Source organism: Thermobia domestica, chromosome 4 (genome assembly GCF_964235325.1).
Source record: "Thermobia domestica chromosome 4, izTheDome1.hap1.1, whole genome shotgun sequence".
Classification (NCBI taxonomy): Eukaryota; Metazoa; Arthropoda; class Insecta; order Zygentoma; family Lepismatidae; genus Thermobia; species Thermobia domestica.
Window position 1 is genome coordinate 2621510 of NC_137457.1, and position 144179 is coordinate 2765688.

Consider the following 144179-nt stretch of genomic DNA (forward strand, 5'->3'; position numbering starts at 1 on the left):
CCATTCAAGAGGCCGTAACGAGGGAGCTGAAGAACATTTCAGTTTCTGCGTTCCAGGGAACCTTCAATGATTCAGACCATTCAAGAGGCCGTAACGAGGGAGCTGAAGAACATTTCAGTTTCTGCGTTCCAGGGAACCTTCAATGATTCAGACCATTCAAGAGGCCGTAACGAGGGAGCTGAAGAACATTTCAGTTTCTGCGTTCCAGGGAACCTTCAATGATTGGCAGAGTCGTTGGAAACATTGTGTTGATACAGAAGGTTCATATTTTGAAAACTGTTAAGTCTATGTGTCAAAATTTTGAATAAAGTTTTACAACCTACTACTTTCCAAACCCTGTAGTTTTTTTCTTATTCAATGACAAAGATTAGGGTACTTTACTTGTACTAATCGCTAATTAATGGTTTTATTTAACTAACGAATTTCACAATGATTCATGTTACTGGATATCATACTGTTACAATTTCACTTTTACCAATTTGAGATAATAGAATAAAATAAAAACTTTTGTTTCGTTACGTTACGTTAATTTATTAATTGGTGCAATATATTTCGTGCATCAGCCGTTGGGGCCTCTTCTTATTTTTGCAAGTAAATCCATTTTTCTACATTTTAGTTATTATTATTATTATTATTATTACTATTATTATATATCCTGCCTTTTGACAGGTCCTGGGACTATTGAGGTTTTTATTTTCTTTGTCTTATTTCTTTTTTCTTAATTTTCAGTTTTCACCTGGAAGTGTTTCCTCCATCTTTCTCGATTTTGAGGTTCCTCTTTTAACTTCCAGTATTTTCTTATATTTTTCAAATCATCGATTACTTCTGTTCTTCCTATTTCTCGCTTTCCTTCCATCTTTCCTTCTATGGCGGTATGATAAAGACAATTTTTTCGCAAGATGTGTCAAATCCAGTTGGCTTTTTTACGAAGGATGGTAGCGAGAAGCGTCCTCTTCTATCCTATCCGTTTTAAATCGTCATCGTTTGTTACTCTTTCTGTCCATTTTATCTTCTCCATCTTCCTCCAACACCTCATTTCGAAGCTCTCTAAATATTTCTTCTTTAACTTCCGGAATGTCCAAGTCTCTGAAACATAAAGTCCAATGCTTCAAATACAGCACTTGGCCAGTTTCTTCTTTAGTCCAATATTACGGCTGCTAGTTAAGAGTGAACTTTTCTTGTTGAATGCTTCTTTGGCTATGACAATTCTCGACCTGATCTCTTTGGTGCAGTACTCGTCTTTCATCAAAATGCTACCCAGATATTTGAAATGGTTAACCTCTTCAACTACTCTTTGTTCCATCTGACCTGTAATTACGCATTTCCACGGGATATTCTCATGAATTTCGACTTTTCGATGTTGAATTTCTATTCTATATAGTTTCCCAGTGTCAGCTATTTTGTCAATCATCTTTATGTAGTCTTTTTTCAGTTCTACCTATAATAACCATATCATCTGCATACCTGATCTTGTTAATGATCTGCCCTCCAATCTTGAAATTCTAATTCCCATTAATGCTTCCTTCATTAAACATTCATTGTAAATGTTGAATAATAGGGGCGACATACTACATCCTTGTCTGACTTCTCTTCCAATCTCCACACTATTGATTTCTCTTTCATTCAAGCGCAAGTTGACTCGTTGTCCTATGCACAGGTTGCGAATGAGCCGTCGGTTTCTCCAGTTAACTCCAATTTCTTAAGTATTTGTAAAAGTTCCGTCCAATTGACCCTATCGAAAGCTTTTTGCCAGTCTATGAAGCACAAACACAACTCTACCTTTACGTCTAGAACTCGTTCTGAGATAATTCTCATCAACCGAATAGCACCTCTGGTGCCTTTTCCTTTCCGGAATTCAAATTGGTTTTCGTCCAATATCTCTTCTATCTTGTTTTCCAACCGTCTCTTCAATATGCGCGCAATTATCTTTCCAGTGTGGGAAATAAGGTTAATGGTTCTGTGATCGTTGCACTTCTTTGCTTCCTTTTTCTTGGGTAATGCTATCATTGTAATATCAAGAAAATCCTTTGGCCATTCTCCACTCATTTAGATCTTGTTAATTACTGGAATGTATGTTGCGTGTTGATTTTGAGGGAAGGATGTTTGTGGATAAAAGTTACAATTTCTGGAAGTTAAATTTTTGTGATGAAAGGTTTTAGGATTGTGGTCACGTCCTTTACTTTTTGATTATTATAATATTGCTTGTTACGATAATATTTACCATTATCTTTTGAGTTTCTAAAATGCTTACTTCTGTTTTGCTTGTGTTTGTTGTTATAATCTTTATTTCCCGATTGCTGTGTTTCGTTAACCTTAGCAATTTGCAACGTTAATTTTTCTACTTGTTGTAATTGTTCAATCTTAATTGTGTCACTAGTATCTGAAATATGCTGACTAGTGTTTTGTTGATTCTTGTTTTATTTTTGATGACCTATGCTTTTCTTGCTGACACGTGCTTTTTTCATGTGTGCCATTAATCGAATCAGAATCTGAAGATTCAGCGCTTTGTTTATTTCTTAACTTTGGGATTACAGATTTCCATGATTGCAAGTTGCGGTATTCTCGCTGCCCTCGTCGTTTTACATTTGCTTTAGTTTTTCTTTTTTTAATTTTTACCAAAGCTGAAAGTAGTTCATCAACAGTTTTAAATGTCCGAGTTCCTACCCGTTCTAAAAAAATATGGTTGTAAAGCGGAAACAATAAGAGCAATACCTTCCCTTCTGCTAAAGTGTCATCAGAACGTTTGATTAACAGCAACATATCGTAAACGAAATTAGTCACCGATTCATCTGGACGTTAAACACGTTCCCTTAACTGGTCTTCTATATCTAAGTAAAGAGTGGATTTTCCAAACTCTTTAATGGTACAAGCCCTTAGCTGATCATATGATAAGTGAGAAATGTCTCTACGCTCAAAAAATATCTTGAACCATTTCCGAAAGTCTCCTTTAAAAGCTGAAGGTAATATTTGCTTCTTTTCCTTATTGTCCCACGAATTGATATTGGAAATATCATCATACTCATCAAGATAGTTTCTGAACTTGATAATAATAAAAATAGTTATTATTATTATCACCCCGAATCACCCTGTATTAATGCTTCTAGCAAACATGAGTTAGTGCAAACGAGGTATAGCGTTACAGCTTTGAAATAAGTTTCGCAGATTCTATGCTTGAATGCGATGAAATAGTATCTAAATGTATGTAAACATTTTTAATAACAACCAAAAATTTATCGTTTTGTTACTGGAGGCTCCGGAGCCCTAGGCGATTGCCGACCTGACCAGACCGCCCCTGAGTTTAATGAGGGAATAAGTATATACATCATTGAAATGACATGCTATTTCACCTAGCCACAGTGAGCGTTGCAGATGTAAGATGACCCAGGAATGCAGGAATACAACTTCTGCGATAAGAAATAATTCATAAGGTACTAAGAGTGCATTTCCTGATAAAAGTACTACAAATTCATGAATTCCTGTATGATATCCGAAAACAAGACTGCACCGGAAAGCTTGTATTTTACTTTATTTTATTTGATATTATATAGATAATAGGATCAAGACGTCACAATATTATTCCTTTACGAGAAGTGCTTAGGGTGTTAGTTGGAAACCATTTCCGTAGGCTAAGAAGAAGAAAATGAGGGATAATACGCAGATAGATAAGAAAATGAGGGATAATATAAAGATAGATAAGAAAATAAGAGCACCCTAAAAAATGGTATAGTTGGCATAACCATTAAATGGTTAATAATACCAGAATAGTATTGCTTATATAGGGACAGCTATGCTTATGGCCAGTAATAGCATACAGGTATGGCTATTAAATCCGGGTTATTGTTACCATACATATGTGCAATAGTATCATATTTCTGTATTGTAAATTTAACTATAATCGGAGTTAATAGTCAATATTACCATGCAGATTACAATACAGCTACATCCCAACTATACCTTTATAGCTCTGCCTACAATACCATATTCGTTCGAATACTATACCGTATAGGTATTGCAAAGATACTAGATGGTTGGACAACAGGTGGACAACCATACCGTATAGTCATTGTAACCATTATATATTGTTGTATTTGCAAGACTAAATTACAGTACCTACAATACCCTATGGCTATTTTAACAATACTGTCTTATTGAGACAACCATATAGCAGGGTAGGTGCACCAAATTTTATACTTGATGTAACCATACTATATTGCTGTAGTTGCAATATGATATGACTATATCTACAATACGGTATGGCTATGTGAACAAGAACGTCTTGTTGAAGCAGCCATGTAAGATGGTAGATGGAACAACCTGCATAGGTACTATAACCATATTATATTGCTATGGTAGCCATGCCGTATTGTAATATTGAAGATAAAGTATGTTTGCTGTTACCATGCTAGATTGTTGACAGAACAATCTAGCATAGTGTGTGGAACAATTTCGGAATTGTTATAGAAACAACACGCATAAACACACCACCTTGATTCTGCTTCATATTAAACTTCACAGAAGATAAGACAAAGGTATTATTAGAAACAGTTCCAGTAACCATTTCAATACTTCTTTAAATGAATAATGGAAATGTTTCTAATAATACTTTTGTCTTATCTTCTGTGAAGTTTGATATGAAGCAGAATCAAGGTGGTGTGTTTATAGCTATCGTAACCATGCAGTGTTGTTTCTATAACAATGGAACTGAGGTGGTATGCAATGTAGATCAGAAATTACACAGCATTTATAACAACTACTTTTATTTTCCTTTAATCAAGTATACATTACAGAAAAATTAGAAATGCAGCACAGTAATACCAAAAAAGGAACTTTACAATAATGCAGTTATGAAAGTATATAAATCTTTTAATCAATGCAATGAAAATATACCACATACTTTTGATTTACATTTCTTTCTTAATATTTTTACACGTATTTTATAAAATGTGGATGTTACTAAATAACAGTTATTCCAAGTAACTGAACACGGAAGACACATATTGATGATGTGTCCAAATTAGAATTATTTTTCATCTTACAGTTTCAGTGTACATCTGACACCATCTTCAGAGAGAGGAAATAAGATGGCAAATAACGGGTAAGGAAATTGAGAAGAACTCGAAGTATTCAATTTTGTAATCCATTCTTTTCCCATCCTATTTTTCTCTATCTGAAGATGCTGTCAGGTGTACAACCAGACTGTAAGATATAATTCTAATTTGGATACTAAGAATTGCCCCAATTACATAAACTAGAAGTTTTGAAGAATCAAGATTCACTTAATACAATACACATATATACACGGTGATTCAGAACTCGAATTCGCAGGAAAATGAACTTTGAATACCCTGGTCCTCGTAAAGTCCTTAAAACTACAAAGAAAAACGTTCTTCGCAGGACAATCCGCCTCCACCATATCCGTTACGTTTCAACACAAAACTATGAAATATTCAAATTTGAAAGTTTTACTCCCTTGAGCGGAATATGGTACATCAACTCTGTCAATCATAGTAGAGGAGTTAGTGTTCTAAAGTTCATTTCCTTACGACTTCGGTATGCATACAAGCAAGAAATATATTGATTCTAGTAAGGAGCATGTAAATGAATATCAAATGAAATTAAATGCTGATTCATTTCACATTCTAAATTCAAACTTGAAAATTAAGTGGCAAGTATTTGTGCTTAAACTGATTCACACAGAACAGGAATCAGAAGAAAACAAATATATATATGTATTATTCCATTAGACGCAGACTTACTGTTTTACTGATAATGAATATATTATAATACGATTTATGGCTGATTCGTTTTATTATTAATGAATTTAACACTAATGTTTTATTGTTGTAAGATCATATTGCACTTATTTTTAATTTATTTTCCACATTCCTAATACTGATACAATAAATCATTTTTCAACCAAAACTGCTAAGTTTTATCTTAGACAGAAAACCAAGAAAAAAAAAAATGAGTACAACTTAACAAATATACACAATTCTTTTGAAACTTGGTAACCGTTTGCATTAAAAATGTAAATAATATGAAAAAAATACAAAACATGTTACAAGACTGCTTTTTTTAAATGGAAAATTTTGTAACTACCATGTAGTTCTTTAGGGTCAATACCTACATCATAATAAATGTGTTTCTTCCTACGTTTGATAAATAATACGGAAACATGCATAAAATAAAGCTTAGAAGATTGAACTGAATTAGTGTTTCGCTATGTTAACTGAATTTTCCTTATCATTTTATTATTACTTATTTTTCAAAAAGCTTTTTGGAGTTGGTAGTGCGTATTTCTAATGTCATTTAATCTCTCAATTTTTTTTTCTTTCTTTCTAAAGTGTACCGTATATAACGGAGTACTGAAAAGTTTTCAGAATAGTTTTGCAGCTCGTGAAGTTTAAGCTAGAATGATTAAACACCACCAAGCAATTCCTCGTACATCCTTTGAGAGTCAGTGCCCTAAGCGGCTTTGTCCTAGGAAGTCGCATTTAGTTTTTAAGCGTATCTTCCCCCAGTTATGCGCTGAGTAACAGCGAAATTGAAGGTGACGAAATTTATGAAACTAGGTAAAGCTAGAAAATCTGCTTCAGAAACACATGAAATGTTGAAGTCAACATTTGGAAAAGATGCTTTAGGCCATGGTCAAACGTAAGAGCATGTTAAAAGTGACAGAACATCGGTTGAAAATAATGTCCGTTCAGGATACCCGTCAATCGGCATAGGATTTTGTACCACGAAGAGAACATGGGAGGATTACTGTAAAGGCTGTGTAGAGACTTGCTGTAAAGACTGTGAAAAAAATTATACTACTAACTTTCCATCGGATTTACCCAACTCTGCACCGTGTAACATTTTCTTCTTCTTCAGAATGGAAATCAACTTCAAGGGCCGAGGATTTAACAGTATACAACACTCAAGCGAAACTGCCATCACGAAACACACGAGTGGAAATATATGCAAAAATTAAACGTGATCTTCTAGCACAAAGTCGCTTAAGCATTGACCACCAAGTGATGCACGAGGAGCCATCTGCCGGAATTTTACTGTACAGACACTGCGGAAACTGAGTACCCCATCATACACATGACATTATTTAACATGATAAACGCAAACAAAAATTTACATTAAATGCCCACACAGACTGGATTACAAACGACACAATTTCACGACGAATATTTTCGTTAGAAGTAATTATTATTATTTTACATTTTCTGAAATTATTTTCTTGGTACAATATGCATTATTTGCATCTAACAATAATACGAAAGTATTTGCTAAGCAGTAATAAGACTTGTAAGAAAAGGCATAAGGACAAATAAAATACTTAAATACAAGGGACAATAATTAGAACCATCGTTAGCGTAACGTTTCGTAACACATAATATAAACGTTACAATACGAAAGAATATCTACTGATTCATGTTCTATCATAGGTTCGCTACATGTTTCCGTACCTATCTCTTTTTAAGAGTTAATGGCATTTGATTTTCGCGACGTCACGCCTGTGGTTTTCATTCCTTAATAGTATGCAATTTCTTCTAGAACCTTTTTTTATTTTTATAAGTTTAAAATAAAATGAGGAGACAAAATGTATAACAAAGAAATTGGGGCAGCTCCTGCAAGTATCTACATTTTAAGGAGTAAAAATTTTGTTAGTGCACCAAGGATCAGAACAGGAATCGTCAGGCTGACGTCCTAGATTCAATCTTACGTCCAATAGCATATTTTCAACTCTAAAATTAGAACAAAGTATAGTTTGAACTCAGTAAAGGTTATAGTAAATGGTTTATGTAATTCAGTGAGATTTTGAATGAAGAAATATTATGACCACTAGCAATGTATTTGCAATCAATAAAAGCTATTCTTTTCGACGTACGACACATCATACTACCATATAATATTAATCAAAATTTAATGGCATCATATGTTTTTTCTTAAGACGGACACCTTCCCAAGATACGGTTCTTGACTTTGACACATTTATATTAGAATTGCAGAAACCCATTAAAAACTGCTTTCATAAATATATTTTTAGTAGTTTAAACTTAGTGTCACATGACATCCTTCCCAATTAAAAAAAATACTTAGAAATAAAAATGGCAGACAACGATTTACCTTCCTTTCACGCAATATTGTTTAACTTTTGTTTTAAACCCATTTCGGTAACACTAAATCCTTTTCATTAGCAAATCCAAGTTACATTCTTATAAAGGAACCGAACCCATACAAACTTTTGCGACTGGGTACACGGATTCCTTTTCCAAAGCGGTTTTATATATATCGGGTGTAAGGAAAAGGTAGTACAGGCAGACAGACTTGATTCTACAGCTAAAACGATACGAAAATGTCTTTATAAAGTTGTCCTTTAAGGCCCCCTTTTGGAAGGGAGAGACCGGTAAACTTTGGTCGATATGGCAATATCGCACGGGTTGTCCGTAACAACACTTGACAGCAGCGACTTTGGAATGGTGTTTATCGTGGAGTAGAGGAAAGTGCCGTACTTCAAACGAAGGTACCTAACTTCAAAGCTCTTTGTCATTTTTCTTTTTCTTCTTCTTTTTTTAAATAAAAGTATGGAATATGGGATGCAGCAAAAGGTCTGAAATGTGGCGGGAAAATGTGAAGAGATGAAAACGTACATTTAAAATGTCAAATTGAATAAATGTCGTACAAAAAGAAGCTTTCTGTGCCCAGATCATGACAAAACATGCCGTTTCAAATCTAGCCATTTTGTTGTTAAAATAAAAAAACTGATTTAAAAAACCTTAGATAACGAAGAAGTTTAAACTAAACAAAACTATCACGTGTTTCTACAGAGTACCGCAAGGTGTTACCTCATAGTCCAAATTTTACCCGTCTGTCACTTCAAAAGGGAACCTCGGAGGACAAAATATCGTAAGACATTTTCGTTTCATTTCAGCTGTAGAGTCAGATTCTGTCCAAGCTGTGCGATCTTTTCCTTACACTCGATATGTAACCTTTTTCTATTCCGAACAAAAAATCTGTATAAAATTTACATAGAACCAACCATGTTTTTTAAAAGTTTAGTTCCTACTTCGGTGGCCATAGGACCATGCAGGCAAAACATCTAGTAGTACAGGAATGTATGCTTCATTGCAAATGCTTTGCTAGTGGATATAATATTGTTTGACTGAAAATCACATGGATTAAGAAACATTTTCTTATGCTCGAGCCCTATTACGATTATGTTAGAAAACACTGCCCCACATGCAACACAAAATCATACCGAAACAGAAACATATATGTTGTCATTATCGATTATCTTATAATACGTAGGAGGCCCTGCAAAATTCAAATTTACTGGTATGCAGATCCACTCTTGCGTGAAAGACAAATGATATGCACAGTAGTGACTGTCATAGCCAACTGTTTTCATTTTCTTACATAGAAGGAAAATGTGCGACTCTTCGTCTAACAAAATTTTTTTTATATTATAAAAGTTTAAACCATCTTCATGAATTTCGAACGCTACCATGCAACACTTGAACACAAATCCGTTGTATATGCACCAAGCTACTGACCGACAAAGTTTCAACAACGAAGGAGGTAAACACATTGAAAACAATGGAAAATTCTGATCTTGTGAAAGGTATATCTTTGCTCCAGGCCCAATTTCTTGTTGAATATGAAAACCGTTTTTCTGAAAGAACTTATAACATATCTGCAATTGGTGTTTCAAACCTATAGTTTCTAGAACATTCTTTCGACAATAAGCAATACGGGCAGCAATCTTGGACGGTTGGTGTTTGGATTCATACCTCATACACCATGTGAAAACAAGTGGTCCTATATGTCGCATTAAACGTGGATAGTGAACCATATGATGATGCTTAGGTTTTAATGTATCCTGAAAAAAAGATTTGTATATCTCATGATGTTCTTCAATTAAGGTACAAAGTAATTCAGAAGTGTTTACGTGAATAACTTTTGATGTTAATATGACTGTTATTTCTCTTAGCAGAATATAAAATTTCCAAACGATATTTTCCTCGGGGATTAAGTCACCCATTATCAAACCAAAGTACCTTATGAGAAATAACATTTCAGCAGCAGACAAGTTTAATTTATTCTTTTCAAGATTTTCAGAAGATAAAGGTGCCGGCTTATTTACGTCATCTGACATGCTTGCAAAGGCCGAAATCCTACTGTTTAAAATATCCATTGTGAAAAGACGTGTTTCGTTGATGTAGTACTTCAAAATATGCATCATATCATAGTTCCCCACCCCTTCCAAAAGATCATGCATCACGTCCACACTGTAATTTTTGGTAACATGAAAACTCGGCAACATGTTCCAAGTGCTATTCTCTTTTACTCCTGTCTGTGAAGCATCTCCGAGAATTACATGTAGTTCATAATTCTCAACGTCCCGCAAATTCCGGACGTTTTCTCTTGACTGCGCCTGTAAATCTGTTTTTGATGTAAGGCAAAACCTGCAAGGGTACTTAGCAGAAAATGACTCTGTAAAGCCAAGAACGGAATTCAATCCAAGATTGTCACCTGTAATAACACACAACTTAAAATAAATCTGTACTTCTAAACCATTATACATTACACATATACCTTCACATTCTAGGAAACGCAACTCTTCAATAAGAATTGAAAAGGTTGCTTTATTACCGAAAGTTTTTCTATCATTTGAATGAAAGAGTAAGGCGAGAAATATGTTCTCTAGTTTCGCGAAAAACTCCGGTGGAATACATGCAATTGTATAATAAACTACCCCTATCTTTTTTGTACCAGCATGCCCACTTAAAGGATTGTTAATTTCATAATCGTCAAAGTAAAGAAATAAAGGTAATATCAAACGATCATCAGAAAATGTTACCTCGTTTCTCCAATGCAGTCCTTGCACACTACTGAAAAGTACTTCAGTCTCTTGTTCTGCACTGTTCTTGAAGTGGAGTAACGTTGACAGAACATTCGGTAACTCCAAAAATCGTTTAAGCATTTTTCGCATAGGCACAAACTTTCCAAGCACTTGTAATGTTTCCACCGAAACCTCGCCTTTCTTTCTCTTTGAAGATAATTTCTGTCCAATAACATAATCAATTGGTTTTATCAAACTGCCCATTGTCTCTAACATGCCAAATCGCCTATATTCGGTTTCCAAGCTATAAAATGGACTGGACATTATACTAAACATGTTCATTACTTCAGTTACTGTATTATCATCAACATGATTTCCTCGAAGCGTTTGTAAAATTTTCTCTCTTAGCAGTTGCATCACACTACCGCCCATAAACCCGTGTACCCAGTCGCAAAGGTTTTGTATATGAGTTCTGGTTAAGTTACATTGACTATACAGTTTAGTAATAAAAAGAAGGGCTTCCTCCTTTACAGCCTCACGGTAATCTTCAAGAGAAAGGCTTTCCACAGAAGTTTCAATTGGTATATCACCATTATCAGTCAACTGTCTCTCAACATTGATGTGACACACCTCATTTTGGTATCCTCGAAAAGGCTGGTTCCCATCACCACCCGTACTTGTTCTTTCGTGTTTCAGCAAGTGTTTGCGGAATGAATTGGCGTTATCAAATTCGCGTCCACACAATGATTCCCCACAACGAAAGGGGCTCATGGCACCTAATTTGTGACAAAATTTTAAATGAAGTAACAGAGACTGACTCGTTCTTAAGTCACTATGACAAACAAAACACTTAGGCATCTTCTTACAAACTAAAAAGAACGTATATACATGAAAAAACTATTTTACAAACTAAATGATTAACGGAAAACAACCTTTCCCGCCATTACACCTTTGATATTTCAGAGATAAGCGTGTTCACTGAAGGAAAATTCTTGTCGCAGTCATTTTCAATTTTGTACATATGTTTCTGCACAAATGTCCACACCTGTTCCGATTCCTTCGGATATTCTGCATCCAGTACTTGAAACGACTTGAATGTGCTATCGATTGCTTTCAGTGGAGTTTCAACTCTGTAGAGATTATCCTCAATACTCACGTAGAAGGCTTGAGGTTCATCTATTTTTGAAGCGACAATGACGGGCATGGGCTGCACACTACATCCAAAGCGCTGCATCTTTAGATGATGCCTTTCTAACTCTGTTTGAAGATCGGACGCTTCCTGTAAGTCATGTACACAGAATTATTATCACGTTACACACCTATTAACACGTTATCAAATTCCAAAAACTACAAATACACGTATAATTAAAATGAGCTTGTATTTTAAATACGAGGTGCACCAATAATATATATAGCAATCCAATTAAACTGGTACCAACTGTTTTCAGGCATTCTTCTATACTAGAAATGTAATGTAATGAGGTCATAATTGACGCGAGTCACTTCTACGCGATATGAAATGTCTTGAAAACTAATATAGGTTAATATGACAGTATTTCGAATGTATTATTATACCCCTTGAGTTGTACATTTTTAATACCGTTCATTGTGTTTGTATTATCCGATGCAATTAAGAAAAGTTCTGGAAAAATTAAGTAAAGTTCCTTAGAGGAATCTACCTTTTAGTATAAGGTTTGAGAATAATCACAAAGAAAACAATCTGAATTATTGCACTTATAAACTTGACAGTAGTTACGTGAATAGATAACTGCGACATCAATAAAATTGTCCTAAGCTTACACTTAATGGTTTACATTTACAGTAATAAATATTTCAATTAAATGTGGCAAACTTGGAATCACATCCAGACATAAAGTAAGCACGGATATTTTAAAGATAAAATAAATTTAGATCCTGTACGTCAATGACCGCAATTCTTGACGTTACAAATCTCCAGGAAGAAGAAAGAAAAACCTTTGCGGAAATTTGAAAAGCAAGGATGCTACAATATCAATGAATTAGTTTTTAAAATAATGATCGCGAAAAGGTTGGTGCCGTTCCCCTACGTGCTGTTTAGTATTTTTATAAGATTGATATTACACACATATCATTACCTCGAGTATAAACACTTCTTACTTATTTATGCCATAAAATGAAGAAAGGAGTGCTATCATAGTTCCAATATTTGAAGGGTTGAATGAAGAACATTTTTAAAGACACTGGGAAAAAGCTGTTTTGAGCCAAGTAAACATTTTATCCATGACCATAAACATATTTAACCTCTACTTATGTTTCAGAAAGTTTACATAGCATTCACCGAAAGTTTTACAGCATTTTTACGTTTACTATTGTTATTGGAATATAGGGTTTCATCACGGGAACTTCATAAGGCATAAACCTACAGTGGAACCGAAAATACGAATAACATCCTAAAATCCCCTCCCCCTTCCTCCCGGGAAATCGAACGCAGTCGCCCAACAAAGGAGATAAGTGTACTAGCAACGAAGGAGTAACTTTTAGGTCGGCCTTAAGTTCGTCACGTTTGAGGGATGTCGTCCCTCGGAGAGCACACAATCCGAGAGAGGGGAAGCAAGAAAGGAATGGATGGGGAAGGAAGCGGTCTGGGACCTGTGTGTTAGGTACCATCCCGGCATTTTTAGCATCATTCACTGTGTTTATATTAAAAAAAAAACTCACTCAACCCAGGAAAAAACACTCAGGATGATTGGCCTGAAAAAGCTGTTACACTTCTTTGATCGAGTGATCCCACCGGGAATCGAACCCAGAACCGCTCGCACCAAAGGCGAGGGCGTTAGCGACTAATAAATATTGTGTTTTCCTATTTTATGCATATTCCTTTCTATCTACACAACTTAGGTTCACGATATCTTCGTAAGATACAAATCGCGTCACATACACCGATACATGCTTTACTAATTGCATGAAGAAGAGTCATGTATATTGCAAAATATGGTTGATAGCTCACTCCACCAAGGGCGTGCTGTCCCGAGGGAGCCTTTTCTTAAACTTTTTTGTTTCCATGTACCACCAATATGATCCTCTTGATATGGTATGGTAATCATATCAATTGAGTGCACATCAAAGATGGAGCGGGTCAGTGGCTATGGATCACGTGGGGATAATTTTGAGTATACTTTAGTGGATCTTGGGTTACATTTACATGTTCCACTGTTACGTATGACTACCCTAACCCAACAATAACAACTGACTCATTGTAGTCCTCAATATAACACATTCCACTTTGATCCACTCTCGACATATTCGGTCAGTAGGTCGAAGTAGATCAGTAGATCATGGTGACACGTGGTGAGTCAGAGTGGATCGTGGTTTGATGAAAATGGTGTTTGCTTACACAATATTTTTGTTTGAGCATAGCAGTTTTTCCAGAAAAGCTGATTTTTTTTGTTTGTTTGTTTGTTCGATAAGGTTTCGTGCAATGTTCTCCATTCTCCAATCACTAATTAAATGTTAATGACATATTTCGTGGTAATCAAGTGTAGATATTAATACATTATATTACATAATGGTACATACTCTGACATGAAAAAGGAATCCTTGCTGTGCCTCGTATTTGGAAGGTTTCCATAATCCACCTCCGTCTTTCCTTTTGATACACGTGGTCACAGATGGGAAATATCTTCCAAGAAGTATTAATATTACGACTGTTCTGGCATCTGGAAAAGAATGAAATATCAAGAACATTTGTAGGTAATTAATTTACGCTTATACAGCGAGGTCCGGAAGTGGGCGTACCTCTTAATTGGTGTTTTCTGACGGTTTTTGGTTTTACCTACATTTGTTTGGTAACACTGCTTGGCATTGTCTGGCAACATTGCTATCCATTTGTTTTCTGCTTGGTAACAGTTATCAGATCAGTTCCTGGCCGCTGGATTGGAAGAGGTTGTGCATCCAGCTCTTTGCCAGGCCTCCAAGAAGTCCCGATCTGACGATATCAGACAATGCTCCCTGGGCTTTCATGAAGCAACACGTAAGAAACACTCGATATCACACAACGCAGGAATTACGAGCAGCTGTGGAACACGCCTTCATCCTCGTTGACTCCGGAGTATCTCCGCAAAACATCTGCCAGAACTTTGTGCAGAATTCAGTTGTGTTATGACATGGATGGTGATCATACCTTTGTTTACGACTCTTACGACTTTAAGGTAGCTGTGTACAGACATTCTACCATAACTAACACTATACTGTTGAAACTAAAGGGGGGTACGCCCACTTTTGGACCACTTTATACTAATTTATTTGAATGTAAGTGCTAACTTTCTGACTGCATTCATTCTCATACCTGCAGAGGTTTGCTCTGTGATACGCAATGAATACTGTATATTACTTTAAGTCAATAATCAAAGAAAAAAGGAAATTACGTTTTGTAAGCAATGGACAGCAGTCTGAAAAAAAAACACACACAAAAAGTATCATCTTTTGTAACTACACCCAGATTCGGCAAAGGGATAATGCGATGTTTCTTATATGCAAATATTGGGTCCAAATAATGGTGAAAACTAATCTTAATACGATACTTATCTATCGCCTATAAGTACGTGTATAAAAGCTGTACATGAAGTATATTATTTCAAGAACCAAAGGTTAAAGTCAACGTATGTATTTCTCTTTGGGAAGTTGCAACAGATACGGATAAAAAGAGAGAAATTGAATAGCTTAATGAATCAAAATAGACAATTAACAACAAGTTAAAGACTATACGCTGCGGAAAAGTTCTTTCGTCACAAATTCTAAACATTAGTTTCATTCATTGCTACAAAAGGGATTTCATATCTGCTTATTAACCCTACTGAATCTATCTTCTTCATATACTGTTATTCAAGTAATTACTGATTTCAGGGATGTAAACTGGTCACTGAACTCAGTATTTCAGACTCTTTGGGAGATTAAACGAAAAATGTTCAATTACTACACAGCAGTTGAAATATTTCTCGTGATCTGAGCTCAATAATGAAACAAAAGAATAACAGAGCTTTTTTAAGTGCTCGATATGTTGTCGATTTACAATTATCATTTATTTTTCTTCTAGATTTTGATTTATTCTGCTCGGACTTACGACTAAAAGGAGACAAGGGAAAATTGCCGGAGCACCTGTAATTGATCTTTTCTTTGCTTACGGGAGTAGGCTGAACAGTGTTGCGTTTTAATAATTATAGTGAACAATACTTAATGAAATAATAAACAATGTGTACACCATTTCTCCACAGTCAAAACTTACTTCCATGCACTTCGATAAATTTTATTATAATTAGCAATTTTTAAAAAAGGGGGCAGGAAGGACTCGTAAACCTTATTCGCCTTCTGTGCAGATGGTATGGTAAAAATCAATACTGGATAATGAAAGTGTAAGTGTAAAGGCTAATATGGAACAGAGAAACAAAAGAGAACTTCTTCAGAAGGGAATTGGGAGGGGAGGGGATGAGAGTACAATGCTGTGACACTTAAAATGCGTCTTGATTTGTATACTTCAACAAACTTTTCTTATTAGATTACGCAATTTCTAGTTTCTTACTCCGATTATTCAAAGTATTCAAATGTTCTCGGAGGGAGTGACCGCCCCTCCCTTTAATCCGTCCGTGGTGTCATTCGTTTGGCTTTTCGCTACTAATTCAAAATGCTTTCCGAAACAAGTTGTCTTCTTGTGACAGCAGGGGGTGGAAGAAACAAACAAACCGTGAAAGGAAGAAAGAAGTGGTTTTGGGCTCTTCCAGTCCAGACCATTCTAACCACTGAGAAGTGAGAATCACAACGTGATTTTTCTGGTAAGAGCGTCCTTTTTAAAGCAGCTAACAAGCAAACAGATGGTCAGCCCTCTTCCCTCTGCAGCATACTTTTTATTCTCTGTTGCCAAACTTACTGAAGAATATATTGCAATTAATCTAACGCATGTAACGTAAATTGGAGACCGTGGTTGGATTTATATGGGTCTTGTCTATTTGTATTAAAAATTTCAAGTCATTACCTACAATACTTTGTTAGAAATTACCATATTAAAATTTACATGTTTTCAAATGGGAAGTTAGAAACATAAGCGAAGAGGTAGAAGATCTCCTTAATAAGAAAAATAATTACCTTCCCTGATGTTCTCCTGCAGCAAAAGTTCTACTAATGTGGCTCCGTCATTTGTTGTTTGTTTGGTCGTGGTAAGTATATGCTGAATCTTCTTTAAGTCTGCATTCCACGTTGAAAAAAATGTTATATCTTTCCCAGGATATAACTGGCCAAAATCAATGTCGATCTGAAAAGTAAAAGAAATTGTTGTCACATATACCTAACGCTGTTTGATGATATAATGTTCTATGCTTTCTTCTCTTTATACAAAAGTTTGGTAGTATAGTTTTCTTTGAAGTTCATTAAATAATCTTTGTTTCAACAGAGCGTTTTTAATCAAGTTATGAACATCAATGGCATTCACCCCACTATAGTATCCATTTTCAGAAAATACTATGTCTGATTGAAAAAGAAATCCCAAAGTAGGCATGTAAAAAACAATTACTTAGAGTGGAACTGATAAAATACACGCAAATATAAAACAAACTTCCAAGCGCTTTCGCATTTATGGAGTCGTCATACAGGGACGCAAAGACGAAAGTGGAATAAGAAATAGAGAAAGACACAAGGACCGCACCTATACCAACAATGATTTCTCCACAAGGTTCTCTACTTTCACGTATGAGTACTTGACAGCAGTCACGTGATCACATGACCACCATAGCACCTAGCAGAAATATGGCAAAATGAAATGAAATCTTTGAGTTTTACGTCTCACGGTTACGCCGGTTAGGCTAAAGGAGACGGTGATGATGAGAGATGAATGAAATGGTGGAATGAAGAAAGTGGGAGAACCCGAGAAAACCCACGAGCACGGTGTTTCTACACCACAAAGTCCACACGGCGGGAGCAGGGTTTGAACCCGGGACCCCAAGCACCGGAGGTGAACGCTCTACCACTGAGCCACCGCGCCCCCCCCCCCAGAAATATGGCGTAACTCGTCTTACTCTGTATCTTTCTTCTTCCACTTTCGTCTTTCTCTTCCTGCCTAACAAAGCCATAAAAGGTGAAAGCTCTTACAAGCTTTTTTTTCTTTCTTAAATCTTTGCGCGCATGTACTGCACGTGTATTTTATCTAATTTCTGGTAACTGTTTTATACATTGGTTGGTTTTTAATTACACAAAAACGCGTCTTTAACGTAAGCTTACATAATTCTGAACCTTCTGCCGCTGATGCTGGTATATTTGTAAATTAAAATAAACTATTAAATGTTTTCATAGGAACATTATCAACAAGAGTGAGGATGTGGGGCTGATCGGGGAGCGGGCTGGGTAGCGTAGAGGTTAACTTATTGGCATTGTACGTCGAAGACAAAAGATCTATTTTCGGCCCACTCGCACTTTTTCACTCTGATTTTTCATTATTTCTGAATCTATACAGGTTTTGGTGTACTGAAAATCCGGTTGATTTTCTCAGAATTACTAAACGTTCTACCTGCTACAAGATGCACCATCTCGTCCATCAGCTTACTCACAGGAAAAAATTAGAACCGAAAAACTCCGAAACATAGTGCAAGACAGGGTACAACTTCATACACCGAAAAACATTTATAAACTCTCTCGCCTCATGCTAGGTGCTTTTTTTGCAAAGAAAAACTGCCGTGTTCGCAATTTATATATAGCATCAACATAAGACCCTTATGTTCATGATTTTTTTTTAACTCATTAAATTTTGTTACTCGTTTTTTTTTTTTTTTCATTTTCCTTTAAGTACAGTTCGTTCTGTGATACGGAATTACACTTCTATAAAATAATATAAAGGTATTTTCTTTCTTCGGTTACATTCATAAAATAATAATAGAAAGATGTAAACTTCTTAGCAATATCACTACACTTACAAGTGTGTATCCAAGAGGCTGTTTTAAAGCAGGAAATTCCTTGAAGTAGGAGCTGATATCCTTCTTTGACTGAATGTAATTTGCTCTCCGATTTAATGTCGTTTGTTTCCACAGATCACACACTTTCTCCCATGGCTCTATATTATTTCTCAACCACGTGAGAGCTTCCTCGGCAAATTCATCAGTGGACTCTGAAAATAAAGGACACCATCTACATAATTCAGTGTGAAAGAAACGTACATACTCAGTATACGTAAATACATATGTATTAATTTCTAGGACAGAAGTACAAGAAATAATATTTCAATAAACATGTGAAACAGACAGTATTATACTTCTGAACACAATTGTCATATGAGGTGTTCGGAACATGTATTTACAAAACGTCCCGTTAATATATGAAAGCAGTGATAGAGTTTTACACACAGATGAACAGCAGATATACTGATTGCACAAATTCACGGAAATTTGTTGATTTATAATGAAGGTAGTGCCCTTGAACTGTGAATCTGTTGATTGACCATAATACGTGAATATGTGTAACCATGTAAAAAATCGGCACGCATCTCTTTTAGGAAGTTTTGTACCCTTGTCTGAATATAAGATAGCATAAAACACTATGCATCGTGATTTACTGATAAAATTATAATACAGAATTTATGAACATGAAAGCAAATAAATGAAAAAGAACTATGAACGTACCATCTAAATCGACTTCGGTAGAAGTTGTAGCTGCACACCGGTTTCTCAAAGGCAAAACACCACTTTGCCGCAAATACCTTCTTGTGTTGCAATATCTGTCCCAAAGTTTCCCTCTTGCCAAAACCTTCTTCCCTTGAGCAACTTTATAGGGGACGTAGTAAGTATGCTATTTGAAAAACAAATCACTGTTATAATATACAGTCCTGATATCCTATTGCACAACACAAAATTACAATTAAACTATATTATTTCCACAGAGAAACAAAATACATGGAAACCTGTTTAAAACGAAACTTATATAAACCGGAAATTTGCCGAAGATGAATAGTTTTTAGTCCCGGCAACTCTGTCTGATTTGCCATATGGTAAAGATTTTTCTCTTAACTGATTGCCAGCTCGAAACGTAGGGGCACTGTAGTCTGTCTGTCTCTGCGTTGGCGTTACTACTGAACTTCTGTTTTCAATAGTTAAGATCTTTCGGCCGTGAACAAGAATGGAGATAATGTTTCTGTTATTTAAGTTACCTGTTTCCTGTTTTTGTTGATACACACATAAGCACTTTTCTACTGTCAAAACTTTCTTTATAAATTAAAGACTTACTGCTTGCTACTCCGTCATTACACATGCATTTCCAAGAATTCGGTCATTTTTGAAAAAAAATGGTAGAAATTTAGACCAGTTGTTGAAAATTTCCATTGTTTCTGCTGCAGAAAATGTGGTTTCAGTGTGGCGTGTTTGTGTGCCCAGTGTTGTGTACAAATACGGCAAAAACAAATGTTATTGTTACTTTGGAGGACACAATACGATTATTGAAGAGAGAATAAGAGACAATGTTTGTAAAATATAAAGTTCATTTCAAATGTTGCAAACGCAAATTTCCAACACTGAAACCCAGAAAATGAAAACAATCCTTAAAAGGCGGTGAAAATGTAAAGAGGAATGTGAGAGGAAATACATAATAAAATAATACATACTTGTAGTTTCTACTTTAAGCGTCTGTCTTATTCAAATAAGTTCACTTTGTAAATTGAGTTTATGTTGTAAATACATTTTTGTGTTAATTAATCTTTCACCTCAACCATTTTAACCTAGGTATAGTACTACGAGATTATTTTTACCAGCAGTTATTGTTACAGAACTTAACTTTTCGAATTTGCACACAACGGAAAATTATTTTGTTCCTTGACGTTCCGTCTTATACAAGTTTCACTGTATATATATGCTGTAAATTAGACATATTGGAATTTCTTTTTTTTTTTCTGGATTCCTTTAGTACTTCAATAAAATGAGCATTGAAAAATGTATTCTGATAAGTTATGGAAAACGTTCACTTGTAAGTTAAATTGTAAATTTCTCCTTGTTCTGAAGACAATGATAAAATAAATATTAATACAATTAAGTCTAATTTTCAATGGGTGTTCAGAAACTATACCGGCGAAATCGGAAGATGATAGTTAATATAATTCTAAGCAAAAAAGCTTCTACACATATCCGATTCTCAGCGGCCTGACACCTACAGGTTGGTAACAATTCTGTACATTTTTCCAAAACAAAAATGTATTACTCATCCTGTATTTTTTCTAAAGGTCATCTATGATGCATTTGAATGGTGACAGAATGGCCTTTCCAAGGGTATATGGCACGTGACGATAGTTGCGTTGGAAGGAGCCTCATGAAGCTAATTTTCAGAACAAAATATCTTTCTTCCAAGAGCTTCAAGAAACACGGTTGCCAACACTGTCGCCAAATAGGAACGACAAAAAATTACGCATCAACTTCAATTTTTATGCTGAATAATGTCGCAAATTTATATTATATATATATATATATATATATAGGATGGTGCATTTAAAATTTGCCACCCCTATATCTTCGAAACGACTGCGAATATGAGAAAACGCTAAAACACGTCCATCATTATTTTAAGGGGCTTGAATTTTCAGCTATAAAAGATCCCCCTAAACACCCCATATAGCGGTATCTGGAGTCAACTTGAAAATTTTAAATAGCAAAGGGGGTCGAGTGATATATCGTTGGAAAGGTCTCGACAAGAGAAATATTCTACCTAGAGTTTCAAGTCCCTATGTTGACTCCATCTAAAATGGCTCGGGTTCACATTCTTTCCAACGATATATCACTCGACCCTCTTTGCTATTTAAAAATTTGAAGCTGACCCCATGTACCCCCATATGGGGGTACCTGGAGTGGACCGTTTATAGCTCAAGATTCAAGCTCCTTAAAATAGTGATGGACATGTTTTTGTGTTTTCTCATATTTACAGTCGTTTCGAAGATACACTGGGTGCCAACGGACTTTATGGACACAAAATGGGAACCCCCGCCATTTAGGATAGGGTCAACATTGGGACTTGAAACTTTTGGCAAAATATTTCTCTTGTCTAGACCTTTCCAACGATGTATCACTCGACCCCCTTTGCCATTTAAAATTTTCAAGTTGACCCACGTACCTCAATAGGGGGGTACCTGGGGTGGACTTTTTATAGCTCAAAATTCAAGCCCCTTAAAATAATGATAGACGTGTTTTTGCCTTTTCTCATATTCGCAGTCGTTTCAAAGATATAGAGGGTGGCAAATTTTAAATGCACCACCCTGTATATATATATATATATATATATATATATATATATATATATATATACTACAGTATCAGAAAGAAAAATAAAATTGTCCTTATACAATCGAACTACTTTTATTAAAATGAAGAAAGTTTTTTTCTTCCTCCACAACTTCCCTTCCAACTCCACTATCGTCATATATACATCAGTGGAAAGGTACTTCCATTGCCGTTCAAATACGCCATGCGTCATCTCTTTAAAGTACATACAGGATGAGTAATAAAATTTTGTCCTGAACAAATTTGTATAAAATATTTACCAACCTGTAACTATCAGACCGTTGAAAATTGAACATATTCTTATGGGATCATTTTTGCTTAGAAGTACATCAGCTATTATCTCCAAAAGTTGTCAGTATGGTTTCCGAACAATCTTCAAAGAATCATAAAATACTCCACGACTTTTAAATTTTTTCCAGTGAACGCAAAGAAAAACGAAAAATTAGCAATATACAAGAATTCCCTCACCTAACTGAATTTTACACAAACCTTGTTTTCAGACGGAAACAATCGTACAATCGCCTCACTTATTGAAATGAATGACTGTCTACTGATCCTGTAAGACAGAAAATGAAATTTCACAAAGCAATTCCCATAGAAGCTTGAATAAATATTAAGAGACGACGCTCCATTGGGGAGGAAAAAAAAAACACTTGTTTATAAATTTTAAACTGACACACAATCATAGTATTCGTCTTGCGAATAAAATCAGAAAAACACACTGCTGAACAAGACTGTACTTTTAATATAAAAATATATTTACACGTGACGTTTCGATCTTCTAGCCAAGATCCTCATCAGAGTGTACGTCTGATGAGGATCTTGGCTAGAAGATCGAAACGTCACGTGTAAATATGTTTTTATATTAAAAGTACAGTCTTGTTCAGCAGTGTGTTTTTCTGTTTCTTATAAATTTTGTAACACTGGCACTAAAGAAAGAAGTGAATGTTTAGTTTCATTAAGTCAGGCAAATAAATGAACTGTAATATTTAATACAACTCAACGTGTTCCAAGTTACTGTAAACAGTTATTAATCAATCCAAAGGGTGCTATGCAGTCATCAGAACACTTTCAAATTCCAACTGATCCATATTGTTGTGTACCACAATGAGCAACTAACGAATTAATGTGTTTGAACTTTTGCTTTGATAATTTCAATGCATTTTGAGACCAAATTAATCCTAAAAACACAACTACAAACATACTTGTAATATAGATCATAAGTGAAAAATACTGTCACGGTGATAAACGCAATCAATACCGTCGAATATGTGCCATGTGAAAACGAGATTCTACTCGGAATTCTTAGTGAAGACGATAAATGTATAGGACAGCAATTACTTAATATTTAAGACTATTGCATTTACATTATCTTTAACATACGATACCACAAAATTTAACGAAACGATCTGTACCTTTTATCTGCGCCAATATATCGAACGATGACATCTGTTAATAAACTGCGAGCTCTGCTATTAAGATGTCCCAAATTCTTGTGCGTAGATAATACTTCTTTTCCTTGCAGTGAACTATTCAGAATCTTCTGCAAGTCCTAGAACAAGGTACTTGTGATCATAGAATTTGAAATAAAACAAAACTTAAACAACAAAAGCAAAACTATAAAATAATTTGATATCACTTATGTTAAGATCACATAAACGTGAATACGTATAACCAGACGTATTTTATTTCAAAAATTTACAAAAAGAAACTCTTGTTTTCTACGAAAAACAAAAACGAGCATGAGCATGTATGTGTAAAAGTACACATATGTCCCAAATTTCGTCGAAATGGGTGCAGTATTTTTTTTTTTTTTTTTTTTTTTGATATCTGGTGATTACCTGAAAAAGAATTTCATTTTCAACGCATCACAACTTTGACAATTTTTCACATGGAAATTTTATTTTGATGTCACTTGCAATCTTTTCTACCAGAAAACAAATGTTTTAAATTTCATTCATATCTGTTTCGTAGTTGTTGTAAACGAACAACGCCGAAATGCCATTTTTTGTATTCTAGAAGCGTAAGCACTAGTCGATCTACTTTTTAAAGCCTTGCTTGCAGGGCGACCGTCCTGCCTGATAACGTAGAGTTGGTTTTTAGTTTAGCGTCCCTTTCAGCAGCGAGGCTATATGAGACGTGGACCTACTGATTAACGTGGATTCTGTATATTTTTCTCTGAAGGCTATATGTATGCCAAGTTTCAACTTTCCACGTCAACTGCCAGTTCCATTATTTTGTCAGTTAATGGCACGATGAAAAGTTTGAAACTTCCGGCTTTTATCCTAACTTAACGTACGCTCTAATGCAACGTGTGAACCAGATAATTGCTAAGGAGAAGTTCTAGAACACAGGTTCCCCATATAAATTAGCAAGGTTGGTTCCTTTCTGTACCAAAATTTAAATTTTATTTCACAGAATATTGCTAGCGAGCGTCAGCAAGTGAAAGCGGGTTAGAAGACCGCAGGATACGTTGTTTTCTGTTTTTATTACAGCTAAATGGGAAGTGGGACATGTGTTCTAGAACCTTGTAATTTCTATGACGTTTATATTTTCTTCTCGCTTATTACAAAGCTAAGGCATTACTGCCGCATCGCCGGACCAGTATTAGAATCGAAAAAAAGTACCAAAATGTACTGTATACGGATATATTTCGTTGGACTACATTAACTTACATTAGATTACCTCACATTAGGATAAGGGCATAAAAAACTACAGTGCAAAAAACACAAACCAACTTGTGCTAGGTGGCCACTAAGTGCACGAATGCTATCTAACCGAGCCAAGGTAGGGCGGAGCTAGCGGACCAGCGCGGTAGTGCCCCCGAAGGGAGCAGGCGCGTCAGCGACGATGTGTACACGCGTAAGCGAGGGTACTGAAAACATCTGGTTTCCGCAATCATATACATTTCAATAGCACTTGCCATACTCCTCTTCGCGCCACTACATCATAACAACTATATCTCTCCGCGAAATGGTCCATCCGCCTCCACATACAGTGTCGCTTACAACATCAAAAATAACCAATTTCTTCATTTTTACTATTCCCCTTACATGACTTTCACTCATTCTTGCTCATAAACAAACAAACAAACAAACAAAAAAAAAAAAAAAAAAATTAACTGACCCGGCAAATTTTCTAAAACTGTTCCGGTGATACACCAGTTAACCCCAAAGCTAAATAAGCTCCATTTCGTGGGAACAATCACATACAAAATTATTATGAATACTTGACTAATTTCAGTAAACTGTGAGATCAACTAAGCTTATATATTAGTTTCATTAGATCATGGTCCCTTGTACGAAGGTACTGAATGTTTAAACTTAGGTCAAGCTTCAGTACTGCTGAATGGGCTGACTGGTAAATAATTTGTGAACTACTGGTACATCATTTGAGGAATTAGTTGACCTCTGACCGAGTCTGATCGGGTTAGATCACTTCTTGAGGTCAAAACCGAGCACTCAATCCAATCAGCGCCCCACCTTTACTTAGTTTTAAATAGGGACTTTGTTTACTCCACTTTAATTTAACCTAAATATATTTAAAAAAATGAACTGGTTCAAACAAAATATCGGATTTAAAAAGAAAATGGTTTCTGCAAAACCTGTTATTTATGTGCTTTGAAGTTTGACATCACCATCATGAATTAAATTAAAAGTGCAAAGGTGGTGTCACTTAGTGTAACACAAAGAGAAAGGCCTTCTGTAATAATTTGAAAGCGACAGAAGCACACTTAAAAAGCATTAAATCGTAACCTATCGTGTTTTCTTTTTGCTACACATACCTAAACTAGCCTATATAACCATACTTTCGCTCGCTGTCGCTTGTTCAGCATTAATTAGTAAAAATTAAGGGTGAATTATTATTAAAATTCTTGATCCCATCTGTACTGTTTGTAGAAAGTAATAAGGGCACAAAGTATAACAATTAAGGGGTTAAATTCCAAAGTTGGACGTCCGTTTTCAGCAAAATTTTGAAACTTGCACGGAAGATACGTATAATTTGATCGTTTGTGTGCTTGATAATATATAAAGATAATACAACAACACTCTCTCTATTTGTTATATATAATTGGTTATAAACATGGGACTACTAAGCGAGCGAAGAGAACTACCTCGCGCAAGGTAACCGAATAGTTGCATTGTGGGAAAGTAACGAGCATTCATAATATCAATATTGCGGGTAATATACCGAATCGCTGTACGGGATGTGAACTGACAGTGTTGAATTTCGTGAAGCTCCCGTCGAAGGGTACTTCTATTATAGATCCTAACGTAACCTAACCTAACCTACACTTTCTCCCAACTCGCGAAATTGAAAAATTATACATTTTAATAGCTTTTACGCAATTTTGGTAGAAAAGTATCGGACGTCCAACTTCGGAATAAATGCCCAATTAAGTAAAACTCAACGTAGAAATATCAACATAGGACCACTATGATCCTCAAGCATCGAATCGTTCTGCAAAAGCTTAAGCCTCTTCCAAATAGTACGAACTCTCATATTAATAATAACCTTTCTCTTAACTTTTCACACAAACATCTTACAAGAAGTCTTAAATCATTATTATACCTTATATAATTTCATCTGTACATTTTCGGGCTTAAGTTTAGATTTGCCCCTCCAGTTTCCAACCTACGAAAATGCAGTTAAAACATTAAAAATTGTTAGGTTAGGTTAGATTAGGTTACCTGGTAAGACTTTAGTTAGACTAGAACCGTGACTGAAACAGGTTCTAATATCGTAATTCCGAGTAAAAACGGGCTAGAAACTCTAAACTTACCCTCAATTGCGTGAACACATCGTGTCTCTATTTTGAAGTATTTTGATTTGGTGATAATAAAAATAATATTTTGGAAGCGTCATAAATGCTTAATAATACACTATTTCGTACAAGGGACTTTCGTTGCTTGTGCGCAATACAATTCAAATAAACATTTACAAATACATATCTTCAATTTACATATTGAAACTTACTGACTATCCACTTACCTTGAAATTTCATTATTAGGGTTTCTAAACCCCACTCTTTTAAGATATTTTCGTAATTCATATTAACTATAGAATCCATTATGGCGGCTACATGACAACTCGTAAAAGGCGGGATTTCGCATAGTTGCCATAACAAGAGTTTTATATTGTAATAGCCATTCTAACCATAATGCTATCGCTATTTTAGCAATACTAAATAATCTGGTTATATAAACAATATGCATGATATTATTAACCATACTAATATTAGCAATATTTTTTTCTTACCACAGCCATACTAAAAAAATAGGTGTTGTATAAATAACAAATCAGTATTTATACATCAACTATACTATAGTCAATATTAATTTACCAATTAGCAATACTCATCAACAATGCTTTTATTGTCAATTCAGCTATACCATTTTTTAGAGTGTAACTTTGGGGGGCCCATTCAGTTGTGTGTTTGGTTGCAGACAAATGTCTAAGAAAGCATGATTTTAAGACAAATTGAGTTCAAACTATACAAATGTTGTGTATTCATAAAAATACATATAACAAAAATACATATTCATAAAAATATATGGGGCCCCCATGAACATTCGGGGGCCTGAGTCCCCTCGCCCCACCAGGATCGGCGCTCTTGGGTATACATAAATTAGTGTGTAGGAAGGGCAAGTCTAGAAGGCGTTACAGCGGTGTAAACACAACATTCAACTATGAGTCGAGCGCAATAAAGTGCAGTCCTGGATTTAAACAATTTTCCTTTAATATCTCAAAGCTACAGAAAATGGACTTAAAAGGCTCTTTCTGGAATCTCAGATTCTAATGTATTGTAGTCTCATTCCTATAATATTTTTCATATATTAAAATTTCTTCCTTCTTGATTGGACTTAGAACCAGTTTCCTAACCAGAGACTGCTCGATGGAGAAAATTGGTAATTGTTTCAATCTTTCTTGATCTATAGGTTTCACCAATTAGTATTTATTATTATTATTATTATTATTATTATTATTATTATTATTATTATTATTATTATTATTATTATTATTATTATTATTATTATTATTATTATTATTATTATAACTTCTAAACTTCCAAAGCGAGAAGGAATCTTGGAATTCTTCATTGGGTGTCCAAAGATTTTAAGTCTGTTAAAACATGCCTTATTCTTTATTATTCCACTGTTAGAAGTCATCTTGAATATTGTTCAATCATATGGAATAGAAATATAGATAATATATCTACTACTTTGGAGACAATTCAAAATCTTTTTCTTGCTTGGTTACGCTGGAAGTTTAAGTGTTATGAAGGTATGTTGTTGGATGAAGTTAGGATGTCCTTAGGTATGTTAAGGTTGTCTGAAAGAAGGATTATTATGGATCTTAAAATCAAGGATGTTATAAATAGAGTATCTGCTCATATGTATCTTCATCCTATTAAATCGACAAAGCCAAAAAACAACCGAGCATAGGCACGTCTGATTGGTTATTCTCGTTTCCGCCATCGTCTGATTGGCTGCTTTCGTTTCCGCCATCATTGTTGGCTCAAAACATTGCGATCCTATTGAGCGGAGTGGGCAGAGTAGGGGTGGAGAAACTGTGACGTATGGCTTCAAGATTTTGTTGTAAGGGCAGATCCTCTATTTTATAATATCCTTGCTTAAAATGCTACATTCAATTCTTCACGGTAATTTGAATTTGTTATCAATAACTCTGTATACAACCAGTTATCATATAAGAAATCCGAAAATATTTAAACCCATTCAGTTTCTGAATGATGATCCTTTGTATAAAATTTTATCAGTAGCCAATGATTTTGCCAGTGTTACTGACATTTTTTATCATAATTTTAGCAATATACAAAGACAGTTATATAATCATTTCATTACCAGCTGAGAGTATTATTTTCTTTTATATAACTGCATGTTTATTTTATGCATGATTTTTTTTCCTTTTCTGTGCATGTATCATTTGTATTTATAATGTATTATGTTAATTTTTGTTATTTGCATGTTATTAGTATGGAAATTGTAAGTGGGCAGTTCTGTCTGTAATTTGCAGTATGCAATAAAAATTATTATTATTATATATATGAGATGAAGGTAGTGCCAAAACGGGCTGAAGAAGCAGTGACTAATAATTAAAAATGTAAGCGGTAATGTTTGAATACAGATGGATTCACGGGTAATGAACATCGTGACCCGGCTCGTGACATCGGGTCATGAACATTTTGCAACTCTGTTGCTGAAGCATATTTATTTTTCCCTTTAGAATGAATATGTTGTACAATTAACTAGTTCTAGCCACTGAAACATGGTACTGCATGTACAATATTTTCAATGTTTTTTCTGATCGGAAGAATATGAGACTATACTGTCCTATAGGACTAAAAATTAAAAAAAAAAAAAAAAAAAATTGAATTATCAATACATTTCAGTTTCTTCTTGGGTATTTCTTATCAACATGCTTCCGTTTGTTGTTTAACTTTTTTTTTTTTTTTTAAGAGAAAGATGGGTCGTAAGATGGGATGAAAGATAATTTCAGTTTCTGTAGGTTGTTACTTTAGCCATATTGTTCCGCTACGCTGACTCCTTGATCCCTTGAAAACTAGACTGTTCGTCGACTACCTTAAGAGGCCTCACCCGGCGAAATTAAAGTACCGCTAATTTTATAGTAATTATGTGATATCTTCAAATAAATAAAAGATAATTGAAATGTGGAACAACAGCGCCCTAGACAATATTATTTTGCGTGAAGTACCGTTATCACAAGTCACCTAGTGGCTTTCAGTTTTCAGCCGTTTAGAAACGCAAAAAATAAATGCCGATTTTCAAAATGGCTCGAAATTGAAAGCAGATAAGTGAGTCGTGATAACGGTATCTCATGTAAAATGATATTGTCTAGGGCGCTCTTGTTCCACATTTCGAGTATCTTTTATCTATTTGAAGATATCACATAATTACTGTAAAATTAGCGGTATTTTAATTTCGCCGGGATGAGGCCTCTTAATAAAATGTATCTTCCAACAATCGAACTATATCACTTCAACGCTTAGTGAGTTAAGGATCAGTCTGGGCTAAGCTTGTAATAATTCTAACCTCTTAGTTTTACCCTCAACTTAACAGATCCTAATCATCTTCTAATCCGCTAAGTCTGGAAGTAGTGGAAGGTTTATAAAGGACACATCTAGATACGCTGGACAGATGCTGTGTTTGAAAATCAGCCAGGTAAAGTAGGGGGAGTTGAAGGAGATCTCTGTGCTTTTATTTCAGACTGTATAACTGTTTGTGAGAATGTTACAGTATGTTATATAAATAGAAAAGAAAAGCCTTAGTCAGTGTGGTTTAGTTCAGTCAGCCACAGGTCTCTTGCAAAGAAAGTTCGTGGAATTAATCAAGTTCACTGATTAAAATAACAAACAACAAAAGAAAAATAATTAGAGCAGGTTGAATCATTATAATCTTATCGTATTTTATTAATAATCGATCAATAATTGATGACTAACCATTGTCCACAAATAATATGCACACAAAGATTATAAAAAAAAAAAAAAATAATAATCACCTTCTTCATAACAGTCTGGTGATATGGAATATTGATAATAACTAATAGTCAGTAGATTTATGATGTGAATGAAATAATCACATATATTTACATTCCCGACTCTCCTACATAAAATATATTTTTAAAAAACTTTTTTTTTAACTCTTTCTTATCAATATACTTCACTTTCTTTTTAACTCTTTCTTACCGAAATACTTCAATTTCTTTTTAACTTTTCCTTACCAACATACTTCAGTTTCTTTTTAACTCTTTCTTACCAAATATAATTCAGTTTCTTTTTAACTCTTTCTTACATTTTGAATACCTACCAGACTGGAGAGGTTCTCGCCTGAGGTGCAGCAGTCCTGGGTTCGATTCTTGGTGGAGACGCTCGGTCGAAAATGTGTAAAAAGCTTTTGCAGGCCAGCCACCCTGAATGAGGTTTTCCTGTGTTTTCCTCATTCACACCAGGCAAATGCTGGAGTGGTACCTAACTTATAGGTCCCAGGGCACTTCCTTCCTTCCTCAATCCTTTCTTCCTTCCATTTCATTGGATAGTGTGCTCACCGAGGGACGTTATCCCTCATACTTGAAGCGCTAAATGGTCATATATGCCGAAAGCCCAGAAATCTTAATCCTAAATCCGAGACTGGAGAGGGACACGAACATAGAAACATCGATAAATTAAAAATTTCCACTTTCAATAAGACATGAACCGATGATGGGATTTGTCTCACCATCATTCAATACCATAATGCTTCAAGGCTCTTGACCACAAAATAGCTTGTCTTACTTGACCACAAATGGGCACTCAGACCATTTCTGAACGAATGCTAAAGACTTTGATATTGCAATGGACCATCAAAAGTGCCGTAAGTACGTATATCATAGTTTATTTATTTATTTATTTATTTTATTTGTAAACAACAACACAGCAGACATAAGCCCAATTGCAGTGTTAGTGTAGTACAAAATAAACTTACAATAATTTTCTTAAACATATTGTAGTTCATATTACAGATGTCAATTTATTTGTGTTCTATACATATTTTGTTATAAGAAGAACATATTTCCCAGATTGGTGACATCAATAGTGCATTGGTTGTTGCTTGTTTATAATAGAACAGGCCAGAATTGTTAACACGAGTTTTAAGTCTCGGGACACGAAAATGTAGTGCCAATAGCAGATCCATACAGTAGAACTTGTTTTGTATTATTTTATGAAGAAAAATCAGATCTACCATATTTCGCCTGTATTTAAGTGTAGAGATACAGAAGTTGTCTATTAGTCTTCGATAGTTTTCATAAGATCGACAGATTCCATTTCTCTTGTATGGTAAGTACTTAATGAATTTAAAGTGGACTTTTCCCAGTTGCTATCGGTATTGCTGTTGCGACGAATTCCAGATCACAGCAGCATATTCCAGTTTTGATCAAACATAGTAATAATACATTTTTATTTGTATGGTAATATTATTAAATTCTTTTCCAGTTCTAATCAGGGGCGGATCCAGGACGGACTTCTCGGGGGGGGGGGGCGGTGGATTGTATTACTGGTACTTAAAGCTACTTTTAAGAGCGTCAAACTCGGGGATGGGTTTTATTGATACATAAAATAAAAAAGTTTCCTCTTCTGGGGAAGCGATCGCTAGGGGTGCGCACGAGACAAGATTTGAGGTTGTCTCGTCTCGAAAATTGCTGTAAAAGTGATGTCTCGACTCGAAAAACATATATTTTTCTATTGGAAGAGCTGTGTCTCGGCTCGAATTTTCTCAGGAAAATTCTGTCTCGACTCGACTCGTGCGCATCCGTAGCGATCGCTCCGATCGTCCCCCCCCCCCCTTGTTGATCCGCCCCTAGTTCTAATTATGAACTCTAACATCTTGAGAGACTCGTTAACTATGTTCACGACATGGTTATTAAATGTTAGTTTTGTATCAAACGTAACTAAAAGATCTTTGACTGAGTTTAATCTATTTAATAAGATCTGGTTCATTGAATAATTAAACCACTGCTGGGTGAAAGTCTCTACTATTATCTATCTTCGTCAAGTCTCTTCTATGTTACTCCACAGCGTTTCATGATTTCGTCACATCATCTTGTGTAAAAACATTTTCTATATTTCTTGCTGTCTCCTAGTATCTAGTCCGGGACTGTTTACATTTATCAATCATCATTTCTTCTTTTAATATATCTACTCCACTCCCGTTATAATGCCTTTATTTTTGATAATATTCGTATTTTTAGGACAATTGAATACATATTTACTAAGTAACTCTATCGCCTATGGAACCAGGAGATACAATGCCGTATTCATGAAAGCTCTCCACTGACTTCTATCCTTAGCTAACTGCATCCAGTTTCTACTTTGTATTCCTATTTCTGCGAGATCCATCTTAATATTGTTCTCCCATCCGCGCCTAGGTCTTCCTAATGGTCGTTTTTCGATTGAACTTTCAGTTAAAACTTAGAAAGCGTTCCTACTTTCTTCCATTCTGGCTACATGACCTGGCCACCTGAGCCTCCTAGACTGCATGACCCTAACAATGATTGGTAAACGGTAAAAAATTATGTAGTTCTTGTTATGAGGTTTCCGCCATTCCCAACTCGCTTTCCTCTTGGTTCCGAATGTTTGTCTGAGGATTTTATTCTCAAATACTTTCAGTCTGCGTTCTTCCCTACGAGTAAGCGATCATTTTTCGCAACCATACAGCACAATAGGCATGATTATCGTTTCATATATTTTAAGCTTGAAGATGCTCGTCAGAATTCGCGACGATAGAATATTTTAAACTAAATAGTAACACGAATAAATATTAGAAAACACATTTTCGCTATTTCTTACTGTTCTTGTTTTGATCCTGTTAACAGACAGATGGACGGACATTTATTTATTTATTTATTTATTTCATTTTCCACCGTAAGAATTTAGCGTTCATGGCTTCGTCAAGAGATACAGTTACTATTACAATTAATAATAATAATAATTACAAGAGAAACGCTATAATTAATAATACAATTATTTAAAAAATAATATATAATAATACAATATATATAATAAAAATATATTGCCGTTATGTAGTTTGGAAGTCAGAAATATTCTCTCCTCTTTACAGAGCACAACATTGTTTATTTTCAGTTATTTTTATTTCCCTGTTTATTGCGCAAGTATTTAATTGTTCTCTGCGACCTCTCACTGATAGCAAATAAATACAAATACAGCGAGATAAGGTCAGCTGTTTACAAGTTCTCGATAACTAACAGCCGTTAGAATCAATCTCATCATTCTTATTAATGCGTAATGAACAGTTTCTCTGAAATTAAATAGTATGACACGTAAAATTTAAACAATCTAATTACTTATACACTACGCATAATTTTCGCGGAGACATTTGTAATTCCATGAATAAGACTTCTGATATTATATTCGTGTTTTATGTTATTAGAATTAACTTTTCAGAGACGTCTGTTAGCATTTATAATAAGAGTTACACTAATTTAGAGAAAATGCATCCAAGGGCTATTCAAAAAGTAATGCCCCCAAGCCCACTACTTGGCCAATAGTATTACAAACATTCTGGAATGTTTATCATTAAATACAATGATGTTTGAGCTATGGAATGTCACTCGTTCCACCTTCCTATCTCTTCTCATTACAGCGTAATGGAGCGAGCCATGACATCCAATGGTGACGTCCGGTCGAAACAGCGGACTATCATTGAATTTCTGATTACAGAAAGTTGTGCAACCAGAAACATTTATCGCCCGCGAGGTGTCGTGGATACACCATTACGACCCGGAAACGAAGCATCACTCGATGGAGTACCTCCACACGCCCTCTTATCCGCCAAAAAAACAAAGTTGTCCCATCTGCTGGCAAAGTGTTGTTGACTTTCTGCTTATCTTGCCTATAGTCTCGGAGCCAAGCATCCGTTGGAAATTTTTAATGTTTGCTCATAAAATTAATATCAAAATAACATTTTCATGACATTGACAAAAACTTAGTACATGTGACCACGAGTTTGTTTTAATGGACGGATGCTTGTACGTTGAATAACTGTTTCTTAATATAACTTTTAGCCTCCTTAGGTATACGGCATATCGAGGATAACATTATACTACAACAATAAATCTATATTATAAAATTGAAAGTGACTATTTTTTGAATACTAATCTCTTGAACCACCTGACCGATCTCGATCAAATTTTCAACATAAATGAAGTTTGGACCTGGGAGTGTTTTCATCATTTCACGCTGACGGTAAAACTTAGGGGAGGGGAGAAGGGGGAGTTATAAAATAATAAATAAAACTTAATAACTCTTGAACCAAACGAACAATCTCGATTATTTTTTTTTAAATATAGATGAGGTTCAAGCCTGGAATGTTATCTGTCATTTCACTTTGACGGAGCAACGTAGGGGAGGAGGACGGGGGGAGATATACAAAAATCATTATATATAAAAATAAAAGTGACTAAGTTTGTGACTTAATAACTCTTGAACCACCCAGCCAATCTTAATCAAATTTTTAACATATATGAAGTTCGGTCCTGGAAAGTTTTTTTTTTAAGAGTTTGTTTCATTTTGATGGTAGAACGTAGGGGAGGAGGAGGAGGGAGGTATATGTAAAAAACTAAAAATGTGACTGTCATTGTGACTTCATCGCTCTTGAACCAGCCGATCGATCTCAATCAAATTTTAACATAGATGAGGTTCGGACTTGTGGTGGTTTTTATCAAATCACTTTGACAGTAGAACTTAGGGGAGGGGAAGGGGATGGAAAATTTATAAAAAATAAATAAAATTTAATAACTCTTGAACCACCCAACTGAACTTGATCTCATTTTCAAGATAGATGAGGATAGGATCTGAGATGGTTTCTGTCATATCACTTTCACTGTGCAGTTTAGAAGAGGGAGAGGGGAAAGATATTTAAACATGATCGAAAATGACCGATATTAAAATGGAATCTATAGCTTTGGAGGTCGCTGCGCTAAACAGTGACACTTCCGAAGCTGTTTAAATTCAAATTCAGCCCCGTAGCTTGGCGGAGGGAAAGGAAGAGATATAAAAATGATCGAAAATACGAATATTAGTGTCGAATCCATAGTTTTCGAGGTCGCTGAGTTGAATACTGACCTTTCGATACCGTTTACGACCAAATTCAACCTCGTAATTTGGGGGAGAGGGAGATTCATAATAATGATCAAACATGATCAAATATTAGTGTCGAATCCATAGTTTTCGAAGTCGTTAAGGTGAACAGTGTTACTTTATATCCCGTTTAAATGCAAATTCAGCACCGCAACATGGGGGAGGAAGGAGATATATAAAAATTATCCAAAGGACTATTATCAATGTTGAAATCATGGTTTTCGAGGTCATTGGGATGAACAATGGCACTTCCGATGCCGTGCCTTGCAACATGTGGGAGGATATATATATATATATATATATATATATATATATATATATATATATATATATATATATATATATATATATATATATATATATTAAGTTTATTGCAAATGACCGATATTAGTGCCGAATCCATGACGAACAGTGAAACTTCTGATGCCATTTAAATCCAAATTTCGCCCCGCAACTCTGGGAGAAAGAGGGGAGAGAAATATGAAAATAATCGAAAATGATCGATTCAGAGAGCACTTTGCTAATACTAAAAAGTGACTGAGTAAGGAAATATATTATTATTATTTTTTTAAGTTTAACCCAATGAAGTGGGTAATTGATGCTAGTAATCCACATTCACAAGTGAGACTTCAAATAACTTGGAGTTCGATACCGTTATTTTCTATTTCTAATACAGGTCGAAAGTATTCATATAAATTGAGTTTATACAAGACATAGACAGTTGAGTCATTTTCAGTTTTCACTCAAATTATTCTAAAATATTAAGAGGTTTGATTATAATAATTATTATTTTAATTTTCTCTCTCTTTTTTGGTCAATATTTTTAAAGATATCATCACCTTCATCATAGCTATTCTGCCATTATTGCAACTGAGAAGGTTCGACGTTCGGTGATCCTCAGCTAGTCTCTTCGTCTTGACGTAGCAATTTTCTATTTTAATACATTCCTTCAACTACAGTCTCCTTCGCTCCCTCCCTCTCTTTCCTTTCACAATAAAATCTAGCACGTCCCTCATAATACAGTTCCTTCTTAGCCATATCCTAACCAGTTCCTCTTCCTCCTCTTAACAATATTTAAATTCTTCTTTTTTCCCCTACTGCTAATATTTCTAACACCTTCTCATTCGTTTTACGTTCAACACAACTAATTCTCTTCTTTTTTTCCCCCATGCCCACATTTCAAAAGCCTGCATTTTTTTAAAACCGCTTTTGCGTAATGCCCATGTTTATGAGCCATAGAGTACATATTGGAATCAGTAAAACAAAATCTCAATATTTAATTCGAAATTTGTTTAATACAAGGATTAGCTAATCGTGGTTGAAAAGAAAAATCTGACACCTTTAGAGTGTAAAAATAATTTTGCAATTCATAGTATTTCAATAATCTGTGCCATCTTGATTTTATCTCATGCGTCTCAGGGGTAGCCTCCCCAGTTTGGGAACCAGTGGAATTTTGGGTCTGTTAAAAAATATAAACAGATATCGAAACGTTGTGATTTAGGCATATCTTTATAAGTAGTGAAGAGTGGGCACCCATTAAAAAAAATAAAGGACATCACCTATGTTGTACATTATCATCATACACGAAGTTAAACTATGTTACATTTAGAAACATACATTGTATTTCCGTTACTATTGGCGCATTGTAGAGTTTTTTATCCCTTATATCCAGAGTAAAATTTACCTATGAAAGGCTTGAGATTTCTTAAATGCAAGACTTGCAAGACTCTTGCATGCAAGACCAAGACCAAGAGTGGGTGTGCAAGACCAAGACCAAGACCAAGGATTCGAGTGCAAGACCAGACCAAGACTGGATGTGCAAGACCAAGACCAAGACCAAGACCACTTCGGTCTTGGTCTTGGTCTTGCATTTGCTCATCACTAATTTGTACAATATACTGCTATCCGGATAACGGATATTTCTCAGTGTCGTTTCAGTATAGTATGTAACGAATCTTTGGTACCAATTTCAATCCAATCGCTTGCTGATGATTCGTATAATAAAGCCTGTATGCATGTTTGTATTTGAAATAGCAGTGACAGTGGAAACAATTCACATGAAGTTCCACTCCCGAAAGTAACTTTTTTTTTTCATAAGGACTTTGATAACACTTAAGAGATATTTTGAAACAGTAAATAGACGAAGTCACTGGAAAGTTGATCCCCAGATGCAGGGGTGCCCAGAACTAGATATTCAGGGCACATGTTTCGCCCATGGAGGAGGACATAACTTCTCATTGAAAATGATACAAACAAAATGGAGAATGGAAGATTCGAAGGAGAGAAAGAGACATGTATATTTGGGGAAATAGGATGGTAAATATGGTGTGAGAATAGAAAATGAGGGGAAGAGGGGTAAATTTTGGGATATAATGGTAAATTTTGGAAAAGAAATTTAAATTTGGGTGAGAATGGTACATTTTGGGATAGAATGGAAGTTTGAGAAAAGAATGGTAAATTTGAGATGAGAAAGATAAATTTTAGGGGAGAATGGTAAATTATTAGAAGAATGTTGAATTTGGGACAGGAATTGTAAATTTGGAGTGAATATGGTAAATTTTAGAAGAAAATTGTAAATTTATTTGAAGAACGGTGAATTTTTGTGAGAATGGTAAATTTGGGGTGAAAGTGGTAAATTTTGGAACAGAATGATAAATTTATTGAAAGAATGGCAAATCTGGAGGGCTAATATCAAATTTTGGGGAAGAATGGTAAATTCATTAGAAGAATCGTAAATTTGGGGTAATATGAAAAATTTCGGTGAGAATGGTAAATTTATTTGAAGAACGGTGAATTTGGGGCAGAATGATAAGTTTGGAGTGAGAATGGTATATTTTGGGGGAGAATGGTAAACTTATTGAAAGAATGGTAAATTTGTGGCAGAATGGTAAATTTGGGGAACAGAATGGTAAATATGGATGAGCTGGTTAACGGTAAATTTGGAGGGCTTGCGCCCAAGTCCTTGGGGCACTCCTATACTTACACGTTTATTTCAAGTAACATCAGTTAATATACTTAATAAATAGTTAAATTGGGGAAGTTTTCACGTGGAGCAAATCTCCTTTCGCAACACCACTTATACCGGTAATCAGTTAGATAATAAAGAACTTCTTATTGATTGTGTTTTAAAAAGCTTCTGATAGGAAATAAAATGATTGATTTCTTATCATAAAAGTGTCTTTATAGGTATAAGTGTTTAACTGATAAGAAGAAGATACTTTATATACATATATCAGGTAGGAGGGACTTAAACTAAATTTATTGTAATTACTCTATGTTGTCTTTGAGTTGCGATGATCAAAAGAACAGTTATAATATTGTTTTGTTTCTTCACTTAAAACAATGAATGCCAAGTTATAACCAACTGAGGAGCCTGGCTCCCCTAAACTTTTCATGGCCCCTCTAGGCCTCAATACAAAATAACTCTATGGCCTATGGAACCCGGAGGTTCAATGCCGCGTTCACAAAAGTTTTCCACTGACTTATATCCTTAGCTAATTGGATCCAGTTTCTACTTGGTATTCCTATCTCTGCGAGATCCATCTTAATATTGTCCCCCCATCTGCGCCTAGGTCTTCCTAATGGTCGTTTTCCTATGGGTCTACCAGTCAAGACTTTGAAAGCGTTTCTACTTTGTTCCATTCTAGCTGCATGACCCGCCCACCTAAGCCTCCTAGACTTGACAACCCGAACAATGTTGGGTAAACCGTATAAATTGTGTAGTTCCTCGTTATGCAGTTTCCGCCATTCCCCATTCCCGTTCCTCTTGGGTCTGAATATTCGTCTCAGGATCTTGTTCTCAAATACTTTCAGTCTATGTTCTTCCCTCAGAGTAAGCGACCATGTTTCGCAACCATACAGAACAACAAGCATGATTATCGTTTTATATATTTTAAGCTTCAAATTCTTCGACAGAATTCGCGACGACAAGAGATCTTGAACCGAATAGTATACAAAATGCTATTTTAATACAAAAATCACAATTTACATATTTGTAAGAGAATTTTTAATGACTTGGCCTCCCTTATCTTATTCATGTGCCCCCAAACTTCTGTGTCTGGTTGTAGGCCTCCTCAAGTGGGGAATAATATACTCTTCGGTGTCCGGACATTTCCAGTGACCCCAATCAATTCAGGATGACAAAAGAAATCAATTGACACCGATGTTGACCACTTCAAGCAACTCACTTCCGGTTTAAACACAATTTATGTTTCGGTGTCCTAACTTTTGTACTAACTTGATGTAGTCAACATGAAAATTAGATGGTTCAAAATGACTCAAACGTATTTATTAATATTAGTTATGGTCGCTTCTAGAAAGTCACTTCTTGTTTAAAATTGCATTTTACTTTCTGAGGTACGAGACTTTCTAATGATCCTACTGAAATAAGATTCCCTGAAAATGCATAAAGTGTGGTCCTTCAAATGCTGGTTGACAACGTTAGTGGTTTGGGTCATAGCTCCGCGTTTGTGTATATAGGGTCACTAGAAATACCCAGGCCCCGGAAAGTAAATTGTGGCTCTAAACCGGAAGTGGCATTCCGGAAATGATCAGAATTGCTGTCAAACGATAACTTTCATTATTTTGAATTCGTTGATGTTCAATACTGTCTATGGGCTTTCTTACAGAAAATTTTGTCCGGAGGGAAAAGGGAGGAGGAATTAGGAATTAAGTGTCTAGGCCTTCGGTATCTATGGCCATCCATGTTAGTCCGTCACGTATGAAGGATGACGCCCGTCGGCGATCGCAATATCCGGGGAAAGGGAAGGAAGAAAGGATTGGGGAAGGAAGGAAGCGGCCTGGGACCTATGTGTTAGGTAGTATCCCGACATTTGCCTGGTGTGAATATAGAAAACCCAAGAAAACCTCACTGAGGATGGCTGGACTTTTTACACTTTTTCGATCGATTGTCCCCACCGGGAGGAGAGAAATAAAATCAAAATTTGAGAAGATGAACTGGGACACTATTGTGTATGTTAGTACAGTAGAGCGTCGATTATCCGAACGTCGGTCAACCGAACGACCGCTTAACCGAACTGTGTACTCGCTCGCACCTGTTACTCTCCCACCCTACCGTCCATCATCCCCCTCACTCCCAAACCAAGTTTCCCACAGTAGTCGCCGCACTGAGCCACCGCTGGCGGAACATTGCTTCTAATGGGGCCTTCATAAGGCGCTGCTGACCGGCCAAGCCGCCAGTCGCTGTGTTTCAACAATCAGCACACTTCTGTCGGTTTGGCACTGGCTGTAGAAGTAGCGGCAGTATCAAAGCTGTTCACAGCAACAGCTGCGCCAGCTTAGAGTTGAGGCGTGCCGCTCCGCGCATGGCAAATAAACATGTACAGTTCGATTATCCGAGCAAACCAGTTTTCCGAACACCCATGTCCCCCAATTACTTCGGATAATCGACGCTCTACTGTAATAAGAATTTACTTTCTTAGCTACGGAGGGAGGAAGTTGACGAAATCCGGGGAGTAATGCCACTTCAAATGTATGCCTGGAATATTGAATTAAATTTGAAATGAAATGAAATCTTTCAGTTTAACATCCCACGATTACCATTTACGCTCTCCGGTGTTTGGGATCCCTGGTTCGATACCAGCTCGCGCCGTGTGGACTTTGTGGTGCACAAACACCGTGCTCGTGGGTTTTCTCCCGTTTCCTCCCACTTTCTTCATTTTACCATTTCATTCATTTCTTATCATCACCGTCTCCTTTAGCCTAACCGGCATAACCGTGGGACGTTAAACTAAATATTTCATTTCATTTCATTTTTACCCTTTAGGCTAAGGGAGACGATGATTAAGGTAAGTGAATGATAATGGAAGAATTGGTGGAATGAGAAAGTGGAAGGAAACGGGAGTACCGTGAAAAGTTCCACGGATAAGATGTTGTCCACCACAAACTTATTTGACCAAGTATCGAAACAGGGACCCTAAGACGTACCAGAGGTAGGCGCTTCCCCCAGGATTGGATGTTGAGTTTAACATCCCGTGGAATTGGAACCACATGATCAATCGAACCCGGGTCTCCTAGGCCAAAGACCTACACTATTCACATAGCCAAGAGTAAGGTCGTATGCCTTTAAAAAATTAATTGTTTATATCAGATATGTGCTAATTGGAACGGTTGGTGGGTCAATCACAGAGAACTTCCTGCCGTCAACGACCATACAAGATAATGTATAACGTTTTAAATAGTTAAATAGCTATGTTAAATAGAGAAACTTGTTGATCGTACATTATCACAGGAATGCAAAAACTATTATAATGGTTAAAAATTATTTACCATTAAGAAAAACAAAAAAAAATGTTAATTTACCATTATACTGGGAAATTTGACCCTTCATGTTGTGAAGTAGTTTCTTAGTGTTCAGTGGTACAGCATCACCTGTCTAGGAAAAAAAATCCATTCAGTTTAAGAGATTACGGAAGAAATACACTTTCAATTATGAGTTAGACGGGTCAGATGAAAGGGTTCAATTCATCCCGTGGGTACGCAGAATTCCATCAAAGAGAGACGTTCAAGCACTCAATCCCATATTCTTGTAAAATAAACGTGATTTTTGTATTTGTAGGGAAGAAGAGGCATTCCCGACCATTTCCGAAATTTTATTTATTAAGGATCTCAAGCTCTCAAGAACCTTTTCTGTATTTACTTGGATATCTTCAATGGAGTCAAATCGTTTCCTTTTTAGGAAAGATTTCAGTTTTGGAAACGGTAGAAGTCAGTAGGGAATATATTAGGAGAATAGGGGCGTTAAGGAAACACAGATACTTGGAATTTGACCCAAAATTCCATGATCGAGAATGCACGATAACTCGCTGCGTTTTCGCGGTGGAGGATTTAATTGATTTCTTGACGAGCACAAGTCTTTCCTTTCTCACGCTTTAGCGCAAACGTTGAAGGACGCTTTTATAGTTTCCTGGTTGATTGTCTGGCCCCTAGGGACAAATGCATGGTGGACTATGTCCGTAGAATTTAAACCAAACCAAGGATGTTATAAGATAGAGGATCTGCCCATCCAACAAAATCGTGAAGCCAAACGTCACAGCTTGACCACACCTACTCTGCCCACTCCGCGCCACTCGTAGGATCGCAATGTTTCGAGCCAACAATCATGGTAGAAACGAGAGTAGCCGCCAATCAGACGTGCCGGCTCAGACGATGCTGAGTTGTTTTTTGGCCTGCATTGAGTTCATATGAAGAAGATACGCATGGGCAGATCCTCTATTTTATAACATCCTTGAACCAAACCATTTTTACTAACTACTCCGCTTTCGATACAACTAATGCAAATATTTCTTATGGTCGACTTTTTCCAGCTTTACTCCAAGTGACGTCATCGATATGTAAACCAGGCGAGGAGATCAGCAGTGACGTCACCGTAACCACTGAAGACTGTGATCTGGGCGACAACTCCTTAATTCCACTTATTTTCATCTTTATATCGCAATTCGTTCTGGGGATTGGAACCGCCCTTTATTACTGCCTCGGGCAAACCTATATAGATGACAACACGAAGAAAACCAATACGCCAATGTTATTAGGTAAGTTGTTGTAACCCGTAATAGCTTTGTTTAATTTATATTTCCACCTTGAACCTGCGGTTCATCTATAAATTGCCTATACGCTAGCGACATCTGTTGGTAGAAGGTAAGAAGCAGCACAACTAACCAAGTGCGCCCATGTTGTGGTTTTCAAGGGGGGGGGGCAAATAGAAGCGACATTTCGAATGTAGTCTCAAATTTTGCGGTAACTATTCTAAATTATCTATTGGGTATTCGATCTTCCGAAGCACAATTTCCTCTAAAGGGGGGAGGGCAAGCGCCCCACTTAACCCCCCCCAGATGGGCGCCCTTACAAGTAACAATTATTAGCCTGACTGTGAGCTATTAGCAATTAGCGTGACTGATAGACTAAGTGCCTGGCTATCAATGCGTTCGCAACGCGTTTTTATGACTCATGCGTTAGAGGTCTGCACGGGCTCGGGCCTACAAAGCATATAGGTGCCTTCCATTTCAATTCAGGCAGAGCATGTACCATCACCATCTCAGATATTGTTGAAACTTTTTTTTATAGCAACTAGACATGTTTTTAAGAGACCCATATTTTTTTGTTTTGTCGAAAAAAATTTTCCCGCCAAGTAATGGGCCATCAAAGACGGGGAGTACAATTTATGAATTGTAGAAGACATGGAAAATGGTCAACTTCGGAGCCTCACCATTCGGCTATGGAGACAGGTAGAGTTATAATTCTTGTTGTGGTATGTACATAGGGATATAAATAAACTATATTTTATTATAGTTTGGTTTGCGCATGCGTATCTTTTTGTACATAAATAAACAAATGAACGTCAATTTATCTGAAAAGTCGAAGTTTGCGAATTTTTTTCGAGCACTTCCGGTTCGAATTTTAAAATTCTGTTTTCACGGTTGGTAAGACCTAGTTACCCGCTCTCCGAAAAAAAATTTTGTATCGCTTCTGTGGTCAACTGTTTTGTCGCAAAAAATTCGAGAAATTGTAAAATTTTCAAAAATCGCCATTTTTAAGCGCCATTTTCTCGAAAACACCACTTTTTAAAATTCTGAAATTTTGTCAGATGGTTCAACTTTACCTGAATAATAAACACACCAAATATCATTCTCGACCAATGCTTCATGGATTAACTGCAGCCTTTTAAAGTTAGCGAAGTTTCGCTAATTTTGATGTCACAGTTAGCAACACTGGGAACAATAAAAGTGCAATGATTTGATGATGTTTGTGGTTCATATTCATTAAATGAAGAATAAAAGGTTTTCTTGGCTAGTTTTTTATTATTTTGAACAAAGAGGCTCTCTGAAATAGTAAAATGAGCCCTCCCCTACTCCTCCGTTTTCTTAAACTGAAGTAATCTGAGGTGGAAATTACGATTACGAAACACACAAATTTTAAGTTTGCTTGAAATGGCCATCCAATGAATTCTGATCATCTATAAAAGGCCTAAAGTATTACCTCAGTATGATTTGGAATGCTCCAGACAAAGTCTCAAATAAGTGTGATGTCATTACAGTGATCGAAAAATGACAAAAAGTTAAAAAAAAAAAAAAATCGAAACGTTTTCTTACGCGTTCCAAAGAAATTTACTGAATTTTTAAACAGAACAATCCCAGCATAAAAATGGGTTACTCGGAATTTTATAGTATTCGACTAAAGTGTGTCAGTCCGCAACCTGAGAGGGAAGTGTGTGTGTGTGTGTGTGTTGTGCAAATTTTCAGTTAGCTGCTACTGCGTTGCTACAAATCAAAGGTGCAACCTGTATTGAAGCTGTCATGAGTGACCTATTTCCTTTAGTAGTATGATCCGTAGAAAATGACAGCTGTCTTCTTCAAGAATGTGGTGAATGTCCTGGAGTGGAAGAAATAAGTGTGGTGTCTTTAATTATTGATCCTGATGAAAATGAAAGTGGTTACGTATGCCATATGGGAGGATAATGATCTCGTTTAAAAAAAAAAAAAAAAACTGTGCCACTTTCTGTTTTCGTATCGTACATTGCCGGTTTAACTGTAAGAATTGTAATTCATGACTACATCAAGAAAATCCAAAGAGAATCAATTGCTACCGAAAACCACCATATAAAATTTCAAGATACAAATTCTATTTTACTTCATGTGGACTTCGTTGAAAACTGGACTGTTATTCTGCAAAGTGAAGTTCAGAGGTATCACCGAAATATGAAACAATTGACAGTTTTGTTGTAATAAACGACGATAAAACACACGATTCGGCTCATGTACTCATAGTCATAGACAAGATTCTAAACACTCGAAGAAAAGCGAAAATATATTTTATAGAAAAAGGTTTGAATACGTGAAAATTAGCATCTACAATTTCCCAAAGCGTGTCAGTGATTTCTGATGGTGCTGCATCCCACTTTAAAAATCGCTTTCAGATGTTCGAGATGCAGACAGGTCCGATAAAGCAGTGTTTTTGCAGTGAAATCGGCCATTCAAGGGTCTCTGCGACGGTAGTGGGGAAGGGAAGGGGACAAAGAATGTGGCAACGCACCATAGCCTTAGGCTAAAACAGATACACAGTATTAAAACCACAGAAGAAAAAAATGAAATGAAATCTTTAAGTTTTACGTTCCACGGTTATGCCGGTTAGGCTAAAGGAGACGGTGATTATGAGAAATGAATGAAATGGTGGAATGCAGAACGGCACGAGCTGGGATTGAACCAGGGACCCCAAGCACCGGAAGTGAACGCTCTACCACTGAGCCACCGCGTCCCCACTAAAACCGCAGGAGAATTTGTGAGTATAGTGCAAGTACAAACTCCGGGTATTACTCTCGTTTTGTTACCTGGAACTGAATTCGACGACTTCCGGAAGAAAAAAGGGAAAGTATGCGACCGGTGACTGGTATTCAACGAAGTTATCTTTGGCTTTCGGAAAATTGCGAAGTTTTTATGGCAGTAACGGGTCACTATGAACTAACTTCGTACTTCCCCCAAAATCGAACTTCTGCAATTCAAAGTGTAGATTTAAGAAATCTGCAAAAAGGAACTTTTGTTATATACATATACGTATGATAACCAGTGGTGCGTAGCAGAAATATTGTGAATAAATCATGAATTACGTGAAGTTAGGGTGCTGTTTATGCTTCCACATGAACCTTCAGCAGGGTACAGGTTTCCAGAAGAGCATAAGAGAAGTGAAAATAAGTGTTTTGTGACTATCGACAATGTGCTACGCAGGGGCGGATCCAGGACGGACTTCTGGGGGGGGGGGATTGTAATACTGCTACTTAGAGCTACTTTTAAGAGCTCCAAACTCTGGGATGGGTTTTATTTATATATAAATAAGAAAGTTTCTTCTTCTAGGGGGGGGGGGCGGCAATCGTCCCCCTAGATCCACTCCTGGATGAGTTATGAGTGAACCAACATCTATTGGAGCATCTGCACGGTTACATACTATTAGCAAAGAAGACAACAACCAAGCAAATGATTGGTCCATGTAAAAAAAAAAAAAAAAAAAAAAATCAGTGAAATTTTGTTTCCGAAGACCATTTTAAGTAAGTGAACTTGAAATTTGTGTGTTTCGTAATCGTAATTTCCACCTCAGATTACTTCAGTTTAAGAAAACGGAGGAGTAGAGGGAGGCTCATTTTACTATTTCAGAGAGCCTTTTTAATCAAAATAATAAAAAAAAACAGCCAAGAAAACCATTTATTCTTCATTTAATGAATGTGAACCACAAACATCATCAAATCATTGCACTTTTATTGTTCCCAGTGTTGCTAACTGTGACATCAAAATTAGCGAAACTTCGCTAACTTTAAAAGGCTGCAGTTAATCCATGAAGCATTGGTCGAGAATGATATTTGGTGTGTTTATTATTCAGGTAAAGTTGAACCATCTGACAAAATTTCAGAATTTTAAAAAATGGTGTTTTCGAGAAAATGGCGCCCAAAAATGGCGATTTTTGAAATTTTTACAATTTCTCGAATTTTTTGCGACAAAACGGTTGACCACAGAAGCGATACAAATTTTTTTTTTTTCGGAAAGCGGGTAACTAGGTCTTACCAACCGGGAAAACAGAATTTTAAAATTCGAACCGGAAGTGCTCGAAAAAAATTCGCAAACTTCGACTTTTCAGATAAATTGACGTTCATTTGTTTATTTATGTACAAAAAGATACGCATGCGCAAACCAAACTATAATAAAATATAGTTTATTTATATCCCTATGTACATACCACAACAAGAATTATAACTCTACCTGTCTCCATAGCCGAATGGTGAGGCTCCGAAATTGACCATTTTCCATGTCTTCTACAATTCATAAATTGTACTCCCCGTCTTTGATGGCCCATTACTTGGCGGGAAAATTTTTTTCGACAAAACAAAAAAATATGGGTCTCTTAAAAATATGTGTAGTTGCTATAAAAAAAAGTTTCAACAATATCTGAGATGGTGATGGTACAATTTTATATTTTTTTGCCTGAGTTGAAATGGAAGGCACCTATATCACTTCGAGCCCGGGCCGGATCGTAAATTTTTAAATATACAACCATATTTCTCAGACCTTTTCGGGCCTAACTTTGTGAATATACTGTACAATGATATTTATTGGAGCGTTCTTTCTGGAGAACTTTTAAAGCACAACTGCAAAATTAAACTTCTAACTGTTGTAAATAAAAACACAATTTAGCGTTAATTATCAAGTTTCTGTAATTAGGGCTTATTTGATTACCACAAGAGCTCGGGCTCGACTCGGGCCTAGGTACTAAAACATATTTCGGACTCAGGTCGGTCCTCACATTATAAAGTCACTGGTCAGGTCGGGCTCGGGCTAAAACTTCAGGCCCGTGCAGACTATCATGTGTACGCATGGAATACGCTGCCCATGTATGACTAATCACAATCCACTGCTTACGTCGAAAGCAATAAAAGCGCGCATAATACGTAGGCTCAAGCGTATTTGGTGCGTTTCGGAACAATAGACCACTTTCTGTTTCGGAATCATTAAAAGATGTCTAAAGGGAAGAAAAAGGAAAGACGTGTTGCCAGGCAAGGAGATTTTAGCAAGAAACACCTGCTTGGAAGATTCTTTGTGTAGAATATTGGAACTCTGCTATTATAAAATATATGCGTGTATAACAAAAGAAAATTCACAAAGATTTAAGGAAATTCGGAAAAATTAGCTAACCACAGAAAAATCTATGTAACACAATAGGGTTATTTCTTGTAATTTGCATGAATGAGAGTAAGGTCGTGGCAGTAAGGCCTGGAAACCCTGACTGGCTCACAGTATGATTTATAACTCTGGCGACAGTAAAATTATAGGGTAACCACCAAGGTCGCATTTGCAGCGGGGAGCAACAGATCGGAAATGTATCCTCGTTTAGCCACTGGCGTCAGAAGCTTTTATAATCTAGGGGGGTCGGATGAATCAAAATCAAAATCCTCTTTCCGTGGTTATATATACAAAGTAGTATAGTTTCTTAAAATATATTTGAATAAAATCTGGGGGGGGGGCGTGAAAATATCGAAACAAAATATGAAAATAGGAAGACATACAGGTGAAAACCGAAACTGTCTTTGACGTGAACAATGGGTTTACTTACTCTTGTTCTGTTAAGACGATCAGCCGAGTCTTTCGGATTGAGTCTTTCCTCATCTGGAGATAGGGTTAGAACGAGCATAATGGCAATCAATTATCAGGCATTAGCATCCTTAAGTCTGTAAGTGTTTCCTCTGTTTTAAACTGTTATGTTAAAAGAACTTAAAACAAGAAGTTCCGAGAATGCGGAGTGATCTGTTTTCTTTATGTAATTTCATCTCTATGAATTCATGTTTGCATTGCTTATTGAATTCTAAAATAACCTTAATCTAAATTCCGTAAATTGTTGATTATATTTATGTCTGCTCTATAAAAGATGCGTCTAATTCATTTTATTATCTACTGGCCGAAAATACCCATTCTTCGCATGGGGACTATATTTGGGAGTCAACGCCTGTGGGAGTATCACCATTCATCTCAGCGACCGCAAAACTATGGATTTGACACTAATATCGATCATTTTGAATTATTTTGTCTCGGTACACCCCCCTCCCGATGATCTGTGGCCTGCAGCCAAATGGGGTGAATTTAGAAGTTAATGCGATCGCAGTTTCACCATTGATCTCAGTGACCGCAAAACTATGTATTTGACGCTAATATCAGTAATTGTATACTTTTCATGTCTCAGTAAACACTCTGAAAGCCCCGAGCTTCAAATTTAAAAAAAAAAAAAAAAAACGTTTCGTCTTGGTCTGCGGCCTGGACTAGGTACTTCCCAAGTAACATTTTTGTTGTCAAACGGTGTGCCAACCGTTGTGTATTTGTAGGTATCGTTGGCAAAGCCACTATTGAAGAGCCAACGGCAAATTCGACAATCCATCAACCATCAATGCCAACAAGCGAAAACAAAACAGTGGTTCAACGTAGTTGCATCGTTGTTTCGGCAACACATCGAAAGACGATGTTCTATTTTGTTGGCGTTCCGTAGAATAACGATCGTTGGCCAACTGTTGTTTTTCACATTGATGTTTTGTTGGCATTCCATTGGCCCAACCACACCATAGTTGGTAGGTAGATTGTAGGATAACGATCGTTGGCCAACTGTGATTTTATTGTCGGCATTATGTTGCAATTTCGTTGGCTCAACTCCTCCACGGTTGGCACATTGTTGTCCATTGATTGGTTGGCCAACTGTACACAATCTTTTGTTGGCCCAACGTTGCAAATAATTGTTGGCATAACGCTTTGCAGTATCGCCAAAATTACCGTTGGCCAACCAACTATGTCGGTTGGCCCAACCATTTGCCAACCCAAAATGCTACTTGGGTCGTGACCCAAATTTGGTAATTCTCGGTCCACTTGTCTAGTCCCCAGGCCGCACACAGACCGACAGACAGGCAGACACACACAGACGCACAAACAAACAGACTTTATTTTATTTATATTAGATAGATTAAATGGTACCGATAGTGATAGTTCGTATTTAATTCTTTGATATCCTAATTAAATACTCTTCAAAACGTTCTTTCCTTATCTTCCTTTATCTAAATATATTTACCAACGTATTATATTTATTTTTCTATGTAAATTTTACTTTATCAAAACAATAAATGTATTATTTTGCTTAGCGAATAGTTTAAATCAAATTTAAGTAGTGTGGTGTAACAAAACTTCTTTATATCAGTGGCGGATCCAGGGGGCGATCGTCCCTCCCCCCCAGAAGGGGAAACTTTCTTATTTTATATATATAAATAAAATCCATCCTAGAATTTGAAACTCTTAAAAGTAGCTCTAAGTAGCAGTATGACACAGTAGCTCTAAGTAGCAGTAGTCACCCCCCCAGAAGTCGGTCCTGGATCCGCCCCTGTTTTATATATTTATCCTGCCTTTCCATGTGTCAATCTGTCTGGGAGCCAAAACAATCTCAAGATCTATTTGATTGGTCATCATCAATTTTGGGCAAAATGTAAAGGGTCAAAAGATAACGGTCGAGTACGTTGATAAAGATCGTATATAAACCGGAAAACATTAATCGCTATAAAATAACAATGATCGCAGAAAATGAGAACCGGTTTCCTATAATTGATTAAATCGTAGAAAATAAGAACCGGTTTCCTACAACTAAATCATAGAAAATGAAAACCGGTTTCCCACAATTAAATCATAGAAAATGAGAACCGGGTTCCTACAATTGATTAAATCATAGAAAACGAGAACCGGTTTCCTACACGGCGGGAGCTCATGTGGTTCGGATTCCACGTTAATCAGTAGGTCCACGTCTCATATAGCCTCGCTGCTGAACGGGACGTTAAACTCAAAATCAACTCAACCGGTTTCCTACAATTAAATCATAGAAAATGAGAACCGGTTTCCTACAATTAAATCATAGAAAATGAGAACCGGTTTCCCACAATTAAATCATAGAAAACGAAAACCGGGTTCCTACAATTGATTAAATCATAGAAAACGAGAACCGGTTTCCTACACGGCGGGAGCTCATGTGGTTCGGATTCCACGTTAATCAGTAGGTCCACGTCTCATATAGCCTCGCTGCTGAACGGGACGTTAAACTCAAAATCAACTCAACCGGTTTCCTACAATTAAATCATAGAAAATGAGAACCGGTTTCCTACAATTAAATCATAGAAAATGAGAACCGGTTTCCCACAATTAAATCATAGAAAATGAAAACCGGGTTCCTACAATTGATTAAATCATAGAAAACGAGAACCGGTTTTCTACACGGCGGGAGCTCATGTGGTTCGGATTCCACTTTAATCAGTAGGTCCACGTCTCATATAGCCTCGCTGCTGAACGGGACGTTAAACTCAAAATCAACTCAACCGGTTTCCTACAATTAAATCATAGAAAATGAGAACCGGTTTCCTACAATTGATTAAGCGTCCCAAAAAAAAATACCAATCATCTCTCTTTCCTCAACTCTGTACTAAAACTGAAAGTAATAGAAATTAATACCACATCCGGTTTCAATATTAATTTACATAGACCAAAAACGATAAGAGACTTTGAGAAACTTTTTTTCTACTTGGAATCGATTTTATGTTCTAAGAATAGATATCATCTTCTTTCTTGGCTCTCTATTGAAACCGGAAGTAGTTGAAATAAACCACATCCGGTTTCAATATCAATCTACATAGACCAAAAACGATAAGAGACTTTGAGAAACTTTTTTTCTACTTGGAATCGATTTTATGTTCTAAGAATAGATATCATCTTCTTTCTTGGCTCTCTATTGAAACCGGAAGTAGTTGAAATAAACCACTTCCGGTTTTAATGTTAATCGCAATAGAGTAAAAACTATAATAGATAACCGGAAGCGCTTTTCTGCAATGAATGAAGTATGTCAATAATATATTCTATCTCCTCTCTAATCTACTAAATCCATGCATTACTGCTTCCAGTTTTAATATTAACTGAAACTTTTTACGCTAGAAGAACCAAACTCATTCACGTAATGTATACTGTTTTTCTTCTTTTTGCATTTCTCTTCATTTTTACTTTAGTTCTTGTTTTTATTTATTTATTTATTTATTTATTTATTTATATGCTTTTATTATGCTCTATTTTATTTATTCCTATTCATTTTAATTTTTATTGAAATATTATATTGATTTTAGGTTCGACATTGGCACTTCGAATGTTAGGACCAGCGCTTGGATTTCAGTTCGCTTACGTCTGCTTGAAATTGTACATCGATCCCTCCTTAACTCCTTTGATAAAAGATACCGACCCTCGCTGGCTGGGTGCATGGTGGTTAGGTAAGAGAATTAGAAGAAATCGTACTTAAATTTTTAAAAAAGTTAAGTCTATTTTATAGGATCAAGTTATTTCACAAGGATTAAGTAATTTGTTTTTCTCAGGATTATATTGTTAGACTTCCGTACCTATGCTATGCATAAGTATCGGGGGTCTTATGAGCGACTATGTTTGTCCGTCCGTCTGTCAGTTGAAAGATATCAGAGCAGAAACTGTTAGGGGTGATTCACACATTGGATGCAGTGCCCATGTGATTCTCCAGCCATGCTCCGTCTGTGCCGCGAACGCGACGTCTCAGATGTACCATGCTGTCCCACTCCTACTTTCTACACCATTTCCCAAAGTTGGATTGCAACGACGAAGATGTTCGTGTGCTCCGAAGAAACCCGAAAGATTGCGGCTGACCAACCACGACAGAGCTAGTTTCTGTTCAAAGCGGCGTGTCGGGGCACGAAATGGTAATGGCACACTACGATGTGTGGCAATTAAATAACGAGACTGCCCACCTCCTGTCGCGGAGATTGTGGGGGGGGGGGGGAAGGTAGCTAATGATGTGTTGATCTTGAACCTTCATGAGCAGCCACTGTTCGTTTCATGATTGTCAAAACTTTTCTTTTCTTGCAGGCTTGCATGAAGAGGACAGTATTCTGTAGTAGTGCCGGAATCATGGTGAACAGTAAAGTTGAGCAGTGCATTAACATCAAATTCCTGGTGAAATTAAACAAAACACCGACGGAATGTTGTGCAATGTTAAAAGAGATGTAGGTGTAATAATGCTATGTCACGTGCGCGAGCTTTCGAATGGCACAAACGATTTTCAGAAGGTAGGGAGAAGGTTAAGATGATGAACGACCCAGCCGCCCTTTGAGTTCAAGATCTGACGAAAATGTTCAAAAAATTAATGAACTTGTGCGGAAAGACAGACGTCTGAGCATTCCGATGATCGCAGACATGACCTCCATTAACAAAGAGACAGTAAGACAAATTTTGCATGACAATTTAAACATGGCAAAAGTTTGTGCAAGAACTGTCCCGAAAAACCTCTCTCAGGAACAAAAAGACATTCGAAAGACCAGGTTGCTGTGACGTCATGGAATGACTCAAAGCAGAACCAGACTTGCTAACACCAGACTTGACATCACATGTGATGAAACATGGATTTTCCAGTATGACCCCTAGACTAAGCGTCTATCCATGCACTGGAAGACTCTCATATCGCCAAGAATGAAAAAATCGCGAACAAACAAGTCGAAAGTGAAGGCAATGCTCATCGTTTTTTTTTTCGATATCAGGGGTATCATCATGATTGAATGCGTGCCTCAGGGTCAAACGGTGAATCAGACCTACTACAAAGAAGTCCTAATCAAGCTGAGGGAAAGAATAAGGAAGAAGAGACTGGATTTGTGGAAGAACGATGCATGGATCCTCCACCAAGACAATGCGCCAGCCCATAATGCTCTTTCAGTGAAGCAGTTTTTAGCAGCCAAGCGCATTCCTGTGCTTGACCATCCTCCGTATTCCCCCGACCTGGCTCTCTGTGACTTTTATCTATTCCCAAAAGTGAAAAGTGCATTGAAGGGAACACATTTTCAGTCTGTGGAAGAGGTGAAACGAAAAACGGCAGAGTTGTTGAGCAGGGTGACATCTGATGACCTACAGCATTGCTTTGAACAATGGAAGGCACGTATGCAGCGGTGTATACATAGAGGAGGGGAGTATATTGAAGGGGATAACAGTCAATTGTAACTTTCTTTGCAATACATCAAATTTACGACACCCCAGTCTCGTTATTTAATTGCCACACCTCGTATACCGGTATGTGAATTAACTGTAATAGATAGCAAGAAACTACTTTATAATATGATTCAGTATCTCAGGAATATATCCCATCTCTGTCTTTATTCCAACCGGATGTGGTAGAAATGTACCGTTTGTGGTTTCAGTGTTAGTCATAATTAGTATTACTCTATTCCTCTGTGGAATATCCCCAGGGCCGGCGCTAGCAGTTTTGCCGCCCTGGACGGTACTTTCACATGCCGCCCTTTAATCCGCAAATCTTATTTTAACAGAAGACGTTCAAGTGTCACGAAAAAGTAAAATGCCCCATTTAAAAACATGTATAAAATGGAAAAGTAAACTCAAAAAAGAACTATCTCTCTCGAAAGCTTATGTAATATTTAAACGACTCCATACATGACACAATAGTCAATATGCCCAATTTCATTGTATATCAGTTAATTACTAGACTGAGCGAAGATACGGTCTAGTATTATACTATAATATTTTACAGCTCTCAACAAAGATAGTATTTTACTTTTAGTTTGCTTACTAAGAATTTAAATAATTTCATTTTGGACATCTTTTCCCAAGTAATAGTATTTATTTTGTCGTCCCATAGGTCTTCTAAAGTGTTCGGCCATGATACTGTCAAACAAAGAGTTCTACCAGTTTCAGAAAATTACCATTATTACTTGTGTAAAGTTTATCTGATGTTCCGCGTAACATTAGACGTTGTTCAACTAAAAATTGTATTATGGCAACTAATTGCTCTATTTCGTTATTGCAAAGTTGTGCTTCGTATTTAACATTTTCTGGTGTTCTGCGTCAATTGTGAGACCACTCTTCAGTCTTATCGAACGCTCCTTCCATCTTCTTTGTAGCTCAAGGTGAATAGGAGATCTATCATGACTAAACGTACTGTACAGTCAGACAATGACTATAGTGTATGTATTACGTAGTTGCTAATCTATCCAGCAAAAAGAAAGTACGAAGTTGTCTATTGAAAACAGGAAAAATCCCGTAATGAATGCGCAATTGCGCAAATGATTCTAGCAGACATTTTTCAACAAAAAAATATGCTGTACGATTTCCTATATTCGGAATGAACAGTTTGTAAATTGGTTAAAAGCTCGCTGCTGAAATCTAAATGTCTCTAGATGCTGTATCTAGAACGGCCTATCTCAAGTGAGAGTATACCCTTTGCATACTTGGAATGGAGCGTTAGAAAATTGCTAAATAGAAATACAGGCCTGTATATATAAAAGACACCTTGATAATCATATCCACTGTAACTGAAAATCTTATCTACGCCGCTGCAAGGGAAATATCTGATATTGAACGAAATATCTGTAGCTAGTAGTTTGATAATCGAAAATGAGGGGAAATGCTCTGAATTTCCTGAGTGAGTATTTTCCTGAATGTGAGTGAAGTAAGATCAATTACATTCTCAGGTTAACACAATTTTATTTTTCCATGTGGGCTTATTATGAAGCATTATATTTTGATAATATTCTTTTTTTTTCTTCATATTTTGCCGCCCATTAAACTCGCCGCCCATGGCTGTGGCACGGCTCGACCCCCTCTCGCGCCGTCCCTGAATATCCCTAAGAGGACCAGGCTCTGTGGTTATCTTCTGTTGCGTCATTTACATTTAGAACAATGATATCGCATAACCACCGACCCTAAAGAGTTACAAAAGGATGTCTATCATTAACAAATTCAACGCGATTAATTGCTGTTGTTACTCGTTTGTGAACCTTAAACTCTGTTCCTAGTTGACTTTTTTTTTTATTAATTTCTGCAGTAACTTCGGTTCTCTCCTCTCCTTCAAACTTATCATATCGTACTCTTTAATATGATAATTTGAATAACGTTTCTTGATTTTAAACTTTTTCGAGCAACTCCTTAATGTTTTTCGACACATTAAACATTTAATATTACTCCTGCCTTCTACGAAAAAATACAAATTCTCCCAAGAGGAATGAACTTGCGATTAGTAATTAAAAAAAAAAAAGGCCGCTTCACTTAATCTACTCGATATGGTGTTACAAATCACTGACGTTGCTTTGTTGTTTCGCTCATAACAACTTCTGACTGCTTCCATGATCAAATCGATTCATCGGCTTTCAGAGCACGGGTAGAATTCTGGAGTATGCTCAATAGAAATATTAAAATAAAAATTAATTTAATATAACTAATTATGTACTTTTATTTTGTAGGTTGGATTATTCTCGGTGCGACAATGTTAACACTTGCTATGTTGGTAGCCATGTTTCCTCATTCACTGCCGAAGAAAAATAAAAATCAAGAGCAGATTCAACCATTCGTACAGAAGAAAATTGAAGTGAAAAATACATCTGATATTAAAGGTAAGGGTGCTTTAAAAGAAAATAATAATCTTTTAATTTTAATGAGAAAGATAGTATATAAATAAATGCAGAAGGCCAGCAGTGGTTATTAGCCTGCTAAAGCAGCGGTTGCAATAACAAAATAATGTGCACAGATGCGGGTGCACCCTCTAGTTCCGAATGTTAGTTCAATATTGAGAAAACACGGATACAAAAATATATTCCATATTTTTCATTTTTATTAATTTAAGTTTACTATTTACTGCTTACTTTCAAACATAATGAACAATTACTGGCCAAAGAATACAAAAGTCAACATCAATTTTATCAAACACTAGTCAAACGGAAAATGACGTTCATTGTAAGACATACGTACAATTACGTATGTTCCATTTCATGTACGGAATTAGAAAGAAAAGTACTACCACATATGGTGGACGTAGATCCAGAAATATGAAACCTAGCGTAACTTGACCTAACCCAAGCCTTAACATCATGGACCTACTCGGCGGCACAAAGTCCAAATATTCTTCAATCATACTTACAATAAAATAAAAGAACAAGGCATAGTGCTTAATTTTTTTAATAGGGGTATTAAAGTCAGACACGGAACACTTTAAACAATATTTCACCTGCCGTTGTGAAAATAACTCGAATTTAATATAAGCGCCACCATAATGTTTATATTTAGCTATTTATTTATTTATTTTTACAAAAAGTGCTTACGTTTCGTCAACCATTCATTTCCCTTTTTCTTGCCACTATTCCGTTACTTATGGACAAGGGCGTCATTTAGGGGGGCAGAAGGGTGCAATTGCCCCCTCCCCAACAGTTTGAGAAACACCTATACTTTAATCAATTGTATACTAATATACTAGTACAAAACATAAAAGTCTTATGTCGGTGGTGCTCTTTTCCCCCACCCCAAGCGAAGTCTGAAATGACGCCCCTGCTTATGGATCGCTCTGGATCAGTGGTAGAGCGCTTACCTCTGGTACGTGGGTTCCCTAGTTCGATTCTGGTTCGTCCAAATGAGCTTGTGGTGGACACACACCGTGTGCGTGGATTTTCTCGCAGTTCCGTCCCTCGATTGTTTCCTCCCACTTTCTTCATTCCACCAATTTCTTCACTACCATTCATCATCACCGTCTCTCTTAGCCTTGGACCACAATCGAGGGACGTTAAACAATTTTTTTCCTACTCCGTCCTTGCGCACAAGTAGAAAAAGAAATTAAACCTGATTCAGGCGTTGCTAAGTGCAGAAATTCGTAACTATTAAGGTAAACCAATCTAATATTGGTGTCACCTCCACAGTTTTTTTTTTTTTTTTTTTTTTTTTTTTTTTTTTTTTTTTTTTTTAAGAGTGACCGTCATATGACAAGTTCGATTGAAATTGCTCAATGCGTTCCAGAAATGGAATACACACACACACACACACACACACACTAAATAAAAATCTCATTTAACCTAGAACAGCTTCTAGACGAAGCTCTTCAACCCCTAATTGATTACTGCCGTTAGGACAGGATATTGAAAACGGTCAGGTTAGTCGAGGATAGTGACTCCAATTTTCGTTCTAACTATTCAAAGGTCTCTTTCCTCTTTTCTTACGAAATAGCTTGTTCCCTATACCACTGACAGGTCATAACGTTAGAAACGGCCAGGTAAATTTTTGGATTGCAGCTGATTATGATCTAAAGACCGTTTCTTCATTTATCTTTTCGTACTTGGAACACATTGCATTACAAACATTATGAGTACTATGGCAAATAGACAAAAACTAATTCGAAAATAAATTTTCCTTAATGAAAACAATATTCAAAAATTTCAAGTTCAAATAAGTAAATAAAATAATCACACTGGTAAAGATATTTGCATATAACACTAAAATTTATTGAACTATATTTTTCTTCAATATCTTCAGGTTTTCTTTCAAGTTGAAAAGAAAAACAATAAAATTTAACAAACTTCTTTGTATGGCTCCAAAACTTTTGTTACATTTTTCGTTGCCTTCTGGTCTAAACTGAATCTAACACTTGCCATATATTCGTCCAGTTCCGTGTCCAGTTCTTGTTTTGTGGGAATCCTTTCATGATCTGAAGCTGTATTTTTGAGTCGTTTCGTGGACCTTTTTAATCTTCTGTTAGTGCACCTTTTAAGGAATGGTTGCTTCCAGATGTTATTCTTTTTAAAATTCACACACTTTGTTTCCAGTTTGATCCTCGATTCAAGTTGTTTTGCTGGTAAAACAGTTCTACACAGGTTTTCATTTTTGTAATCAGAACTCTGAGTTGGTTGTGTCCGTTTTCTGTTGTTGTAGAATTTCACAGCACGAGGCTTCGTATCATTTGGATAGAATTCCACAGACATGTCATAAATTACTGCTACTTTTCGTTTCTTATGATCAGCACCAGAACATCTTAGATCAAACTTTTTTCTAGTTTGAAATTTCGAATTTTGTTCGCAGTGAAACAGTACCTTATTTTGAGATTCGAATTTGTTACTGTAAGATTTATTTTTATCATTTTGTTCAAAAACACAAGTACGTGTAATCAGGTCGTTTCTTACATCTACAAAGTTAGAAGGGTCGGCTCTTAGACTAGCAATTTGTAGATGTTCTAGCCTCCTTTGTGCGCCCATTTTGAATTTAAAAGCAATTAAAGGTCCAAATCTAATGCGCATATGTTTAGTGAGGCGATCAATTTTTAATTGCATAGCTAGCGATAAAGAGGACGTTTGTCGTTGAAAACGCTCGCCTATAGTCATTATACTTTCTGTTGATTGCTTGACTGCCATTTTTAAAGGAAAGCTTTTGTACGTTGAAAAATATACGTGAACACCGTTCCAACTTACACCGCCCTCTGAAACTTCAGTGTCACTATGGAAATCACTTATTGTAAATTAACAATTGGTAACAATCAATCACGTGTCAGATCATTGTTTTGTCCCACACACACATAAGCACAAAAACCATAGCTTTGAATCTAGTGTTAAATTTACATTGTTAGTATGTACAGTCATGTTCAAAAAAATATTTGCTACCAACCTTGTTTTAGAAGAGCATATTCTGGTAGTTATACGTTGAAAATTCTAATGCTTTGACTTTTAAAAAGATCTCGATTAAAAAAGAAAATCCGTACTTGTTTGAAAATGAAATGAAATGAAATTTTTGAGGTTTACGTTCCCGGTTATGCAGGCTAGGCTAAAGGAGACGGTGAAGATGAGAAATGAATGAAATGGTGGAATGAAGAAAGTGGAAAGAAACGGGAGAACCCCGAGGAAACCCACGCACACGGTGTTTGTCCACCACAAAGTTCACTTGGCGGGAGCAGAGTTTGAACCCGGGACTCCAGGCATCAGAGGTGAACGCTCTACCACTGAGCCACCGCGGCCCCCTGTGCTTCTTGATTTAATTCCGAGTGAGTGAAACTACAGGGGTTTGCAAGGATAGATGGATGGCCAGTTCTATTTTTAACAAGGCTGTACATTATTAATAATGAAATATGTGTGTTACGACATCTGAAAGTTAGTTTGAAATTCACTAAACAAGTCTAACTCTATGACGTAAGGAAGACGAAGGTTCATCGCCCCCACAAACAAAACTTTCTTCTTCCCAAGTAAATTCACTCTCTACTCTTATTATCCATTTCCTTAGTCTCCCATCTCATTTTGGTCTACCCAAAAGTCTCTTATTTCTTGGTTTCTCAAACTCAAACAGAACTCTGTGAACTGCACGTATCAGACTTCAAGCATCAAATTATAGTACACATAATTTATCAATAAAATAATTAGATTTTTATTTCCTCAAATTGATCCATCTCCGCTGGTCTAATGGCTATAACATGCTCTTTTGGTGTACGTGGTAACGGGTTCGACTCCTGGCGGAGGAACATTAAACTATGAAGTGTTACAGTGGTTGGGATTAATTCTGAAATTGTAGGTCTAAGTCTCTGTAGGCTCAGTGCTGAAAGTCACACACTATGCTTCAACAAACAAACAAACTCAAACCCTTTTATCACATTATCTTAACACATGCACCCCGTAAATTAATTTTTGAATTCTAATAAGCTTTTTGGTTATTGCTGCCTATCGCTTATATACAGGGTTTGTATTGTATACAGGGTGGTCTATTTATAATGATAGTAATAAATGTCTCAAAAATTGTAAAAGGCAGAGAAGCGAAATTTTTGCACCTAGCAATTATAGGGAGAGGGACAACGTCCTTGGTATTTTGTATCATCATCGGATGAACACTGGTATTTATTTATTTATTTATTTCGGAAAAACAACAGGCACATGCCTAATTACAGTTTTCCCTTATTGTATGGTAATACACTTTAAAATACGCATATAATAACATAATAGCATGACCTCAATTCGATCGTAATACACTCTAAAATACATATATAATAAAATAATAATATGAAAGCAAAATATACGTCAAAATACAGATAGCACGATATACAGGATACAGCAAATGTATTTAGAATGAAAATTTTGTTTATAACTAAAAATATCTATATCTGGGTGTTCTTGTGACATCTTATTATACAATATACATATTTTTCTGACAGGATACATTTAATGCATTAGTCCTTTGCGCTGAGAGATGGAATATGTCATTATGGGGTCTCGTTGCTCTATGTGAGACGCGAATTTTGATTTCTGATAACAAATATTCTGAATCTATTGCACCATGAATTATTTTATGTAAGAAAGATAATATGAAATGACTTCTTCTGCTTTCAAGAGATTGTAATGAATATTTGTTTCGAAGACCTTCGTAGTTCTCAAATTTTGGGTATCAACCCAATATAAAGTTATTTTTTCTAATAGCACTATGTCAGATTATTATATATTTCAAATCAACATGTCAAACGAAAACTTAAAATACCACATGTATTATTCAGTGTTGCAAACTAAGGATGTTATAGTATCATACACATTTAAAGTTTGGAAGCTTTTATCACACATAAATCACAACTAAAATGGACAGGATAATGCACATTGAAAGTACCGGTACCTTAGCTTTGGATACCATGGTCATGGTACGCCTTGTTTCGAATGAATAGGAACGAAGTTTCACGGATTGAAAACTTTGAATTTTTTTGAAAGGCTTTATTTCGAAAACATGCTTAGGTAAGTATCATATCTAGTTGCTTGTATGGTGTGAAATGTACGTACAGATTATTTTGCCGTTTACAGCACTTCGATATCTCAAAGTGTTCTGGAGATATGATAAATATTGCTGAAGTTTGTAACATTGCTTAAATCATGTAATTGCTAGAACTTGTAATTACGGCTACTAAAAACTATTGCTGTAATGCTAAAAAGGATAAGGAAAACAGCCATAATTTTCAATAATTTCCACAAATACAAATATCTAGAACGTTGTCCCCCCTCCCTATAATTTTTTGGTGCAAAATTTCGCTTCTATGCCTTTTACGATTTCTGATATAGTTATTTACTACTATCATTATAAATGGATCACACTATATAAGCCTTACACACACATATGTATAACTTTGCAAAGAACAACCAACAATCAGAATTAGAAACGAAATCAATTCCTCTCTAATTATGAACAATATTTGGCAATTAGTAACGTACTTGACAATAAATATGGAATAAAAATTTCTATTAAAATAAGAAATTAAAAAACAATATGAAAAATATATTTTTCTACTATTAGATTCTAATTATATTGTATTTGTCTTTTTCACTTCCCTTCACAACACCTCTTGAGACTCTCTTAGGGGTCCTGACCACCAGAAAACTCTTCTCTAGTTCAGCAAAAGTCACACCGTTCTGTTTCAGACCACTGTTTGAATTATGTTTCATTGTTCTGAACATGCCTTTTGGCTTGCTCTATAGCTTCCGCCAATTTTGGAGCCTTATGTAGAACGAATGGGTCAGTGTCAAATATAGGAGGGGAGAAGATAGAACATGTGGCTAGTTTTCGATACCTGGGTAGTATTATTAGTAATGATATGAAATGTGAACGTGAAATAAAAACAAGGATAGGAATGGCGAAAGAAGCCTTTAGGAGGAAGAAAATACTATTTTGTGGGACCTTGAATAAAGAGTTGAGAAAAAGACTCAAATGCTTCGTCTGGAGTATTGTACTGTTTGGATGAGAAACATGGACATTACACAAAAATGACTAAAAACGATTGGAAACTTTCGAAATGTAGGTGTGGAGAAGAATGGAGAGAATTAGTTGGGTTGAGCAGAAAACGAGTGAGATGATGTTAGAAATGGAGGGAAAAAGAACAATTCTAGATATCGTTAAGAAAAGGATGAGAAACTGGTTGGGACATTGGCTAAGAAAGAACTGTATCAAGAGGACATGCTAGAGATATGGTGGCAGGAAAGATATGGAGGGGGCGAAGGAGAGTACAATTAACGGACGATACCAAAACAGAGAAATCGTACGTGAAGACAAAGAGGTTAGCGGAAGTCCGTGGAGCATGGAAGCTTCTCAGTTGTGGCAAGTTACCTACCAATATTGGCAGAATTCTTATGATGATGATGGTGATGATGTAGATTTTGCAAAAGCAAAATCAGTGATGATGAATATGACATGAAAAAAAAATGTTTGAAAAGAAGAAAGCAATGATGATGATTATGGGATAAAAATAAGTGTTAAAACGACGAAACTTACTATGATTAATATGATGATAAAAATAAATGTTACGAGGAAAATAAAGTCAAAGATAATACATTTGGAATGAAAATAAATGTCAGGAAGTTGGAAATAAAGATGCTGAACATAGGATGAAAATAAATTTTAGAAAGGTAAAATCAATGGTCATGAATATATGGTGAAAAAAAAATTGAAAGGAAGGAGGTGTGGGGTTAAAAAATATTAAAAAGACGAGAGTAATCGTGAACAAATAGATGAAAATAAGTCTTTAAAAATGTAATGTTGAAGATTATTCTTGTCCTTTAATTTATGACAAGAAGGAGTCACTTTCATTTGTTTGTGCAAGTGTTATTGCGTGCTGAAGATTATTCCAGTCTTTTCGTTTGGTTTCATCTATTGCGAAAAAAGGAATTAACATTCAGCTCTGGCATCTGTTTGCATCAATCGCAAGGTTAGATATAATGCAGCGTATAGCCATCTAATATTTTTATAGTGTAGCATATACAAAGGGTATTCAAAAAGTTTTGCACAGTGGTCTCTATTTTTTTTTTTTTTTTATTTCTTGCAAGAGAAGAATGAAATTTTCTGTGAACATACTTCGAATATTTAGCTGTACACTGAACCTACTCAATGTGGCCTCCATCAGCTGTGACGCATCTGGTCCAACGTTCTTTCCATGATGTAAATGCACTTTGGTAAAATTCTGGGGATTGACTTTTACACCATCGCTTGACACAGGAAATAAGGTCTTCCTCACTATCAAATGTTTTACCGCGCAGGTGGGCCTCCAGACGACCAAAGAGGAAAAAAAATCAGACGGAGCCAAGTCCGGACCGTAGGGAGGACGAGGAACAATTTTCCAACCCATTTTCGTGATTTTCTCCTGCGTCACAAGGGCTGTATGGGGTTTGCCATTGTGATGGTGTAGTCTGATGAGCTTACCCTGAAGCTGTGGTATGTGGGTCTTGATGGCACGTCGCAGCTTGTCCAATGGCAAACAGTAACGGTCCTTGTTAATTGTGGAGCTTGTCCTTGGATGATTTGATTAATGGTCTCCTTATTCACATCACTCACTACCGTCGATGGTCTACCGCATCGTGGATTGTCCAGTAGAGAAAAATCACCTTCTTTAAACCTCTGCAACCACCGCTGGATACTGCTGCGATCCAATGTGTCCTCCCCATAAACAGGGAGCAACTTCCTGTGAATCGATGTGTCAGTCAATGCCATTCTTGAAAAGGAACTCCATCACCGAGTGTTGTCGCAACCTGACATCTACTTCACGGTCCATTATGGCTCACCTGTAAATAAAAGAAAATACTTTTATATACCAACTTATAGCTAAATGTTCCAAGTATGTTCACAAAAAATTTCATTCTCCTCCTGCAACAAATAAAAAAAAAAAAAAATAGAGACGACTGTGCAAAACTTTTTGAACACCCTTTGTACTAACCTTAAATTTATGAAAGGACGAGCGTATATATGTGTAGGTATAAAGTTTATTTCTGAAAAGGAATTAGCGTATATCTACTACCAGCAATTCCAGTATTACACCACTGAAAGAAACATCTTTTCTGGACCAATTAGGATTGAAACATTCGAAATGTTAGCTATTAACCGAAAGTGAATGGTAGAGGCATTTGGTCAACTGATCTAGCAACTGGATGACGTAATCACATACAAATTTCTTTACTTTCGAGCAGAGTTGCCAACCTCAGAGAAGAAAATTATCCATTTTCCTCTTGAAAATTATCGTATAATAAAAAAAAATATCGTATATTCCGTGTGCAGGTGATAATTGTAAAATAAAAGTATAATACTACTACTAATAATAATAATATGTAATAAACTTATCTAGTAATCTTGGGTTTCGAACTCCAAATCGGAGTTACTGTTCTTTTTAAAATTATTATTAACACTATTCAGAACAACAACAATATTTCCACTCTCTAAATTGAATTTAAAGAAGATACAGGGTTGTCATTTATTAATTCTTAGATCGTTATTGATTTATTTTAGTGGGAATGAGTATTAAAAACCTCAGGGCGTGTGTTTTATAATTATTTAACGCACATCTACAATTTATTTGAATATTCAAAAACTGAAAAAAAAGTGTGCATTCTAAAATTATTGCATATTCACTTATTATCGCAAATTCATTACCGTATATAGCACTAAGGCTTAAACTATCGTATATCACGATTAATTATCGTATTATTGGCAAGCCTGCTTTCGAAAGTCTACAAGATGAAAGAAAATATTATAATCGTAAAAACATGAAATCAAATTAAATCTTAAAGTTTTTCGTCCCACGTTTATCCCCGTTAGATTAAAGAAGACGGTGATGACAAGAAATATATGAAATGGTGGAATGATGAAAGTGGGAGGAAACGGGAGAACCTCGAGGAAACCCACGCACATGGTGGTTGTCCACCACAAAGCTTACTTGGCGCGAAGTGGGATGAAACCTGGGATCCCTGCACCAGAGGTGAACGCTCTACCACTGAGCCATGGCTACCCGAAAAGAATAAAAAATGTACTTGAAATTTTAATAGGCAATTTTATGATATCTTTGTGGAACAATAAAGAAGACTGTATATGCAGATATCTAATTACCTCAGTATTCAATGAGTTGGAATTGACAGCCAATTTTAAGTTTTTTCGAAGATGTTAAATGTATTTTGCTCCTCACATCCGAACCAAGATCGGTTTACTGGTGATAAAGATCGAAAATTGTAAGTTTATATGGTGGAGATTTACTTAGGCCATATCTTAGAGAATACCAGTAACTTGTAGGTTAGTGGCCTATTCCCCCAATATATTTGATGACATCAACAATTCTACATTCTCTGACCACATCTAAATACTTAAGAATTCAATGCGCATGTTGGGACATGTTTTTCGATTTATTGAACTACGCCCTGTTTCTTCCTTAGCAACTTTTTATAAAACTCTAATAGCGCCCAAAATCGAACACTGCTCTCCCATATGGGCCATGGCCTCACCAACACATCTCTTTAGACTTGATTCTATTGTTAATTTCTTTATTGCAGTAGTACTCTTTCGTATTCCCTCACTTCGAATATTACCTAAGGATGGACTCTTGCGATACCTTAATATCCAGATTCCGGAGTACGCAGAAATAACTCTGACCTGAAATTTCTTCACTGAAATAGTTAATGGAAACTTGAGATCGGAAACATTACTTCAGGAACTATCCTTATGTGTTCCTTCCCACATAACCCTGAACACCCATCTATTTCATCTTGTCCACCCTAGATTGGCAATTATATAGAGGTCTCTTTTTTACAGAATACCGAACTGTTATAATCATTTAACAACTGGTGGACATTTTTTCGAGCTACCCTGTGTTTGAAAGAGCAATTAAACAAGTTTTGGCGAAATAATATTGTTTTTGCTCTATTTGTTGACATTGCTTTTGTTCTTGTTGTTTTTCCTTTTTTTTCTGTTTGTTAACATTTCCCTGTGTAAAATGGCAAAGTTATGCTATATCTGGGAATTTGTTCAATAAATAAAATAAAAAATATCTCCTCTCCATGTATTGATCACTCTGGTATGTAAAATAGTTTTTTAAAGTTATTTTTAAAGTTTATATTTAAGCTTGATGGTGCTTTTGTGTGTTTTGATATTGGTATACAGCTATAACTTTTACTATTAAAAATAACTACTTTTAAACTAAGCTATTTTTTATTTACAGGTACAGATACATGCACATAAACTTTAAATGTACTTTATTAATTATTATTTTTATGTTACTAAATAATATTTTTTACAGTATTTATGACAAGCTCGGTCGTATATTTCAACTTTATTTTTGCTTACACAAATTTATAAATTATGCGAAAGCCGGCCATTTTTATGCCCCATTACAGATTATTAACAGTACTCTCACACTCTTAACAAACTATTTGCTATACCACATTCTCCACAAATTATTAACTATTACACTCTTCCACATTCTTCACATATTATTATTACACATACGTATATTATTGAACGTTTAGACCAACCCATAGACGAATTTATAGATTTAAATAATACGAAATATTTCGAGTCTTTGTTTCATCTTTCTCTATTACGGTTTTCTTATTGTTTACAACGATTGTGCAGGCAGTTACAATTTTTTCAGAAAATAACGCTTGTAGTTTGACGCCTAATCGCTTGGAAATTAATATGACTACGAATACAGGTGTGATAGTGACCAATGAAAACGTCTCTAAAAATTTTGTTCATAACCCAGAAATAACTTCTCATCGATAACTCTAGAATAAAGCATTATAATTTCTCTTAGAAAATTCGCAAAAGGGGAAGAAAAAAAAAATAAGTGTAAGTTTTATGTCGGATGTTTTGCCTTGTAGGTTAAAACAGACGGATGATTAATGAAAAGATGAAAATGAAATGAAATGAAATTTTTGAGTTTTACGTCCCACGGTTATGCCGGTTAGGCTAAAGGAGACGGTGAAGATAAGAAACGAATGAAATGGTGGCATAAAGAAAGTGGGAGGAAACGGGAGAACCCCGAGGAAATCCACGCACACGGTGTTTGTCCACCACAAAGTTTACTTGGCGGGAGCAGGGTTTGAACCCGAGACCCTATGCACCAGAGGCGAACGCTCTGCCACTGAGCCACCGCAGCCCCTAATGAAAGTATGTTGAAAGGAATAGATGGTATAATAATGTGGAAGGAAACGGGAGAACACCGAGGAAATTAACAGACGTGATGTTGTCCACCACAAATTCATCACATGACCTGGAATCGAACCTGAAAACTCTTGCGCTTCAAGTGAGCACTCTACCCCTGTGCCACCGTGCTCCTCCCTTCCCGTGAAAAAATAGTTTACTCACGAAGTGAGTTGTGTTCCCAGGACTTAGTCAAAAAATTTCTCAACAGTTTTGAAAAGTACAAAAATACCTCCAAGTCCTTCAATTTCATGTGTAGAATTTTACATATATGAGGAAGAATCAGAAATTAACGATACAAGGCTGATATTTCTGGAGTTTCATCTGGTATAGAGGAATGGGGAAGTGTGCGGTAATTGTAATACATGGAGTTGGCAACTGTGCAGAGTTTACCCGCGGCGTTAGTTGTAGATAAACACAAATGGTGACTCGTTAAGGAAACTGGTTTGGCGAAAAAATCCTCTCAGTTATTCGATTCCTGTGGGCGAAACACGTAACCGCGGCTGAAATTCACCGGTAGCAGGTAGAGATCTATCGAGAAACTGTAATATCTCGTCAGCATGTCGCAGAATGGTGTCGAAAGTTTGCGGTTGGTAGAGAAAACGTCATCGACGACGAATAGAGTGACCGACCCACCACGGCATTAACACATTTGAACACGTGGAGGAGCTGATTCAGGACAAGGAGGATCACGTTACGGCATCTGATGGCAGAGTTAAGAATGTTGTTCGGAAGCGTTCGTCACAGTGTGCACGGAATTCTGCAATACCGGAAAGTTTGAACTTCGTAAGATAGTGGCTGAATACGCAAGGACAGGACTTCTACAAGGATGGAACCTTCAAATTTATCCCACGATGCGATAAGTGTGTCCCAGCCGATATAGAGCCTATGACGAAAAATAACATAATGTATGTACTATCTGTTGGCTTTATTGGTTGTATGAAGTAATATATATACGTTTCACTGCAGGCTTGGTAACCTTAGTTTCCGATCACTTCTCGTAGTTCTGCAAACATAACCTACTTGAGATATGAGATTATAAAACAATGTTTATTTTTCTTCCAGATTTTGGACAGGCCGTATCACGCTTACTCAGAAATAAAATATTAATGTGTAACGTTACTGGTTCAGTATTCTACGTGCTTGGAGCTTCAGGCTATATGACATTTATTCCAAAATACATGGAAATTCAATTCAGTAAGGCTCCTGCCGATGCTAGTTTCGTAATTGGTAAGTTTGAAACTTTGTGTAAATATGAAGTGAGTACATTTAAGTTTTGCAGGAAGTTAGATTTAGTTCATCTTCATTTGGTTGTTATTTCTTTACTTTAGCTGTTAGTGAGGGTGCGAGTTGCCGAGAGGGAACGGCAATTTTCCCCCCAACCATATTTTGATCCTACCTAAAGAAACTAACTGAAGCATCCCTATTAGTAATGCTTCTTTTCTCCCTCCTCATCAAACATGTTTAGTGATAAAAGATCTGAGTATATTGTCAAATTTTATTGGGTTTTGTCTTTTCATGTACTGTGAAACCTCTCTAAAGCGGACAGCCGCGGGGAATCAAAACTTGTCCGCTATAGAGAGGTGTCTGCCTTAAAAAGGTTTCAATATTTTGTTACGTGAATTAGTAAATAAGGTAATATTTCAATTAGAAAATATATTTTTGCATGAATCATGTATTTACGAATAATACCAAAAATTTACGCTACCTGCATTATCCTCCGCCTTCCAATACTCTATGTTTCAGGCACAAAATGGAAATAAGATGTTATAGTTCTCTGCACTTTACACTTATCACTACTTACTACGTTTTCAGTATGTTGCTTAGATTGTGGGTTAATTGCAGTTCAGTATTGTCTTTCTTGAGACAATATGCGTACCCGCGGGCAAAAATACCAAACTTGCCTTCTGCTTGGTTAAGATTCCAGAGGGACAGTAGCATAACGTGGCATTTAAAACGGCGGGCAACTGTCAATCACTTTTGTGTCTAAAACACCTTGAGTGGGAGTGGGGTACAAGCAAAGAACATAAGGGTGTTGTTAAACAGAGACGCTTTGTCTGGGTTGCTGAGCAGACAGTTGAGAAGGCAAAATGTCACAATGATTCCTTGGTGACACACGTATGAATTACTAAAATGTATTTTTACTATACTTTTCAACTTGTTTCTAGAGAAAGTGTCCGTAATACGGAGGTAAATAATACCTATAAAGATAGAAAAGACTGTCCGTGTCTGTACTAGAGTGTCCGCTTTAGAGTGGTATGCCAATGTATTTTTTTCCTATTGCAATGTTTGGGGATTATAAAATATGTCCGTTACGGGAGGTGTCTGCTTTATAGAGGTGTCCGTTAGTAGAGTTTTCACTGTAATTGTAATTTGTTAGTTGTATTCCGAAATGAAATATGTAAACTCTTCACTCTTGGCTTCTAATTTTGTACTCACAGCTACCACAATATACATATTCTTTTCCCCTGTTTTCATTGACGCCCAGTTTAACTATTTTATTGTCACTTGCAATCGTATCCTTATGCTCTCCAATTAGTTGTCGGAGGTAAATGTGGAATGACGATGTTATACTAACTACGTATAGCAAAGTCATATAGAGATTTGCAAACGTTTATGCATTATATAATCCGCAGCAAAAAAACCTGCAACATGAGCATGTAAGTTTATTGTGAAACTACGCCTAATAGCCCAGAGAATCAATATAACGTCTAAGTGGCACGAATCACGCCAGGAAAAATCTCGGCGTCCTGCCATGCACACTCATTTTGGAGCAAAAGACTTCGTCGTTTCACAATAAACTTATATACTCATGTTGCAGGTTTTTTATTGCGGACTGTACATACTGTTATCTGCATCATATTTGTACATATGTGTGTGTGAATTGGACGGGAAGAAGAGAGGGACTGTTTTCTCTTCATTCTTCTCATTTAGCTTTTCATTCTGCTATACTTCTACCGACCTGGCCGTCCCATTACTTGTGTAAAGATATATGAATTTGTTATGTATTTACATACATTATGAGCGATCTTATTTCGAACCTTGGGATATTTTATTTTAAATTGAATTTAATGAAAAACATCGTCGTTTAATCTCTGTTCTAGTCGCTTTTCTATTCTTTTTTTCTAAGTTTATGTACTTTACAAATAAGGAAGTTTTCTTGCTCCCTGTCTTATTCTTACATGGGTAATTTCTTAAAAAATAAAACAGCAGATTGTATCCCTGTCCGCATTTCTGTCATCACCTCACCTATGGTTAATCTATGTAATCTGCACTTTTTGACGAGACAGAAGAAACTTTCAATGAAGTAGGATATTAACCCGGAAGGAACGTTGAACAAAACGATTGGAAATGTTTTGGAAGGGGTAGTTGAAGTTGGATCTCAAACCAGGCAAGATGTAGCAGCGCGAGCAACGATTTTAAGTTTCCCTAAAGTTATACTTTGCTCTATCTTTAGGAGCATTTGTCACCATCAACGTTGTATAGTTGTTGACAACAATGTGTTATCTTTTATAAAGTAACTTCAATTTTGGTTAAGTCAACCACCGCTAAAACACTGACTTCTTTGGTTGAATCGCGCTATCTCTTAATTTTTAACTGTTTCCCCGCTGAGGAGATCAGAGGAGATTTATGTGTGGACGAGCGCCGATCCACGAAGAAACCACGAGGAAAAGAACACCAAAGTCTGCAAATGAGTACTAGTAGATTAACCAATCCTATTTGTTATTTCCTTTCACACCTATTTCAACCCTTTCAACAACACAATCTGTCTCTTTTTGTGTATGGTCAATTTTATTTAAATACAACCCAGGTCAAATCCCATGCTTTATGCTCTACCAAATACAGAATTCACAAAATCCTGGTCGCAACTTGTCAGTTCTGACATCCTCAATGTACGATTCATTTACACGTTATTTGAAGTTTTGAACTGACAAGGGTCAGCTGCACACTTTTATATTCCTGTACTGAACTCTACGTACACTGGTAACACTGTAACGTGAGAAAATGACACTTCGTTACAACATAGCATCCAGCTGAACACTTCTCACTTTCTTTCCCCCTCTCCTCACTTTTTCATGTACATAAGCTTATTTAATAACTTACTATTTGGTCTAGGAATTAATTCGTGCGGGTGGACAAGAGATGGCGCAACGAACGGAGCGTCCCACAGTTCCGTGTATCCACACATGTGTTGCAAACCCCTGTAATCGCGTATCGTTCGTAGTATAGGGCAGTGGATTAAAGCGTCAACAACACCAGTTTGTAGTTAAGTGAACATGGCGCAATTTGTGCCTGATAAAGTGTTTTTGCGGGGTGTCCTGCTGCATTACTTTAACATGCAGAAAAGTGCGACTGAAAGTCATCGTATTTTGGTGGAAGTGTATGGTGACCATGCTCTAGCTGAGCGAACGTGTCAGAAGTGGTTTGCACGGTTTAGAAGTGGTGATTTCGGCTTGGCAGACCAAGAGCGAGCTGGACAGCCAAAAAAATTTCAAGACGAAGAATTGACAGCATTGCTCGAGCAGGATTCGTGTCAAACGCAGGAACAACTTGCAGCAGCATTAGGCGTTGATCAAACAACAGTCTCCAAACGCTTGAAAGCCATGGGAATGATTCAAAAGATGTCACATTGGGTTCCACATGAATTGAAAGACAGAGACGTTGAAAGACGAAAAACCATTTGCGAATTGCTGCTTCAACGACAGAGCAGAAAGGGGTTTCTGCATCGAATTATTACGGGTGATGAGAAGTGGATCCATTACGAGAACCCTAAACGAAAAAAGGCCTGGGTGAAACCAGGTGAACCAGGTCCATCACAACCAAAACGAGATATTCACATGCAGAGGTTCTGCTGTGCATATGGTGGGATATGAAAGGTGTGGTGTACTATGAGCTGCTGCAACCGGGTGAAACTATGAATGGAGAACGTTATCGACGACAATTAATGCGTTTGAAGCAAGCTCTGGCCAGAACACGACCAGAATGGGAGAACAGACATGATAAACTTATTGTTCAACATGATAACGCTCGCCCACATGTCGCAAAACCGGTCAAAACCTATTTAGAAAATGTCGGATGGAAAGTTTTACCCCACCCGCCGTATTCACCAGACGTTGCTCCTTCGGACTACTACTTGTTCGATTGCATGAACAACGATTTGATTGGACAGCGGTTTATTTCTTCAGAAGATATCAAAACATGGGTCTCTGACTGGATCGCTTCCAAGGATGAGGACTTCTTTCGCCACGGAATCCGTACATTGCCTGACAGATGGGCGAAAGTGGTGGCTAGCGATGGACAATATTTTTCTTAAGGTATTTATGTATTTTGTGTTTGTACTACAGCTTCAATGTGTGCGTACCAACCGCACGAATTAATTCCTAGACCAAATATAAACAATTAAACTCAATCCAAAATACTGTATTAATAAATTCAAGGCAAAAGTTAGGAATACTCTATTAAATAAGTCTATTGTGTCTATGAGATTCTTCATGAAGAACACAAACAATAGTTCCAAAACAGCTATTACAATTGTTATATTGTGCTTCTTAATCTTATTTATGTAAATAGTAAGTTTATAACTACATTGTAATCAATTAACTAGCTTTAAACAAAATATATGATAATTAAGTAGATTTTGTGACATATTCTACATCAAGGTAAAATTTCCACACGTATTTGGCACTGAACATAATAAATACAACACAAAACACGTCCTAGAAGAAAGTATATTATAAGTGCTTTCGCTAAATAGTTCATCAGATCAACAGAGAGAAAGAGAGAGAGAGAGAGTGAGAGAGTAGAAGAAAACTAAGTGAACAAAGGAATAACTAAAGAACGTTAGAGTACATCTGTGAAATGTTCAAGTGGCCGTGGCCGTCAAATTTTAAAAATACCTTTTTAGTTTTCTATTTTATGATTTCGATTTCTGGTTTTCTTTCCCTACTTATTTATTATTATTATTATTATTATTATTTTTTTTTTTTTTTTTGATTGATTGGTTGAATTAAAGTGAAGTCTCCCTTTTAAGACCAAGGCTATATAATACCTGGACCTACAGCTTAAAGTGGGATCTGAAGTCACAGGAGCTCCCGCCAAGAAACATTTTTTAAAAATACATAATTCTGCACGCTTAAATTTCTTCTTAATACTCTTACCCTGGCCCATTAGTTTTATCTTTCACCACTTTACTCTCCGTACTTTCAATTTGACAACATCATCATGTGATTCAAACATGACTTCGTATCTCCCTTTCGGTTCTTTATTATTGCTTTTCTTTCTTCTTACTTTTTTTCTACTTGCTTATCTGATGAAGGATGTAGCTAAAGACTTAACAATTTTATATATAGTTCGATTCCATAGAGCCACCTTTCATGTTTCCGAACATTTAGATACACAGGAACACTGGAAAGAAATAATTAAGAGTCAATTTTGAAAGAACCCTAAAATCTATAGAAGAATATAAAATTAATTGTAAATATGTTAATAATTCACAAGATGGCCATCCTGTTTTGAAGATGAGGTTGAAAACATGACTACACATCATAAATCACTTTATTACTTAGTAAGGGCATTTCCTGTAGAATACGTTAGTTTTCAAGGGATCCAATATCAGACATTTTGCATATTGGCAAATCCATTGAGATGAAGACTGACCTTGTCTGACATCTACATATGGCTTATTATACATGAAGTGTCATAAAGTAATAAAATGACGTACGGTGTGCAAAATGCTAGCCATTTCACCAACATCGTCTTCAAAACAGCAAGGTCATATTGCGAGTGATTAAAATGTATACAATTAGTTTGCATACTTTATACACCTGCTTCAAAAATTTACCTACTTTGAGGTTCATCTTCTTCTTTTAGTTTCAATTTCAAAATGACCCATATTTTTGGGACACCCTTTACAACAGACTTCCATTTTTTGGTGAATTTCGATTTCACTTTACTACTAAAAATAAGTAAATAAAAATAAAATTTGTTCCTTTTTGATAAATTTAACTAGTAGTAACACCAATTTCATCTACAAACCTGCTCTAGCTTAGAATTACCATAGCGGTCCATTCTTCAAACCACAAATATCACAATTGCCAAGTCCCAAAACAATTGCTAGCTATATCGAGGATTTAGCATACTTTTAAGATTATTCCTGGTGACATGGTGGCTCAGATAGTGATGGTAAATTCCAGGGAAAATATTTTTCGGGAATATTCCCTGGGAAGATTCCCCAAAATGGGAATTTTCCGGGAATTTATGTACAATCGCAAAGAAAATTCCATTCTATTACTATGTTTTATTTATCTTTAGTATTATTGAATGTATCATGTTATGTTGTTATTTGTATCTTGTATCTTATTTGTGTCTATTTTTTTTCTTTCTTTTCTTTGTAATGATGACAAGGGTTAGGTGACAGAGCAGCCTCCGGCTGAACCTCGCCCGCTGAAATAAAGAGAAATTAAATTAAATTCAATTCAATATTATGATTTTAAAGTTAAATTCGTTTTCATATCACAGTATATTTTTACTGTTGTCCCCAGAGTGGTCTTTAAAATGTATATTCTGAACGGTATTATATTATTTTATTAATATTTTATTATATTCAGAAAGTACGCATAAATGTATATTTACTTACACTATGTTCTATGGAAGTAATCATGTGTGAAAAAATGGTATAGTAAGTTCACATACTTTTAAATTGCTAAGCAGTTGAAATTTATATGTAAGTGGATTTTCTAAATTTGACTCTACTACTGATATTATAAACATATTAAATTTTTAAATGTTATAAACAAATTAAGTTGGGTAACTGCCAGAAGACACATATCCCACCATTTTATCAACATGTGCGCATAAATATTTATGTTCACAATATTTGAAAGATACTGAATTATCTTTATAATTTTGCACGTAACATTGCCACACAGGACCTCTATTCCTACCCATTTCTCGAAATTTCATGCGTTAACTCACATGTAAGTGAAGTCCGAGTACCTCTTCAGAAATTCGGGTCAAAGAGAGGAGACAGACCGACGCCTATTACTAACGGTAGTTCGGGATTTATTTATAGTAATCATCTCTATTTCTACGTAATTTCTACATTACTTTACAAACTGGTTCCTTTTCATCATTTATAAATTAGCACTTTGCTTCCTTTTAGTGAAAATGGAAATGGAACTCTAAAAAAATCACGTTATTAGTTATATAAAGTGCAGTCAACGAATCTTAATTTTTTTAACCTCCAAATTATTTAAAATCTGGAAGTAAATGATGATAAATTAAAATAAAGTAATTAGTCATATGATTCTTATAATTTGGAAGATAAAGTAAAGAAATGGAAATGAATTCCTTCCCGGGACTTTATATGCCAGGGAAAAAACCCGGTAATATTCCCATTTTTTATTTTCCTTCCCACCGGGAATTTTCCCACTGCCCATCATTAGGCTCAGACTAGTCCACTTATCTCTGGCACGAGAAATTCCTGGTTAAATGTCAACTTACGTAAGTTTTTGGTGTGTTTTCTCAGGATTCCCTATTTCCTCCCATATTTCCATTCCACTAAGCTCTTTCAGAATCATTTATTTTCAACAGCGATATGTGTCGTCCTTTAGCCTGCAGGACATAAAAATCGGACGTTAACTTTAAAAAGTTCGAAAAGTTAAGATTATTTGTCTCTCATTCGCTTCATTAATAAACTCTGTGCCTTCCGAAAGAAAAATAGAATGCATATGGGTTTCAGAACATATATAGAAATATATTTAGAATAAACAGTAAGATCTGACAACAGACTCATTTCTGTATAAGTTACTAGGTTAATATTTGTATCATGTAATAATATACATACAAATATAAGCTGAGAAAATTTTGAATTAAATAAAGATATAGACATTTATAATATGTGTAGAAGAGATTACTTTCACATTAATTAACATATAAACAAAATGTAACATAGAAGGTGTGTTCGGAAAGTAATGTCACGAAGGCTACAAGTATGAAGACAAAAACACTTATTTACATAATTATAACAACAATAATACCTGTATATTAAAATTCTTCTAAATAGTGTCCTCCTTCGTCGATAAATCTTTGCCAGCGGCATGTCCAATCTGCGAGGACATCCTGGAAGACTTGTTCAGGAAGTACTTTTAAAGTTATTTCCCAAGCTGCTCTCACGTCGTCAATTGTTTTGTAACGATGTCCTTTCAGGAGGAATTTTACATAGGAAAACAAAAAGAAGTCTGCGGAGCCAAGTCGGGACAGTAAATGGCCGGGCAGCGTTGCCACGTTAGGTTTGGCCAGATAGCTGCATTGCGACTTGCACAAAAGACGAAATAGTGGTTTACGTAATAGCCCGACCTTCACCTCTGAGAACTCGGAGAAAACTGAGCAAGCACTCGCTCGATAGTTGACTTACACCACAGTGGATAGAGCACGCTACAACGTACAGTCTCTTCACAATAAAATGTATGACATTACTTCCCGCACAGACCTTGTACATGGGTAAAACTTATTCAACATGTTACCCACTGTAACAAGAAAAGAGAAAAATTTTTAATTCAAAAAAATTACAGAAAAGGCATCTCCTATAAAACTCTTTGTATACTCTTCATGAGTTTTATAATTTTGATTGTAAGAACATGCAATTATGTTTTCCAATTAACAAATCCAGTATCATGTATACGATCTACGAATCAATAAATTGAATTAAACTTATATACTTAGAAGAAATTAGTGATATTTTGAGATGTTTAAAAATCAAAAATCTCAAAAAAAATCAATGTTGTGAGAATGTTCGATAAAATGTAAATATCATATTTGAGAAATATATTTAAATTCACCAACATGTGAAAAAGTGGAATATTCTTGTCCAATTATTGTTGTGTGTAGTATTCAATTTATTTACTTTTTTAAAGGTACGTCCAGCGTGGTTGCAATGGCCCTTGGATTTCTAATATCTGGAATCGTAATCTCAAAATTCAGACCAAGTGCTCGGAAAGTGATGATGTGGAATGTATTTGTGGGATTTGTATACATTGCTGGCGAAATCATGTTTTTCACAATTGCTTGCTCTAACAATATGCATGGAATGTTGCCTAGTGGACAGTGAGTATATTCATCCATTTATTTAATTATGAGCAAAATGCCTGTGTTTTCATATGGAAAGACATAAGATTTATGGAAAATATCTAATTCTCTCTCTCTCTCTCTCTCTATATATATATATATATATATATATATATATATATATATATATATATATATATATATATATATATATATATATATATATATATATATATATATATATATATATGATTGATAGATAGATAGAGATAGATAGATATCTTAGAGCAAGTTCTATTTCACTGAAGTTACGTAAGTATTCATCCACGTTCTTCCACTTAGAGATCACATTCGTAAAAGTCAATCTAGGGCACATGGAGAATATTTATACAAAATTTTAAGGCTCTACTTTTTATAGGTATCCGATTCTAGATCTGAAGAATATATAAAAGTCCTTGAAAATTCATTTTATCCTTTAGGAATATTTGTAGTTATTATTACTGTAAAAATGATTTTATATCTTGTTTTATAAATTAAAACAAAAACACTGTATTTGTTCTCAGCACTCTAAACATTTTAAGTATTGACTAGTTCTGCACCATTTTGCATAAACGTATATGTAATATGATACACAGTATGATTAATAATTCAAACCAATAGAAATAACAGACATAAAGATAAAGATGCGCTTCGTCTCACATCCGTGTAATTTCCAGGAAATTTTATTTTCATTCATTAGCTAAGAACTGTTTTGTAAAAATACCTCTGTTATTTAAATTATAAGTATTAAATTCGTGAACCACCTGAATTTTATAACAATGGGAATGTAAATAATGAAACAATTCTTCCCAAAGGACGGTGTAACAAACCTAATGAAACAGTATGTCGCCGTCGCAAGTGTATATTGTTTACCTGACCATTCATTCATGCCTACTAAATGATATTATTGTGGGAAGAAAAGAATATCGTTACAATCTTACCAAAGTAATATATACGAGGATAAGTGAAAAATTATCCTCAATGTTGACATAACTCTTCTTGCATTGTCCATGCTGATCTCTGTCATCGTTTGTTTTATTGTTATGCTGTTGTAGTTATGCTATGAAAGTCTGATCCTAATTCCCCCGCTTGTGTTCCTTTTGTTGCAGATAGATCATGGCCGCTCCATTAGAAGTTTACACCAAAGTGGAACAAGGAGCAGTGATCCGATTTTTGTAGTCGGAAGGTGTATCAGGAGCCGCAATTCATCAAAGACATTCGGCACAATACGGGAACAGTGTCTTGCCACAACGGAGTATTTACTAATTGATTGAGAAATGGTAGCACAAGTGTTATGCACGAATAAGGAGCCGGGCGACCATCTACGGGAACAAATGACGACAACATTGAGCGTGAACAATAGACAGACGAGTGACTATTGATAAAGTGGCTCATCGTCTGGAAATTAGTCATGGTTCTGCTAACACTGCTCGTTGTTTCTCTTTGGTGTAAACTTCTAATAGAGCGGCCATGATCTATCTGCAACAAAAGGAAGACAAATGGAGGAATTAGGATCAAACTTTTATAGCATGACCACAACAGCATAACAATAAAACAAACTCCGACAGAGGTCAATACGAACAATGTAATAAGAGTTATGTCAATTTTGCGGATAAATTTTGACTTACCCCCGTATATATATATATATACCTGAAGTACGGAAATAAAAATTTCCCATTACTGCGCACCACTCTAGATTTTCAAGATCTTGATTCTCGCCTGCTTTATATTAAGAATATGGATTTACCTCCCAAAAAAGATAAAAATTATATAAAAAAAACTTTCAACATAGTAATTATTAAGTTCAATTATGAAATCTGCTTTAACACAGCATTTCCTTTTTTAATTGTAGCTAATTGTAAACCTTCTGTTAAACATCCTGTTTGTAACGTCCTCGTAGTTAATAGTGGTTTAGCTCTTTTAGAAAAGAAGCTTAACTTCCATTTGTACCATAGTATTAGTTAATCGTTTAATGTTTTTTTTTTTTAAAAAAAAAAAGTCCCTGAATAAAGGAGAAGGTAATTATGTTCCAAAAGTAATATCCATTTCCGCGAGACTATCCGAAAGAGAAATCGCAGGCAACCTCTTATATAATAAATAAATAACGAATATTCTAGATAGAAAGAAGTGTATATATATCGGGTGTCCTAAAAATGGCGCCCACCAACCACAGAGTGTTACTCTACAAGTCAAAATAAAGCAAAACATATATATATTTGTATACCTTACGAGACCTCGTCTGGAGACACAAATTGCACTATGTGGCAACGTCGCAAATAAAGAATCATAGACTAGATCTAGTAACCTATCAAATAATTATATCGATTCTTTCCAGAAGTCGATATTGATTGACGCAAGCATCACTTCTTAGTGTAGCAATCGATTCAACTGCTTGTTGCATTCGTAGAGCAATGCTAATAACTCCAAGTTAATCTGCGACGTTGCCACATTGTGAAATTTTGATTTCCTATAGCGGCTGAAGGAGGCCCCGGAGGGCAAAAGATCATATAGCATTTTCGCTTTATTTTGGCCTCTAGAATAGTGATCTGTGGTCCGTGGGCGCCATTTTTAGAACATCCGATATATATTAAAAAGAAATACAGCCTTGTATCTAAAATGAACTACAAGTGCAAAATATCTTCTAAACCTCTTTACAGTTTTTTACAGCTGGTGTGTTTTTGTGAATTTGGAATGTCTTTTGTTACAAATTTTTGTTGTTTGAATATATTTGAAGTTGTCGCGAATATTTCCAGAAGAAAATGTTGCATCAATTTAAAAAAAAAAAATAAAGTACATAATACATTGTATTTCACATAAGTTATAAAGGTATTTCTTAATTGTAGATTAAATCTTAACTCAACATGCAACACCAACTGTAATTGTGAAGGAACCAAATATGAACCAGTTTGTTCAAAAAATTTCACAGCATTTTACTCTCCATGTCATGCTGGATGTATGAATGTTACAGAAAATGATGGAATCAAGGTGAGTTTTTACTAATATTTCCATAAACAAAATACACAAATGTTCCTATGCATGTGTAGAGAATTTACATATTAGCACTAAAATCTGGTCAAGATTGCCTGACATAAGCAGGATGCGTCCAATGTTGAAGTTGCATTCAATCACCTTCCAATGACACACAACGTATAACCAGTAGTAATATTACTATGAAGAAGAGGCTAAGCATACCTTGCTAAAATTCGTTCACTTAATTTGCTTCATTTAAATCACTTTACGCTTATTAGCAATCAGCAGGTATCGCTTTCGCAGCTTCGGTGGTATCACTGTGGAGAAATGTATTACCTATGGTTTGCTTTATAACCACATTGTAAAGTTGTTATTCACATAGGGAAGCTACACCATTAAAATTATAGCACAGTTATAGTGACGTAGGTAACAAAATACAATATTGTAATATTCGATAGAATAACGATACACGAGTTTTTCCCCTTATTTTTTTTTTTAAATATAAAAAATGTTTATACAGTTTGTACGCAAGATTACAATTAAGTAAAACTCTAAAAGTTCTTCCCTCTATAATTGGACCTCCTGGCCGGTGTAGCTCGAAGGTTTGAGGGTTGCTGGTTAAGAACGAACCTACCCGCTGGAGCTGGGTCCAAAGGAACCTCTTTTCCGTTGCTGCTCAGAGGTAGGGTTAATATCTTGTAAAAGCTTTTCGGATCTGCTCCTGACTTCCAACCAATGGATGATTTCAAAAGAGCTGAACTCAACTGGTTAAAACATTAAAGGACATTTCCAAAAAGGGATTACAGAACTTTTTCCAGATCGCTCTCAGGTCTCGACGATAAGATGAGCATAAAGCACCGAGAGGTTCGGATGTTTCGTTTCGAAATCCTTATGGACACCCAGACAATCGCTTAGACCGAGACACACAAAAATACTATTCACACATGAAATGAAAAACACGTTAAATAATATAATAATATATTTATTTATTAGATGCACTATATATATAAAAATAATTATGTAGAAGAAAATAATCACAACACATAACACTGATATGGATGTGGACGATTAACTATTTCAATAAACATGAAATTACACTTTACTTCGGTAAGCACAAAATCACACGTTACATTTCAAAATATGATAGCCCTTTAAAATTGTATCACATATATATACGAATGAAATATTATATTTTGGAGATCATAACAAGCTCTTTTCTCACACCACTAACTGATGCACATTGGGGTTAACACTATGTTGGTAACACTGAAAGTAATCCCACGGCGTAAGTTCCTGGCTGCTGTGAGGAGAATCTGTAAAGAGTTGACAGTAGTATTCAGAAGAACAAACACAGGCAGTCGAAATGTATAATTCAGGAAGTGGAGAGGACCCGTTAACTAATTATGAGCACATGGTTAAAAGATCGGGGAATTGACTAAATGGGCTCGTCGCTAAGAAGGTCCTTATGCGACTACAAACTAGCTTATGCCCCTCTTTTTTAACTGCATCACAAAATAAAGTAGGGTGTTGGTTCTGTCAACACATGGAGAGAACTCCTGGAGTCGAGGTATACGAGCTGAGCTGACCAACTAGTCAATGTTGGTAGTTCATTTTAAAGTGTAATCAAGTTAAACCACTGCTTATGGATATGTAAACTAGATGCTGAAAGAATTTGCGTTGATTCGTAGTTCACTGGCCACAATGTAGAAGAAGACGACAATGGTTCGAACGTGAGAACTTCAAGAGAAGAATGAGTTTCACAATATTGCTTGGCGACGGTCCGGCTACATCGCACCTGTGATCTAGCATTTCCATAAGTAATTGAAAAAAGCACTTAATTCAGTTCCAAATAACTATAGAACGTAGTCTTTTCATATTAATGAGTAAGGAAAAAACATTGATAGGTCCAAGTAACAGAAATACGATTTTCATACTTATAGCTCAGAAAATGAACAGCGTCTCTGTTGCTCACTAAAATCTTGTTACTGTGAAACAACATTTCGCATATATGTATTGGTGAACGATGAAAGATTCTATTGGTTTAATTCGTGGGAGAGAAATCGAGTTAGCAGTTCCCATCAAAGAAAAGAAATGATATTCGTTGCAAAAGTAAAGTATAAATCGAAGAATGGTTTCGGTCCTTTCAAAATATACAGAGCGTCCCAAAATTTACTTATAAACCTGGTAACGGTTATAATCTCCTGACCGTTGCAGATCGGAGATAATTAAGAATATCTCTTGCCCGTTGCAGCTCTTAGAGGCAGGGTTTGTAACTCTCACTTGTTGCAGCTTGGAGAGATAGGTAGGATATAACCAGTTAATAACTGATGTCTTCTGCCTCGACACGTCCGTTTATATAGCCAATCTGTGGAGGCGAAGCCTGTGAAGGGGTTGAAGGGGTTCTCTTCATATCTCTTCCTGTTCCATTGGTGTGACGGCATCCGTCATCGGCTTGCTAATGCTTGCACCGAAGCATGTGGTTTAATTTACTAATACGGGCTGCTTCCAATATAGGAACGGTTACAAAAGTCTCTCTCGCCCGTTGCAGCTTCGAGAGATAGGTAAGATATGACCAGATGATAACTGATGCCTCCTACTTTCACGTGTTCGTTTATATTGCCAGTCTTTGGAGGCGGAGCCTGTGAAGGGGTTGAAGGGGTTATCTTCATATCTCTTCGTGTTCCACTGGTGTGACGGCATCCGTCGATGGCTCGCTGATGCTTGCACCGAAGCATGTGGTTTTATTTACTAATACGGGCTGCTTCCAATATGAGAAGATATTGCAATATTTTGTCAAATTTCCTCTTCGAGACTTTTGTCCAGATACTTCTCTTTACAGGGCACACGCAAAACGTTTTGTTTTCCTTGATTGAAATATCGCTTCTGTTTAAGTAAGAAACGCCTAAGTCCTTCCCAGTAGTGGCTCTTGGAAGAAAATTTATCACTTAAACCTACGGAAATAAAGCTTACGTAATATTGTAATTGTTGTGTACAAGAATTATCCCATTGGATAAGTTTTCTTCCCTTAGTTTAAGGTCATAAAAGTTTAATATTTTTACCAGTGTGATTTCCCTCAAGAGATGACAATGGTTCTTCCTCATTCTTTGGCAGTTTTTAGTAAGTCTTTGGTAAACTTTTGAAGGTTTCAACTTTTGTAAATTTCTACTTCAAAACAAAACTAGCTTATCTTTACACTACATTGGCAGACTCCTTACCATCTTAAAGTAAAAACAAGAAACAAACGTGCTGGATAGTAGTAAACTGAAATATCAGTGAATTTAGAGTCAAATTCTGTGACCAGCGACATATTAGAAGTCAACGTCCCAACCTGATAACTGGTTTAGACTAGGTTACCATGTCCATTCCTGGAAAACCTTCAAAAGTACTTACTCACGAAAGGTCTTGCAAGTCAAATTCTAGATAATGAGATAGATATTCAGTCATGAACACTTCTTTCTTTAATTAATCTTGAACGTTAACTATAATGATAACTAATGTACTTGAATATCTTTCACAAAATTTTAGTTTTTTAAGCTTTATGAATTAAGTTTTTCAAGGTACTTCCTAATGTCATTTGAACCTAAAACAGAGTTGCCAATAGAATATGTGAACATATTAACTAACTCTATGGCCTATAGAACCCGGAGATTCAATGTCATATTTATATAAGTTTTCCCTTGTCTTCTGTCCTTAGCTAATTAGATCCAACTTCTAATTTGTATTCCTATTCTGTGAGAACCATCATAATATTGTCCTTCCATCTGCGCCTAGGTCTTCCTAATGGTCATTTTCCGATTGGAGTTCGAGTTAAAATATTTAAAGTATTTCTGATGTATGTTAAGGAGATGTAACAGTTTTTTTTTAACGCATCGATTGAGAAATTCAAACTAAAGAAATAGGTTAAGCAGAGTTGGCAGCATTATTTTCCACTTCTTGAATTGCTTGCATTCTTTGTGCTCAGCACTGTGTTTAAAATAAGTTCAATAACTCTGTATGTAAGACATACTGGATAAATTATTATGTAATACCAAATTCGTGGTTATTTTTCTGTAATATTTGTACATCACATCAGAATTTAAATAATGTCTTCAAAGTGAAAAATCACTAGAGACTCCAAAGCTAGACGGTGTTCCTGGGAGGAGAGAGGAGAGAAATCTTGAGGTACTGCAAATTTGACTTCCTCTTATAGAACTCTGAAGTTGCCACTGGTTCTAGGCTATATATTTGCCAAGTATGATTGAAATATAGTTTGTAGCTATGAAGATCAAAAAGTTTTTCGAGCCAAACACGAAAAATTTTGCAGCTAATATGATTTGCAGAGAGAAAGTATTTCTTTATGTAAACAGTATTATCTGATATTTCTAGTAAAAACACAATTTAATTTCGGGCACTTAAATATCAACACCTGGTCATGTATTACTCGAAGATTTAACGAGTTTAAAAGGTTAAATTTGCTGATTTTAGCTAAGCTCACGAAGCCCTTTATTGTCTTTTTTTCGGTTTTTCGTTACTAAATGGAAACAGATCTATCTTCGTCTTTTTAAAAATATTATTTTTTGAATTTTAGGTTTACGAAAATTGCAGTTGTGTAGTGCCTAACACGACATCACAGTTTGTGGGTAACTCATGGACTCTCTGGGGATCTCCAAGCAACGTAGCTGTAGAAGAAGAGTGGCCCGCGCATGAGTTTGGTTCTGTAGTAAGTGGTTCATGTGCAGAAGGTTGTGTGACTCCTTTTCGATTGTTTATTATTGTTTCGACGGTAATGAATGTTCTCAGCAGTACAGGAAAGTTAGGAAATGTGTTAATAAATTACAGGTAAGTAAAATAATCTGAATTCGCCTGTCCACAATATTTCAGAATTAAATTTATTCATTTCGTCGCATGAGAACCAGAGAAACGTAACTCCATTTTCGTAGGTTTACAGGCGAGAGGACAAAAATATTATTTTCTGAGAAAGATGTGTTTTTAATACGATGGTAATTGAGATACATTACAACAGATGATCGACAAGGAGAACAGATGGCGTTACGTTCCATTTACAACAAATGAGGCTTTCAAAATTAGGTCCAAACATGAAGAAAGCGAAAACCGCATTTTTGGAGTTATGTTTCTCTAGTTCTCATGCGACGATTTATTTTACTTTGTTTATTTGCCTGCTTTGAATACAATTTTAGATTATTCCTAAATAAGTATATATAATTGTCAAATACAAAACAACAAATATACATGATTTTAACCAATTTTTTTAAAGTACAACAATTCCTTGATAAATCATAAAATATAACAATACCTTAACAATTATACACATATATACATTCATAACGTACTTAAAAACAGAGAGAGAATTGCGTATTGTCTACATAAAATTCATATACAGAGTAATAACATTTCTTTACTAAAAATTTTCAACACGACTTGAAGATAAAATATCGTTAATTTTGATTTATACGTTTTCTGGAAAAGCGAGAAATTCTGTGTAATAATATATATATATATATATATATATATATATATATATATATACAGTGTTGGGTAAGTTACTTGTAAGCATGTAACGCGTTACAAGTTACTTTACTTTCTCCTAAAATGTAACACGTTAGTAACGCGTTACTTACAACAAAAAAGTAACTGTTACTTTACTTCGAAAGTAACGCGTTACTAACGCGTTACTTTTAGGTCCGAAAGTTTAAAAATGTGAAAAAAATTATGACTTCAATTTTCCGTACTACTATTACTACCGCTATTATTATTATTATTATTATTATTATTATTATTATTATTATTATTATTATTATTATTATTATTATTATTATTATTATTATTATTATTATTATTATTATTAATATTATTATTATTATTGCACGTTCTGAATCGCTTTATGTAAATGCAAGGACAAATTTTTACTTGATATATGAACATTTTCATATAATGTAACATTGATAAAATGCCATACTGCGTTACTCGTAGGGATGGACACGAGCGAGTTTTCTTTCAAAAACTTAATTCGACTAGAAACAGACATCTTTGAGCTCAAACCGAGAACTCGGCTCGAAAAATTTCCTCCAAGTCGACTCGAATTGGGGTCGAGTTTCGAGTCGAGTCGAGCCAAATCCGGTGTGTAGTTTCGAGTACATTCTTCAAGTATATTACATAGAAGGTATAATTATTATCAATGACACTACTACTACAACTATTATTATTATTAAATATTATTATTATTATTATTATTATTATTATTATTATTATTATTATTATTATTATTATTATTATTATTATTATTATTATTAATAATAATAATAATAATAATAATAATAATAATAATAATAATAAATAGCTAATAATAATTATAACAACACTTTATACAAACATGAAAGATAGACGGTTTGTATTTGAATACTAAAAAACTAGTTGATTGCCAACGTCGGTAGTCGTGAAGTCTAGGAGTCAAGGACATTGTTCACTAGCTTCTGAATTTGGGTTGAGGATCTAGGTTGAGTATTCGGGCAGGAGCCAAATACTGTTAAAAGTTATAGGGCACTGGCCCAATATCTTCAAAACTGCACGGCCCGGGTTTAGAATTGTCAACGACTCGAGCAGTTCGGCTCACAGCTCATTCACTATCGAACCGAACTGAGAAGTGAACCGAGCCAACAGCTCACCCAACCAACTCGGCTAGAGCCCTCGGCTCAATTGAGCCGAACCGAGCAGATGGCTCACCCCTACCAAGCCAGCTCGAGCCGATGGTTCACCCCAAGTGAGTCGGCTCGAGTCATCTTCTCAGTTGAGCCGAGCCGAGCTGAGCTTGTTATAAAAAATCTCTTGTGGTCTCGCTATCGAGACGAGACGAGATGCGAGCAGTGTCCTCTCTCGTGACCCCACAACACTAAAACTATTCCATATTACTGTTTAGCTTATATTTCTCATGGCTTTCGTTTTCCAGTGTAATCAAGCCATGATTTCAAGACGAGTTAAAACGAACGAGCCATTTATCAAACTCGACTAGACTCGAAACTCGACGCGAAAAACTGAATAGGCTCGGAACTCGACTCGAGGATATTACCTTTGACTTGACTCGAAACTCGACTTGAATTCGAGTCGAGTCAAGTTTTAGCTAAACTAATTAAATAATAATAACAAGTACAGAATATAGAGAAACATTACACTACAACTAATAAAATGAGAACACATGAACTGGGAGTGAATCAAAACTTGCCAGTAACTCTAAAACCGATACATGCAATTTAAAGCTAGTTTCAAACTCTATAATCAACGGGACTCTAGGATAAGCAAACTGATCTGAAAGAACTCCAATATTACATATCATCAGCAAACTATTTTCTAGTAATAAAGTAGGCCTGCTCATCAGAACACAGTTTATTCATATTAACCCCTTACTGTAAATCGTTAATTATGGCACCCTAGTTGTTGGTAAATACTTTCCGCCGGGGCACTTCAGACACTTTACTTTTAAATTCTGTCCACCATCATCCTCAGCTCTTAAGAAAAAAGTATTCTTTCAAATGTTCGAACGGTAAAATATTTTCGTTCTCCGTCTTTATAAAAACAACACCAATCAAAGTAAAATAGACTACCGGTATCATTGCACTCCTAGTTCACTCACTGAATGTATTGATTTGGATAGGTGCTGATTGCCACGGGTGCTGACTGCCACAGCCAATTATTGGTGCTGATTGCCACGACTGTCGCTGATTGCAAATATGAAGGTGCTGACTGCCACGAGCCTGGGAGAAACTGTATTTGGAAAGAGAGGAATTAATCCATCATACTAAATTTATGATTATTAATTAATTTAGTAGGGATTAATTAGGGATTAATTTAGTAATCATCGCAACAAATCTATGTGGCATCCTATAATCACTAAGGGGAACGACATACATTTGGATGTTTATAAAGGAATTGTCTTTTCTGTTATATGTACAATTTGCACATTCCATTGTTTATATTAATTGTTTTATTGTATTATTTAATGGATATGATGGTCTGAAGACAGCTGACAGGGGAAGTTTGGGAGAAAGACTCGCCTGCAGAGAAATAAGCATGCTATTTGAAGGACCAATTCATGCTGATTACAACAGGTAATAAAACCCCTGTACGTTGAGAACTGTTCGAGATATTCAGCTTGGAAGTTTATATGAGAAAATGAGTGGATGCACGTTTCAATGCATTAAGTATTCTCTCCCTTGGCGAAGCCTGATGGTTTGAACTTGCTATTGCTTGATCACTGGGGTCCATTTACAGACAAATTGTCCATTACAAGTAGCATTACGGATGGCAAAGACCTAATGGTTGAGAAGATACCAAAAGAATTGCACACGATTTGTGCAACCATTTGATGTGTTTTGATTCCGATCAATCAAAGATTATGGCAGGAAATGAAACTTCTTCATCTGGACGTTATAATGTACCAACGAAACAATCAACTAAAGTTCGTGTCCATACGAGTCACTTCCGATCACCGCGATACATTGTATTGTTTCAGTTTGCGTTCTACAAGGCAGGTTACGAACAAATTATAGACCTATAACTTTTGAATCACTTGTCGAATTTGCTTTTTGCTTTGGTTCTGCGAACTGTTCCCTTAACGGATGCAACGTAATTGCACATATAAAATGTTCATGGTGCAAGGGAGTCTTTTGCCTGCGTCATTTCTTCATAAAACAGAAAAACTCGTTACTAATTATGTTGTACTTAACGCGTATAAATGCGTATATCCTCATTTTCTCATATAAACTTCCAAGTTGAATATCTCGAACCGTTCACAACCGTACAGGAATTTTATTAGCTTGTTGTAATCAGCATGAATTGGGGCTTCAAATGGCATGAATTGGGGCAATTGGGGCTTCTTAGTTTCTCTGTAGGCGAGTGCTTTCTCCTGAACTTCCCTTGTGAGGGACGGCCAGCAGTGCTTTTTTGATGGAACTTTCAAGAGCTGCTCGAAACAATTTGCGCAGCTGTATACAGTTCATGCTGACAAAGGGAGTTCAAGTGAGAATACATAAATCGTACCAATTTTGTACGCACCGCTCCCTGACAAAACTGAAAGTACACTCATGTCCAAAATTATTGTCGCATATCTATAACTGTCTTCTTGTAAGAATATAATTTGATAATTTTGCAGAGTACTTTTAATACTGATATTATGTGTATAATCAGGAAATGTATATTTGTGGTAAATTTCATAGGAAAAGAATTATAAATACGAAAATCATAATGAGTAAAATAAAATGTAACTAAATGGACAAGAAAATTTTATTTTCGGTTTTTTGTTCTTATTTACTGCTCTTTTGACATGAAATTTACCACATACTTGTCTTTGCCGATTATGTACTAACATTTTAAGAAATACCGGGTGAATTCGTTATCTAATTATATTCTTATAACAACATATTTATAGTTATGTGACAATAATTTTGGACAAGAGTGTACATACAGAGACTGTTTACCTTTGTTAAGTGTTGGACTGAACAACACGATCCTAAGATTCATCTAGTTTCTTTCATGCTTCTTGGCGTCCGGTAATGTTACGTCTAGCAACTTTCTCTCAGGCTCGTGGCAGTCAGCACGCCATCGTGGCAGTCAGCACCTTGATATTGGCAATCAGCGCCAGTCGTGGCAATCAGCACTAATAATTGGCTGTGGCAGTCAGCACCCGTGGCAGTCAGCACCCCACCATTGATTTGGAGCTGTCAAAATCTACGACAAAATCTTTCAGGTGCTTGCAATCAGTACACGTGATTTCCCTAAGGCTGTCCTCATCTTCCAAAAACAGCAAGTGGCACTACGAACTTATCTGTTTCTCTGTGTGTCTGTGACTGTCGATCACTGACATACGTAGTTCATGCTCGATTGTTTCATTCTGAGAAATTCACTTACAGGAAAGAAACATTTGTTTCCGAAAAAAATACATATATTGTAGTTACTCATCTGAAATGTAACGCGAAAAAAGTAACGCAAACTAGGTACGTTACTTAAAAATTTGTAACGCGTTACCGTAACAGTTACTTTGGAAAAAATGTAACGCGCTACTAGGAAACGTTACTTAAAAAGTAACGCGTTACTTGCGTTACGTTACTTCCCAAGACTGTATATATATTATTAACATGTCAAATATTGTAGTTATAGACAGTAATATTTTCAATAAATATGTGTTCCTTATATAGAGTAAGCAGAATAATTTTATAGCTATATTCATGGTGTTAGGTATATACAGGGTGTTACAAAAGTTAGTTACAATATTTTGGGAATAAATTCCTTACATCAAAATAAAAAGAAAAAAACTTCATATGGACCTCTGCTCAAAAGTGGATAGTTTCGGGGTTATAGGGTGCCGAAAACATGAAAGAATTAACTTTAAAGATCCATAGTTCTACTACTATAGGATCAATTGTAGTCGGATCAAGACATGTGAACTATCTACTACCCATCTTTCAAAACTTCCAGTACTTGCACAATCATTTTAGAGGCTGTTTGGGAGTATTTGATCACTCTCCACCTACCTCTAAAACTTGGGTGCAAGTACTAGAGCAGGAGCATTCTTAAACATGGCTATTTGGATAATGCACATACTAGTTCCTCACTGATGTCTTGATCCGACTACGATAGGTCCCATAGTAATAAAGCTATGAACTTCTAAAGTCTATTTGCTTCACGTTTTCAGCACCCTATTACTCAGAAACTATCCACTTTTGAGCACAGGTTTATATGAACTTCTTTTCTTGTTTTGATGTAAGGAATCTGTTTGCAAAATATTGTGACACATTTTTATAACACCCTGTATATACAAACAAGGAAAAGTAACATTTTCTTTTGTGCTTGAACAATAGAATTACAACAACGGTTGCAATCCAAATATAATCCATAGTACCTTCTTTCGTATGTGAAAAGTACTAATATACTCACTGGAGTAATTCTAGATCATAATACCGTATCTCACTAATTATTAAAATTTTGCTCAGTACACTGAAAGAAATGCTTGTGTTGTAATAATGCTTCTTATTCTACGAAGATCAAAACAGTACACGTATGTAATTTTTGTAGGTTGAAAAACATATTCATTCCAGTTTACTTTAAATGATAATAAACATTCATACAACACAAGAAATAATAATACAGGGTGTCTACTAAAATTCCACAATGAAATTTCGTGACTTTTTCGTGACCTTTTCTTTACCAAATCATAAAATTTCCTAACATTTTCAAGAGCGAATTTGGGTGCGAATTAGGCGGAATTTTGATCCATGCGATACAAACGTACTTTGCTTGCGATTTGGTAGCTTCTAAAGCCGACCATAGACATTTTTGGTGTTGAATTTTGATGTTTTATAGAACAAAATTTTCCAATCTGTACTTACATTTCCACACTTAAAAAAAAAATCGTGACCCAAAAGCTAAATTTCGTGACTTTTTCGTGACTTTCATGACCGTTTTCTGATTTCGTGACATTCGTGACTTTCGTGACCTATAGACACCCTGTAATAATAATAATAATAATAATAATAATAATAATAATAATAATAATAATAATAATAATAATAATGATAATAATAATAATATCTCATAAAATATGATTATTTGAGCAAGAATCGACATATATGACAAATAAAAGTATAACCAATGACAAACAACATCAAATTAGTAAAAAGCATAGAAAAAATTCGAAACCAAGAATTTCTGCTTTATGATTAATTTTATTCTATATTTTCCTTATCTGCCTCAACTAAAAAACATAGAAGGAAAAAGATTATATATAATTTGCAATACAGATAGATACTGACAATCATTGTATGCTGGTACGAATTATATATATATTCTAATCTTGATAGTGAAACTATGGAATTATGTACGTCATAGTAACTAAATGACGTATCCAAACTGTACATGTAGTACATATTGTTGTAGTCAATGTATGAAAAAAAGGATGAAAAATACAATACAATCGTCTAGTTGACCAGTGTTGCTACGTAACCGGTAGTAGGGAGAGCAGTCCTGGGTTTGATTACGGATGAACCCTTCGAATTCCGACATTTTTTCTTCTCTTATTTGTGGGAACCTAATCTCTCTATTCTGTTGTATGGCACTTAATTTAGGAATAATTCTTCCTGCTCACAAATAGTGTTTTAACGGAAAAAGAAAGCCATAAGAACAGTAATAGAAATGCCATCGAGTAAATTTTTAAACCTTTCTTTTTTTTTTCAAAAGATTTCAAAATAATGACCATCTCCTCTTTATATAAAATAAACTCCCTCTGTATGTTAAAGAAAATTGTATAGAATTTGTTACTTGGAGTACTTTTGTTCATATAAAGAGGATCCATAAATAAAATAAATTAACAAATACAATGTTTCTGTATTTCTGTTAAAAACATATAACTCTAACTAATTCTATGGTCTATGGAAGCCGGAGGTTCCATGTCCCGTTTACAAAAGCTCTCCTTTCTGCGAGATCCATCTTAATATTGTCCTTCCATCTACGCCTAGGTCTTCCTAATGGTCGTTTTCCGATTGGTCTTCCAATTAAGACTTTAAAAGCGTTCCTGCTTTCTTCCATCCTGGCTACATGGCCTGCCCACCTGAGCCTCCTAGATTTGATGACCCTAACGATGTTTGGTAAACCGTATAAATTATGTAGTTCCTCGTTATGAAGTTTCCGCCATTCCCGTTCCTCTTGGATTCGAATATTTGTCTCAGGATCCTGTTCTCAAATACTTTCAGTCTATGTTCTTCCCTTAGAGTGAGCGACCATGTTTCGCAACCATACAGAACAACAGGCATGATTATCGTTTTATATATTTTAAGCTTCAAATTCTTCGACAGAATTCGCGACGACAAGAGATTTTGAACTGAAGAATAACACGAATTCTCTATTTTTAGTCGACATTTAATTTCTTCGTGAATATGATTTTCGTCTGTTAATATTGATCTTAGATATTTGAAACTATCCACTTTATCAAAAGTATTATTTTAACGCATCCATAATTTGCCATTTTACGATCCTGCCGAACTTCCATGTATTTAGTTTTCTCTGCGTATACTTCTAAACCCATGTGCCTGCAAGCGTTTAATAAGATCTCTACATTTCTTACTATTGTTCTTCTATCATCCCCTATTAAATTTACACCCTCAACATACGCCATAACCTAGTGAATACCATTCAACTCTAGGCCCTGGTTGCTATCTTTGATTTTCCTTATAGCATATTCCAGAACAAAGTTGAATAATTATGGCGACAACGCATCTCCTTGTTTCAGGCCATTCTCGACGTGAAAGCTCGTGGACAAAAATTTTCCTACCAGGATTTAACTTTGGGTTCATTTAAACATATCTTAATTAATCTAATTAGCTTTTTCGGTTTTCCAAATTCTGTAAGAACGTTGTACAATGTTTCTTTCCTAACCGAGTCATGTTCCTTTCTAAAATCAATAAATAGTTGATGCACTGAGGGATTGTAATCCCACTTCTTTTCGTGTTAAAAACATATAGCTTTATTATAGCATTTCAAGAAGAAATTTCAAACTTAAAGGAGAATCTTCCAAGTGTATTTAGTCCAATTAATACCTTGAACTTTGCAATACTTATAACAATTCAAGTAAAATTGAAACAAACTTTTTTTTAAGTATAGTTAATGCTACACGAGTTATGAAAGGATATGTATTCTTTGACTTTGAAGAAAATAGCCAAAGAGTTGTGTGAGTGAACGAAATGCATGCCTACTCGTATTTAAATTTAATTAGTAAAATCGTAATATTATGAATAGAAGTTAATAATGCAACAATTCAACGCGATTGCATCTTTTGCTACATATTCTAATTTGGATGAGATTTACAGAGATATTTCGACAAACAACGAACATTAAAATTTGATTTCCACTTGCGAGCTAACTTTAATTTTAAACACTTACTATTGTGCTTTGTGAGTTTCCAGACCGGAGACCTTCCCTCTTTACTATGCTGTTGCAAAAGGTAATAGTGTTCTTGTAAAGGATCGAATGTGTTGACAGAAATAGTTTGCCAAACTAAACAGGTATACGAAAATCATATGTTAAATTTGATTTACATGTATATTTTTGTTTTAAATAACGTTATTTTAAAAATGTATATCTAACATTGAGCTTACTAAATTCGAGCAATATTTTAAGTTCGACTTCCATCAACGTGTTTTCATTTCAAGAATGTTAATTCAAGTAGTTAGAAACCTTCTATTTTAAGTATGCCTCTGCTAGCGCTTCTGTCGATGTGTGTTTTCCCGTACATCCCTCGGAAAAGAGGAGGGAGAAGTTGCTATGGCCGAGATCCTTCAATAGTTGAATTCGGACAGGCTTGCCATTCCGAATTAATTCCCGGGCTTCGCTGTGTACTGTCTTCTTAACCATTCTAAGTAGCTTACAATCTTCATTCGCCAAGACCAAACGACTAAATGACAAATTGGCAACACAGCTGAGGTCATTCACTTTTTTTCCCCCCAAACAAAGGGAAGATTTCCTCCGCAAGAAGTTAGTGGGGGTGGGACCGAAGTATGTTTCATATATTTTCCGAGGGCATAGCTGAAATAGACACTCTCTAGCATTGTGCTAAGAGACGGGTATCTACTCCTTCCCGAACTATTGTTTTAACTCATTGTTTTTACAGATGTGTTCAGGTGCTGTTACGTAGGATCTTCCAAATCTCTTTAATATTTTACCTTAACTCTTCTATTTTTTTCATTTATTCATTTATTTCGTCTTTTTAGTCATACATATTGCACGATTACGTGCGTATGAATAAGACTCGTCAAGGGTACAAATATATAAAATACGTAGTAATGACAAACACATACCTATTGAATTAAACTACTATGCTACATCTACGATATAAAAGCAGTACATTTCCAAAACTATCAATAGACAAATTCACTTACATATCTAAAAATTCATTTACAGAATAAAAGCAGTGCTGCAACAGATATGTTTTCATTAACCTCTTGAACTCTTAATTTTTAATTCTTGTCATTCCACTTAGGAAAAACTTATCTACCAGGAACGAAATCCCAGTATATACAAGTTTGTTCAAAAAGTATCAAACTTTTATTTATAAAAAATGTATTGTCAGATACAACAATCTTACATTAATCCCCTTCACAGTAGCCCCTTAGGATGCCATATACCTGTACATCTCCCACTGGAACGCCTCTTTTGTGATTGCGTGCCGTTGGTTCGTCACATTGTGCGTGATATCTTCTCTGGATTGAAATCTGATTCCTTTAACGATAATTTCAGCTTGGAGAAAAGCCAGAAATCACGTGAAGCTACCTCAGGGGAGTAGGAACCCTGAAGAAGCACAAGTGTGCTGTATTTGACCAGGAAAGTTGAAGCGATTCTACACACTCCGTTATCCGTGTGGAGCCCATTGCTTCATTCCTGAAGGCCTGTCGACTCTTGTGGATTGTTTTCACTTGGGATTCTCCAATCTTGATAGAAAATTTAATGGAGTAGCATTATTCAAGTTTTACAGTCATTTTGTCAGAAACGAAATTCCAACACCGGTCGCTTACATCTCTTCACTCATCGGCGGTCTGTTGGCAACTGACTGTTTCTGGAGGCTGAATAATAATAATAATAATAATAATAATAATAATAATAATAATAATAATAATAATAATAATAATAATAATAATAATAATAATAATAATAATAATAATGATAATAATAATAATAATAATAATAATAATAATAATAATAAAGTAAAAATGCACATTAGTACCATCTACATAGTGCTTCAAGTCACGACTGTCTAACTACATTTGTTTACACCAAAGAACATAAGGTTGTCGAATACATTTTGAATAAACTTCGTGTAGAACAAACTGTGAAGACATTGATATAACTTTTCACTACTATAAAATTTGTCCGTAACTGACACACACACTCTTACTCCCCTCGTCACCTGTCCGTATATTGAACAATTTCGTTTTGTCCGTGTCTCTTGTTTTTGTAGCACGTTATCTCTTTCTTCCCATAGTTTTGGGTACCTACAATACTTTTTTATTTTCAGGTGCGTGAGAACTGAGGATAAATCTATGGCCCAAGGTCTTGGTTTGTTAATGATAAGTTTATTTGCATTTATTCCCGGGCCAATAATATACGGAGCAATTATAGGTAAGTAGTTCCTTATATTTAATTATAAATAAAAATTTAAGAAAAATTTAACCCACAATTATATTTTTTGGTTACAGAAGTTAGATGGTTAATGAACATGAATGATTATGAAAAAAACTGGTGGAATGAGGTGGTAGAAGGAAACGGAAGAACCCCAAGAAAACTCACGAAAATAATATTGTTCACCACAAAATTCTTGATTTTTTAACCAGGAACCTATCATACCAGAGGTGAATGCTCTATCACTGAGTCACCATGTTCGCCTATATAAATACAAGAATACATTGTAATGTAGCACGTGCTAGTGTTTGTAAACAACGACACCTGCTCCTGTTTGTAAACATCAACCACGTGTATTTACGTCAGAGCACTACACCTCACAAGACGCAGACGACGGACCGCCAGCCCCACCTACAAGTCACATGACGACATAGGAGCAGCAGCGCCATCACCATCAGGAGCGCCTTTATATTGGAGAACATTCAGCGGATAGGCACCAGTCGTCGATTGATCTTCCCTCCTCTTGCTTGCTTGGAGCACTAGAAGAATCCAACCTCAAAGCATCTAGTCTGCTACAGAACTCTTGCCTTCTCTTCCTGTTACTTGACTTAGCCTGCTTCGGGACTCTATGACTTTTTATAACCCCTCACTGCTTGCTACAGAGCATTGGGGATTCCTAAGCCAATCTGCTTAGCCTGCTTCGGGGCTCTGACTTTTTTTTATAACCTCTCACTGCTTGCTACAGAGCACTGGGGATTCCTAGGCTACTCTGCTTAGCCTGCTTCGGGGCTCTGTGACTTTTTATATCCTCTCACTGCTTGCTACGGAGCATTGGGGATTCCTAGGCCACTCTGCTTAGCCTGCTTCGGGGTTCTGTGACTTTTTATAACCCCTCACTGCTTGCTACAGAGCATTGGGGATTCCTAGGCCATTCTGCTTAGCCTGCTTCGGGGCTCTATGACTTTTAACCCCCTCACTGCTTGCTACAGAGCATTGGGGATTCCTAGGCCACTCTGCTTAGCCTGCTTCAGGGCTCTGTGACTTTTTATAACCCCTCACTGATTGCCAGAAGCATTGGGGTTTCCTACGTCACTCTATCTATCTTGCCCGCAGCTATGTAGAGATCCTGTCCTTGGCCGCACGATCTTGGGCTACTTAATTTCTACCTCACAATAGAGAAAATTGTACTAAAGTATTTCTGTAAATACTGTTGTTATTAGAGGATTTTTTAAGAAAAATAATAAAGCGGTAGCGGGAGTTGATTTCGGACTCTAACTCACTCAAGATAGCTCTACCTACTTCTGCACTAACAGAACATTTACAATATTTAGCGACTACACGATGTTGATGTATCAGTGTTCATAAGTTCACTGTATATTTGACCTAATCGTCTTCAGAATATTCTCTTTGGAAGCGTAACACCACTTCTGCTACATATCGACTGCCCCCTGGAAATAAGTTTTTTTAAGCATATTTATCATCACTAAGGATTTTGCATGAACAGTTTAAATTATAGTGGATCTTCAGTCATTTTATTTTATTTTTATTTTGGAGGTTAGAAATTCAACACCAATTAAAACCTTGGAAAGGAACTTAAAATCATTTTCAAACTACTGCTGAAGTTCTTACTGGCTTCCACTCGATGCAGTCTTCGTTTCTCACTCAACGCTCGGGGCACAAACTTTCCTGTACTCGTTTTAGTTGAGTTAGTTGGCAAAAGTTCCCGAACATGATAGAACCACAATGTTAAAAATGTAATGAATTAGTTTGTCTACGATCTTCAATTGAAACAATTTATTGCGTTGTTTCGAATTAATTACATATTTAATAATACAAAGTACAGAACATGTCAAGTTATTATAAACACTAAAAATAAACAAAGAATTACTTATCAGAAACACATATAGCACTAAAAACACTTCAGTAAATAGCTTAAACTAGAAATCCAAATTACAACAAAGCAACGTTTATTTAAAAAAAAAATAACTGTGTAACAGTTTCGCCAACTAACTGAGCATATTGGGTTCATCAGACAGAAAAAAAAAAAGTTACACCTAAATTAGCAGAATCCCAGGAATAGATCTCAGATCTATTTTACAGTGTTTGATGAAGCCAATATGTTTGGTTAGTAGGCGAAACTGTTACACAGTTCTTATTTTTAAAAAATAAACTTGGCTTTGTTAACTAATTTGTATTTCTAGTTTAAGGTATTTAGGACAGTAAAGCTAATATGAACCAGTTAGTTTCCGATACATACTTCATCAGATAAGAAAATCAAATGAAATCTTTCAGTTTTACGTTCCACGTTTCAGTTTTATGATTCCACGGTGTAGGCTAAAGAGATGGTGATGATGAGAAATCAATGAACTGGTGGAATGAAGAAACTGAGAGAAAACGGAAAAACATCGAGACCCACGCACACAGTATATGTCCATCACAAAGCCCCTTAGCATGAATTGGGTTCGAACTAGAAATGAACGCTCTACCACTGAGCCATCAAGGCTCCTCTTCATCACAAAGTAATTTTTGCTTTTGTTTGCTTATTAAAGGTCGACATTCGTTGTCAGCAGAGAGGCTGTGTGAGACATGAACTTACAGGTTAAAATAGAATCGGAATCACCGTAATGCTTTCAGTTTTCTTCCACATGGAATCGAACCCGGGACTCCATTACCAAAGGGGCGTTCGCTATCCACTAGACTAGCGGGGAGCGCACTTCATCAGTTGAGTTGAGTTGATTTTGAGTTTACCCTACCTTTCAGCAGCGAGGCTATATGAGACGTGGACACACTGATTAACGTGGAATCCGAACCACATGAACTCTCGCTGGGAATCGAACCTGGGTCTTCCACGCCAAATAAGCGTATGCTAACCGCTTAGCCACGAAGGAGCTCTGCACTCCATCAGGTAGAGAGGAAAGGGTGAAATGAAAAATTAAAGAACAGACAAAAGTAGCCGTGGTGACCCTTCCAACATGGCGCCTAGCATTCCTCGTTGGTCTAGTGGCTAGCACGTTCGTGGTTCCAGGTTTGATTCCCGGTGAGAGAGCATAAAACCACTGCGGTGGTTTGGATTCCTCTTTAAACTATAGCTCTACGTCTCATATAGCCTCGGAGCCTCAACTTCAACAAACACCAGCACCAAATAGATACCTTCCTGGATGCTTCACTCCTATTTCTCTTTTCTTAAGTTTTCTCCGAACTTTTTCTCTCCCTATATTTTTTCATTTATTCTCCCTACTTCTTTTTCCTTCCTACACGATGAAATAGCCTTCCACGCTGGTCTAGTAGTTACCGAGTGCGCGTTTGTTAATAGGTCCCCGGGTTCTATTGCCTGTGGGACAGCATTGAACGTATACTTGTTGATAGGATTTTACTTAAAGTTTAAATGTTCATGTCTCATACAGTGTCAATGCTAACAAGTAACGCTCAACTTAAACAAACAAACAAACAAAAACAAAATTCTTATCTGATAAAGCTTTTACTTAATCATCATGGAGTGTTCTGTTTCTGAGAAATATTTCTTTATACTTTATATGAATTCTCAATGTTTATAATTTTATATGTTGTATACTTTGCACTATTATATATTGCGGTTATGCTATAAGTTATCTACGATCTACATAGAACGGGACGTATGCAAGAGGCGTCATAGCAATACCCAAAACTTTCTTAATAATCTAGACATCGATAAATTTGTACACCAATAAATTCGTGATTAATCTTTTCGGTTGAAATAAAATAATAGGATCTGTGGGGAATGTTTTTAATGTGTGTAATTTTGATCAGTAGTGTCTATTTGAAACTTCCCAAGCACTGACTCGTGACTAGGCATTGACAAATATGAAACAGGTACATAGCTTTTTGTTATTGATGTCGTCTAGATGAACAATATAATATGCATTAGTAACAAGGTGTTCCTCCTGATAGGTCTTCGATGCTACTACTGCCCTGACTTTGGAAAAGCCCAGTAGTTTTGTTGCTCGACTCGAGACGAGGTTATGGAACTTCCTGTACTCGTGGTGAAATACGTAAAGACGAAAACCTCTGAAATTCACTTCTGTCATCATATTTGTCAATCTTACACGTTGAATTGTGAAACCTAGCTGACTTCAGTGCTTGGCAGCGATTTCAAAGACGTAATTACATAGCAATTTTACAGATAAAGAATTCATTAATTAATCACAATTTGGTTTTGAAATATCCACCATTTCCTTTTACTATTCGTTGAATGTCCTTTGAAGAATATTGAACTAAAAATACAATCACGGACAAAGTTTAACGATGATATGGAGGAGCGTCCGTGGCAATACGTAACGAAGTAAAAGCAATGCAATGGTAAAGTGCTCACCTCTGGTTTGAGGAGGTCCCTGGTTTGATCCCACAGTGGCGGATCCAAGGGGGGCTATAGAGGCTATAGCCCCCCTTGACGCTCAAATATATACTGGATAAAATGGGCTTCAATCCTGCTTTACACTGGATAAAACGGCAAACTATGGTTTAGCCCCTCCCTTGATCATATCCTGGATCAGCCACTGCAATCCCACGTAGTATGAGTGGCCAACATCGTGTAAATGGCTTTTCTCAGGATCTCCCGTTGTTTCCCACATTAAATCAATGATTTCACTTCAATTTATTTTCCCCTCATTTACCTGACGAAGTACTTAACGAAAGTTTTTTTTGTGTACTTTTTAAATGTGTGCGATTATGATTCCATTCTTTCCTACTAATTCGGGAGGCACGGTGGTTCAGTGGTATAGCGCTTACCTCTGATGCGTGGGGTTCTTGGTTCGATACATAGCCAAGTAACTTTATGGTGGACAACATCGTGTACGCGGGTTACTCCCTTTTCCTCCCATTTTTTCATTCCGTCATCATTCACTTGCTTTAATCATCGTCTCCCTCAGCCTAAAGAATATAATCGTGGGACGTTAAATTCAAAGATTTCATTTTCATTTTTCTGGTAATTCATGTATGTATACAGGGTGTTAATGAACTATACCGACAAACTGTAAGAAGTGATTCCTCACATCAAAATAAGAGAAAAAGTTAATATGCACCTATGGCTAAAAGTGCATAGTTTCAGAGCTAGGGTTGTCCAAAATCGCGAAAAAGCTACATTACAATAGGCCCTATTTCGAATTCCAGAAACTGTGGATGGTGGTTCTTATCAGTGTAAAGGAAGCCACGCAAATACAATCCAAAAGTGCATATTTCATCAATTGTCAATAGGTATAGAGGGTATTCCCTACAGGGTGTAATTCTCAGATATGTTTTCAATAGAGTTTTCAGCTATAACCTGATTTCAAGAAGGGTCCAAAGTAGGCAGGAGGTAAACCTTGACAACAATGGACGTCCAATACTTCGATGGAAAGGCACAAGTGTTAGAAACCGGCAGCTCCATGTTTCTTTGTGTTCAGAATAACGTGTGATGATATGAATTTCGTCACAGTATATTTCACGTTTTCTTCACTTATAAGCGTGAAAGAAAACATCACACCATGATTTTTTTCGAGTACGAGAGACTGTGCTGCTGACGATGCTTAACACTTCCGACATCGCGCCAAAGGATTACGTGTTCACTGCTATCAAGGCTTATCGTTTGCCTACTTTGGACCAATCATAAAGTCAGGGCATATCTAAAAATTCGGTTGATGGCATGTCTTGGAACTTTACCCTACAGGGAATAATCTGAACACCCATTGAACATTAATGAAATATGGATTTTGGATTGCGTATGCGTGATTTCCTTTACGCTGATAAGGATCACCATCCACAGTTCCTCGAATTCGAAATTGGGCCTCTTGAAATTTGGCTTTTTTGAGATTTTGAACAGTCCTAGCTCTGAAACTATGCACTTCTCGTCATAAGACCAGATGAACTTTTTCTCTTATTTTGATGTGAAGAATCACCTCTTACAGTTTGTCTGTATAGTTCATTAACACCCTGTATATAAGCACATTTCAGTATTAGGATTAGGAATTAGATTTCTGGGCTTTCGGTATTTATGGCCATGTTAGCTGGTTATGTATAAAGGATGACGTCCATCGGCGATCACACTACCCAGGAAATTGGGAAGAAGAAATAGAGGAAAGAAGCAGACTGGGATCATTATGTAAGATAACATCCCAGCATTTACCTAGTGTGAATGAGGAAAACACAGTAAAACCTCATTTGGGATGGCTGGTTTGAAAAAAAAAAATTCGACTGTGTGTCCCCACCGAAAATCAAACCCGAGACCGCTAGCATCAAAGGTGGGACATAGAAAAAAAGTTGAACTGGAAAACAATAAAAAATAAAAGGAATGTGAGGAAAAAACCATAAAAACTGACTCTTTTTTTATTCTATTTATTTTTTACTCTTTTAGCTCTCTCTTGAATCTCTATTTTAATGTTGACCTGATTATTCGTTTTTTTGTTGAAAACATTCAAAAAGATAACAATGAAACATTTTAGGGAATTAATTTCCTCTACTTTTTGTTGTCTAATTCTTCTTTCTTCCTTTGCACTTCAACAACGATCTGTTCACTGTTTGAAAGCTGTTAATGTCTGCAGTGTATGTTCTTTCAACTGTCATATAAAGCACTCTAATTATCTAGATATTTCTTTGTTTTTCTTTCCTCGTATCTACATTCAAACAATGATCGGTTTACTGTTGGAAAGCTATTTGTGAAATAAGTGAGAAGGAAGAGGGAGGGTCGCTTGCTTCAATAATGCACAGAATCATTAATATCACTTAATTTCTTGAACTATGACAAATGTTGAAAATGTTGAGAATCTATTTTTACGTCATAGTCATGTGTCTGGCATTTTCTCTTTACTTTCAAGTGACGAAAAAAGTACAGAAATAATAATAATAATAAAAACGAAATCCAGATTCCAACGGATTTACACGTTTACTGTTTGAAGCTTCCATGTTCCTATTAATACCTTCTATTTTGATTTGATAGCACACTCTTAGTTAATTTTGCATTATACATAAGTACTAATAGATGGGTATGTACTTTGCTTCTTATTTACGTATTATTGTTAAATACTACAGACATTAAAAACTAATTTTAATTTACAGCTATAAATATCTTGTGTATTTTTGCAGATGCGGCATGCCTTATTTGGTCTGGGTATTGCGGCGGTAAAGGGAACTGCCTCTTTTATGATGCTACTAAATTAAGAAGATATCTCAATGGAACAGCTATAAGTAAGACTTAATATTTGCATATTGAAACGAATTCACAAATCCTGTGTGTGTTATCTTTAGGTTTAATACAACAGAAAAAAGTGGATTATTTCCTTTAGCTCCTTTTAGCCAGGATTGTTGTTACCCACCACCTTTAGGTCATTTTCTATATTATTTTATTATCTTTCTTGGTCCACCCAGAGGTGTTCTTCGCTAAGCTCACCCCTCACTTTTTAAACTTTAGTTCAATAGCTTAAACTAGAAATAAAAATTACTGAACAAAGCAACGTTTATTTAAAACTGATAAATGTGCATCAGTTTCGCCAACTAACTGAACATATTGGCTTCATCAGACATTGTAACCTGGTTGGTAGAAAGCCAATATGTTCAGTTAGTTGGCGAAACTGATGCACATTTATCAGTTTTAAATAAACGTTGCTTTGTTCAGTAATTTTTATTTCTAGTTTGAACTATTATTTCTAACTAGTTCATACTAGCTTTGCTATACTAAATAGCTTAAACTAGAAATAAAAATTACTGAACAAAGCAACGCTTATTTAAAAATAATAAATGTGTAACAGTTTCGCCAACTAACTGAACATATTGGCTTCATCAGACATTGTAACCTGGTTGGTAGAAAGCCAATATGTTCAGTTAGTTGGCGAAACTGATGCACATTTATCAGTTTTAAATAAACGTTGCTTTGTTCAGTAATTTTTATTTCTAGTTTGAACTATTATTTCTAACTAGTTCATACTAGCTTTGCTATACTAAATAGCTTAAACTAGAAATAAAAATTACTGAACAAAGCAACGCTTATTTAAAAATAATAAATGTGTAACAGTTTCGCCAACCAACTGAACATATTGAAGCTATTTAAGACAGCAAACATAGTATGAACCAGTTAGTTATTGAATAACTTAAAAAGACAATGAAAAACTTAAAAAAGGAAGAAAGTGACCCAGATGGCATCTATAAAATGTTATTAAGTGAATAATCAACTGTTTCTAAACCAGTTATTTGGATGCGCAGTTTGATGTCATAATTATTGGGCACCTAATTTTATACATCACACGAAAGATCTTGAAAACAACTACATATTCATGCAATAGAATTTGCACATCGTCGCTGCGCCTCGAAGAACCGCTATGTGACATTTTTGTCGAAAATGAGTTATGCCGTGCAAATAAACCTGAAAGCTATCAGGCAGCGTCCCTTATAATGTGAAAAGTGAATATTCAATTGTTTCGCCACAACAATGAAAAAATAATAGATTGAAATTAAAGGCTTGAGGTTCTCATCACGTACGTATTGATTAATGTATATAAATCCTCTATGTGCTTATAAAGGTGCAAAAGTGCTACGTAAATACGAAAATACTAATATAATATTGTTGAAGTGGAATACAACAATGTCCACTGTATAATATAGGCAAAACCAATTTTATTATATTTTTCGTATTTCCGTGTATATTTGGCAAAATTTTAAGAGTTTGGAATGTTTTTTGCTTCTCCTGAAAAGTTGTGGTTTTAACACATAGCTGTTCTTCGAGGCAGCGACGAAATACTATGTGGCTCTTTTTTGATGGATTTCTTCCTCTTTAAGTTTTTAACTAAAATTAAAAAAAGTGAACTTACTGAAACACATTAAGTCTTTCAATGATTGAACTATGTAATTATGCATGCATATTTCTCATACACTGAGTGCTCGCTGAGTTGTGACCACCCTTCCACAGAAGGAAGTGTGGCCAGCAGCCGAACTAGTTACATGACCACCCTGACTGGTAGTATTGCATAGGAAGAACACACTCGAGGTTAGATATTGGCAGACAGCACACTGTTATAATGGAAGGTGAGGTGGACACGATTTATACCCATTCCAATAGGGCATGATTGGCGGTACCCGAGTAATAGGTGTATCAATAACCCAGACAGCAATACTTATCGGATGCACCTATTCCTGTGAAGTGAAGGTGGACAAGAATTGGAAAGAAAATGGGGTAACGGTCTTCAAAAGGCGAAAGTTCAAAATGTGGGGCGAGCGTTGCGTCAAACAGCTCGTTACAGCCAAACGAACCATCGGTGTCCGGGAACTACGTGACTAATACAATTGTGGATGCACAACCACCATATTCCGTACAACTATACAGCGTACACTAGCACGCACGAAGTTCCACAGCAAACGACCCACTCGTCACCCACAGATAGCTTATGATGAAAGCATAGTATTGAAGGTACTGAGAAGAAACAATTTCTCTGGGTATTTACTCTCTGAGAAGTATTCTCCTTTTCCTTACGGCTTGCCACTTCGTCGCTCTTAGGCATAGGAACACGCTAATTGGATCGCAGATGATTGGAAAAGAGTGTGTTGATCCGATAAATCATGGTTTGTGCTACTCCTCTCGACAGACATGTGCATGTATGGCGCCAACAGCACGACACTATGGGCCTCTCGTGCATGGTGCGTATTGTTCAGGCAGGAGGGGGCGGCTGTATAGTTTGGGGATGCTTCTATTGGTATGGACTGGGACCGTTGTTGTGTATGGACTACAATGAGAATCCGTTGTGTACCTGCAGATGTTAAAGAATCACGTACATCCTACAATGCAACACTTCTACCCACACGAAGACGGCATTTCCCAGGACGGCAATGCACGGTACCAGCAAGCCAGGAGCGTACTTCCTTGGCTTAAGAAACGTTCCACAGAGCTGCGGCATGTGAATTGGCCCCCTAATTCATCGGATCTTAATCCTATAGATTATTTATGGAATTTTGTGGAATGAACTCTTCGTACAATGCACCAACATCTGTGGGCTCATCGAGGGATATGTGGTGTCAGATTCCCGTGGAAACATATCAGCAACTACCAAATCCTTGTCACGCCATGTCCCGGCCGTCCCCTGAGCAAAAGATGGACCAACAACGTATTAGGTAGGTGGTCGCAATTCAGTGAGCAGTCAGTGTATGAGGGACATGTGCTGTGTCCACCTTAGAAGTATAGATGTAATAATTCGCACTATATTGAAAGATTACCACTTTTGGGAATTTCGCATTTCTTATATTTTCTAAAAAAAGTATGCGAAATACGCATATATAAGATTTGTACTAATAATTTCATCATTCAATATTCAGTTGACCTTCAATCTTCAACTACAAACTTTATTCTGTTTTGATTTCCGTGTAGTTGGTCAATGTAAACAGATCAAATTACCACTATGCTACTTTGTTTTTTTAACGAATTATTGTTACTACATATTTTTTTTACATCATTGTACCAAGCTTTATTAAAGATTTAATTGTCCAATTTTAGAGTAGGACCCCAATCAAAATGTAAAATATTTTGTATTTCTCTCTATTTGGATTTCATTCTTACTTATTTTTCTTTCTTTTCAACAAATCCATTGTGCTCAATTTGAATTTTCATTGTTTCTGAAGCTTTTCTTCATATAAGCTGTTGAAAAATACCATTTACAACGCTTGAGGTGTGAAGCCACGAACGTAAACAAGCTAGGAAGCCTACGTACACAAATGCTGCAGAATGCATACCTTCCAAGTTATGAGCCGCCGAAATATCGGAAAAATGAACTTTGGGGCGTCATAGCGCAAATACCAACGACTCCAGAAAAAGCAATGTGGTGAATTTTACAGGATAGGATGCTTTTAAAATTTTCAAAAATGCCAAAACCAAGATTAGTGGGAACGTCGTTCGATTTACGCTTATTTCGACCTCCTTCTGCTTTCAGGATATTTGGGAATCCTCTTCTTCCTTTGGAGAATCCCTTTCCCACGTTCCCACTCCATCAATATATATATTGGTATTCTTTATTTGAAATTACATTACCATGGTAAGATTTAGGAAAGAAAAAACAAATCTAACAAGCTTTAATCATAAAGCGAATTATATTGACTACACAGTTTGAAAAAATAGAGAAAATTATACACCTCTTTGAAAATGTGTAATGTTGGTTTTCACAAAAGTGCTGCATAATTCAAACACTTACATTTACAGTAATTAGAAATAATAGATTAATAATTCATTTGCAATCTTTATAGTTATTAATAAAGATTATATGGGTTAATAGCAAAGAGCCTATCCGGTTTGCCATAAGCACCAGCCTGTGTTGCGTGATCAGGTCAAAAGTCACGTTGCGTGCTAAATCGAGTCTGGAGATTCCAAATTAATATGTGAGATATTTCGCGCATGTAACCTCTGCGTGGAGCGCCCTGGGATAATTCGAAGAAAATGCATATACTTTATCATTATTATTGATTTTACTTAAACAACTTGACTTTTGACCATGTTCTACCCATATCTACTTTACGTGCTATATATCATTTTTAAACTTTTCACTATATCTTTGCAATAAGCTTTCTATTAGCCATCTCTTTATTACAGTGTTTCAGATATGTGGACGATTTCATTTTTCTCACTTATTTTCCATTGGCCTGACTTCCATGTTTCGTGACTTTTTTTCTGACTATATTCTCTCCATTTTAGGACAATTTCGTCTTTGAATGTAGAATCTGCATAGTCTGTTCTATGTTTAGTCTAATTTTCAGCCATCTCCTTATTTAGGGTTTTTGAGATAAGTGGAGGAATTACTTGTTTTCCATTGATATTAATCTTAATGTTTTTCACTTTTTTTTTTTTTTTTTTTTTTAATACTATGTTCCAACTATTTAGGCTTTTGGAATATAGAATCTACATAGCCTCTTCTTCATTTAAGCTAAATTGTATCTATATCTCTGTTTTGGGTTTTGAGGTAAGGGGAGGAATTATTTGCTTTTCATTGATTTTCCGTTTACATTAATGTCATTGTTTGGTGCTTTTTTGATTATGTTTCATCCAGTTTAGGACAATTTGCTTTTGGAATATAGAATCTGCATAATCCCTTCTACATTTAAGGTTGGTTTAAAGGGACAAGTTTTGCCGATAGATGTCACTACAATCTTCGTATCTCTCTCATGTAGTTTTTGCCATTCACGAAAATTCACTATTTCTCTCACAAATTTCACACTACACACTTCAAATTTTTCGGGAAGGAACTTCATAACATATCGAAGGCAACAATCCGTGCCGATTTTTTTATTCAGATCTTTCTTCATTGTTGAAACACTATATTGTTTAAGATTTGGATATCCAATTTCAACAATTAAGTCATTTCAACAATGAAGAAAATTCTAAATAAAAAACCGGCACGGATTGTTGTCTTCGATAGGTTATGAAGGGTTCCTTCTCGCAAAATTTGAAGACTAGTGTAAAAATTCTAAGAGAAATTGTGAATTTTCGTGAAAGGTAAAAAAATACATGAGATATATACGAGAAATGTAGTGACATCTATTGGAAAAACTTGTCCCTTTAAAGTAACCTTAAGCTGAATTTCAGCCATCTTCTCCAAAATCTGTTTACATCATTGAAACTGGATAAGTCCTTTACAAGTATTTAGCGCGCAACAGAAGGCTATTATGTATTTTAATTGCTTACTCTGGTTCTCTTTTACAGGCTTTACGATAGTAGGAGTGATTCTCGATGTAGTAGTACTTCATCTAGGAAAAGGCATAAATTTATACGCATCACCAGATGAAGATGAAGAGGAAAAAAGAAAAAGTAAAGAGATTAAGTAACACTGAATAATAAACCAAAGTTATTACCACCACCGACAAGATAATTTACTTGGAACTTAAATACAGTGTGTCTCCTATAATCTGGAAGCACCTGAATAAAATACGAATCTAAGTATTTAGGGCTAATTTTTCACCAGTGTTTTCTTCTTTTTATTTCGTAGTGTAATCTACGAGGCAGAAACATGAACATTACACAAGAACGATAAAAGTGGAAAAAAAAAGACGGGATACTTTCGAAATGTGGATGTGAAAAATAATGAAGAAAACTAGCTTAGTCGAACAGAAAACTAAGGAGTTAAAGTTAGAAATAGTCGGGGAAAAGCAAACAAATATTAGCAAAGAAAGAACTGAATCAGGACAGTCATCCTAGAAAGTACAGTGGCAGGAAAAAGAGGGACGAAAGAAGTTACAGTTCATGGACGATATTAAAATAGAAACTTCCTATGTGAAGACGAAGAAATTAGCTGAAGACTGTGGTGCATGGAAGTTTTCAGTTTGTGGCAAGTTGTCTGTCAATAATGGCAGAACATCTATAATAATGATGACGATGTATTTATTTGATAGTAAACTAAACTGATTGGTGGTACGTTGGTTGCCACTATATTATATATTAAATTTAAGATATAAAATAGTAACGGATATGTATGATCCTTCTAATGTCGCTCAAAATCATAACTTTTTAAAGCTGGGGATACACGGACAAACTCAAGAAAGCAGGGAATACACGGGCGAACTCAAGAAAGCAGGGGATACACGGGTAAACTCAAGAAAGCAGGGGATACACGGGTAAACTCAAGAAAGCAGGGGATACACGGGCAAACTCAAGAAAGCAGGGGATACACAGGTAAACTCAAGAAAGCAGGGGATACACAGGTAAACTCAATAAAGATACGTTTCGAGAGAAAACAGTGTCGCTCAAAATCATAGCTTTTTAAAGCAGGGGGAGGGGAGAACTCAACTAAATAAATACTTCAAATATTGTTCTAAATGACTTCATAATTTAAGAAAATAAAAAATTCTTAGTACCTCACATTTTGTTTAAAACTCTACATATATCTATTTCTAACATACTTCCATTACTAAAATAAATAAATAAATAAATTAAAAAAAAAAAAGTATCTAAGCGATTTCACTCAATCCAGTGTTTTGGAAAAGCTCAAACACTTTAACATCAAGACAATGTTTTATTGGATACTAAATAGATTGACAAATATTTCAACTGTATTTTATTTGGGTATTTCCAGATTTATGTGACATTCTGTAGTTTTCATCATTAAACCTATAATTTCTTGTTAGTGAGAGAAGTGTGATATAAGTGAGTTGAAAAAAATGACTTCTATGGCTAAAGCTTTTGTACATAAAATAATATTCTGTCTCAACATGTTAATACAGAATTGATATTCTCGACAATTGGGACATAAAGAGTGTACATAAATAACTTGTTTTTTGTCGTTAATGAAAAATACATTAAGAGTGTCTCAATTATGAATAGTATTCCATTTTTGTTGTAATGTTTATAGTGTTTAATACAAACATTTGTATGAAATATGACTATGTGGATTGTTGTTATTAAAGTTCTTATTAAAAATCAAAGTAGCGTTTCTCAAACTGCTCTCAAATGAGACCTGGTTTTGTTCGTCAGAATAATTCTAAGGACCACTTCTCTATCTCTTTCGAAAGCATATATATATATACTTAGATAACAAAATGTAATCCAAGTTTCTATACGAGAAGAGACCTAAAAGAAACCAGATTGAAAGCATGCAGCCGTTCCTAGGCATAATAAAGAGTTCTCCCGCTAGATGGGTCTAGTAGAGACCTTCCCAAATCAGTTGCCCAAGTGGCGTCTACGTTTAAGGTTAACGTTTCATTGCAGTCTCGTTTTTCTCAATTGTTCTCGTTTGCTACCTGCGAAATCGTTACGCGAAATTTAAAGGATCAAAGACTGTGTTTGAAATTTTGCTTCCTGCTTGAAAAATCGGCAACGGAAGCTTACCAAATGCTTTAATAGAGTTTCAAGAAGGATACTATGAGCAGCTAACGATTTCGCTTGGTTTGGGTTTGGTTCGCTTGCTTTAAACGTACTTAGATGAGTGTTGAAGATTATGTTCGTTTTGGGCTACCATCATCATCTCGAAACGACGAAAACATTGGAAAAATCAGCGAGGATCTTCGTTTCACGATCGACGAAATTTCAGAACAAACAGAATTGAGTTGGAACTCGTGCCAGCGGATTTTCAGTGAAGATTTGCAAATGAGACGTGTAGCCGCTAAGTTTGTTCTTCATTTGCTCACAGGATAAAAAAAAAATGTCTGCATTCGTCTATTTGGGTTCTCAGGGGTGGGCTATCGTTCCCCAGACGTAGCCCCGTGCTACTATTTTCTGTTTCCGAAAATGAAAAATAATAATAATAATAATAATAATAATAATAATAATAATAATAATAATAATAATAATAATAATAATAATAAAAGGGAAGCATTTAGATAATTTGGAGGTTGTAAAAAGAGCTTCGCAGAAGGCATCGGACGATATTGAAGTTGACGAGTTCCAGAGTTGTTTCAAACAGCGGGAAAGAAAACTAGAGAAGTGCATCGCATCTAATAGAGAGTACCTCGAAGGAGACTGAAAGAATTTTCTATGAAAAATAATAATAATAATAATAATAATAATAATAATAATAATAATAATAATAATTAATAATAATAATAAATTAAATTTTTAGTCCGGTTTCATTTGTGTCCTCCCTCGTATAGAAGCTTAGATTACATTTTGTTTCATTGCAAAGATCTCTTGATAACGGGCAGGCAGATTGTAGCAGAAGTCATACTATTAGTATGCGCTGCTGGTAGAGAAGTTACAACATAGTACACTGCAATGTCCTTTCATCTACCTCCCAAGCTTCTACGTTGTGCTGTATTGAAAAGTTAGCATATTTTCTCTTACGTCCTTTATGCTAACGGCTACGTCCTTTGGGCTAATTGATGAAGTAACAATGTGGGAGAAAAAAAGAGAACTTCGATGAAACTCATGGATACGGTGTCCACCACATATTCACATGCCTAGGATCGAACCCCGCCCCTTGCGCTAGAGATGAGTGCTCTCACTGAGCTACAACGCCCTCAATGAATAAACACGTCCCCATATTTTACACGGTGGTTAGCGATTATTTATAATTGGTAATACTAGAAATTGTACTTACAGGTTAGGTTAGGTCCTGTATGTTCTTAAACAAATATAGTGTTCCAGAGATTACGAAGTCAAGACTTTTTCAACTTAAATGAGTTTTGAATCGTAAGTCATGATAAACTTATCTTTCACCAATTATTAGCTTAGTGTATTTAGACATCTTTGACACATTACCAGAAATACAACCTTTTACATGGATCAACTAAAAAAGAAGGAAATCTTTATCTGCGAAACATAGAGGTGTAGAATTGCCAATATGTAAATGTATTCAGAAAGGAACGTTTTCACTCCTTGTTAAACTTATTTCCTTAATATTAATGTATCCTTAACACGCTGCTTCAACAAATTACAAGGTCTTCTGGCAACACTGTCAATCAGGGCCGTATTTCATTCAACATAAACGTCTTCTATTACTAAGGTGAATTTCTAACAACAGGATTTACAATTGCATGTACCACAAAACTACAGCAGCACATGACAAGACTGCAAGTAACAAGAACTGAAGGGCTTGGTGGAAGAAGGGCCTATCCCACAATTTTATGCTTTGGAGAGAAATGCAGTTTTAATGTAGAAAAAATCTAAGTAACGTAGGTATTTTAGTTTGTAGGAGAATGGAATGTAGAACATCATGCATATCCCACAATGCATTTAGTCCAATGAGTAACACTAGGAGATAATAGTTTACACTTCAGCCACAAAAGTCATGTTTGACGGAGGAGTGGGATAGGCCCTTCAATTATATTTACAATTTATTCTTAGTGTTGTATCAGTGTTAGTGCTTCATACTTATACCAGTAAACCAAAACACTTATAAACTGGTAAATGTTATGAAATATGGTTAGGATCAGGCGTACACTCAGAATTTTTTGTTGAGAGGGGTAAAATGTTTTTGTAAGGGGCAGGTTCAATACGACTATGTAGTATCAAACCTGTGTTATTCTGCACCCGAAAAGACGATAAATAATTGTTAATTATACTGCCACCTATATTCTCAGAAAATGTGAAAGAACTAATTATTTTTATAAGAAAACTGAGAGTACTGATGAGGTTTAAAATCAAATCTTTAGGCTAATCAATCATTTCTCTGTTAAATAAGTATAGTTGTTAAGAAAGTGTACAAATATTAGTCGAGTTACGAAGTTTTAAGGGAATTCCGAACCCAGTGGACCTCCCATGGGTCCGCCCCTGGTTAGGATACTTTTTCTTTATGACGTTTGAAATGAAACTGATGTAAATAAGGCATTATCAAATGTCTATTGTTTATTTGATCTATGAGAAAAAGGGAAAAGATTGAGGGAATGCTGAGAAAACTGTTGACATATCAGAAACTCAATACAAGAGTAAAAATAGGGGAAAAATGACAGAGAAAAGGGAAATTAAACAGGGATATAGCGTCTCAGTAATATTTAAAAAGAAATGCTGAAGAAGGGTCTACATAAGAAATATACCGTATTTTACGAACTAAAAGATACACCTTAATCTTTAAGAAGCAATTTTTTAAAAACATTATCGCAACATTTTTATTATTAGATCGCAGATTAAAAAAAAACACTTAGTTTATAAAATCTCCGCAACTGATGTTCGTCGCGTCAGTGCACTTCTGCTGTCAGCTGAATCCAATGTTGCCAGATACGAGTAGAGATAGGTTTCCCGCGGCATCGAATATATGGGCATTTTTTAACACTGGTGGGAATTTTAAATCAAAGACTGGACGCTTTTATATTAATTTCGGGTATAAAACGCACCTGAATTTTGGAGGTAATTTTACGAAGAACAAAACTGCGTCTTATAGTCCGTAAAATACGGCAGTATTTTGGTGGAAGGATCAGATGTGTCGGTTTGCAGGCATATGTGTCTAACGAAAACTAACATTACTCCCACTATGCTTTGCAGAAGTGTGGGAAGTGTCATCTGCGGACAGGTATCAGGACAAAGCACGTTTTCTACCCCTGCACGTTTTCTACCTCATCTCTCAACTTTCTACCTAACCCGGAAGTGGAAGAAATTAACCATTTCCATGTTCAAGGTTGATCACCATAGAGAAAAACAGTAATAGAAAGCGAGTTTTACTTTCTTATTATTTATTTTTTGGAACCAATTCACCGTCCCAGAAGTAAATCTAGCTCTATCCTTATGTACCCCTTTACCTACCGGAAGTGGTAGAAATGCACTATTACTTTTAGTTTCAATATCGATCTCAATAGAAATGAGGGTAACAGATATCGAGAATTAGATTTTTATTATGGATTCAGCGTTCTACGTTTAATCTGGACATTTAGCTCTCTATTCAAACCGGAAATGCAGGAAGTTAATTTCCGGCTTCAATACCGATCGCCAGTGATGGAATGGACATCAACATCGAAAAATCGAAAGTAATGAGAATATTTCGTGGAAATGCGTCCTTATGGGTCAGAGTAGAACAAAGAGTACTTAAAGAGGTCGACCATTTCAAATATCAGGGAAGTATTTTGACGAAAGACGCGTACTGCACCAAAGAGATCAGGTCAAGAATTGCCATAGCCAAAGAAGCATTCAACAAGAAACGATCACTCTTAACTAGCAGCCTTAATATTGGACTAAGGAACAAATTGGTCAAGTGCTATATATGGAATATTGGACTTTATGGTTCAGAGACTTGGACATTACGGAAGTTAGAGAAGAAATATTTAGAGAGCTTCGAAATGTGGTGTTGGAGGAAGATGGAGAAGATAAAATAGACAAAAAGAGTAACAAACGCAAACGTTTTAAAACAGATAGGAGAGAAGAGGACCCTTCTAGCCACCATCCTTCGTAGAAAGCACACTTGGATTGGACACATCTTGCGAAGAAATTGTCTTCTTCATACCGCCATAGAAGGAAAGATGGAAGGAAAGCGAGGAATAGGAGGAAGAAGAACGCAAGTGATCGATGACTTGAAAAATAGAAGAAAATATTGGGAGTTAAAAGAGGAAGCTGAAAATCGAGAAACATGGAAGAAACATTTCTAGGTCCAAACTGAAAATCAAGGAGAAAAAAAAAAAACATACTTAACAATAATAATAGTGATAAAAGGTAATAAATGAAGGAAGACTAACAGTTTTTCACATGAATTCAATACGGCAAGAATAGGTAAAATCTGCGACTTATTGCTGTGCTATAACCAAAAATGATAGAAATCTAGCGGTTTCCGTATTAAATTCGCAGAGTTTGGAAATCTGTTGTGATTTGCTATGTGCAATTACATTATAGGTGGTATGCTCAGAAGAATACAAAATATACATTTAAAAAAAGAAAGCAATGCTGTTTGGAACGAAAATCGTTTAAACATTAAAAAAGAAAGCAACACTGATTGAAACCAAATGGTTTAAATATTAAAAAGAAAGCAACACTGATTGAAATCAAATGGTCTTAACATTAAAAAAAGGAAGCAATGCTGTTTGGAATGAAATGGTTTAAACATTAAAAAAGAAAGCAACACTGATTAAAACGAAATGGTCTTAACATTAAAAAGAGAAAGCAATGCTGTTTGGAAACAAATGGTTTAAACATTATAAAGAAAGCAACACTGATTGAAACGAAATGGTTTAAATATTTAAAAAAAAAGCAATGTTGGTTGGAACGAAGTGGTTTAAAAATTAGAAAAAACAAAGCAATGCTGTATGGAACGAAATGGTTTAAACATTAAAACAGAAAGCAACACTGATTCAAACGAAATGGTCTAAACATTAAAAAAAAGGAAGTAATGCTGTTTGGAACAAAATGGTTTAAACGTTAAAAAAGAAAGCAGCACTGATTGAAACGAAATGGTCTAAACATTAAAGAAAGAAAGTGACTATGTTTATCAAAAAGAGTGCAGCTATTATTTTATTTTATTTATTTTTTTTTTTTTTATGTTACAATTTCGGTTGTTTCTGTTCACATTGGGTTAGTTTATGTTAGATTATATTAGTGTAGGGGTCCAACAAAATTTTCGAAAAATGATAGAATTTAGCTTATTTCTATTAATATGACGTTAATTAATTTGGGTTAGGTTAGATTTGGTTAGATTATGTTAGGTCTAAGTACTTCCATCTTCCGTTTCTCCCGTAAATTGTGTATAATTTACATACTTCTGGACCCCTTCTGCTAAACATTTACCAAAGAAAGCAATACTGATGGGAAGGAAGCTGTTTGTATCGACTACAGAAGCTCCAGGGAAGAAAGTAGGAAAATACTTTGGCCCAGTCGTAAAGATATGAAAGGTAAAAATTAGCATAATGCAATAGTAATAATGCTGAAATAAGTACGAAGAAAAAATGTTTTTTGCGTTCCTATTTAGAATATTAAAAAGAAATAGTATTCTGGACCACAAACGCGAGGGAAGGTAAACAAGGGAAAAATATATTATATAAAAACAAATTACTACTAGCTGAGGATAGTACTGCATTAGAGCTGCTTTATATTAACTTAATTATCATTGATAAACAAATTAACATTGATGTATATTTTTGCAATCACATGAAACAACTGCGTTCCGAACAAAAAAAAAAAAAAAAAAAAAAAAAAATGCTTTCCCACAGAATCTACAGACTTTGTCCTGGAAAAGTATATACAAAATAGTACATCTACTGACTCGTTCATCTCCAGATTTCCGAAACTATTAGGTGAACGGTCATTAAATTTTCCATGAGCTCATTGTATAGAATGTCAGCAATTTCCAACAGGTGTGTCGTGCCATCCTATAGTGTGTCACAAAAATGTAAAAATTACAAATCATCAAACATTTAATAATTAGATAAAATCAATTTTGAAAGAGACTGCACTAGTCAAAACCTGCAGTGGTAATAACCATATTCAGTACTAGAAAGACACATTACTTTATAATAACTTATAATCTCACACACAGCCGGCTCTACCATGTGTGCAACACGTGCATTTGCACAGAGCGGCAAAATCTGTCATAACTATATTTAAAATAAATATTTCATGTTGCAAACATATTTCATGATGATGGTAGTTAAATTTACTAAACTGGCCTTCAGTATGAATATACATTTATAAATCATTTTAGGTCGCATTAGTTTACGGTCACATGAACAGTGCTAAAACAAAAACATATTCCAGCATGATTGTTGTCAAATATAAGAACTCAATTTTCGAATAGTAGCGAACACCTGTTATATTTAGTTACTTATTACAGTTTTGATATGAAAACTAGTCTTATCTTTGTCACAAACAAGTTCCTTATCATTGAAGGTGGAAACCATTTTTAAAAAAAATATTTTTAAACAGATGTAGAAGACAAATCAAGAAATAAAGACAAAAGAGCTAGTTGTACTGGAATTGCAAACTGATATGTTGACATTGAAGCTGGATATTGAATTCCATAAAAAAATGGTTACCATCTTTCCTCTTTTGCTTTATTTTCCCTAACATAATAGACTACTATTGAAAGAAAAAAGACACAACGAGGTTGTATTTGTAGTATTTAGACCTTTCTGAGTGCGAGTGCACTTTCCCTCCCTTTCGTTGTTTATGATGGGATAGCATCTTAAAATCGTGGCTTTTAAAGTTCATTCTTCCTGGAGAAAGGAGGGGAGCAGCAAATATTACTATTGCACGGGCGGCAAATTATCTAGGGCCGGCCCTGCTCTCACATTATTATAATTTATACCACTATTAATATAAAACAAATATTTCACAATATCATGGGTGTTCACTGAAATGTATTGTCAATAAGAAGATTGGAACCGCCGCGTTAGCTGTGAATATGATGCGATTTTACAAAATGTGACACCGAAGGGGATGGGGAAGAAGGGGCTCGAAATTATTAAATTTTTTGAAATCTTAGAAAATTTACGAGTAGAATCTTGAAATTCTGAATAAATACTCTGCATGCACCGTTGGCTAACGATAAGATGGAGTATTACGAAATGTAACCTCTAAGGGGAGGAAAAGGTAATTGAAATAATCCTCCTCCCGTTATCTCGATCTCTGAAACTTCTCAGCGTTGAATTTTGAAATTTAGTTTTAATGAATTTATTGCAAGTAGCGGAAATTATGTAAGAGGCAATCTCTAACGGGAAAGAAAAAAGGCCTGAAATTCTTTCCTATTCAAATCCCTAAAATGAAATATTTCAGTTTAGCGTCCTACGATTATGTCCTTTAGGCTAAGGGAGACGGATTGTAGCAGCAATCTTGACAGCAAATACACCACTACTAATGGAAAGGACCGATGGCTTTTACCAACACCAACAAAGATTAACCTAAAAGATTAATAATTAATACAGCCAAATTATTGACAGCTTATCCAAGTCCCAACTTAGAATATATTATTTCGAATATAGATCGGCATCATATATATATATATATATATATACTAGCAGCGTTCACCCCGCTTCGCTGCGGTCACCCCGGAACGCAATAAACTTTGTTACTTAGATAATTTTTACTTTTTCGCTTTCAAATTGCAGTAAATGTTAACATTATAGCGCCTGTCATTTATGTTAACCCGCCGAGTGACACGGTCATGCGGGTTGCATATAAATACGTTTATTTTTACCATTGAGATAATATATAGACCTAGAGGTGCCCTTCCCTATGTCGCAGTGTTGATTCGAGCGAACTCTCGATTGTAGCGTTCGATTCGAGATATCCCTTCCCAAGATGGCGTATTCCGCAATTTACAGTCAGCTGATATATGTAAACAAAGAAAATGCACATATCGAACTCTATTTGTATACAATGTACAAGGATTAGATAGGTCAAGGTATCGACCAACCTTTAGCCTTCCTTGAATTCTTTAACAGCATAGACATTCATTTTCTGGCATGGATTTTGTTGAATGTGGAAGAACAAATATAAAAAAAATATTACATTGCGATGACTAATGATGCGTCAAGACATACGAGACACATGGAAAATACACTGGAACTGTATAACGATAATCAATTCTTTGAGAGATACAGGTAAGTCAACTATGCGTCTTGATTTTAACTTTTATGCTAATTTAATAACAGTAACATAGTGAGAAAAATAACACATATTCATTCTAAACACTAAGTATGAGTAGTTTCACTCATTTTCCTTTACTTTTCTGGCAATTTTTACAGTTGTATTCTCTATGGATCGTAGAACCTATTCTCGTTGGGTACTTCTTTCTTTGGACCTTTCGTTTTAACTTTTTCGTAACATTTTTTGAACCAAGAAACGTTCACTTCATGGCGTTGTATACTATGTTTAAATTGCTCTAATCATAATTTTCATTTAGCCTATGTCTAAAAAAATCCCAACTATAATTTATAGTTTCAAGTTTACAGCAAACTTCTTAACACAATAACTTCATATATTTTAAAAATTAACTGCAATAACAAAATAGGTTAGGGTGGTTTAGGTTAGGATAACTTAATTTTCACAGCAGATCCTTGTAATTCATCTAGTGCAAGATACAATAACATAAGAACCATACGCACGGGTGCTGCACAAGATTAAGACAGAAAATCACGCAACTCAGGAACCAAGGAACATGAAGAGAAAGGGAAGTAGGACCTTATATATAGTCTATTACCAAAATTCATTACTTGTGTAAACAAATCTTATACTTGATACTGATTTGTGTTTGTGTAAAATTAAATTGGCAGAAGGAAATTATTTACGTGCTCAACTTGTATCTCAATATATCGGCACGTTCGTATCATTAGATTAAGAAGGTAGTGTTTTGTTGTCTTTAGCCAAAAAGTATAATGCAATTTGGAAGCAGATACTAATTACATAAAATATAAAATGTTTACGATTTGCTACCGAAGTAGACACAAGATTAGGTTAGGCAGGCATTAATTGTACACAATGTAAAATTTTCATAATTTGGTACTACTCCAGATTAAGTATACATGTTTGAATTCATTAATTATGACTTCTTTTGTCCGGAAATGGATATTGTATATTGTTTCTTGTGGAGGGAATTGCATTCATATTTATAGATTAACTTTAGGGGGACTTAAACATTATATGACATACGTTGTGCAGACATGGCATAAAAACATTCCAAAAATCAAAAATCAATTTGTGTTAGATTGCCTTTAAAAAGCACGAATGCTATCTAAACGAGTCAGGGCAGGGCGAAACTAATGGCCCCGCTCTGTAGCACGGGGCTACGTCCGAAGGGAGCAGGCGCGTCAGTGACGGTTGGTAGTTTTTGAAGCTTTGTTTTGCTCCATTCTCTTGTACGTCACATATATGCTGCTCGTCTTGAGTGTCATTTACCATTGTGATATTCCTCGTTTTTCATGAAATTTTCAGCAGAGATACAGGGACCTTCACAGAATAAACCTGTGTAGAGTAATGTTACGGAAATTACGAGGGGCGGACATAAAGGCCTATTCGGTTGTCCATATCTCCGCGCCTGGTTATTTCCGTAGCATGTCTCCTGCACATGTGTATTGTACAAAGGTTCATGTACTCAAAAACCAGTCTCGCTTCCATTGTTCATATATGCGCTCTGGTCATTTCTGTAGCATGACTTCTACGCAGAAATAGAATTTCATTTTGAAGTATGAAATAAAACGACAGTAACCTGACCTAACTACTAACACCACACTTATTTTCCTCCTCCAAACTGGTCATGGCCTGTCTTCCACTTTTGAAGTCCGCTAACAAGCTCATTTGATTTTCAAGTATTAACTGGAAATGTTTAGGTTAGGTTTTATTTCTGTTGATAATAGGTTTATTACACAAAGTGTGTTGATTTTGGTTTTAGTTTAAAACTGTATTCTTTTCTCGTTTCAGGTTTTCGAAAGTAATATTTCTGAGACAAATTTTTCCATTACTGGGAGACTATTCAAAAAATATTATTTTGCGGGAACGTTCACTACCAGCAATTCTGAAAGTACTCACGATTTTAAGATTCTATGTGAATGGGAACTATCAGGTAGGCGCTAATTTCTTTGAAGCACATAACATATGAATTTAAAAATGTAGTTTGCCATTTTCACTATGTTTTCTTCAAAAATTAGTTTCATATTTTATTGCTCTATACAGGGTGAGCACAGAAACAGTCCCAGGTTTCAAATTAGTGTAAATTTAATATGCGAAGGAATATTTTGCTGAAATTTTGAACAGTGATACATAAACTCAAAAAGTTTTTGTATCAATAATTGAAATCACAAACACTCGATGTGCGCGCCACCTGTAACGCGGGAAATATCGAGGCGGTAATCTAGCTCCAACCACACGTTGTGAAGCATATCCGGTGTGATGGAGTTGACAGCATCACTGATGCGTTCTTGGAGATCGTTCAGAGTTGCGGGTAGTGGAGGTGCATACAATTTGTCCTTCACAAATCCCCACAGAAAGAAGTAACAAACAGTAAGGTCAGGTGATCTTGGAGGCCACTTGAAAAGAACTTGATCATTGACTCCATATCGCCCTATCCATCGCTTTGGGAGTTTCTCGTTTAGAAACCTGCGTACAGCACGATGCCAGTGTGGCGGCGCTCCATCTTGTTGTAGAACCAAGACGTCTATCTCTGCATTACTAAGTTGCGGAACCAACCAGTTACGTAGCAATGCTAAGCAACTTTCACCTGTTCCTGAAAGAACGGACCGTGCTCCCGACCTTCTGATACTGCACAAAAGACATTGATTTTCGGTGAGTCACGTTCCACATTTACAGTTGCATGAGGATTCTGGGTTCCCCATATCCTTACATTGTGTCTATTCACCTTTCCACTTAAGTGAAATGTCGCCTCATCGCTGAAAATTTTCGTCAGAAAGTATTCGTCGTCTTCCATGAAATTTTGCATAGTCTCACAGAACTCACGGCGCTTTACCTTGTCTTGTGGGTATAACTTCTGAACCAACTGCAGTCGGTACGGGTAACACCGCAAACGCTTGCATAAGATCTTACTTATTGTTGTTTGTGGCATCTGCAACTCTCTGCTAGCTTTACGTGTAGACTTCTGTGTGCTGTGTACGAAGGCTGCTCTTACGCGCTCCAGTTTCCTCGGAGACTGGACGTCGCCCTGATTGTCCTTTTCTTTGGTCACAAATGCACCCTATCTCAATAAACGTTCTATGCCACTTCACAATGGATTTGTGTGTGGGTGGATCAGCAGTAAATTGTCGTTTGAAATCACGCTGCACTCTCACAAAACTGCTTGTTTTTGCAAATTGTAAAACGCACCAGCTTCGTTGCTGTAGGGTGAACGCCATTTTCGATATTACTGCCCTCTAGCTGCCCTGGTCAGAACTAGGATTCTGAAAAAATAGATGGGAAAATACTTTGAGTTTACTGAGCTCTGTACAAAATTTCATGTAAATATTCAATTAAATTTTAATTATATGGCACTTTAAAATCAGGTACTGTTTCTGTGTTCACGCTGTATTACCAGTAGTAAAATCATTTCAGACCATACTATCATATACTGGGTTACACTTCGTATAACCCAGTAGAAAATATGAAGCTTTGTAGTCCCCAATAAAATGTTACATCACCAAACACACGATCCAATTTCGATTATTTAATGGTATTGAACATTTCACAGCAAAATTTTGTCATAAACAGTAGGTACCAGCGATTATGTGATTATATTTTAATGGCGAATTATACAGAAAGGGTTTATGTTGTTATCTTTGTCTTATCTTTTCTAATAATCAATATTTTAATCTTTTCTATAATTGCTCTTTTCCTATCTTGAAAGTTTTGCAGCTGGAAACCACGATTCAGTGCTAGATATCAAAGTTTATCTCTGATGAATCAACCGCATAATTCGCAATACTGTTTGTTAATATGAAAGTCACTTTCGTAATTAATTTATATCATACTTTTAGAAAATAGCTCAGAACAAAAATAACAGAATAAATCAATTTATTCATGGTTCAATGATTTTCAACAAGATAAAGAACTATACAAGCTGTTAAAGAAAAGAATATACACGTAGGTATTTCTTCCTACTCTCCCATTGCATCTTCATAATTGGTAATTGATAAAATTATGTAGGTGAGTCTTAGCTACAGCATTTGATGCAAAATAACATAATCTAAGAAACATAGTTATAATTTTCATTTTCTGATTAATTTAATTTATTTTACAGATAATAAACAAAAAAAACCTGCAAATTAGAGTTGTTAAACTTAACGGCAGTGAGGCTGCTCCAAAAGGGATTTTATTAAAAATTAGCTAATCTTTTACCATTTTTCATCTACTCATTCCTACAATCAAAAGTAAACACAAATGTGACTTGCCATAATTATAGGTAGCGTTGTTTCTCACGGGAAAGGTGCATCTGAATAATTTTCAGTTTTATCATCTGAATAAATTTTGAAGTTGCTAAATTGTCAAAAAAGATTACAAAAAGAATATTCCTGAATTTTTTTATGTAACGTATTTCTGTGCTTGTTTTACAGATACACATTGAAGATAACCAATTTCATGAGCCACCCAACAATTTGCCTGCTTGTGAGGAAAGTATCGTCAGTCTTTGCTCGTCGCCTGATGTATGTGATTGATTCCCCATTCCTGATTGATTGAGGACAGTTCAATTTCATCAAATGGGTAGTTTTCCTAGAGTTGAGGATATATTGACTGTAGCTATATTCCAAAAAGAAATCCTCGCAGGAAAAGCAGTGAAACATTTAGAATCAAGAAATGCATCTTCAGTGTTAATGTACAAGTGGTGAGTGGCCCAAATAAAATGGACAACAGAAAATTTTACTTAAGAAGAAATATTGGAAATGGTTAGCTGTTCTTGCACAGAGACCAAAACGTTTAGAACAGAGGAGTGTCCACGTGCGTGTCACATAAAGGCTTCAATATATTGATGCTTGTGCGTGCGTATTATATGAAAACCAGGAACGTTTTCTGTCACCGGATCCACCTCGTGACAATGATTCTTCTAATGACTGATCAGTTTGTATTGCTAATTTGACTGTAGTCCTTATTCCATCTTTGTCCCTGTGTATTCATACTATGATAACTATTTTGAAAGTAAGCATAGCGCAAATATCTGTGATATTGCAGCGCCAAATATTCTAACAAACAATGTGAAGTTTTAATATATGTTATTGCTTACTATATTCTTAAGAAATTTACCACAGTAAATAAACTTCTCTCAGTATATTTGTAACTATTTGTTGTTCGAAATTTTATGTTTTATAACTTCATGCAGAGCAAACATTGTCGTACAAATCATTGCTACTCACAATATCCATGCTTGGCTACTCGGCATCCATATAGTTTTTTTTTTTTAATGATTGTCAGACGTTTGCATAGGACGGTAATATACAGATGGTGATCAGAAAAATGGAAACACCTGTAGTTGGCAACACGTCAGATGTATGGGTTGGCAGTGGTGTCGTGGCGCCCGCAGCGCCGGACCGCTGGTGGTGGTGTGTTAGGTCGGTCTCCATACTACGTTAGGCGCAGTGGAACAGCAGTGCCCAGTGGCTGCAGCAGACGGAGGTAGTGTAAAATGGGATACACCTCAGATTTTCAAAGAGGGCAAATTGTTGGTGCGCGGTTATGTGGAGTGAGTGTGACGGCAGTGGCTACTGTGTTAGGTGTGTCGCGTGGGACAGTGTCGAAGGTGATGACGGCCTACACAACACACGGGAAAACCACATCGGGAAAGCGGAACAGTGGGCGAAAGAAAATCATGAGTGACAGGTCACGCCGGGTATTAAAGCGCATTGTCACGCAGAACCGCCGTGCCACTGCGGAGCAAGTGACGGAGGAACTCAATCAGCACCTCCCCCACCCTATTTCGACAATTACAGTCCGCCGCGAATTACATGACATGAACTTACGGGGTCGTGTTGCACGGGCCAAACCGCTCATCAGAGACCATAACGCTTTCGCACGCCGCAAATGGTGCCGCGACCATGCAACTTGGACCATGAGGACTGGAAACGTGTGATATGGTCGGATGAGTCATCCTTCACCCTATTCCCAACCACGGGCCGTGTTTATGTGTGGAGAACGCCAAAAGAAGCTTATCATCTGCAGTGTCTCCGCCCTACTGTGAAACATGGCGGCGGCTCGGTGATGCTGTGGGCCGCCATATCATTGTTTTCATTGGGTCCTGTGGTCACACTTAGCGGACGAATCACTGCCAACTATTATGTCGCAATTTTAGGAGACCACTTGCATCCTATGGTCCTGATGTTGTTCCCGGACAACGGCGCCATCTTCCAGGATGATAATGCTCCCATTCACACAGCTGGCGTTGTTGCAGCGTGGTTTGAGGAACATCGGGATGAAGTTCAATACCTCCCCTCGCCCGCCCAATCCCCAGATCTCAACATAATTGAACATCTGTGGTCCGTCTTGGAAACGCGACTCCGGCGACGATTTCCACCTCCATCCTCTCTCACAGAACTGGCCGATGCCCTGCACGAGGAATGGTGTAAAATTCCACTTGCTACCATTCACGACCTCTATGCCTCCATCCCACGTCGCATCAAGGCTGTTCTGAAGGCGAAAGGTGGTCCGACACCATATTAATCTGGTAAGTTGCAATTTCGTTCAGGTGCTTTCATTTTTCTGATCACCATCTGTATATGTTCAATACCTTTTTAATATTGTTTTCACTGCAATCAACTGTAAAATCTATTCTTTAAAAACAAATGCAAAGTAGGCTTCATTGTAACCAAACGTCACAAACTTTAACATCTTTTTCTACTGTATGCGGCAAACCAAACAGTACTGAAATCACATCGTTGACATTAATTTATTTATTGTACAACATAATGAAACATAAGAAAGATTGGCAAATGGATGTCAACTAAATGTTACTCAACACTTATTATAATGTCATCTACAACTAATGACACTTGAATGGATTTGTTTTGTTGTTTCGCTATTTGCACCTTTTCTTTCATTGCATTGAAGGCTTCTTCACATAGTCCAGGATTTCCATTCATTGAAGAGTACCATTTTTTTAAAGTCCGTGGATGCGGTAACACATAGTTGAATGTTTTACGGACATACGCATATGCAGCTGGGGAATAGAAGTCAAGTGTTAAAGCAAAACTTCGGAGAGCCGGATCAAATTTTTTGTTACCCGACGGACTCAAGAGAGACTTCACCACTGCATTCCCTTCAACACTGAGGGGTACTGATTTTAACAACATTTCTAAAGTACCTTCTGTTATCATACACTTCTCCCTAAGATTTTGCACAATATCCTGAATACTTGCACATTTTTCTCTAAGACGTTTATTCTTCAAGTACAATGCTTTCATCTTCTTTCTGGATTCCATACATTTGGTTTCTGTTTCAAACAGCTTCCTTTTCAAAAGTTTTTTTCGTGGTGTTAATTCTGTTCCACTGCAACAAGGCTCAAGTGACTGTGTATCAACATTCGAAACACCATGGGAATGCTGCTTTAAGGTAGGTAAAGTTGTGTTACACGACTCCAACACCATATTACGACTGTCGACTTGTCTGGGAATTAATTTGCTTGATTGAATAATCTCACGCTGAATGCTCTGATCTTCAAAATCTACACATCGGACGTTTGGAGGTTTCCACTGTTTTGTTGCCTGAAACAATGTAACAAAAATCAATGAGTGTTGACATTTTTAAAAAAAGATAAATCAATACATAAAAAATTATTATTACGTCTATAGAGGTGCCATGAAATTTTGAGAAATTTCCAAATTTTAAAACTAGTATGCAAAATTAAACTTTACGGAATAAATTTAAATACAACTAAAATATTGATTTGATGATAAAACTGAAGGAAGACCGTCTCCTCTTGAACCTAGTCGAGAAATAACTTAATAGTAACGTGTCTGGGAATTGTGGTAATAACCACGTGCCCTTGCAAAAAGCCGCTTGGCGTGCTTGAATATTTTGGGGGCTGTTGGGCTGTAATTTCTTCTGTATTAAACAAAAAAACAATTTCAGCCCGTATATATGTTAACACTCGAAGCTTAAGAAATGTAATATACGTAGCTTCAAAAACACAGTGCACTTTAAAAAAGTTCAGTTGATCCTGAATTTTGCTTCTCCGGCCTCACCGGTTTGGGTTAGGCACTTGTAAGTAAATAGATTTGGCGGTCATATGGGATTTAAGATAGTGATTTGTCCAAAATTTCTCGTTTTTCCGTAATACTCTTCCAAATCACATATTCGCCCCAAATTTCCAGAGATAGCCATGTGCCTTCCCTCCCCCCCCCAAAAAAAAGTATTTTTCGGGTTGAAACCAACAGAAAAATCATACCTGGATTTCTGAATTTTTGTGTTAGTGTACCTAGGTATTATCAGTACAACTAAGCTGATCACATTCAAAGTGATTTTTACGAGATTTTGGACACGTTAATGAGAAAATAAAGCAGCATTTACAGCAAAAATCTGTCGTGAAACATGCGCTAGGGAAACTCCTGTAATAGAGCGCACAAAGCATCGGAAGTGAATACTTCAACCATAAAGCCATTAATTTACGTTGGAAGATATTTAATTTCAATTAAGACATTTTGAAACATTTACTTTGTAAAACCTGAATTGTTTCTTTGTTAATTCTTTTAAATTAATTTTCAGGAAAGAACAGTCACGAAACGTGGTCGGGAAATTTCTGTAATTGAAAGCACAAAGCATCTGAAGTGAACTTCAACCATTTATTTTACGCTGGAAAATATTTAATTCCATATAAGACATTTTTAAACATTAATTTTGCAACACATGAATTATATCTTTGTTTTAAATAAATATATTCGGTATTAATATTTGCCAAACGTCACTGAGGCTCCTGGGACGACTCGATCTAAATATGTTCGTTTGTCTGTCTGTACCACGCTACAGGATGCAATTTACGATCTTTCAAGTTGAAATTTTGAGGGTAAAAGCACAAGACATTCTAAATTCGCTGTATAGATTTTGGCGGTGATAAAACGTAAAATTTCAAAATGGCGGCCTTTCTTTTTTTAAAAAAAGTGAACAGAAAGTCGCTGCAGATTGTAACAATGACAATCTTGAAATAAAAATCATATTTTAACACTTTTACCCCAAAGATATTTAAATATTCCATGAAAACTCAATTAAACCAGAAAAAAAAACATATGAGCAAAGGTGGGCTGGGTTTCTTCAAAAAGACTGTTTTTTCTCAAACCCTGTTGATTTCATTCCTCTACGTGCAGCAGTTTAGCCTGTGAGTTTATATCAATTTTTGAATGTGTAAATCAGTGGTCATGGGACTTTATAGGAAGAATATTACATACACACTAGGATGATACATATAGGTCATATTTTGTACTAGCAAAATGACTTTCAATAACATACTAAGAATTTCGGAATCCTCTACACTTTCAAAACGGATTATCTCGGAAGTCAGAAAATGTGACTTCACATTGGCCCTTATAAATAATAGGAAGCAGCACTTGCCTATGGGTATTTGCTCATGAGCAAGCTGAGTATGAAGTATCTGCTCTTTGGTTTGGTATAGGACTAAATAAAACTTCTGCATTGTGGCGGAGCAAATGCCTCGTGAAAAGAAGCAAGTGCTCAATGAACTTACTCTTCTGTCTCCCTTTTTACAACAAAGGGCAACAGAGTTTTCTAATATTTCTGACACGGAAAAACTTTCGCGTTGAAAACCCTTCGTAAACAAAATAAGACAGATACTGAGGAATCTAAAAAATCTTGAGTACATAAGAAAAAAAAAACTCGGTTTTATTCATACCAAACCTAGAGCATTTGCTCTGCAGCCAAGTACGTCGATCATCTGCTCATGAGTATCTTGAGAAAAATTATTTTTACTTATTTGGAACAGAGCAGATACCTGGAAATTGTAAAATCTGAGCATTTGCTCACTTTTATTTATACGGCCCATTATCTGCACCTGAGCTTTTCATATAGCGTTAAGCATGACTAACGGTGATATCCGGTCATTAGTGATTGTCTTCCCCCATTATACCAGTAAATCTGTATTAATTTTAGAACGAAACAACTACACTAGGAAAGTAAGTGGTTTTCATTGGACAGACACTATTCAAATGATCCTGCCAAGTTAAGTGTTAAACACTTTTATCTTGTAAGAGATAATTTGTTCGATACCGTAACAGTAAGAATTTCTAAACCATAGATATTTAAAATGAAATTCACCTCGCCTAATCTTTCACCAGTACAGAGCAAGGTAAAGTAGCCTACCTTCAGGTCATTTTTTCTGCCAATAGCAGCCTTCAATTATCCATGTCCACCTTCTTCCTTGTAGATGAAATTTGCAATACGCAAACTCCATATACTTATAGAAATAAACAAGATATGCAATTATGAAATTTGCTAAAATTCAACCTATTATTGTTCAGAGTTCACGAAAAGTTTATGACACATACAAGGTTCCAATCTCAACAAACTTAATAATATAAGCAATTAAAGAATTACGACATGGGATTTTTTTGTTGAAAATACTGCCGGTTAAATACACTATTAATGTATCATGTGTATGTGTGCGATTAATTTTTTAACACGTTTACATACACACTGTAAGAAATAGAGCTTTTGTTTTGAATTAATCTGATGCTTAGCTTTCCCCGATTTACGTTTGATAGGGTACTGTAGCAAACAGTTCTGCAAACTACAGATACATTAACAACCGATTCCAGGGAAACGGCTGGATAGCACCGCTGCTGTAATTCAAAACATGCACTTTACTTACCTTCTTCAAATGTTCTGGATTAGCTGGAAATATTGTTGGGACTGATCCACTCCTCAGTCGAACGGTCTGTCCGGTACGATCAAAACATTCATTACTAAAATGCTCAGAACACACAAGCTGAAACTTTGAAGGTTTCCAATTTTTTCTATTGATTGCTTTTACCCACAAGTTCAATAAATCAGGATTCTTTGGGAATCTGTAAATGAAAACAAGATTGTTTAGTTGTACCATAATGACAACCGTACTCGGTTAATGACTATCTAAGCAAAAATAACAATAATAATAATAATAAACAATTGGTACAATAGGCCTATGAAAACCTGGGACAAAATACTGTATTACCTCGTTGGAATTTCACGTAATTTGTTTGTCTATTCGAGACATCTGGTATTCTGCATCTTGGTCTGCTACCATTATTATTATTATTATTATTATTATTAACAATAATAATAATGCTTTATTCCAGAAACTCCAGAGATCATCTGGAGCATTACAATCGTCAACAATTTTACTACATCCACATATAATGTATAAAAGTTACAATTAAATCTTCAACAATTTAACCATTTCAAACTCGTTTATCCAGGTAGCTCGCCAATTTGCGTCACGACACTGGGTCGCAACTCCAGTGGGAATCAAATATTTGTTTGTTTTGTTGGAGTTTATCATTCTTCTTCAGCACTGAGACTATACAGAGACGGAATCTACTGCTTAACGTAGGATTCAAACCAGTACTCGAATTTATATTAGAAGCGATAAACTCACAGCGAGATTTAAACCTCCGACCATACGCGTCCAAAGCGAGCGCTCTAGCATAGGTCCCATTGGCAATCGAACCTAAATTTCGTGGATTAGCAATTAACAGCCACTTGCATCTGAAACAGCACACCGTCGGAAACGCTGGGTTCTCCTCAGTAATAAAATTTGAAGCTTGAGAAATACCAACAAATCTGCAATATCGCTTTGTCGCTCGCTCGCTTGCTTTCTGTATGACATGACCTTTATACGTTTGGCCAAAAAGATTTTACTAAAATAGCGCCAATGGAGAAGGGGTAATCGAAGCCGAAAGCGGCTGGACAACCAGGCCTCACTCCGATTGACCAAACATACAGCGAAGACAATAATGACATATGTGATGAAACATTGCTCCTTCTTGAGTCACACTGTACATAATGAACTGCGCCAAGTATTACCTAGGTTCCACCTCCAGTCAACTTTCCGTCCCTCACTTTTGACTTGAACGTTCATAATAATGTTTGCTATATGGGCGTTAGACTCTTTAAGTTATAAGCCCTTTTGTAGAGTTACTTTTCAGAAGCAAGTAGTTTCCGCCTTTAAATGGCCTCTTTGCAAGGAAACCTGAAACTTCAAAAGCGTATTTTCTTATCATTAACATCATACTTTCTATGACCCCTGCAAATCGAAAAACTCTTGTTCTTGTATATCATGTATCTGGCAGCGCATTCGTGACGCGGATCTTGGCTTGAGGGACAGATTATTATTTGAAACTTTGAAATAGCGATATAATCGTACTCCAAAAATGTAGGTTTTTAGGCTACTTCGGTCGTTGTGAGGAGGGCCTTTAGGCATAAAAGGTAAAAAGAAAATCACTTACCTATGAAAGCTTACTGAAGGACTCATGTTGTTTACTCTGTTGACACATCCAAAAGCGGCACAGCCCCTCACCATCTTGTACAAAATTGTATCGCAATATTTTGATTTTGTACTGCGACTCCTCCAGAACTCTTTTAATTCGTTGGTCTTCACTTCAATATCTTTTTGGCCTGAAACAATAAATTAAAATCACTAACCTATCGACTAAATGAAGGAATTTTACAAAATACCAGCAGTATCTCTCGTGTCATAATTTCACCCGAGTTTATAGTGAAAAATCGGTGTTTCTAATCTAATTTCTGTGTTGACATACGCAGTTATATGAAGTACACCACAACAAAATTTAATATTTCTATTAGCCCTTTACCAAGGGAAGGAGAGTTTGTCAAACAAACAACCAATATAAGTAAGAAATATGAAGATTGTCAGATTGGCAAATATTGATATCAAATATATTAACTGAAAACAAAGATATAATTTATGTTTTGTAAAATAAATGGTTTTATTGTTGGAAGTTCACTTCCGATACTCTGTGCGTTCAATTACGGATATTTTACGAGCACTTTTTTTCTTTCGAAAATGCAGCTTTATTTACTCATGTATTTATCCAAAATCTAGTAAAAATCACTTTCAATGAGATCAGCCTAGTTGTATCAATAATATACTACCCAAAATATCAAAATTCCAGGTGGGTTTTAAGGGGTCCAACCCGGAAAAACCTGGTGTTTTTTCTGAGGATGTGAATGAGAATGGTGAAATGTTAATGCGGGAGGAAACTGGAGAACCCGAGGAAAACTGAGAGCACGTTGTTGTCCACTAAAAGCTCAAGTTTGAATTGGACATGGTTTGAACTAGAGACCCTACCTTTAAGAGTACTCTACCACTGAGCTACGATGCTCTACTGTTTCGCTTTATAGCCAGTAGTGGCGTTAAGATCGACTAGTGTTGCCAGTGTTCTTCAAGAAAAAATATTCCAACAGTTAAAAAACTGCTACATTAGTATCATTTACACTGTCAACTTTGTCGAAGAGTGAAGGACCTCAAATGTCTTATAAGCGTGTAGTGGGTGAGAGTAGTCGGAGTAAGACGTGTTTAAGAGCGTGTTTAACCCCCAGTATTGTTTATGCGTATAAATAATGGTGCGAACCCCCCAGCTGGGAGCTCTGTAATTTGTAATACGAAACCATAGGCAATGCTGTATGTGAGAAGTGCGTGAACTTCACAACAACCCTGCGAAACTTGCCAATAAGTAACATTTTGGTCCTTTACCTTTTAGAAAATACTATACTTACTAATGGTACATATATGATGGGCTAGTTATCTACACCTCTGCCATATATTGTATTACTTGTCATATTTTTCAGCGCTCTGCTCTTGAGGTATTTAACAGTTTAATCCCTCAAATGGTGCAGATGAAAGAAAAGTGGAAGTCAAGAAAATCTGTGGAAGGCAAACTTGGAACAAGTGCGTAAAAATTACCGTAGATTTTGAACAATACCAAATGCAACAACCCTTTACGTTATCCGTTCTACGCTTTACAACACTAAATCAGAAATTATTATTTTTGAAGGTAAATCGTAACGCCTGTTATTTTTAACTAACAAATACCACCAATATAAACATATATATAATACTGTACACGAAATATAAAGGGTTTCCTCAAGCAGACGGTTCTACCAAATAGAAAATTGATAGGTGAAACATTTTTCGTGAGGGAATGGAAGTGTGAATATAAGTAATTACTGGCAGTGCACGCATATTGAAATGAATTTTTAGTTATAGTGAAAGTATTGTATGTGTAAGTGTCCTCTTCCACTGTCCTCGTTTATGCGTATACCCTCTGTCGCTGACGCGTTTGCTCCCTATGGATGCATTCTCTCGGGCCCCCTTGCTGCGCTTCTGCTCAGACTCGGTTGCATAGCGGCAAGGTTCTAGAACATAGGCCCCCTCCCATTTAGCTGTAATAAAGACAGAAATCAACGTGTCCTGTGGGGCTCTAACCCGCCTCCACTCGCTGGCGCTCGCTCGGCAATACTTTGTGAATTAAAATTTCTCACTTTGGTACAGAAAGGAACCAACCTAGGTACTAATCTTTATGGGGGGGAGCTGTGTTCTAGAACATTCTCTAAAAACTGCAGTGCATAAAACACGAACTTGGGTAAATGTTTAGTATTGGGGGGCCAAGAGTGGCAAAATATAGTAGACTTCTACAATTTACAGGAGACATGAGTTTATAGTGGTGCTCAAGTAGTGAAGACAGTATCGTACAGAATTTTATGTAGGCAGTATGGGACCTGTTCGAACTATAAAGGCAAGTGGTAGTGATTGTCCATTTCATGTCGAGAACAGAACCTAACGAACCCCTGCGGACCTTCTCACCTGTTACTACTACTACTACTACACTACATATGCTATGGAGGCATATGTTTAGCAGAAGGCGTCCAGCTTTTTTCTCTAAAAAAAGTTACAATTTTGGTAATTTCTGTTCACATTCGTATAGTTTAGAGTAGGTTAGGTTAGTTTAGTCTAGCTTAGGTTAGTTTAGTTTAGGTTAGGTTAGGTTAGTTTATGTTAAATTAGTGTAGGGGTCCCGCATAATTTTCCAAAAAAAAAGTTAGAATTTCGCGTATTTCTATAATATTAGGTAAATTTAGGTTAGTTCAGGTTAGCTAAGGTTAGTTTAGTTAGGTTAGGTTAGATTTGGTTACGTTATGTTACGTCTAAGTACTTGCATCATTCATTTCTCCTGTAAATTTTGCATTTTTTATGTGCTTCTGGACCCCTTGTACTAAACATACTCCGCTATGGATTCTAATTTAAGGTATGAACACATACAACGACCGAATCGGAATAAAATATCGGAAAAAAGTAGGTGAAAAAGCTACTCCCCCCAAGCTTAAACCATAGCCCTAACTTGTGCTAGGTGGCCACTAAAAGGCACGAATGCTATGCAAGGGAGGGTTCTAGAACACAGGTCCCCCATATAGGTTAGTAGCAAGGTTGATTCCTTTCTGTACCAGTCTAAATTTTAATTCACAGAGTATTGCCGAGCGAGCGCCAGCGAGTGGAGGCGTGTTAGAGCCCCGCAGGGCACGTTGATTTCTGTCTTTATTACAGCTAAATGGGAGGGGGACCTGTATTCTAGATTGCACAGAGCCCTTCTGAAGTCAATCTACAATTAGTAATGGAGCTCCTAATTCAGTGCATGCTCCGCTAAAAGAAATACAAAGCTCCAATCTATCCTGAAAATGTAATATAGGCCTATGTGTAAAAATTTGGTAGAACCGTCTGCTAAAGTGAAAGTGAACTCATTTACAAATAACTTTTTTTTTGTACAGAATATCGATAAATAACGCGCGACGTGTATGAGAGATATGTCTATTGCTGCTTTTAACATTGAGTGAGGATTATTTTATCCAGTAATTGACCTCATTAGCAATTTTTAACATAGGCAAAGTAGGCCTACTCCCTCCACAATCATACAGTTTCCTTGCCAAGGTGTCACAAAACATTTTGTAGGTTCTATAATTTTGGCAAAATTACCAACAACTCATGAACATACAATTTAATAAATAAGCAAACTTAATAACAGTTTGATAATTCTCTAGGTAAGTCTTTAGGAGCTTTTTGACACTGTAAATGCAATGCATATGCATATTCACCCAATATTATTACAAGTACACAATCACGTTTTATTATTTATTTAAACCTTAAAGGAAAGAAAATAACTTACCTTTGAAATATTATGAAATTCTAAAGAAGTTTATTCATTCGGCATAAAATTCTCTTGTGAAGACAGATAATCTACACACAACACAAATATTCCATTCCATTCGGCATCTGTAAAATGCCGTGTAGTTTGGCCCAAGCATATATTCAAATGGCCTGTTCCCTATAAATGTCCAATCATAATCATTATCGCTTATTCCCTTCACAATATGGCGGATCGATTCGATTTTTGCGAGTTCGATACCATCTAAGATCTCGCATTAGGGCACCTCTAGGTCTATATATTATCTCAATGATTTTTACCTATGATGAACTAACAAAGGATTTGTACGTATGGACACTTGAATGGTCAATTATCTCAAGACACTGGTAATTAAAAATTAAAGTGATATGATAAAAACCATCTAGGGTCCAAATCCTAATAACCCCCCAAAAATAAAAGAAATTGGTTCAGCCGTATTAGCGTGATGAGGGAACAAAGGATTTGTACGTTCTCTTTTATAATATATATATATATATATATATACGTTAATTGATGTTCGCAGTGCCTTCCATCAGTTGGAGATTAAATCTGAGTGTAGAAACATAACAGCATTTGCTACACCAAATAGACTATTACAATACCGTGGTTTGCCAATGGGATCACTATTTGTTTCGGCTAGCTTAATGCACAAAATCTCCTGTAATATAGAAGGGGATTATTTAAATATTTATTGCGACGATTTGATTATTCAGCAGATAACATTGAAAAACATTTTAGAAGTATTAGAAAAGGTTCTACAACGATTGAAAGAATGGGGGATTACTATTAATCCATACAAAGCGCAGTTTTTGAAATCAAAAATAAAAATATTAGGATATGAGTTCTGTAATGGTCAAATGAAAATAGACGATGAAAGAGTTAGGGTTATTAGAGAAATGCCAAAACCGAAAAACAAACGAGCTCTTAACAGGATGTTGGGATTCCTTAATTATTACCTTAGATATATTAAAGATTATTCTGAATTGTTAAAAACGTTGTATGCTATGAGATCACCAGGATGATTAAGGTAAGTGAATGATGGAAGAATTGGTGGAATGAGTGTCGGAGGAAACGGGAGTACACCGAGAAAATCCACACGGACACGAAGTTGTCCACCACAAAGTTACTTGGCCAGGTATCGAATCAGAGACCCCATGCACAAGAGGTTATCCATATCTCTGGAACTATTACCCGTACAACCTTCAAATTTTGTATAAATATTTCCCGTGTACCCCAGGCTGATGATACGATAAGTTTTACGAAATATGTCCCCGAAAGTGAAATACAGGTTCAGCGTTTGCGTAGCGCCAATTACATCGAACTAGATCAACAGGTATTTTCAAATTAGTAAAATGTTGTATGTATCCTTCAAATACATTCCATAAACTTTATTCTCGTGCAAAACACGGGCATTCTGATAGTAAATACATAATGAAATAAACAAAAGGTCCACAAATATAGCGAAATATTGGTATAAGGTACAACCTTATTTTCGCTAATTTATACCACTTTCCACTTTGAGTGACACAAATAACGAAGACAATTGGAATACTGCTATTTTATTAAAAGAATGTTTGTTTTAAGAACAATATTTTAACATTACAACAATGTATGAAATGAGCACTTTGAATCCTTATTATTCATTACCCTTCTGCGAAACATCCAGAATGAATCTGTCAATAATCAATGAGATATCCACCATTAGTAAGAAGAGAGAGGATTTCACATTCATGCAATGCATCAATATTTTATATACAGGTATAATTGCATAAAATCACTAGAATATGACATACTTGTACAATCTGCTTCCTCCTGAGATTCCACTTTCTGCACCACAAAAAGAACCAATTGAGAACTTATTATTATTTTTTTATTTTTATTTTTATTTTATTTTTTTTTTTTTTTGAGACTTTGGTGTCAATTCACACATTCTATTGTGTTAATTACACTAAGCTTTGAGAACATTAACGTATTCATTTTAAGGTAAGTGTAAAGGATAGACTTTCCCTAATAGATGGCAGCACTCGTCACAAAAGAGCTGATATTTTGGTTTTGGATAAACTAGTAAATGAAACATTAAACTCTCACTCTTTACTTCCCGAACAGCCATTTACTTCCAGAACAGCCTACCGATTTGTGCAACACGGAATACAAGTCTTCTCCATATTCTGAAATCTAGACGTAGAATAGGTCGACGGTTGCTTATGTACAGGTTTCTAGTGAATTAAAGATACCATAGATATCTGTATTCTTGAAAGAATTTTTCGATTTGTATTGTACGACGAGGGTCGTTCGGAAAATAACCTCTAAATGGTTAAGAAAGAAACACTAAAGTAAATAAGAGGAATTTATTATATACATCTTATGAAAACTACTGCTTTGCTCTATTTTCTCTATTTTTCAACATCGTTTCCAGAAACATTCAACCACTTATTATATCTCTGCACTAGCTTAGAAATTCCATCAGCATAAAAATCTCCCTCCTGTGCCTTGAACCAGCCTGAGAACACAGTCCTGAAAAGTTGTGGAAATTTATCGGAAAGCTTCAAGATTGTAAAACGTCGATTTTCACAAACTTTTCCATCAATTTCCTGAACGAGTTCATCAGTGACCACTGATGGCCTGCCAGTTCTCTCTTCATCACGAATGGTTGTTTGTCCATTTTCAAATGAACGAATCCATTCACGAACAACTCCTTCACTCATCACACTTGGTCCATGATCTCTATGAATAGCTACTGCCGAATATTTTTTTGCTGGAAGAAAGGGGATACGGACAAAATCTCGCGGCCGAAACATCGCCGCCCAAAACCTCGCGGGACAAAATCTCGCCGGGCCAAAACCTCGCCGCCCAAAACCTCGCGGGACAAAATCTCGCCGGGCCAAACCTCGCCACCCAAAACATCGCGTGGCCAAAACCTCGCCGCGAATGAAACTTTTCTTTAAAATTTACCCAATTAGTTTGTTAATATGCAATTTCACATTACAAATAATAATAATAATAATAATAATAATAATAATAATAATAATAACATACAAAACATCGTGTGCGTGGGCTTTCTCGGGTTATTACCGTTTCCTCCCACTTTCTTTATTCGATCATTTCCTTCATCCTGGTCATCTACGTCTCCTTTAACCTACAGGACATAATCAAGGGACGTCGTAAAAACTCATATATTATTTCATACTTTCATAAATATTATTAGATTTTTATTAAAATTTTAAGTTTTTGGATGTTCCAAAGTTCACGAAACTAACCCCGTTAGTTGTCATTATTTTTCTTATGCAGACTTTCTTTCCCTATAACCAGTTTAAAAACATCCTGTCGCCCTACCTTCACATTCAAATCCTCTAATACAGAAATAGAATTTTCATATGGTATCGCGGGACTCAAATACCCGTCATATTTCTTCTGAAACAGCGTCTTTTATACCGTCATCCTTATAATCTGTTGGAATTTTTAAATTTGGTCAGGCGAGATTTTGGATATGGCGATTTTTTGGGGCGCGAGGTTTTGGAAGACGAGGTTTTGGCAAGGCGAGGTTTTGGGTGGCGAGGTTTTGGCCCAGCGAAATTTTGGCCCGCGACGTTTTGGGCGGCGAGGTTTTGGCCAGGCGGGGTTTTGGCCGAGCGAGATTTTGTCCCGCGAGGTTTTGGGCGGCGAGGTTTCGGCCAGGCGGGGTTTTGGCCAGGCGAGATTTTGTCCCGCGAGGTTTTGGGAAGCGAGGTTTTGGCCAGGCGAGGTTTCGGCCCGGCGAGATTTTGGGCCGCGAGGTTTTGGCCAGGCGAGGTTTTGGTCCGCGAGGTTTTGTACCCAAACCGGAAGAAAGCGTATAATAGTTCGCATCTCGCACTTGGCGTTTTTTTCTTCTTTTTTTTTAAGTTGCAGCACACATTTTGAGACGCTACAAAAGTGGAACTAGTGATCAGACAAAATTCACTCTACCATGCACGTCTGTGCAAAGACGGTAGCGCTGCTCCTACAACTTTAGGCACAGTGATCAATCGGAGGTTAGTTTCCGAACGCGCCTCGCAAATATTGCTTTATTTCCATTACTGTTGTACGTTTTTTTCTTATTGATGTTCTGTTTTCCGTTGTTACATATTTTAGTCTAAAACGGTCAACGTGCTGTATCTGGAGCTATTCTTATAAATACATAAGCACGTTTTCCCCATCTTTTCAATGTATTTTCTAAAGAGCAAAAACACTGAAAAATAATTCAAACAAATCCAGAACAACAAAATTCAAGCTCTGGCCTCAAAACAAACTGAAATTATTAATTAGAATATAATTCGTGCAATTTTTATTTTATCTTATTCACTGTAGACTTCACTTAATTTTACTCGCAAAAACGAGTTCCCGACAATGAAACCCTCTAAACAAAGAAAAAAAGAAACAAAATATGGGAAAAACGGCAAGTATTACTCTCTGATTAATGCTTCAATTTGTTTTTCGCCAGTTTGAATATTGTTCGCTTGAATGTAATTAAATTTCACCAGCTTGAGCATTGTTCTCTTGAATTTAATTGAATTTCGCGTTTGAACATTGTTCCCTTGAATTTAATTAAATTATTTTGAATATTGTCTCTCCCTACAAAACACATTGGAAAGGTAAGGAATTATTCTCTGATTATTTATTCAAATTGCCTTTGGACAAAATGTTTGAATATTGACATCTTGAATTTGATTGAATTATTTTGGAAGCTGTCGCTCCATACAAAATACATTGAAAAGACAGGGAAAAGTGCTGCCATTTATTGGTAAGCAGCGTTTTTAAACTCACTTTAATGCAGAAATTTATGAGCGGTTCAGCCAAACATAATGGTGAGCGCCACCTCCGGTGAAACTGAGTTACGTGGAATGGTTTATGTTCGAACCACAGAATAATACGTAAGTAGTTTTATTTTGGAAATTTACCTGCAGATAGCAAAGCTTCTTTAGTACTGTCATGACATTAAATTACATGGGAATAATCAATCTTCTCTTTCAGTTTAGTCGAAAGTTACAAAACGTAACATACCATTACGTTCACCCAATCTGTTCTATATACAAGACCAAATATTACTTGTGTGGCGTGTCTTGGAATTATATTTTGCTGCTATATTTAGCAAACCTCATTGTTTGCTTTATCCAGCAGGTATATTTCTCTGGATTACTTCCTGAATTGCTACATATTATGTTATTCCTCTTGTTTATGAGAAAAATGATTAGAAGTTGCTCATCCCGGAAGAGAATATCATAGTACATGGTACCTACAGCCAGATCTCGTGAATTCCTACGCATTTCATTCTTCTTTCCAGTGAAGTTATTTTTCCAAATTGCGTACCATGAAACAATTATGCACAACAACGAAACGAGTTAACGACAAGGCTCATTTATGTTTTCTGTATACAAAACTAATTTTTGGTTTCGACATTTGAAACTATTTTCCTTGCTCCATATAAAAAATGTACGGGATAACCAAATACTGTAGTATTTATATATTAAACACGTCTATCTACTGTTTCTACCTTTAGGTATTTTTTATTATGCACTACTTTGCTAGAATTGGATTTCATTTATGAATTAGGCGATGGTCGCACAAAATCAAGATGCACCTTTCAGCAAATAAAAATGCAATTTTGTTTTTATACACATATTGTGTATCTTGTTATTGATATTACTATGTAAAGAAAAAAATTGTAACTCCAATAGAAAACAGGAAACAGGCCATGACTTTTGTACAGTATTTTTTATTTATTTGTAACAAACAAATTGGTCGTTGAAGACAATCGCTATCATTAAATTTAATATTCTCCTTAGGTACGACAATCTCTGTACCTTGGTCGTTGCCGGTATATTCAAATGGATGAAATGACCTGCATGGTAAAAACTGCTCTGGAATTGTTTCAATTCATGCAATCCCCTTGTAACTTTTACAGTGTGAAGCTGAAATATCAAGTTATCAGAAACATACTTCTCCTTTAGCCTTTGCACAAATATATACACTTTCGTAAAGCAAAATAAAATAAATAAATAAAAAAAGTGTCCCAGGGAGACCAACTTCTTCTACTTCAGCACTTAAAGCCTAAATTAAGTAAATTAGTGCGCCTTCTTTCTTCAGAGGAATTACGTAATAAACTGTTCACTGAATACTTTAATATGAACGAATGATAGCCGGTATATTCCTTTTTTGAAACAATAGTCTTTCTATTAGCACTGAAGTAGAAAGGTGTTTTATGACTTTACTAACTCATGTGCTGTAACTCGGAAATTTTGGTGTAGTACGTATGATATTTTCTAATTTGCTGTAATTTATGATATAATTCCATTGCTGATCTTGGTTACATTTATTCTGGTTCAAAAATTAAGATCTCTGGTTTTGAAGAAAGAAATAGAGAACTCTTTGAAGATTTGCATTCCAGTTCACAAAGCAATCTTTAAAAAAAAAAAAAAAAAAAAAAAAAAAAGTATTGAATAAAACAAGCAGTGAGATTTGTTAAATATTGCAACAAAATACATTTCCACGAGGGACCCACACAGGTTATATTTGCTCTTATATGTAAGCTTTGAATATTTTTGTCATATTTTAATTACAGAACTACAACCCACATTTCTCAGGTACTGTACCTATGTTGAGGTTCTCCCTGCGACTTTTCAACTTGAGCTACGTATGTTTATTATAAACATAACAAACATATGTAGTTCAATTTAACTATAAAGTTAGCAAACAGACAACTCCATTACTGCACCAGATACTTCATTCTACTATAGGAGGTAATATCAGCCAAATTGACACAAAACATCAAAATATAATGAAAACTTTACTCATTTTAACCTCCTTCTATAGAGAACATAAAACCGATAATATAGGACTTTAGAATGGGATAATTTTATATAATGGATGAAGAAATTTGATTATAAATTTATGGTGCCGTGTACCACAGAACCGACGTAAAATACATATTATTAGTATTATTCTTAAGAGGGAACAGGAGTGGGTACAGCTAGTTCGAAGAACTTCCATTTAATATGAGCTATAACCATTTCCCATTTAAAATGTACTAACCTTTTCTGAATTCCTAAGGAAACAATATCCGATATTTCGGATATTTTATCAGGTGTCCATTGTCAAGGATCGCAGAGTCTGGATTTATGATTCATGAAAGTAAAGAAATATCCACTAATAACAGATTACCCATCCACCGATCTTCCTATATTGAAATTTAAAAAGTTCGATACCGAATTCTGTATGTCTGTTTGTTTGTATGTGTTTTCAATTTTGAGTACTCCATTAGATAGAGGATCAAATGGTATCTGAGAAAGTAATAGAGTTTTTAGCTTCACTCTTACCGTTCCCGAGATAGCCTATTGACCAAAAAAAGTTCCGATTTAGGGACATTTAAGGAGCCATTTCTCGGGAACCTTAAATCATCGAGATATGTTATTTTGCGAATTTTTCAATTTTGAGCCCTCCATTTTGAGAATGTGTCTTCGTAAAACAATATATCGTAGAACGTTTTAACAGAACTCTTAAACAAAACAAGCGGGAAAATTTAGAACTCAAGGAAATTATAGATGGATAAATATATTGCAAAAATTGTTTAATAATAATAAAGTACATAGAACAATTGGCATAAAGCCCGTAGAAGTTAATAAGAAAAATCAACTTTTTCTTTCTATATTTCAAATGTTTCGCTGGGACACTTCCTCACGAACACACAATGGCCTTTTCTTTCCCTCTCTCTCTCTTACATATGATATTCACTAATTCTAATATCAACAGAGATCATTTGGGAAGATCATATATGAGAAGAAAAAAAGTTGAAGCCATCGTGTGTCCCTGAGGAAAAGTGTGCGTGTAACACTTAAAATATACGAAGAAAATTTGACTAACGAACATTAGTAATCCGTTATATTATAATGTGTTCCATTATAAACGTT

The 144179-nt window shown here is 35.9% G+C and overlaps 5 protein-coding genes across 5 annotated transcripts; 2 read left to right on the forward strand and 3 right to left on the reverse strand.

Annotated features, from left to right (window-relative positions):
* Positions 1-9247: 9247 nt before the first annotated feature.
* On the reverse strand, positions 9248-11695 carry LOC145683609 (uncharacterized). The gene has a single exon (XM_081754948.1). The coding sequence runs from the start codon at positions 11693-11695 to the stop codon at positions 9248-9250; it is 2448 nt and encodes an 815-aa protein (XP_081611074.1).
* An 85-nt stretch (positions 11696-11780) lies between these two features.
* LOC145683610 (uncharacterized) lies at positions 11781-27372 on the reverse strand. Its single transcript, XM_081754949.1, has 8 exons — positions 27364-27372; positions 23520-23656; positions 22594-22660; positions 19471-19636; positions 18769-18959; positions 16952-17117; positions 14393-14532; positions 11781-12116 (listed from the first exon to the last, which is right to left on the reverse strand). Exons 1-8 carry the CDS (start codon positions 27370-27372, stop codon positions 11781-11783), a joined length of 1212 nt encoding a protein of 403 aa, XP_081611075.1.
* An 11269-nt stretch (positions 27373-38641) lies between these two features.
* Positions 38642-111732, forward strand: LOC145683611 (solute carrier organic anion transporter family member 74D-like). The gene is made up of 11 exons (XM_081754950.1): positions 38642-38684; positions 43102-43326; positions 52458-52598; positions 56595-56744; positions 69136-69300; positions 77985-78174; positions 81018-81159; positions 85712-85962; positions 97193-97296; positions 104389-104490; positions 109973-111732. Exons 1-11 carry the CDS (start codon positions 38642-38644, stop codon positions 110092-110094), a joined length of 1635 nt encoding a protein of 544 aa, XP_081611076.1. The 3' UTR covers positions 110095-111732.
* Positions 111733-117805: 6073 nt separating this feature from the next.
* Positions 117806-125356, forward strand: LOC145683659 (uncharacterized). Its single transcript, XM_081754999.1, has 3 exons — positions 117806-120210; positions 122027-122168; positions 124645-125356. The coding sequence occupies exons 1-3, from the start codon at positions 120125-120127 to the stop codon at positions 124744-124746; spliced, it is 330 nt and encodes a 109-aa protein (XP_081611125.1). The 5' UTR covers positions 117806-120124; the 3' UTR covers positions 124747-125356.
* LOC145683658 (THAP domain-containing protein 2-like) lies at positions 124709-136428 on the reverse strand. Its single transcript, XM_081754998.1, has 4 exons — positions 136240-136428; positions 132508-132676; positions 130893-131088; positions 124709-127779 (listed from the first exon to the last, which is right to left on the reverse strand). Exons 2-4 carry the CDS (start codon positions 132579-132581, stop codon positions 127027-127029), a joined length of 1023 nt encoding a protein of 340 aa, XP_081611124.1. The 5' UTR covers positions 132582-132676; positions 136240-136428; the 3' UTR covers positions 124709-127026.
* Positions 136429-144179: the final 7751 nt, after the last annotated feature.

What these genes read in the sequence shown, in the direction of transcription:
- LOC145683610 (XM_081754949.1), bottom strand. An exon ending in AGCCTCTTGGATACACACTT is followed by an intron (nt 17,118 to 18,768) that starts GTAAGTGTAGTG and finishes TTTACTTTTCAG; the next exon opens with ATCGACATTGATTTTGGCCA. An exon ending in GCAGGAGAACATCAGGGAAG is followed by an intron (nt 14,533 to 16,951) that starts GTAATTATTTTT and finishes ATTCTTTTCCAG; the next exon opens with ATGCCAGAACAGTCGTAATA.
- LOC145683611 (XM_081754950.1), top strand. Translation starts at nt 38,642, where the DNA reads ATGGTAAATTTGTGGCAGAATGGTAAATTTGGGGAACAGAATG. An exon ending in CAGAAAATGATGGAATCAAG is followed by an intron (nt 81,160 to 85,711) that starts GTGAGTTTTTAC and finishes TTTGAATTTTAG; the next exon opens with GTTTACGAAAATTGCAGTTG. An exon ending in AATGTGTTAATAAATTACAG is followed by an intron (nt 85,963 to 97,192) that starts GTAAGTAAAATA and finishes TTTTATTTTCAG; the next exon opens with GTGCGTGAGAACTGAGGATA.
- LOC145683609 (XM_081754948.1), bottom strand. Translation starts at nt 11,695, where the DNA reads ATGCCTAAGTGTTTTGTTTGTCATAGTGACTTAAGAACGAGTCAGTCT.
- LOC145683659 (XM_081754999.1), top strand. Translation starts at nt 120,125, where the DNA reads ATGACTAATGATGCGTCAAGACATACGAGACACATGGAAAATACACTG. An exon ending in CAATTCTTTGAGAGATACAG is followed by an intron (nt 120,211 to 122,026) that starts GTAAGTCAACTA and finishes TTCTCGTTTCAG; the next exon opens with GTTTTCGAAAGTAATATTTC. An exon ending in ATGTGAATGGGAACTATCAG is followed by an intron (nt 122,169 to 124,644) that starts GTAGGCGCTAAT and finishes CTTGTTTTACAG; the next exon opens with ATACACATTGAAGATAACCA.
- LOC145683658 (XM_081754998.1), bottom strand. Translation starts at nt 132,581, where the DNA reads ATGGTGAGGGGCTGTGCCGCTTTTGGATGTGTCAACAGAGTAAACAAC. An exon ending in CCTTCAGTAAGCTTTCATAG is followed by an intron (nt 131,089 to 132,507) that starts GTAAGTGATTTT and finishes TTTCATTTACAG; the next exon opens with ATTCCCAAAGAATCCTGATT. An exon ending in ATCCAGAACATTTGAAGAAG is followed by an intron (nt 127,780 to 130,892) that starts GTAAGTAAAGTG and finishes ACATTGTTTCAG; the next exon opens with GCAACAAAACAGTGGAAACC.